This window comes from Alexandromys fortis, unplaced genomic scaffold, assembly GCF_014885135.2.
Source record: "Alexandromys fortis isolate MF-2015 unplaced genomic scaffold, M_Fortis_MF-2015_v1.1 scaffold_85, whole genome shotgun sequence".
Lineage (NCBI taxonomy): Eukaryota > Metazoa > Chordata > Mammalia > Rodentia > Cricetidae > Alexandromys > Alexandromys fortis.
Window position 1 is genome coordinate 1,892,664 of NW_026067975.1, and position 144,179 is coordinate 2,036,842.

Consider the following 144,179-nt stretch of genomic DNA (forward strand, 5'->3'; position numbering starts at 1 on the left):
ATACCAAAGAATTATCCCAACTGGGCTTGTTGATTGTTTACATCCCTTCATGGGGGTCTCGGGGATGGTCACAAGACCCTCTTCTGAATATCCAGTTGCTCCCTACCAAATTGTTATCTGCTACTCTGCCTTGATCACACGTGGCCTCTAGAAGCGACAAGAAGACGTGGCCTGGGAAGACCAAGGGGGAGGCTCCATCTATGCAGCTTCAGGGATTCCCTCATCCCTGACAGGCAAGATCTTCCCCAATGTGGCCTCTACGGGAGGAGAACTGACACCCCTGTGAGTGACCCTTTACCCATGCTCTGTGAAGCCTATGAACTCCTTGGTTTCCCAGAGCGAACTCTGGCAGAATCTTGTCTCGGTTTGTCACGGGGACCTTGGGAGCAAGGGCAGACCTTGTTTACATCTTTCCAAGGAAAGGAATTTTAGTTACATATATTATATTGGCATTTCTATTTTACATGAGGGATAAACTTGACTGTTGGCACCTTGGCATGAATAGATCATGGCAGTGGCACCGAACTCTGAAGTTGTTCCTTTGAACTTAAAAAGATACAGAAAGCTAACTTCGCTTAAAAATATCCTTAGTGAGCTGTATTTATTTTACTCAGTTTTGAACCTTAAGGACATGTTCCTTTAACAGTCTATGTATATCAAAGTGGGAAGTATTCATAAACAAAGATCAGAAAATGGTGTTTGAAAAATATTGCATAACAAAATGGACACCATTAGAAGATCTGCACCCCAAAATCTTTTCCTATGTAACGAATTTTCCCAAACAGGGACTTAAAACAGCAAGTAATTTCATCTGACAGTTTCTGTGTGTCCAGGCTTTGGAAATACCTAGGTGATTCTAACTTTTGCCTACGTGGCTGTTGACACAAGGCCTTAGGTATTAACAACAGGGGCCTCAACTCAGGCTTTGGGGAAAACCTAGCTTTACCCAAATCATGTGATCAAAGAGAATGGAAGAAAGAGCTCATTATGATCAACTCTATAATTTCTACCACATTCTCTTCATTAGAAACAAGTCGCCTTGTTCTACATATACGGCTTAGTACATCTTCCTCTTAGAGTCAAGCAAGACATCAGCCCCTGCGATCTGTCTCCTCGTCTGTCAGACCCTTATCTAAACCTCTCATCAAGAGTTGAGTAGCCAGTTCAACAGTTCTGCCTTCAGCCACACTCTGAATCTAAACTCATTTAGGGAATCATACAAGAATCTAAATCCTAGCTTTCAGAGCTAAGGACCCATTGAGCTAAATCTCCAACCTCTTAAATCCCAGCTTAAGCTATGAGTCATGACTCCATATACCTTGTAATTGAACTGTGGGTCATCTGGCAACAGCTGAAGGTTTCTGAAGGCATAATAACAAAAGGTTCATGCAAAATCAAATGTGTAGGGAACCCCACATATTTCTGGCAGGCTTGCCTGTGTGGCTTTGTGCGACTACTCCAGCTTTGGTTTTGAACACACAATATGTGCACTTTGCCATAGTGTGCTATGCTATTTTGTGCTGTGCATTTATGCAAACTGACATTCCAAGCCTTGACTGTGAGGAGAAGAGAATAAGCCCTCCCAGCCCTGGAAAGAGTGGGTATGTTCCAGCCCTGCGGTATCAGATGTGCAGACAAGAGTTGACGCTTTGTGTAAAAAAAAAAAAATGGGTGCATCTGTCTTGCTAGTATGCAGACTTGTTTTTTGCTTTTAATAAGTGGTAAGACTATAAATTGTTTTAAACAGTTTATGATGACAGTAAATATGACAGTTTGATCATATAACTGCTTCATAAACCTATATGCTTGGGGTTGGGTAAAAATCAGTCACAAGGAGAAAGTTTAAGAAGTCTGTGTGATTAAATGAAATAAAGGGGGCCTGGAGGAGATGGCTTAGCAGTTAAGAGCCCTTGCAGAGGACCCAGGTTTGATTCTCAGGACCCATGTGACAACAGAAAGTTGTAATTCCAGTCACAGGGGATCTAACATCCTCTTCTGGTCTCTGTGAGCACCAGGCATGCCTGTGGTGCAGACATATATGCAGGCAAAGCATCACCTAATAAAACAAAATAAAACTAAAGACAATAGAAAGGGAACATTGATATATAAAACTAGCCAGGCATGGTGGTGCGCACCTTTGATCCTAGAACTTGGGATGCAGAACAGTTGGATCTATATAGTGAGTTTCATACCAGCCTGGTCTATGTGGTGAGTGCCAGGCCAGCTGTAGCTGCATAGTGAGACCCTGTCAAAAAAAAAAAAAAAAAAAAAAGACAACCTTCCCTGCAAATTCTTGCTCTCTGGGTGTTCTCTAACTCCCAACACAAAGCAAAGCACGTGGCCCATACCTGTAATCCCAGCTGGAGGGAATTCCCTGGTTAACAATGAGAGTGATATTTGCCAACAAGATTGAAACATTCATGGCAGACTAGCCTGAGACCTTTTTCCACTAAGAGCCAAGTGCCCTCTCACCTGCTCACTCCCTACTCGGAAAGACTCTTGTTCTCCGAATTTGTTTTCATCATTAGTGTTAGTTTCCTGGAAAACACTGGGTTTTACCCTGCTCTGAGGTCCCAACGAATCCCTGGTGTTTTGATTTGTTGTTCATAAGCTTGTAATTGTGAGACCCAAAAGGAAATGGCTTGTGTCTCATTTATCAGCTTCTTGCCAATACTATCTAGGTCGCAGTGTGTGATCAAAGGCAAACAAAAATCTGGGAGCTAAGGAAATCATACCACACCACATGTCTAATCCATGGGGTATTCCTCCCAAACAGGCCAGAAGACCAGCCATTCATCTCTTGCTCTGCACAGCACTGGGGATATTATAGTTTGGATTTGAAATGTACCGCAGAGGCTCATGTGTTGAAGGCTGGGTCTCAGAGCTATTGAAGCTTTTAGGAGGTGGGGGTGGGGGGGTGTCTAACTGGAAGAAGCAGGTTATCAGGGGCAATGCCCTTAGGCATGTGTCAGGATTCTGACCACTTCTCTTTCTCCTTCTGCTTCTTGACTACCATGAGGGAGTAGCTCTACTCTACGTGTGTTCCCTACTGTGATGGGATGCTTCCAGACAGGCCCAGAAACACTGCAGTCCAGTGGCCATGACCGGACCCTCCAAGATCAAGAGCCAATGCCACTCGTTCCTCCTCTAAATGATTTCCTTTGGTATTTGTCATAGCAACAGAAAGCTAACTAATACATAATAATAAACCTTTTTTCTTAGCTATTCTGAGTAATTGTCTATTCTATTCCTATTTATCTGAATTAAATAATTTTTTTTCTCCATTTTTATTTACAAAGAGCCCCTTACTCTCACCAGAAAACTATCTCTAAACCAAAATCCAACCTGGTTTCTCTCTGAGTCTGATGTTTGTTTGTTTGTTTGTTTGTTGAAACGGGGTTTCTCTGTTTAGCCCCTCTGTCCCAGAACTCACTCTGTAGACCAGGCTGGCCTTGAACTCAGAGGTCTGCCTGCCTCTGACTCCAAAGTGCCGGGATTAAAGGTGTGCGCCGCTGCCTTGCTCACTCGGACTCTTCTAGAAAGAGCAGGTTTCCTGCTCACACCTCTGGACTATACTGTTCCCTGACGTGATCTCTAGGTGTTTAACCCATCTCAGATTTGGATTTTCTCACTTTGTCCATTGACTACTCTCTAGGGGCTCTAAATAGGCTATCACAGCCTAGCAGGTGAGCCCAGTTCCCCAGTGTGAGGTTAGGGATTTCAGTGTGAGGGTCTTATGAATTTATGGGTATCAGGCAGTGAACGTTGAGTAAATGTTGAGTTGGGAAATCTATGACTATGAACTGGATTTGTAGAGGTTCAAACAGTAAGGAAATCAGCAGTTTAAGAAGTTCATTCAGCTGGGTGGTGGTGGCTCACACCTTTAATCCCAGCACTCGGGAGGCAGAGAGAAGCGGAACTCCGAGAGTTCAAGGCCAGCCTGGTCTACAAAAGAGAGCTAGTTCCAGGACAGGCTTCAAAGCTACAGAGAAACACTGTCTCGCAAAACCAAAAAAAAAAAAAAAAAAAAAAAAAAAAANCAAAAAAAAAAAAAAAAAAAAAAAAAGAAAGAAAAGAAAAGCCAAAACAAACAAATAAAAAGAAGCTCACAGGCAAGAGCAGACAGTCAAGGGTAACAAACTGTCATGAACCTAAAATCTGGACCCTTACAGACCAGGAAAAGGACGAAGGCATGGGTGACAGCTCGTTATACTCAGCTTTGGTAGTCCATAGAAGCTGCCCAACGCCATCAGAGCTGAGGTTCAGCCCCGCCTTCTCAGGTGGAATACAGTTCGGGACTATGCTAACTTTTCAACAAGCTTCCGGAGTGCTGATGAGTTTTAAGCTCCATAAAGGCGTGCATTCCCGATTGCTTCCTTGTGCATTCCCGATTGCTTCCGCTTTCCCAGTGCCATCACCTGGAGCAGTGGTATTCAGCAAATGGATCTGCAAATGTACGCGTTCCGATGTACAGATGGGTAGATGACGTACAAACAAATCCCTCCATCATGCTATGTGCGCCCCTGATTTTCACAGGGATTTATTTATCTTCGTGGTGGTCTCTTTGTCCAGCCGCCTGCCCCCTGGTAGCCCTGAAAGCACTTTGTCATTTGCTTCTCTTGCCCAGCTTCTTATTAACTAAACCATTGCGCCATTCGCTCTTATAACCTTAAATTAATCTGAGTTCATTCTTAACTGTTTCCCTGCTGTGCCATGTAATGGTTTGCCTTTGTCTGATTTCCCCAATTTCCTGTGCATTTGTGATTCCTGCTGGAGCTGGGGACCCAGGCAGCTGCATGAGATGAAAGTAGGCGCTTGAGTTTTCTAGAAAGTTTCTCTGGCTTCCCTGGGTCTCATCTGATGGATGCCCATCCAAACACTCCTATCTGAGGTTATAGATACTAAGGAGAAAGGGCAACGTCCCCAGATCCAGTTCTTGGAGAAAAGAAGACTGTGGGCGTAGCCAGAGTCCCCGAAGATGGACTACAACAGCGGAAGATTGGTGACATTCCTCTAGCTCAGTAAAAGATGTCCGGGCTGACTTTCTTTTCCGGAAATTCCAATAGCGTCCTTTCTCTAAATGAGTTTTAGAACAGGTGGGAAGGAAAGACTTTAAATCAATAGACTTAGCTTCATAGAGTCCAAGAGTTTATTTATCATCGATTCATCGGCATCTGGAGTGTTGCTTGTCTGACACACTGGTGCTCAATAAATGCTTGGGAGAGAAAGAAGAAAGGATTGAAGGATGGATGCGAAAAGAAAGAATGCTAACATCGTTGAGGAAAACATGTTGATGGCCATCTTGTTTCAAAACCAGTCAGGTGTGTTATCACTAATACCCAGAGTAAGTAATTCTAATAACACTTTGCAAAACGATAAAAGATAAAAAAGTCATAGCAGACTGACAACCAAGACATCCTCTTTAGTGCACATGTATAAACAGAGGTGATCCTATGTCAAGACGCAGTCAAAACTTCGCAGCTTTAAGAGCTGCCTGTTCCATTTCTATGCCAATTCTCAAAAAGAAATCAGATAACCAAGATTTGGTTTCGGGTCAGCAGACAGGTATTTCGGGGATAAGTGGGAAGTGATGCTGGAGGGGATGGCATTGACCGCAACTGTTCCATTCGGCATCCAGGAAAGGTCAGCTAATCAGAAGTGGTGTGCTGAGGAAATCCACTGAGCTTCCTGCTCTGGAGAGAGATTAACCACACAGTCATTTGGCAAATGCTCCGTGCATTCAATCATGTGTTAAGGAAATATAACCCGTGCGGGGGGGGGGGGGAGGTAAAGGAAATTTGCTGTGTTTTTTACCTTTTAGTATCAGGTCTTTCATATATTTGCAATCAAACAAATATACAATTCAGGCCCAGCAAGTCACCTTTGAATAGAGTGGACATGGGATACAGAAAGAAGTGATGAAAATTTACCATGCTGGATGGTGGTGGTGCACACCTTTAATCCCAGCGCTCGGGAGGCAGAGGCGGATGGATCTCTGTGAGTTCGAGGCCAGCCTGGTCTACAGAGAAATCCTGTCTCAATAAAAAGAAAAATAAAAAATAAAAACAGAAAGCATCACAGTTACAATTAAAATCTCAAGGCTAAGATTGCTTCCTCAGAAGCCCAGATAGTAATATGTACTAAAATTATGTTAGGAAAATTCACTGTAATTTCAAACTACCTCATGGGCAGGGGCAATCAAGATATGGCAAAGTCTAAAAACATCTCTGTAGAAAATACAGGGGGGAAAAAAAACCAAAACAGTTCCCCTTCGGTATCAGTTCCCTGCCTATTACAGGGATGAAGCAGGTATGTGCCGGGGTGAACAGAAGACTTTGCCAAGAGGATTCAGACTCCTGATCAACACACCACAAAAACCAAACAGCACATGATTGCTGATGACGTCGGTAGTGGATGGCTCAGGGCCAGCGGAAGGGACTCATGTGCCACCTTAGAAAGCACGGATTATTCAAGAAGCTGAAGGGCAACTAAGGGTCTAGTGTTTAGTCCGGTTCACACATGAATTTCACACTTTGGTCAGCTTTCCCCCCCTCCCTTTCTCTTTCTCTCTCTTTTTAATTTGGTATTCTTTCTCTTTAAGTCAACAGTCTTTGAACTAAGAGGAAATGGTGGTTGACATTACCAGAAGTCATCTCTAGTAACTATTTTTATTTTTTTTTGCAAAGCACTTCGATAACAAGTAAGTGAAGACTGTTTCCACATAAATTCTATGAAGTCGGGACGTCCTGGGAGAGAAGCCAGACTCCTTTGAGCTCATGGGAAATGTAAGTTATGTGCGCAGGTTTTTACAGTCAGCTCTTTGTAGTTTTGAGAGGCAAGTTAATGTTTACATGGAGCTGGACTTCAAAGTCCAGCCAATAAGGAGAAGAGAGTGAGGGAGAAAAACAGTTTATCTGTGAAGAGGCAGGGGATTGTGGGAAGAGGGGGTGGGGGAGACACAGCCACTGAAGGAAACTGAAGTTGGGGGGGGGGGGAAGGCTCTTATCTTATCAGGGTGCAATGACTTTTTTATTAAATTATAAAATTTTATTACAAAACAATATAAGTACTGTGTTTCATGATTCCCACGACAGTTGCTCTTGTTGGAGTTCCGGTTTTTCAAATGAGTAAACCTCTTGCCCACTGTCTTAGTGTGAAAATCTGCCTGGCTCCTGTCTGTAGCCTTGTGATGTTTGGGCGCACTGAGTCACAAGGACAAAGTGTTACAAGGACGTTGGGTTGGCGGGAAGGAATGTACTTTGGGGAACAGGTAGGACTTCGTGTCGGATAATGAAAAGATCTCTCCGCCATTACTTCTCAAATACTTCCTCCGATACTTTCCTCTTGGGGGTGGTGAAGGCCACTTCCTCCTGACTGTGCGGTTAAGCCAGCCACACGTGTGTCACTAGCACGTGACAGGCAGGCATGAGTTTCTACCAAGTGGGATCCTAGACATCTGTCTAGGCTTGCTTCAAGTAGAACTCCAGATCAGTAGTGAAGTCAACTGACCTTCCTCTTAGGATCTAGCCATACAGTGCTTTAGAGGTGTGTACACTGAGCTACATTTAAATATTAAAAAATAATTTTATTCAGGCAGTAGTGGCGCATGCCTTTAATCCAAGCACTCGGGAGGTGGAGGCAGATCTCTCTGAGTTCGAGGCCAGCCTGGTCTACAGAGTGAGCTCCAGGACAGACTTGAAAGCTACACAGAGAAGCTCTGTCTCAAAAAATTAAAAAAATAAATAAAAATAAACTACTACTACTACTAATAATAATTTTACGTTTCTGAGTGTTTTGCCTGCGTGTATGTCTATGCACCATGTGCATGCATAATGCCTACAGAGGCCAGAAGAGGGGTTTGATCCCTTGGAATTGAAGTCACAGATCATTGTGAGTTACCATTGTGAGTCCTGGGGATCAAAGGGGTCTTGACCCACAGGATGAGAGCCTCTGGTCTAGGTCATCAAAAACAAGGGGAGCAGAGAAATTAAACAAGGCCAGAGGAGCCTGAAGAAGAGTGACCGCTGAGTATCCATCACCACTGCAATGCTTTTGTAGAATTGAAAACTGAGGCTGGCTTAAAATTAAGGACACAGAATGAAGCTCAGGCTTAAGTCTAGAAATAATGTATTGGCATTGGCTTGTAAACCAAGTTTCTCACCTAATAAAAGGAATTAAGGGAATTTATATGGTAGGGAAAACTATATATTGGTTATATGAGAATTCTCCACACTATCATCTCATTAATTCATTCATTCGTTCATTTGTTCATTCATATATCTGTGCACTCATACGCCCCAGCCCAAACAGGACACCTTCTCCAGACCACCTCCTCAGCTCCTTCCTTGACTGCTCGGCACAGATCCAATGTCGAAGGCTGTGTCTTCATGCCCTTGCACGTAACAGCTGCTCTGTCACCCGCAGAACCTGCCCGATCTATAAACACACCCACCTGATGAAAGACATCTCCCCTAGGATACCCCACACAGAAATCGAGTTTGGAAGGGTGCTGGGCCCAACCCCACTGCCACCCTTGCTGAACTCATCATCTTTTTGGGGGAGCTTTGGGGATTCAACCTAGGTCTTCCTGTAGGCTCAGCATAGACACTCTGCTCCTGCACACCCAATAGTTTTAAAAATCTCTGTTCTACAAAAAGTCTCTACTTTAATGAAAGAGGCCATCACTCCATCTACTTAATCAGGGACTCACCTTGGGCTCTGCGCTCATCTCGAAATCATCTTATAAAATCGCTACCAAAGAACGCAGGTTCTATGTCTTAGCGTCTCCCAGATCTGGGCCTTCCCTCCAATCTTTGCACCTTAGTTAGTTGCTGGAGATCACATTTCTCCCACAAAGCTGGCCTTAGTCCCATAACTGAACTCCTGTCCCCAGCCCCATGAGCACTGCTGAACCCTGCACGTACAGGAATGTCTCCAAAACAAGGTCCCCTGTAGTGACACCCTTCGGACTCCTGATCACCCCCGGAATGAATCTAGGATGCTTAACCCAACACACTAAATCTGTTGCTATTGCCACCTCCTCATCCATCCCTGCTCCCCAGCTCGCCTCAACCCTCCCGTTTCTTTGTTTCTTCCATGGCCCACTCCTTCTCAGTCTCCTATATTCAACCCCAACTTCTTCAGAGGCCTTGCATCCTGACCTGGGCATCCTTCAAACCTCCTCCTTAGTTCCTCTGTGGGTGCCCTTCCCAACCCTGCCACCATGCCTAACTCTGATATTGCATTCAATAGCTGACTAGTCTGAATACTAAAAATGCAGCAGTGAACACGGGTGAACCCCACCTGCTTGGGATATTGCTCTTCACACACTGTCTGATTTTTGAATCTTCTTTCTTGGAAGGCAAGACCAGCTTTTATTAAGATCTCAACACACTGCTCAGCACATGGTACTCAAAAGTATAGCTAGACACACAAAGGTCTTGATTTTTGTCTTCATCTTCAAACTAGGGATTGACAAGGATTGAAAAAAAAATACCTTCAGGAAAAGTACCGAATTATTCTATCCCCTCCTTAAATCTACCAGTTGTTCTCTCTCTCTCTCTCTCTCTCTCTCTCTCTCTCTCTCTCTCTCTCTCTCTCTGTGTGTGTGTGTGTGTGTGTGTGTGTGTGTGTGTTGGGGATTAAACATCAGGCTCTGCCTATAAGTCCAGCTCTAGGCACATCTAATACCCCTGACCTCCACAGTTGCCTGTATTCATATGCATACCCACATACACACACATACAGATATTTAAGAGGGTCTAAAGCGTGCTGAGCACTTGCTCTCTCACTAAGGGACATTCCCAGCCCTCCAAGCAGCACACACTTAGTGACACTAATACATTGTGGTGGTCTGCACAGCTTCAGGGGTTGAACTACAGACACAAGGCACAGGAATGCTGGGATTGGGGGCGCTGTGCCTGCTCTGATACAGGGCACCAACTGCAGCCCCGACTCTGAGCTCATTTATTTTATACACCTGAGTCAAAGAGGCAGGTTTATTATATGCACCCGAATTGAGGAGGCAGGTTTATGGTTTATGGTGAGACAGGAGGGAGGCAGGCTTAACTAATCTCAGTAGGGGGGTCTCCGGAGGAATCTCAGACTGCAGTCATACAAGAAGAGAAAGCTCCGTTCATCGTTTCTGCTCACACTGCCAATATCCAGCCCTTGGAGCTTGGCCAGTTCCCATGGGTCTGAGGCACTGGCATCCTTGACATGGCCATGCTCATGACAGCTATCCACATGCTCTCAGGACTTCCTCTGTCCCCCACGACACATGGCTGCATATGCTCCACTGGGGATCTCTGCTGGCCTCTGCGGGGAAGACTATGTTCATAACCAGCATGTCACCCGTGCCGACTGCCCCTGCTCAAAGTATCAAGCTACACACCAAGCACAGACCGTTAACTATTTCTAGAGCAGAAGACAAAAGCTCTAGGTGTTCCTACCGTGTAAGGGACACTAAGGGGCCAGCGGCTGGAGTGAACATGGAGGGCAGAAGTATATTTGCAGCCAGTTCGTTTCCTATTGCTGTGAGAAAACACCACAATCAAATGCAACTTGGGGAGGAACAGGTTTATTCCAGTTCACAGCTTCTAGCCCTTTGTCAGGAGAAGCAAAGGCCCAGACCATGGAAGAACACCACTACCTGGCTTGCTCTTGCTCTCATGGCCCTCTCGGCCTGCCTTCTTATACAACCCAGGGCCACCTACACAGCGGTGGATAGGCACCCCCACATCCATCATTAATCAAGACTACATCCCACAGGTGTGTCTACAGGCCAACGTGATGGAGGCATTTTCACAACTGAGCGCCTTCTTCCCAGATGACTCTAGCGTGTAGCAAGAGGACAAAAAACCTAAGCAACACATATGTGAAGCAGCTAATTGCCCTCTTCATTTGAGAAAAATGGATTTCATCCCGTTAAGCAAAACAGGCTAGGCTCAGAAAGACAGATACTTTGTGTTTCCCCTCGCACACAGACTGGAAATAGAAGAGAGGCTATTTAAGAAACAGGAGGAGCCCAGTGGGAGGATAGACATGACAGAGCAAGGGGAGGGGAGATATATGTGTTCAAGTACATCATATACATGCATGGAGATGTCACCGTGAAACCCATTATTTTTGTACAATTATCAATGCTAATTGAAAATAGAATGGTACAGTATTTGCATAGATCCAGCTAACATTCCCCCAGATACTTTAAATTGAAATTGCCCACTGGGACCTTTAGTTAATAGCATGGAATTAACTCCTAAATGTATTGCTAAGGAAATACCAACAAGGAAAAGTTCTGTTCTTGTTTGTTACAGAAGTCATGCTTTTTAATACCTTTGAGACTTTGTTGACTGAATCCAAGAATGCAGACCACGTGTGGAAAAGAAAGGCAGATTGTACCTAAGCTCCTGATGCTTTTCTTTTCTGTGTTTTTGTGTTTGTGTGTGTGTGTGTGTGTGTGTGTGTTTTTATTTTCTTTTTAGTTAGAAAGACTAGCTGGACTCGACAAACATCTGAGAGACTACGGTATGTTTATCATGGAAAAGAGGTTGTGAGGTTGTGCCAGCCCAGGGCTGCTTGAAAGAATTCCTTCCTCCAGAGCCCAGGGCTGAGTGTACCAGTGGCCCCCGGGAGGGGATGTGGCCTTCCCATCAGGGCTGAGTCACTGGCTGCCAGTGTGGCTGACAGGCACTCCTGACTACCAGGCCTTGGAATGACTTGGCCTCAGCCTGGAGCCTCCAGTTGAGACTTCTGGGAATTTGGAGATAGGGTATGGGAAGTTAGGACAGCCTTCCTGGTAGGGTAGACCCCCTTCCTCGCCAGGATGCCAGCACCTGGGTGTTCCTGCCCTCTCTCTGCCCTTTTTCTGATGCATCCTATAGTTCTTTGAAATTGCCCAGCCTTTGGAACCCGAAGATCTGAGAAAAGGAGGGCACGTTCTGCCGCACTCAGGTCCCCAGTGGCCTTATCCACCCCACCCCACCCTGCCCACCAACCAACATGCTTTCCCATGCCCCCAGATTCTCGTAAGACTCAAGAGAAGGAAGTGGGGGTACCTTCAGCTGTGAACAGTCTCTCTTGGGGACAACATCTCTGAATTTTTGCTCATAATTATCCCCTACCTTAACTTGATTAATTGCCTATAACATCAAACCTAAGGTCCAGTTTGCTTTTATACTGGTGTGTATGTCCAGGCAATAGTGACAGAGATACTCACGTGTTGGCAGCTGAGTTTTGGGCGACGGACAAAGACCATCATAGGTTCCCAAAATGAGAATCCACTTCCTCTGGGCAGTCACCGAACAAAGTCAGGGAGAGCAGGCTAGCCCAAATGTTTTTATGACAGAATTCCTAAGGAAAAATAAACTCAAAAGAAAGTGTTGAGTTTGTTATGGTGTATGACAAGACAATGACATCTATTATTGTCTCCCAAGGTTGTCATCCCAGACAGGTCCCAGCTCAGCATCCAAGCACACACCTAACACATACCTACTACAGGGGATTGCACATGGAAGCATGTGTGTGTGTTGATAGTTTGGGAGCAGCTAGAGGGTAATAGAGTGTAAGACCAGTGATCTTTGGCTGCAAGAGAGTCATGGGATGCGGGCACGGTGGCAATGTTATGGTTGTTTCTCTTATGAGTGTGGGTATCCAGAGAAAGTTCCAAGAAACCCTGGTCTGGTCATCTGCTTGGTGAACATGTGACCTTGCCCAGAGAGGATTCTTGTGGGAAGGACTGAATCAGAGGCCTAGAGTCTTCAGTGTGTGCGTTCAGATGAGTCACTGTTCCTCTTGATGTCTGACGAATAACAGAAGATGATGCAGCTTACTGTCAGCAGGCTAGGTAGCCTGTGAACCTTTGGGAAGAAGGTGAGCATCAGAGAAGTCACTCATGTCCCCTGGCTGACCCTACACAGACTTGGACAGCCCACAAGCTTGGAGTCTCATTATTGCTTCTTCTTGGTTTTGTTTTCTTTTCTTTTTTCCTCCTCTTCCTCCTAGTGGAAAATCCTCCCTGTTGGTTAAATTGTTGATCGTCTCTTGAAAAGCATCGAAACCCTTGTCATTTAAATTCTTCCTTCCTTCCACATTGGTTGGCTCTGTCTCTTACACCACACTCCTCAGAGTTCATCTTCTCCTTTTGTGTAAGCTTGCAAAGTCCTCCTCTTGTCCTGGCTCCCCTTGCACCTGCCCCAGCCACTCTAGCCCACAGTCACTCCTCTGCCTCTCAGTCCTGTGCCCTCCTTGCTGGGCATGGGCTCTGGTTGATGTTGGTATGTGCCTTATCCCGTGTCATGCCCTGTGCAGCTTGGGTCCTGGAACCATGCCTAGAGGTCTTAAGGGAATAAAAAAGGACAGACACATGTACAGTAAAGTTGAGATCAGGTGGGGTTCTCAAAGAGCAGTGACCCATAACCTCGGCGGAGAGGAGGTTGCTACAGTTACCAGTCTTTGCACACACTGAACCTGGACATACAAGGAGAGCTTTGCCACCCCTCTTGAGCCTGGCCTCTGTAAGGAACGGGGTTTGCCAAATGTCCCATGAGTTCGAAGCCTTAGAGTCCTAGACATGCCCATGCCCATGTCAACATACACATTCACTTAGGACTTCACTCTCCTAGGGCTTTCTCTGCTCTTCACAATCTGGCTTACCTACCCTTTACACTGGGCTTGTCGTTTCCTCTTTGCTACGTCTGCAGAGCTTGGGCGGGGCTATACTATATATCTAGTGCTGTGTGATGTTTACCTCAGTAAGGATGAAGAATTCGCCGCCACAGGCACCAGCCTGAATACCCATCCCCAAGGCCCAGGCATCTGGCGGAGCCCCGGGCAGCAGCGGGAGTGTGGAAAGGTAAGTCAGAGAAGTTGGCTCTGGTCTGTAGTAAGGTTTCAAAAACGTTAATTTAATAGTAATAAAAAGATACTTACTGAGAATTTAGCAACCACTGCTGTTGTCTCCGTGGCAAATGAGATGGCAGAGGAAAGCCATAGCGCAGGCTGTCAGCTGTGCACAGAGAAATCAGAATAGGAACAATTTGGACAAGAGTGGGTGTTCTACACAACACCAGCAAAAAGCAACCAGCCTGTGGTCAGAAAGTGCGAAAGTACCATCGAGTTTCTGGGCATTCTCAAAAGACCACGTGTGATTAAAGATCGGAGGGAGCTGTACACAGTGAGAAACTTGCCTCTGTTTCCCAGGCCTCCACAGGTCTCTGAGGACGCCAATGACAGGATACAGTCAGGTGCCCAGTAAAGTCTTAATTTGGATACAAAAGACAGAATTGTGTGCCATCTGGCTCCTAAAGGAATTGGGCTTAGGACTGAGGAACAGGAAAACGAGGCTGATGACATGGAGTCAGGTCTGACCAAGCACAGAAACTCTGTCTGGGATGTCACTCATAGGCGTGGTTATTCAGAACCACTTTCTCGTTATTCTTTGCCTGTCTCTGCTTGGTCCCTATCACTGTGAGCTTCAAGTTACACACACACGAACTTATATCTCTCAGTAAGCCCATCACAGCCATTTTCCTCAGCCCTAGAACAGACCATAATTTTTTTCTTGAAAACCAAGCAATGTTTTCTGGTTTGCTTTCAAAGCCATGGCTACCATATAAATGTGGGCTGTCACATAACTGCACGAGAGGGTTAGGAAGTGCTCTTCCAGGCTATACTTCCTTAGACAGAAAGCCCCTGGGGTCTACAGTGCTGAAGAGGCTCCCCATAAAACTGAGAGACATACAGACTGGCTCTCAGGAAACCCCTCAGTGAGAATATGGAGGTGTGTCCCAACTTTAAGTCCCTTCCTCTCATCCACCCTCCTTCCCACCTTCCTTCCTGCTAAGGATATGTATTAAATTGATCTAAGAGTCACATAAGAGAACAGTACTTCTGTCTGTCTCCATCTTCTAGGTATTTCTATATCTTTTCTTAGAAGTTTTAGAAGTTCAAAGGAAAAAATCCTTACTTAGAGCATCAAAGACTAAGACGCAAATATAACCCTACTTGACTTTCATGCAATTTCATACTATTGCTGCTGTAGGCATCTAAGTGTGTGCTGTGCAAATCCCCTGTAATAGGACATTTAGTATGTTCTGTCGTGAGGGACTAAATGCCAGTTGCCACCAACACCCACAGAGTTTTCATAACAATTCAAATTACTCCTGGCATGTCTAAATATCCCTCCCACAAAAGGTTGGGACGTGCTAGTTGAGAATACCGACTTGTGGGAAGTAAGTGATTTCATTTTATCTCAAATATAGTATGATCGAGTATCATCTTGCTCAGGCAATACTGAAAAATAATTTAGGAGCTGGAGCAATGGTTCAGTAGTTAAGAGCTCTCACAGCTGCTCCGGAGACACCCAGGATCAGTTCCCGACACCCACAGCAGGGACCTTTACGCCTTACCCTCTGGAACTCTGACCCCCTTTTCTAGACTTTGCCTGCCCCAGGTATGCATGTGACGCACATACATACCTGCAGGCACCCACACATATGCATAAAGTAAAAAAATACACATGGAAATCAATAATTTCAATTAGTAATCAATACAGCTCCTTTGTAAAATATTTTTAAATTAAAATACGTATGTAGCATGTATGTGTGTTCCTGATACCCAGTGGGGGCGGAGGAGGGCCTGGAACTGGAGCTATCTATGGTTGTGAGTCACTGTGTAGGTCCTGGGAATTGAACCTGGGTCCTTTGCAAGAGCAGCAAGTGCTCTCACTGCTGAGCCATCTCTGCAGCCCCAGGGCATCCACTCTGTAATCCAGCATCATAGATAAAGCCGAAGTGTCTGTGGCTATACCTATTCAAGTTTAATCACTGCTGCACCTTAATCCACTGCCTACTCCTGTTGGAGTAGTAAGGTCTTCTTGATGTGTAAGTAGCTCTATGTTTATTTGCACATTGGGATTTTTAACTCCAAAATGAGTCCTGGTTATTTTGTCATGTCTAAACGTGGAGAAACGCCTTGTTCTCTGTAAGTGCTGAGCAGTGCTTTACCACATCAGCGCGTCTCCTAGCAGAGAGCCGTAAATAAAATTATTACCCCAAATAAGGCGCTGCCTCTGGTCTGGTCATAGGACCAGATTAGACAAAAGCTGAGGTCATCTTGAGTCATTCCCTCTGTCGTGTGACTGTTCCTGAGCAGATGTGAACAAACATCTGTACACATCAGATAGGAGACTGATGACAAACCAGAGAGAGCCTCCATCCACACCCAGCCTGCTGAACCACTGAGTTTGTCTGGGGTTACTTACAGAAGCGGGGTGCCTCCTGGGCACCGTCTCCTCTCCCCATGTTCCTGGCAGATCAGAGGCTAATGTAGAGAGCGGTGTCTGCACATTCTTAGAACTTTCCCCCTGCGTTGGTGAGTTCTGTCTGGGGAAACAGCCGAGCCTCGGTTGCACCTCTTCTCACCCCCAGCAAAGACCAAGCAGCTCCACATCGGCCTGTTTCCAAGCCCATCCTACAGGGGCTACTTTCGAAGTCTGCAATCTGCTCTCTCTTGCAGAAGCCATTGGGGGGTGGGTGGGATATTCCCCTACTCTAGTGACGGTTCTCATTCATCAAGGATGCATGCTACCCCGTACCATGCAGAGGAATGTGGCCACTTAGGTTCCCTGTGAAGAATGCACCATCCTAAGATGTCTCAGCGTTGGTTTTGTATCTTCTTACCCATATTTGGGGGTGCTCTGCCACTAAGCAATGAGATACACCATTCTATACCACATGGGGAAAGGTAGCCATATTGGGACTGTCCCCAGGAACAGCCTATTTATAGGTGGATCGGTAGCAGTTGTACAACTCACCAACATATGGCAGTGGCCGTACAAGCACTCCATGTAAATTCACCATTGGTTCCGTCTCCCTGCTCGGGTACCAACTATATTGTGTGACTTTTCCTGGCCAGCTGTGAACAGATATTAGTTTAACCCATATAAGACACAGCTAACAAACAAATCCACCCAAGTCTCGCTCGGTGGGCCAATGAGTGTTGAGGTTACATAAAGGAGCCTGGGTGAGTCTCAGCCTACATCACTGCAGCCAATAAGTTATAGTTCTAAGAAAACAGGGCCTGTAATTGTCAGTCTGCTTCCTGCTTCTTGAACAAAACAGCTGAGACAGAGCTGTCCAGCCAGCTTCCTGTTGCTGTAACAAATACCTGAGATAATTTATAAAGAGGAAAAGCTGCTTTGGGCTCACAGTTTTGGAGGGCTTACTCTACTGACTGGCCTTGCTGCTGTGGGGTCTGCGTCACAGTAACCATTGTGACAAAGAGAGCTTAGGAGAACAAAACTCCTCATTTCTTGGCCAGAATGCAAGAGACTAGAGTTCCACCCACCTTCAGGGAGCACCCTTAATGACCTAAAAACAACCTACCAGGCTTTGTCTTTTGAAGGTTTAACCATACCTCAACAGCATCCCACTAGGGACCAAACCTCTAATTCAGGGATCTTGGGGGATATCTAAGATCCAAACTTAATGGTGGATAACATATAAGAAAAATATGTTTGTTTTCCCTCATGGCCAGAGGCTGCAAAGTCTGAGAGCCTGGTGCCGGTATTATGGGGGGCCTTGACACTGTATCAAAATGTAGCAGGAGAAGAAGTATGCGGGCAGGGGACACAGAGAGCTCAGTTTTACAATAACGGCTGTGATAGCAACACTAGTTTGTCCTAAAGGTCCCAGTCCTGTCACAGTGGTGATTAATTTCAACGTGGTTTGAAACTGAAAGTTTAAACCAGAGCAATGATCCTCGCTTTTTGTCTTCAATTAAAATATGAAGGCCATTGTTTTCTTTTGTGTACAATTCTGGATCTGTGATTTGAGCATCTAATATCAAGCAGTCATTGTTGTAATTTATTTTAAAATGATAGAAAGAAGTCACGCTATGCAACAAGGCTCACATAGGAGGTTTAATTGGAGAGAAAAGGGAAAGGGCAGAGAGGGGGCCGAGACTGGTCCCTGGGGACAAGAGTCAGAGGAGAGAGGGGGAGGGAGGGAGGAAAGAAGAAAGGAGGGAGGGAGGGAGGGGAAAAGAAAGAAAGAGAGAGAAAGGAGGAAGTGAAAAAGGCCAACCTTTTATAAAAAGAATGCAGCAACTGTGCATAGAAGGTGCTCTTTGTGGCTGCAGCTGAGGACGTATCCTGTCAGGACCCCAAGGGCAGGCCAGTACAGATGCCTGAATACTACACTCCTCCCTTTTGTTTATTATAAAAAGGTGAGGAGTTAGAAAGGGGTAGCAGGTGAGGTAGGGATAAGGACATCGTATTCTCAGGATGTCGTGTTCTTAAGACTGTTTCTTGCTGACCTGGAAGCGTCATAATCTTTGGGGAAACTGAGAAAGCCAGGATGCTTCCCAAGTCCAGGGACGGCTGGCTATTTCACTTCGCTGTTGAGGCTCCATGGGGCCGTCTGGTGCCTCTTGGACCTGGCACGATCCTGTTTGAGACAGACCGAAGCCGACTGCCTGGATGGATGTTAAAGCACCTGATCCTTTCCCATGACCACAGCATCACCTGGACACCCTCGTTCTAGCCAATTTACCCAGAAACACAGGTGGTTGGTTACTGAAGGCGGTCATTGCAGTTGTCGTCGTCGTCGTCGTCATCATCATCATCATCATCATCATCATCATCATCATCATCATCATCATCAGCTATGTGCCAGCCATGCCTAAGCATGCCTGGGCAGCCCTATGGCAGTTCTCCAGTTGTTCCTATCCTGGGCAGTCCTAGATGCTTGTGTTACTGTCACACCCAAGGTCCCACAGTCTTCCTTTACGATGTCTATCCAGCATTTTTTGGGCTTTCCTCTTTGCCTTATCCCGTGCACTTCTCCAAGCAGGTGCTATCTTTGGGTATCTGCGGTCATTCATTCTCATAACACGGTCAAAGGATCTCAAGCGCTGCTGTATCCTGTGGTTTGCTTCCTTCTGTAGATGGAGCTGTTTCTTAATGCCATCACTGTGCAGCCTTCTCTTCATGTGATGCCAAGAGTCCTCCTGAGACACGCCATCTCAAACGCATTCAGCCACTGTTCCAAGGAGCGTTTCACTTTCCAGATTTCAGAGCTGTATAGAAGGCAGCTCAAGACAAGTGTGTCATACACTTGTAATTTCGTTGTTCTCAGTGTCTCTTGCTGACCAAACCTTTCCTAGGGCCTGGAATGCATCCCTTGCTCTCCCTATCTGCCCCTTGACATCTGAAATAGTTCTCTCCTTTGAACTGAGGTTTCCTTACAAAAGAGACAAAGTTGACTGTTTGCTTGAGGTTCTGATTCTTTATTACAATGTTGAAATTCTTGTGCTCCCTTCTCGATGTTTACTTTCATACCAAGGTTTTCACTTGCTTCCACCACTCTGTTTACCATGGCCTGCAGATCATTTGGGCTTTCAGCAAGTAGTGCTGTAGCGTTGGCAAAACACAAGTTGTTGATCTGCATGCCTATCTTCTCATCCTCCAGGGCTGTTGCTATTATTAATTCCAGGAGTATATTTAAAAATATATTGCTTGACCTCTGCTATGCAAATTATTTGTCCATCTCCAACACAAAAATTCAAGCAGGTCAAACAATCAAGATGCTGGACTTGGGAATCCAAGACAAATGCACATACAGCCAAACTGACTACATTCTGTCAGCAGGAAACTCTTGTCTAGCATCCAAAACAGCGGATCCTTTCCTAGTGCTGACTTAGGGTCAGATCACCAACTTGTTATAGTCCACATTCAACCGAAACTTAGGAGAGGCACGCCAGGCAAGACGAACCTAAAGATCAGTTGTAAAGAACCGATGAACCGGCTGGGGAAAAAAAGATGAGGGAAATCATGAAACAACCCTTTACAAATATAGAAAGCAGGAAATCAAAAGAGCTATACAGGAGGCTTCAAAGGAGACAATTGGTTATGCAAAAAGGGCAACACCAGTAGAATGCTTACTGCAGAGATGATCAACCTGGCGGAAGAAAGAAGGAAGCTAAAGAGCAGACGAAGAGGCAATCTGCAGGCAGCAAAACACCACAACCGTCTGTGCGGGGAGGTCAGAAGAAGAGCGAAGAAGGATAGAGCTGTATATACAAGATATATGCAAAGAGGTGGAAGAGGTTATGCTCTATAATAAAACACATCTTGTCTATGACACTATCACACAGATAACTGCCAGATATGCTCCTCAGATTCAGGTGATTAAAGATGGTTAAGGTCACGTATTAACAGAACCAGGGGAAGTAAAGCAAAGACAGAGACAATACTTTGACACCCTATACGATAACATTAATGCTGTCAACATAGACTACAATGAGAAACATTTCAGCAGCCACTCATATACCAGAGATGATGAGGAAATATTAAATATTGACAGCAGCAGATAGAGGAAGCTATCAGGGAGGGAAACGCAGAAAGGCCCCAGGCGTGGATGACATCATGGTGGAGGAGCTGGAGGTGGCTACAGTATGCTGGGGGCTGAGGTGCTTCTCAAATTCTTTAGAGAGATATGGGAACGTGAAGTGATTCCCACGGAATGGAAGCGCTCAGTCACAGTTCCCATACACAAGAAGAAGGACAAGCTGGACTGCTCAGGTTACAGGGGCATTAGTTTGTTGTGCCAGAGCAGCAAGATCTTCCCCATTATCCTGCAAAGGATCAAGGGCAGAACAGAGGAAATCCTAGCAGAGGCTCAATGCTCGCCCATTCAGAGCTAATAGGAGCACAATTGATCAGATCTTCACTTTGAGGCAACTGGCAGAAAAATTTGAAGAATTTGGAAAAGACTTACATGTCTGTTACATCGACTTCAGGAAGTCTTTCAATAGCATTTGGAGGAAAGAACTTTGGGAAACAATGAGGTTCTACAGGTGCCAGAGAAAATTGTAGGAGTATTAGAAAATGCCTCTAAAGATACCTCTGTGTCGGTCACAGTCTGCGGAGAACTAGGGGATCAGTTTAAGACAGTCGTAGGAGGGTTGCAGGGATGCGTCCCTCTCTACATTGTAGAGTTAGTACCTTTTAAATAAAGGAATAGTAAAGAGTTACATTAAAGCCTGTTCTGAAAGTCTCTTATGAATCTGGGAGAATGTGGATACCTCTGGGGTGCTGTCGGTTCTCATCACCTTGACATGCTTGGTAGTCTTGCACCTCCAGCTTGGTGACTGACTAACACTTGATATTCCTGTAACAACAGCTGACTAGTCATTTGATCAGAGAGTTTTGAATGTATCGTTGGAGATACATAGAAAAGAAATTGATAAAGCAGGGTGTGGTTGTTAAAGGTAGGAGAACAAGGAGAAGGGTCAGGAAGGAAAGCATCCACTTCCACAGGGGTTCCCAATCCAGTAGCAAGCAGGGTTTGAAACAATGAAAAAGGAAGAGGAGGATTCTTTCTCTGTTCTCCAACGGTCTGGTCCAAGGAACGCTGAAGCCAGATTTGATTTAAAGGAGTTGTTGGTGGGTCTCTGAAAGACATCCCAGCAGGAACGAGGAGGTGGCTGACACAGTTCCCAAGGACGAGACAGGAAGACTGAGCAGGCACAATGAGTGAGGTAGAGAAAGATCCAAGGCTTGAATACACTGGTGTCTCAGGGAACCAGGGAGGATCAGGCTGAGTGGGCACAAGCTGTTTCAGTACGTTATCATGTAAGAACATCAGCCAAGTGTTCTCAGCCCGAGAAAGACACAATCACCTGGTACCAGGACTTCAAGAAAAGGCAGAAGGCAAGGAGAGGACTGTGCTTGAGAAATGAAGCCTCAAATCCAGGGGAATGGTCAGAGGCGAGTAGCCCCATCAGAGACCCAACTGTCAGTATTGAATAGAAGGCAAAGCTGCCAGTGAACAAGAAGGCAGATTTGTTGCAGGTAAAAAAAAGAGAAGATCATAAAGCAATATCCAAGGGGTATTTGAGCCAGGTCTGACTGCAAAGATGAGTTTAGAAGCCCTGAAACCCGGCACTGAGAGCAAAAGTTGGAGGGAGAGACAATACCAAAGTTCCCATGACTGAGGCAGGTGAGTGATACCCAAAGGTTTGTAATTCCTAGAATCCTGGGAATTCAGAGAGGGTCGATTTCAAAAAAGAACAGGGGTGTCTAAAAACAAGCGACACAAGGATGTCCAGCCCTAATTCATCTAACCCTCTTCAGGATAAAGACACAAAGAGAAGACTAACTAAGATATTTTACTATCTGCCTTTGCAGCAGCCTATTCCAGGCCCTAGGTGTCTGAAAGTCTCCCGTCTGTCCTGAACCTGAACTCACCTTGGATCCCGGGAATGTGAAGCCTGGCAGATCAGCCCATGATGGGATGAGTGGAAGCAATATGTCCCTATGTTGGGAACCGAGGAGCAACCATCTCCTGGGAACTGGTTTGTCCTCTCCAGTGATAAGGCCCTCTCCAGAGTCGCCCTGTAGAATGGAGACCAGGGTGGACCACAGACTGATGGGGGCTGTTCAATGATGCGTGCACCACACAATTTCTCCTCTACCTAACTAAGCCTACAGCTCCTGTCAGATCCCAGAGGGCTCAGTGCTTCATCTCTGTCTTCCCAACATTACTACATCTGATCAGTGTCCTTGCTTTTCCGTTCTTACTTTCCCACTGATTTCCAGGGTTAGTGGACAGCCCTGATTTGTGGGGACTCCTAGAGTCTGACTGCTGGCTACTCTAGACTTTAGTACATGAACTAATGCACTTGTTACAACAGAATGTAACCATCTGCTGCATTTACTTTTACTCCGATAGCTAGGTAAAGACCCAGATATTTTACAGGGAGCCAGCACCAATTTAAATGTTTTCCTTTATAAGAGTTGCCATGGCCATGATGTCTCTTCACAGCAATATATACCCTAAGACGATGATTTTTATAGCTATGGGTCTTAATGGGTTTAATAGGGATTTAGTTTATTAATTACTATGTGTAAGCCACAGTACTCTGAGGAACACAGAGACATATAATACAGATAGTGTTTAAGTATCTTTCTCTGAGCCATGCATGCGGCCAGGAATGGCTATAAATTTCATCGTTATTATCTTTCTTGGACGTTAGAGGAAAGTATTCTTAGAATTTGAATAATCACAGATTTCAAACCTTCCTTCAATTTACAACTGAAAAAAATGTGGTCAGGAAAGGTTTACAATTTTATTGTTCAAAAATTACACAAGGAAGGGGGTTTAGAGCACTTGTTGCTCTTGCAGAGGACCTGGGTTCAATTCCCAGCACCCACATGGTGGCTCACAACCATCCTAACTCCCATTCCAGAGGATTCAATGCCCTTTTCTGACCTTTGTGGGCACCAGACACGCTTGTGGTACACATACATAATGCAAGCCAAACATTCATATACATAAAATAAATAATCTATTATTGAAAAGTCACTTAGGGGCCGAGATGATGGTTCAGTTGATAAAACATTTGCTGCATGTCTATGAGCTCAGAGTTCAGACCATCTAGAACCTATATGCGTGGGCAGAGTGGGATTCCTGGAGGCCAACTAGGTAGCTGGACTATCCTTAGGCCGTCATGCACACATACAAGTATGCACATACACTTACATGTGCCCATATACATGTGAAAACATATACACGTACACACCACACACAGATACATGAAAAAAAGTCTTTTGTACTTTAGAGTCTTAAGCTGCTGTAATTTTAATGTTAAATGTCCCACAAAGGCCCATGTGTTGAGGGCTTGGTGTTTACCATGGCAGTATTGGGTGACAGTGGAAACGTTAGGAGGTGTGTGGGCTTGCGGGTGTGTGGTAGAGGGGATCGAAGACCCCCGCCTCTTGCTCACTTGCCACCACCATGTAAGCAGTTTGGTTTACCATACACTTCCCACGGTAATGTACAGCCTCACCGTGGGCCAGAAGCAGCAGGCCCAAACTCAGCAATCCTGGAACTCCCAGAGCATCCTCTAGGTGAGTTAGTCAGTCAGGCATTTGTTATGGCCCTAGGAAGTCCACTAACACGTAAACAGGGCACATGTCCAGTTCCAGTTTTCATATAACAAGCAAACTGAAGCTTTTATTTGGTCTAAGGAAGTTGGAATTGAGTGAAAGTAAAAGAGATGATTGAAGACTTGGCTGTAAAGACTTATGAGAATTCAGAGGAATCCAGTATACTGAATGCTGGGAACTATAGTTAAAAATAAGAGTAACAAACAGCCTGCAGGCGGTTAAGTACTTGTAACCATGAAGAGCATTTGATCCCTAGATCACATTTTAAAAGAACAGGGGGTGTGGTGATGTGGAAGACTGAGACAGGCACATTCCTGGAGTTCAGTGGCCAGATAGCCTCACTGACTTGGGCGCTCTAGGGCAGTGGAAAACCCTGTCTCACAAAACAAAAACAAAAACAAACAAAAAACCAAGGTGGATGATGCTGGATGAACAATACACACAGCAATGCACACAGGTTCATCTTTGCTAACATGAACACAGAGGGAGAGGAAGGGGAAGTGAGGGAGAGAGGGAGAGAGTCACAGAATAGGAAAAAATTATTTGCAAATGATTTCTAAAAAGGGACTTATATCTAAAATAGATGAAGACTCACTTTTACAGCCAATAATAAAAAGATCAATAACCCGCATAGGCCTTTCTTTAAAGAAAATATGCAATTGGTTTGAGTTGGTGAGATGGCTAAGTGAGTAAAGACACCTGACGACCCGGGTCCCAATCCCAGGACCCACCCTGCATGGTAGAAGGGGAGAGCTGGAACCTGTGAGTTGCCCACGGATTCACACACACACACACACACACACACACCATGACACATGTCACAATTACCCTTCTCCCTACCTACCCACATACATACCCGTGAACACACATACACAAATAAAATTTTAATGTGGTTAAACAATATGTGAAAAATGATCAAATTATTAATCACCAGGGAAATGCCAATCAAAATCACAATGGCATATCATACCCCTCTAGGATGGCTGCGATAAAAAGAACAGACAGTAACACACATTGACGATAATGGAGAGATATGAAGTTTATACCCTGCCGGTGAGATTTTCAAACGGCCCAGATGATTGGGGAAAGGGCGTAGCAGTTCTTCAGAACGTTAACATGACCCAGCAATTCCTCTCCTAATTATACACACAAGAGGAAATAAAAAACACGCCCACATAAGAGCTTGTGCGTAAGTACAAATGACCGCAGGTACATGCTGTTACAAGCACTATCTAAAGCCTCCCCTACCAAGTCCAGTCTCCTCTCTGTTGGGTTCCACTGTTCGAGCAGTGTGGAGATTTCTTAGCAGGAGAGCCATGCATCTGTCAAGAACTCCTGTGTCTTCCTTGCCACACTGTGCCCAGGGCTTACTGGGGCTTCCCGGCACTGCTGCGAGCTGAAATCACAGGGCCTACAAAATATGTGACTATCCAGGTCATTCCAGAGACTTATTTAGCTGATCCGAGCAGCCTGTTATCCAGAGATTTTTCTCTACACCTATCCCGTGGAGCCTAGCAACACTGGAACAAGGGCTAATCATTTGCCTTGGGGGACGCATCCCCTCTAATTTATTACATCTCTCCTTCTCTCCCCCTGCCCAATACTGTTATCATCATTTAAGATGAGTGGTTTCTTTTGTTCTTTCGAGTTGTAGCCTCCTTGCAGGAAAAGGCAAGGATGTAAGAGCCAGCACAACCTACAGCTTTAGGGTTCCATTTTCTCATTCTTTGATCGGGTCTTCTTGATCAAAGGGAAGGTTGCAACGAGACCCTTGGACTCAGAGAAGTCAGAAGTGAGTCAGTACCCACAGGGACGTGGCTACAGCGCGGCTCTCAGCATGCTGGACCCTCAGAGTTTGTAGACAGCGCAGGCTGATAAGGCTGCCTCTTAGCACTTCTGGTTTCCTTTGTCACTCGGTGCTGTCAGCTAAAGAGCAGACTCCAGCATTCTCCACGTGCCTTACGGGTCTGAGTCTAAGAAGACACTGGCTGCCACTAATGCGTTATCCTGCCGCCTGCCAGGTGGGAAGGGTGAGGGAAAACAGCCAGCACCACACTTCTCCCTCAGCTTCTAGAGAGAATCTTCTGTCGTTTGTGAAGCCCGGGTTTCAAATGTTACTCCTTTATCTTCTTAATGCCATTGAGCTTAGACGGCATTGGTAAAGGCCACATGGATGAAGCTGTGTGTGTGTGTGGGGGGGGGTGTTTACGGGAATGGTAGCTGTGCCCCTGGGACCAGACGCTCCTAGTGTCATGATTAGAAACAAAACCAGAAGATAGAAATAATTTTTGGTTTTAAGATAGATGGTTAATAAACTTCCCAACTTATAAATCTTAAAATATCATGCCATTGACTGCTATATTAGCAATAGCTTATGGCTCATTTGACTGAATTCCGAGAGCCGCAGAAGCACACACACACACACACACACATGTATTTATATTATGCATAGTATTTTACTATATACAGTGCATGGGCCATGACCTATTTTTGCTTTTAGATCTATCCTTCGTGCTTCTCTTAATGGCTCTGCATTGCAGGTGCCAACCCCTGCAAACAGGTTTCCCAGGCTCACTGATCAGGGATGCTCCAGTTGGAATCAGCCAGTGAGAACCACTGGAGGATGGGAGAGAGGAAAAAAAAAAAAAAAACAGGTGTCTTTTGCTGAGCCTGTGGGCCTTGAATGTGTCCCTGATTATAACTATGGGATAGCTCCAGCCAGGAAAATCTACCCTGTCTCCAACTGCTGTCAGTGACTCCAGTGGTCCCCTCTCACAGTTCCTGCCACACAGACTGGGAGTGACTCCCTGCTGCCACCCCTCTGAGCTGCTCTGATTCTGTCATCTGTGTCACGGATGACTCTGAATCCCATCTTGACTACATGCATACCGGTCTCTGCTGCGTTGAATAAGTGGTGGTTAGTGCATGTACGACCGAGAAGACTCTCCGTCTGTGAAAGCACAACTGTTTTTAACCCAGCGTTCTGCAGAAAGACACATGCAGCGTCAAGGAAGGGTGAAGCTGGCTGGCGATCATGCCAATTTGGCAGCACAGGATTGGGTTCTATAGTCCAAGTCACAGGACATCCCACGCTCTTCCCCCAGCACTCCAGAGAGCTAAACTACGTGCGCTCTTCTAACACACCCCCTCCAAATCCCCATCCCGTCGTTCAGAACGCTCTGCTTTATCTGATGGACATCCCGGGACAGTTTACTGCCCTCTTTTCTGCTCATGGGCTCCATTGTGTACCAGGCTGTGCAACTTTCCAACTCTTGGGTTCTAGGAAAATCAGGTGACAGCTTCCAGCTGGGGAGATGGGCCTAGTACCTCTGCTTCCCTGTGACTCTTTGATTAACGCTAAGCATATCTAATACTGAAAATTGTTCAGAATGATTTATTTCTTATCCTATAACATGGTTTTCCTTTAACATGGATAACTATTATCAATTGAGATCTAGTTATTCAGGGTGGTATGGCCGTAGACATGTACAGCTATTATCATATCCCTTAATAAGGGATGTGGTTACCAATTTACTATTATTTCTGGTTAGCTGGTTGAAAGATAGTTCCTCTATGGAAGTTATAGTCAACTGCCAGTAAAATTATAAAATGCCTAAATGTTCATGAATTCCACTATCTTTTATTCAGCGTGTCCATACTGTAAACATAATAATAATAGTGAATTAGAAGCCAGTGACTGACTCTTATTCAGAATGGAATGAGCACTCTATTTTAAAGGAAGAGCACACATCCATTCAGGAACTAGTCTGTGTACTTACTGACTTCCTGCAATGCACAGAGGAACGATAGGGTAGTGGTTACAGTAAGTGGCATGCTCATACGGACTTCAGAGCTTGGCAGTGGTTATATCTTATTCATAAATGGTTTCCATCAGTGCTTGGAAGATCATTCCTGAACCCTTGCCTGGAATCCTTTCTACTGCTAATTGCAAATTCACAAAGACTGTATCTAGTGGGGGTTGGGAGCTGCATTTGTAGACAGTCTCAAAAAGGCTCTCAACTAAAGCACACTACCTTACCTCGTTTTCTGGAAGTGTCCAGGACCTACAATTTCAAGAAAAGCATGTAAAAGTGCTAGGACTTCAGACATAGGACCCCGGAACTGTACCCACCCAGAAAGTAAATAAGTATTTGATGAAAGATTACAGATTAAACATGTTTGATTTCTCCTAACCAAGACGATACTAAAATAAAATAAAGGCACTTGAAAATGACAGAAATCCAGCAATGATAAGAGGACCCACGGCAGAGGAGTGATTTCAAAGAATTTGGAGGTGGGTGGTGGACAGAGGAGCGGTGGTAGGAGGGCAATGGATGCCAAACCTGCATTGTATGAGTGTGGGCTGGAGGCTAAAACCCAGAGGAGCCATTTCATAATAAACTGTGGGAGCCCAGGCAATCTGCAAACATCCGCTGAGTGAGCCGTGGAGCTGGATCTGTGGTGATTAATAACACTGGACAGAGGAGCAAATGGCCTCCTGACAGTCACCTGGCAGCTAGACAGGACTCACTGTACTGCCGTGTACCCAGCCTGCTGGTGAGGAGGAGCCTCACACACCTTGCTCTCCTCTCAAGGATAAGACCCCATGCGCTGGCATTTGGAGCTCCCTGTAAAATATCTGGGTCTTTACCTAGCTATCGGAGTAAAAGTAAATGCAGCAGATGGTTACATCATGGTGTAACAAGTGCATCGTGCATTAGTTCATGTACTAAAGTCTAGAGTAGCCAGCAGTCAGACTCTAGGAGTCCCCACAAATCAGGGCTGTCCACTAACCCTGGAAATCAGTGGGAAATAACAGAAAAGCAAGGAAGCATTGATCAGATGCAGCAATGTTGGGAAGACAGAGATGAATCACTGAGCCCTCTGGGATCTGACAGGAGCTGTAGGCTTAGTTAGGTAGAGGAGAAATTGTGTGGTGCATTCATCATTGAACAGCCCCCATCAGTCTGTGGGCCACCCTGGTCTCCATTCTACAGGGCGACTCTGGAGAGGGCCTTATCACTGGAGAGAACAAGCCAGTTCCCAGGAGATGGTTGCTCCTCGGTTCCCAACATAGGGACATATTGCTTCCACTTATCCCATCATGGGCTGGTCTGCCAGGCTTCATATTCCCGGGATCCAAGGTGAGTTCAGGTTCAGGACAGACTGGAGGCTTTCAGGCACCCAGGGCCTGGAACAGGCTGCTGCAAAGGCAGATAGTAAAATATCTTAGTTAGTCTTCTCTTTGTGTCTTTATCCTGAAGAGGGTTAGATGGGTTAGGGCTGGACATCCTTGTGTCGCTTGTTTTTAGACACTCCTTGAATGACTGGCCCATGAGAACCATGAGGAGGACCGTCAGTGGCTGGGAGGTCACAGTGCTCAGTGATGATGAATCTCTTGGCTGCAAATAAGAACACTGGGCCACAAATGGCTCAAATAACAGAGACAGCCTGTCTCACTGACAAGAAGTCTGGAGATAGGTTAGGCTGACACTGACCATGTCTCACTGATGTTAACAGGGACCCAAGTCTTTACCTTTCTCTCCATTGACTTAGTACACTGACTTTTGTGCCTAGATCTCCCTCCTCTTTGCTGCAAGACGCTGTTGCTCACCTCTTAATATAACTGATTAGAGAAGCTGAAGAGAAGGATTTTTTTTCCCTGTGTAACCTACATAACAGACTTCCTATTGTGTGCCCTTGTTCTCTGGACCACAATGCACTTCCCTGCCTCGGCTGAAGGACAGGAGGAGATGGTGTATCTCTGCCACTGGCAGTTGCTATGAAGTTGTGAACTCTGCCAGCAAGAAAGAAAGGAGGCTGGGCACATAGTACTGTTTGTTACACGGGACTAAAACTCTTTAGCCCTGGAAAGGCAGCCTTTCCTGAAGATAGGCATTAGTAATGGAGTCAAATGTCACAGTGAAGACAAGAGAACAAAGGCCAAGGAAAACATGATAGTGTGTGTTTTATAGTGTCACCAGTCACCTCCCACTGCCACAGTAACCGAGGAGAAGATGCCATGTGTTCACAGATGAGGAGACAGGGAACGGATGACAGAAGCATGGGGACCCTTAGAACCAAACTCGGGAGAGCAGTTTGACACCGGGATCAACGAGGGATGCTTTGCAGGAAGTAAACTTACTCAGAGGCATGCATGTGGGTTCTGTTCTCACTACCATCAGTCATCAGCATAAAGTGTAAATAAGTGAAGCAAAACAAGTGCAACCATAAAAATTCATTTCCAAATTAAAATACCTTTGTTTAGCATGAAAGGCCGAAGGGATGAAACCTAGAATTCACAATGCGAAATAACCACACACAAACTTGAAAGTATTACATTTATAGCCAAAGGACTAATGACAGAGTGCACAGAGAGAATGTTTGCAATGGATATCTTACATGCACCCCAATCTGCTTGGTATTAAAACGAACCTACAAACTGATAAAAGACAAACCGGTCCATAGAAGAACAGTCAAAGGATAAGGAGTGAACATTCACAAAGAAGACATTCAAATGACCTCTAAACTTACAACAACAAAAAATAAAGCTGTTCAAGCTCATCTGACCTAACACGTGGTTAGTGCTTCCGGTTCAAGCTCTCTTGTGACGTGAACACGTAGCGTAGCGAGGGCTTCGCCATCCGGGCACTTTTCTCCCATGAGCAGCTCTCATGGGCGGGGCTTCCATTATCTCCACTAGACAGGTGTGAAAAGCGTTGAAACTCTCAGCCATGAGAAACGTAACCAGGCAACAGATCCGACATCAGAGGGTTTGGCTTCAGAGTCTGTGGTCTAAAGTACTAGACATAAGTCTAGTCAGATAATATCCAATAACATCTAAAATGAGAGAAAAGACTTTGACTCATTTATTGCCATGTGGAATAAAATATGACTTACTTCAGCTTTGGGGGAAATCTTCTATTAAAATTTAAAATATATAAAATAAAAACTGTCAGCTATCAGCCTCACTTGATAGTGTGTTAATCAAAACTTTGGACAATGTATTCAACAGAAATTAAAATATGAAAGGATATTCACTGAAGATTGTTTTAACAGGAAAACATTTTTTTTGCTCATCAGTTGTAGCTTTTTATGACATGTGATCCACCATACCGAGCATTATTAAATATCAGTCTTGTTCATTAATATACATATATGTTTTTCTCTCCTGGAACTTGCTCTTGTAGACCAGGCTGGCCTCAAACTAACAGAGACTGGCCTGACTCTGTCTCCCAAGCGCTGGGATTAAAAGCATGTGCCACCACCACCTGACCCATTAAAATATTTTTATGAACTAGGGAGGTGGCTTAGTGGTTAAGAACTTTGGCCACTTTTCTACAGGATCTAAGTTCAATTCCTAGCACTCACATGGTGGCTCACAGACACCTCAGCAAGATCTTCTGACCTCAACAAGCACCAGGCATGTGTGGTACATGGACATACACGCAAACAAAAATACCCATATACATAAAATAAATACAAATAAATTAAATTTTTTATTTTAGTTTTTATATAAATTTGCTACAAATTTTATCCCTCCAGTCAATAGCAAGACAATATTAGATTGTTTCTTATAAACTGAGTCACTTTTTTCTGTTCTTTTATGAAATTTTATTTTTTCAAGACAAGCTTTCTCTCTGTAGCCCATGCTACCCTGAAACTCATTATGTAAGTCAGACTGGCCTTGTAATTGTAGCAATTCTCCTGCCTCCCAAGTGGATGAGCCACCAATCACGCAGCTGTTATCATAAAATAATATATGAAACAACAAAATAATGTTATTCATTTCTAGTTAGAAATAGCTACAGTAAGTTAAAAATCCTGAGCCAAGCTCTCCACATAGCAGGGAAATCCCAGGCAGGGACCACTCAATGCCATGTCTCCAATGCCTGTCGTGAATCATCTTAACTCCACAGGGCTGAGCAGCCCAGCGATGTGGAGACATGGAAAGACCTTGTCTTCTATCTGAAGGGATAATCCACTCGGTAACATTTAAGTATTGCAAACAGCTAAAGACTCCCATGCATGTGCATCGATATTGTTTCAGTCTGTGCACAGAGAAAGGGTGGACACCTTTACACACAGTCTATGCACAGGGAGAGGGTGGACATCTTACAGCCTGTGCACAGGGAAAGGGTGGACATCTTAGCCAAGGGAAGTTGCTATTTTGGTCAAAGTAGTCTTCAGGTGGCATTTTAATGTAGTTCAATGTAACAAACTCTCAAGGAGGCTAACATGGATTATGAAAAGGGATGAGAAAATTGAAGCTCTTTTATTATTTTGTTTTTATTTAAGAGTATGTGTTTCTGTATTACTTTTGGATTTTTTAAATTCTAATGCAAGTTTGTAAGAGTTTTTTGTTCTTTGTTTTGGTTTGGTTTTGGGTTTTTAAGACAGATTTTCTCTGTGTGGTACTGGCTGTCCTGGAACTCCCTCTGTAGACAAGGCTGGCATCAAACTCAGAGATCAGCCTGCCTCTGTCTCCTTTGTACTTGGATTAAAAGTGTGCACCATCACTGCCCCACTATTTGTAAGAGTTAATAAAAATAAATTGCATGCTCAGTCTGAGCCTTCATAAGCTAGGAAGACACCACAGGTCTCAGGCTGGGCACATCATCTCCTGCCCAGGGTTCCTCCACATCAGTACCACTGACCTGTTGGGTCTCCATATGTTGTCAAACAATCGACAGTGGGGATAAAATCACCTCTGCTTGAGAACCTCAGGTTCTCATCGGGGAAGAGAAACCCAGAGCCCTGAGCTCTCTGCCTTGTTAGGTGCTGAAACTGCCATCTGTTTATACAGGCTATTTTCACCAAAGCCACTAGAGGGGACACTCTGCTATACAAAGAACAAAAATAGAAAAGAAGCCGGCCAGGGACTTGGTCTTCCCTCTGATTTGACTGGTTCCTACTTCTGACAGCTCTGGCTTTAGAGGGTCTTTGATACTGGGAGTGATAACCCTTAACTTGAGGCACGAAGCATTGTCTGTCTTGTACTTTGCTGGTGTTTTCAGACATGGGGGGCGGGGAGAATAAAATGGCCTTGGCTTTTCAAAGCATTCTTCCTAAGGCAGCCAGATGACTCAGCCTTCTAAAAAAAGAGTTTTCATGAGGGAAGCCCGTGGACCATCTAGGCCAAGAGGAGAAACTCTAGTTCTCTCCTTGATCCTGCCAATTCCAGGCTGTGTGAGGTCAGTCAAGATCCTCAGCCTCTCTGGTTTTATATAAGTTATATGTAAAACGTATGTTAGCGCTGAGGACACCGAGCCTAACAACACATCCCGTAACTTGTCCAAGGTCACTTGTGATCAAATAGGAATTTGAGTCTGATTCGTCTACTTCTTGGGGTAGCTGAGAGAATAAACGAGAGGGGATGTCTTAGAGTCTCAGAAGATAGCAGAGTTCAGTATGAAGTTGTGTACACACTGTGGGAATGAGGAAGTGGCTGAGAGGCGCCCTGGGCGGAGGCTCCTGGTCCTTAACTCTTGCTGGCTTCCATCCCTCAGGTTCATGTTTTCCACCCTTCATGATGGACGTAGCAGGTGTCCTCCACGCATTCATGAGTTACTTAAATGGGTCAATGGGAAAGGATCCACGCTAACACCCCCACCCTTATCTTTCTCTCTCTCCTTTTCCTCCTTCCTTTCTTCCTTCCCTTGCATTCTGCCCTGTCCCATCCCATCTCAGCATGGAAAAATCAAACCCAGGGCATTGACTATGCAGGGTCAATATTCTACCACTGAGCTACACTCTAGTCCCCAAAACTATAATTTTTTATTTAAAATTTTTTATTCAATATATTTTGATCATGTTCTTCTCCTCCCCCAACTCCACCCAGAATCTCCCTACCCAATTCTATGTCCCCCCCACCTCCTCTCTCAAACGAAACAAAAAGTTAAAACAAAACATAGAATTCTTTTAATATTGGCCATCCACTCCTGGACATGGAGGCCTGATCTGGACTATGATCGATATACCTACCCAGTGACACTCCATTAGAGAAAATTGACTGTCCCTTTGCCAGTGGGTATCATTTATAAATAGCTTCTTGGTTAAGGGTGGCACTCTGTGTCTACTTCCCCCTCTCCGTGCTGGGACCCCATCTGGTTCGAACTTGTGCAGCCATGCATGGTGAGCTCACGTGTGCCTCTGTCCTGTGTGTGCTGCCCTGCACAGTGAGCTCACGTGTGCATCTTTCCTGTGCATGATGTCATGCTCGGTGAGTTCACATGTGCATCCATCCTGTGCATGCCATTCTCGGTGAATTCACGTGTTCACCTTCCTGTGTGTGCTGCCATTCTCGGTGAGTTCATGTGTGCATCTGTCCTGTTGGGTTCGGAAGACACCTTTTCCTTGGTGTCGTCCATCCCTCTGGCTCTTATCATCCTCTGCCTCCTCATCCCTCAGTGATGTGGGAGTGATATCTTTCTATCTGTTGTTTCATTGGTTAATTAATAAAGAAAACTGCTTGGCCCTGATAGGACACAAAATTAGGTAGGCGGAGCAGACAGAACAGAATGCTGGGAGAAAGAAGCCGAGTCAGGAGTTGCCATGATTCTCCCACTCCAGACAGACACAGGTTAAGATCTTTCCTGGTAAGCCACCTCGTGGGCTACACAGATTATTAGAAATGGGTTAGATCAATAGGTAAGAGCTAGTCAATAAGAGGCTAGAACTAATGGGCCAGGCAGTGTTTAAAAGAATACAGTTTCTGTGTAATTATTTCGGGGCATAAGCTAGCCATGCGGGTGGCGGGGTGCCGGGAACGTAGCCCACCACTCTTATTACAACACCTGAGCCTTAAAGGGATGGTTTGATGAAGATATCCCACTTAGGACCAAGTGCGCCTAAGTCCCTCACTCTCTGAACGGTGTCCGGCTGTGGGTCTCTGCACTAATCTCCATCTACTGCAAGAAGAAGCTTCTCTGATGTGGACTGAGCAAGGCACTGATCCATTGGTACAGCAGTGTGTCCTTAGGAGTCATTTTAGTGCTATGTTCCTTTAGCAGAATAATAGCAGTAAGTTTTCCTCCAGGCCCCATAATCTATCCAACCTCAGTTTCCCTGCCACTTCAGCAGTGTCAAGTATGGCCTGCATCTTATGGATTGCATCAAGGGATTGCAACCCATGCCTAGCCTTGTGTACAAATTTAAAAAAAAAATGGTTATTCCTTTAAAACCATCCTTTAAGCACTTAAAATTTTTAATATTTAAAAATTTTATTTTATGCGTATGAATTTTTTTTTCTGAGTGTATGCACGTGTACCACAAGCTTGCCTATAGAGGTCAAGCAAGGTGTCATATGCCCCTGGAGCTGAAGTCAAACAATTGTGAGCCCCCATGTGGGTGGTCTTCTGTAAGAATAATCAAGTGCTCCTAACTGCTGAGCCATCTCTCCAGCCCCTATCTAGTAATCACTTTTAAACCCTGAATCATATATTAATAGCAACAATAAAAGTAACTAACACAGCTCAGCAATCTTTCTCCCTGCTATAATCCCAAGAGAAACAAAACTTAAGCATACACACACACACACACACACACACCACACACTACCAGCAACAACAACATTGTACACCAGTGTCCATGGCAATATTGTTCATGATAGTTTAAAAGTGAGTTGTGCCAGGCTGGGGACATGGCTCAGTGGTTAAGAACACCAGCTGCTCTTCCAGAGGTCCTGAGTTCAAAGTCTGCCTGGGACACAGGATGGATTCAAGACCAGCTTGAAATAGAAAAAAAAAAAAAGATTTTTTTTTTCAATTTCAATTAGTTCTTTGTTTAGTCTGATTTTTCACAAACAGAAGGAATGTTTTTTTCATGCTGGGGATACAGCTCAGTGGTAGAACACTTGCCTGGTTTATGTGAGACTCTAGGTTCAATCTTCAGTATTGTACAAAAAAAGCAAAGCAAACAACTGGAACAGTTCAAACTGTCATCAACTGATTCAAAGATAATAAACAAAATGTCTTATATTCATGCAACAGACTATTATCCCGACATAAAAGGAATAGGCGAGGAAATACTCTGCAACATGGATACACCTCGGAGGCATTGTGTTAAGTGAAAGAAGCCAATCACAACAGGCTATGTACTGTGATATTCCGTGTGCAAAATGTCCCGAGGAGGAAACGCTTTAGAGCTGGAAGGCACATTGATGGTTGCCTAAGGCTGAAATGTACAATGTCTCTTCACAGGGGATATCTGACAAAAATGTTGTAAAAGTAGACTATGAGTATGTAAAATACTAAATATATGTAAATACATGCAAATATACTAAACCCATTGAATTGCATACTTTAAGTGGGTGGACTTTCTGCTATGTAAATCGTATCTTAATCATGTTTTTAAAAAGACTAAAGAAAGTGAGAAAAAATGGAGGTGGCAAATATAGAGATCTGAGGAATTCCTTGAGCCCTTAAAGATTTACCAGAAAATTATCAGTGTACAGTTATATTATTGTAGCCAAGAAGGAGGTTTCCCAGATGAGGTGCAGGCAAGAAGAGCTCCTGGGGCCACTTCTCTGTATCTCCAAGTGGATGGTCTGCCCAGTTCCCTAACTTTAGCCCCCCACCCCCGTTAGCATCAACCACAGTGCTCGAAACACAAGGGTCTGCAGCTCGCTTAAGTTGTGAACCATTTCTGCCTATTATTTTCTCACCCTTTTCTGTTTGCATGTTTCTAGGCACAGTAGGAATAAGCCTCTAGTCTTTTTATTAAAGAAGTAAAGACCAGTGCCTATGGTGCAGGCTATCCACCAAGCCCCAGGGGAAACAGCAGGGAGGCTCACAGAGGCATTTCTGTAGACAGGGCAGCAATGGACAAATAAACCTTCTACCATAAAAGCCTGAAACTTGCAATGCCCTCCTCAGGCCACGGTCAGGCTCTGATGGACCATGCCAGCAAAGATGACCTGTCATTGCTGTTCCCCTTGAAGAAAATCACACGGGTTTCTCCTCGGAAATTCTCGGCTAATTCCACCTGCATGGAGACCTAAACTCCACCAAGTGTGATTTCTGAGTGTTGGCTGGCAGAGTCTTCATGAAAAGGTAATCACACAGTGTTGCCTGGCCATCGGAGACAGATTCAGAGTCATGGAGAGAGGTCTCCCTGATGCTAATATCCAGGCACACTTGATCCTGCCCCTTGGGAACCTGGCCCCCTCTGTGTATGGCAAGCAGAACCCTCACACTGTATGCAGGTGCAAAGGTCCCTTTAAGAGACATACTCTTCCCACTCCCAAGTTCTCTGTCTCTGTCTCTGTCTCTGTGTGTGTGTGTGTGTGTGTGTGTTCCCTCCCTTCCCCTATCCTCCTCTCTTCTCAATAGACTCACACCCAAACTATGTCTGCATCTGCGTAGCAAATCCTGTCACCCACCGCAGTCCTTTCCCCGCCATGGGAAGGATCCCTCTCACACTGTATCATAGCACTTGACCCTCCAAAGATGGGTGGGGGAAATGCTGTGAGACCACATCATTGAGACCTAAGGGGCTGGAAATTTCTGGCTTCCTCTTGAAATGAGACATTCAAGAGTCATGGAAAAGTACAAGGCAGAGTCACCAGCCGCTGTGGAGAAGGAGCCGAGGGGTTCATCCTGATAGGGGCCCGACTGCTGAGCCGACTTTCTTCCTGCCGGGACTCTGGCTGGGTCCTGGCCTGGTCGCTATTCCTGCTATTTGCTGTTCCCGGGGACATGACAGGAGGAAGGGACTGTGATTGTTTGGCATAGGCCCCTTCTCGTCCTCTGAAAGCGCTGTTTCCGCTCCTCACCTGGGCCTCCCGGTTCTCCCGAGCACTAGTGTGTCCTTTCCCCCATAGTGTCGGGGTCCAACCCCAAGATAAATTGTCTCTCTGGACCAGCATGGAGGCACGGGAATAATTGAGAGACAGTTCACACCGCAATATCGGAAGGGAGTCTCGGGGTTCACCCAAATCCTGAAGATCACCTGTGTTTGTTCTCTAAGCAGCTGTTATCCCCAAAGGTAAACTGAAGGGGGAGTTCATCAGCTTTCTGTTTCTGGGATGGCAGGACTGAGGTCACGTCTGCATCTCTGTCACTAGCTTGGATTAGCACCTCTTCCCAGGCTGTCCCTATAATTACAGAGCAGGAAGCAGGACAACATCAGCGTACCTGACCCAGGCAGCAGCCAGTCTGTAACTGCTGTGTGACCATCTCAGGTGCGGAACTGTGGTTGAGAGCCCGGCCACCATACAGTGCAGAAATACGTGGCCTGGATAACATCGCCCCTCACCTTCGCTTTCCTACCGGCCCAGACTCACTCCTCCTAGCCCGTCGGTCCTCTCTTCTCTGCACATGGCGTCCAGTGCTCTGCCCACTGAGGCTCTTCCACCACACCAGGGCTTGGGCCAACAGGCTTCCCTGGCTCTGTCTTCTGGCTCCAGCTTCTCAGGATAGACTAGCTGCTTGTCACGCCTCAGCTGTGACATTGACCCATCCAGAGGCCGCGAGGCTTACCTCACCTAGACAGAACATACCTGATTGTTCCGTCATGTTCTTGTAGGGTCAGGTTTCGAGGCCCATCTTTGTTCTTATCTTTCCTCTCCTGGGAAGAACATTAGTCAGTATTTCCTCATTCACCCCAGCCTCTCAACATGGAGGCTGAAAGCGAACCTGAGGTCTGAAGACTGCCTGGGCTCTGCTGCTGCTTTGCCATGAGGCGGCAAAGATGTCTTTGTTTCTCTGAGAACCCATTTCCTCCTCAGTCTATTTCCTCATCCACAGCTTTGTCACGGTAAGTGAAATATTGTCACAAAGAACTTACTGCGGAGACTGAAACATTCACCATAAGTTTTCAATATGTGCCCTCCACATTTACTTTAAGGTTTTCATCTATTCGTCCAGGCAGCCAGGCAGCCAGGCAGCCTTCATGGTGTACTTAGTGAGCTTCACGCCAGGTACTGCGCTATGACTATGTCTTCTGAAAGGAAAGCCACTTAGACCCAGGAGGAACAGAGTAGAGACCTGAGGCCTGCCTCCACAGCGCAGCAGAAGCAAACACAGCCTGAGCAGTGGAGGCTGCCCCGGAGATGGCAACAGCGAGTCCATCTTTCCGTGTCTTTAAGTACCCTTAGAGCTCTGGGCTAAGGTGAGCATCACATGACAAGAGAAGTGAGAGGGTCCTGGGGGAAAACCCCCGTTCCTCCCTGCTTCTCGGTTACAGAGGGTGGCCATGCCGTGGCTGTACGGAGGGCGATGTCCTTCAGTGAGTCTGTCTGGGACTGTTCCGGAAGGAGGAAGGGCGGATGGGGTGGAGAGACAGCTGGAATGTTCTGGCCTGCTGTTGAGCGCAGCCAGCCTGGGAGAGAGGAGGGCCTCTGGACATCAAAGGTTCCTTTTGTCCCTTTCCGAGTGGCAGAGCAGCCGGGCCACTGGCTATGACTCAGGCCTGGCCCTGACGTCACCCACGCCCTGCTGCTGGCCTCGGTTTGTAGCCAGGAACCTGACCAGGGAGTGGTTCTCATAGCTGCAGCAAATCTCAAAACCGGGAGGCCACTGCTGTGCTCTCTCTATTTCCCCTCCAGCAACCTTATTTCTTCTACTTCTTCTTTTGTTTTAAGCCTTAAGGAGGGCTTTACTTGTAAATCAGCTTTCCAAGGGTAAGCAGTCAGAATGAGTGACGTCATGAGAAGATTATGTGGCGCAGATCTCAACTGGGAGTTGAGGCATCCAGAGGAAGAATGCGGTGGGGCCTCCTGAGCCCAGGAAGTTGGCTGCGTGTGGGCTTCAGAGCCAGCACCTCTGAGTAAGTGAAGGCCCCTCAGCCCAACATGGTGGGTGCCATCTTGCTCCTAAGAGCCAGGCCTGGCAGGCCCTGGCCCAGAGGAGGGAGTGGGGACGGACATTGGGACACCTTCTAAACATAGCCTCAGAGGGGCCTGCTCTCTCTTCCCCAGGGGCCCAGCAAGAACAGATAAACAAAAGCTGCTCAGGCGAAACCCTGAGGAGAATGTGCTACTGGGTTGGGGATTCTTGTTTGCTCTGCCCACCTGAGCTCTGTTTCAAGAAGGAAACCAAAATATGTATCTGGGGTTCTGAACAGTTTGCTTCCTGTATTGTCTAGGGGGTGATCAGACATAAGACAAGCCCCATCCTAGGCAAGCATATGTTTTGTCAGTCAAAGTATTTTCACACTTGGGCGGGGGGGGGGGGGGGGGATAATGGCAGACCTGTCGGAAAGGGGCCACAGCCAGCCTGCCTGTCTTGGGAGCACCTTCTGTCCTTCTGCGTGTTCTGTGCTTCCTTATCTCCTTGGTGTCCTGTTTACAGTTTCTCATTTCCACTCACGCTGCCATTAAGCAGGGACATGAAGCAGAGGCGAAACACAGTTCATCTGTTTTCGTATCGTCTAAAAACTCCGAGGCCTTTGCATAACCTGTCCTTTATGAGTTCTGGAAGTTTCTACTCAAGAAATTTCAGTTTCTATGGAAAAACATTTTTTTTGCACGGGGCGTGAGAGTCACAGAGCAGACAGGCCTAGAGCTGTATCTCAGTTCCCCTGGCTTCTCGACCCACCTCCCGAGTGATGGGCTCTTTTCTGTAGACCTTCCTCAGCACATTAAGTCTGTTCTTCGCGCTAATGTGGTTGCGTGTATCTTAGAAAATGGCCTTCACTTTAAGGCAGTGCAGAAGTTTGTCGTTTAGCAAGAAACACAAATCCCTGGTGAGCCAGCATCCTACGAGATGAACCGTCACACTTTATGTTTTGAAGGCCTTGTGTTTTACCTTTTAAATATAATTTCACAGATGAGGCTGTCTTGAAGCGAGGCTATGCCAGTCTGCCGCTCCTCTGGCTGGGAGAGCTGAGCGCTGTGTGAGAAATACTTTGGTGAGTGCCATTTGTCCCTGGTGACTCCCTGCTTTTACGTCTCTAGTTCTACTTTTTGGGGGTTTTAGGACAATAAAGAAAAGCGTACAGGGCATAGGTACAGAATGACAACAGCTGTGTCAAAGGGGATATGTGTCACGGTAAGCTAATTGCTACCATAAATATAGATTGGCTTAAACACAATAGGCTTTGCGTTTTGACCATGTCACAGTGCAGGTTGGTTGGGATAACTCTCTTTCAAGCATTCGTTCAGATTCAAGGCTGGGGTAGAGTTCAGTGGGCGTGCCCTAAGTGCCCAAGTCCCTTGGTTTGATGACCAACAAACACTAACAAACGCAAAACATTCCGCGTTTGAAGGAGACTCTGCTGTCAGCAGCAGCTGGTTTTCAGAACCACCAGGGTGTATCTTCGCTCCTCAGTGGAAAGAGCAAAGAACCTAAAAAGCGTACAGGGAGGGTCTTATGGGTTGAGGTGGTCCATATCATCTTTCTTTCCATCCCATTGGCTAAAACCCAGGGACGTGACTGTAGCTAGCTTAGAGCAGCCACTTCCCAGAGACAACCGTGGGGAGGTTCCGGAGAAAGATAATCTCTTCGGCATTGAGTGTAAAAGCTTGGAAATGCTCAAATATAAGGCGTGAGAGTAGAACAGTGCGTGTGTGGTGGGGAGAGGGTTGGTGGTAGTGGATGGTAGATGAGGGGCTGGAGAGAGAGCTCGCTTGGTGCCCTTGCAGAGGACCCAGGTTCAGTTCCCAGCACACATGGGGGCTCATGTCTATCTGGAATTATCTAGTTCCTGAGGATCCAGTGCCTTCTTCTGGCCTCCTTGGGCATCAGACATACACATGGCACACAGCTATACTTCCAGGCAGATAAGTACCAAGTGTACACATATAAAATAAAAATAAATCTTATAAAAGCATATTATAATGCCAAGCATATAGGGTACACACCTGTAAACCCAGGTAGAAGACAGAGACAAGAGGGTTGGTTGCTCGTGAGTTTAAGGCCAACTGGTCTTCATACTGAGCTCCAGGCCAACCAGGGCAACATAGCAAGACCCTATCTCAAAACAACAGCAAAACATTAGGAGATATTTGGAATTCACTATTGGACACTCACAGGTTTTACCTGGCCATGAGGGCAAAGAACAGTGAGAGAAATTTCCCAAGATGCCTCTGTCCATTCTAATCCTAAGATTAAGGTAAACACATTCCTGTTGTCAGTGGCCAATGAAACAGAAAGGGCATCTTCCCCTTATCTTTCCTCCCCCTATTCTCTTGTTTAGGTCTTTTCTGGCTTTGTTCCTTTCGTGTTCTTAAGTCAAGCAAACTAGCTGTCAATGGGATTTTGCTCCCACAGCTATAAGCTTCAGTGACATATAGGAACGTGCCTGGAGCCCTGAGCTATGGTTCTGCCCAGTCCTGGAGAAACTGGAAGACTCTTCTACCCCATCTGTACCAGGGTCTACAGTGCTTTACTAGTGAGAGGGCTCCTCTAAGAAGAGACCTTCAAATAAAACTATTTGAAAAATATTTAATATAGACTATAAAAGACTTGGGCAGGAACATTAATGCTAACCCCACGAAATATAAAAGAGTTATACCCAATGTCTAATTCTGCCTTTTTCTTTTCGGGAAGTCTCATTTACTGAAACAGTGAGCGGAAAATGTATGAGCCCTATTTGGAGAGCCCTGTCTCACTTTATAATTTATGTAGATTTTAAGCCATTGTTGTTTTTGTAGAATTCTCTTCTCACCGGTAAATGTCAGGAAAGGGCTCCAGTAAAGATCTGTTCCGGCTGCATGGTGCATAGTTCTCTAGTTTTGTGGTCAGTATCTGTCTAAGCAAATGAAATGTTGCCACTAGATTTGATATTCCTGGCTCCCACATCCCCACCCTGAAGAGTGAGCATTGTCCATTGTGTGGGAAGATCTGTCCCGGGCCAGTCTGATAGCCTCTTCGATTGTTGTTCGTCCCTTCACATCGGGAGCGGGCTAAATAAATAGCAAGTTGTTTTGTTTCAGTTTTTCAAAAATATTTCCACCTCTGAAGGTGCACTTTCTGGGGTTGTTGAGCACCACGAGTGTCTACTGAGCAGGCTGGGATGATGGAAGAGTCAAAAGTGTGGGAACGCACTGCCCACTGAAAGCCACCACCTGACGGAGTGAGCTGAAGACGCACAAGATCTCAAAAGTTCTTGATGCACAGATACGCTAGCCCCCTTCTTCCTGGTTCAGCATTATGAATGCCCTGCTACCCTTTTTAGAGAGTTTTGCAAGGAGCTCACGTCATATTTACGACAGCTAAGAATTCATAGTAATTGGCCTTTGTCGTTTCTCACACTGAAATCCCCTAGTTCTCGTCAAGAACCAATTTGGAAAACACCACACAAAGGACTCTGGGGTTTTGCTGTTAACACAAGAAGCCTCTGGTTTTTACCAGAACTTTCAAGCTCCTTCTCACCTTCAAAGTAGTGTTTTGTTCTGTTGAGACCGTTAAATTGAGTAAGGTTCCGCGCGGAATGGTTCGGGCAATGAGGACTGTGAAGACTAAGTTAGCGTGCTCGTGACAATTGCCACCACATGGTCGGCGTTGATGTCTTGGCTTTGGAGATTGCTATGAAGTAGTGCTGTTTTGAAACAAGAAAAATTCTCTCTGAATCGCCTGCATCTGTGATCCTTAGAAACATGTCTAAGCAAAATACATAGTAGGTACAAGTACAAAGCCACTTTGCCAGGTGTGAGTGTGGGCCAGCGGCTCAAAAGCGCCAACTTCACGAAAGACTTTGAGAGAAACTGGTTGAGCATCTCTGTGCCTAGAGCTGATTCCTGAAATTCTACTGAGGGTCCCAGCACACGGGAACAAGGCAGGCTTGATGTCTACACTGTGGAAGCAATCTTGGTCATTTTTCTGTGGCTGTGATACAATGTCCTGACAAAAGTCACTTAAGGGCGCATGGCTTTATTTTGCCTCAGCCTGGGATTGTCTACCAGTGTGGTTGGAAAGTCACGGCAGCAAGAGCTCGAAGCCGTCGGACACAGCAATCCACAAACCAGGAGCAGAGAGTAAGGAATGTTCCTCCTCAGCCTGCCTTCTCCATTTCATGAGGTACAGGATCCCCACTCAGGGAATGGTCCTGCCCACAACTGAGATGGGGTTTCCCTCAAGAATTAACCTAACAAGATAAATTCTATCACAGATACTCTCAGAGGCTAACTCTCAAATAGTCGTTTCTCACAGGTATGCCTGGAGCCCTAAGCTATCCTAGAGCCTGGCTGGTTGACAGATGATACTGACCCTCCTAGAGGCACTGATTTGGGGTTGTACTTCCTACGCTACATGAAAGAGGGCAGTCAGTCTGCCTGCTGTGATGGGGGTCACCCTTCTATTCAGAATCTCATAGGCGATCATCCTGCATCACAGGAGGAAGGGAGTAGCCAGTAAAAAAGGCCTTTCTCATTGACTTAAGTCCAAGGCAGCAGCTGTATCAAGGTGCCTTGCAAGGGAGTAGGTTAGGATTCCCCAGGGACAGGCTGCACCCCACCCCCATCTGCAGCTGGGCCACGCTTGGCTGGACTTTCAACTCCATTACAACATTCCTCTTCCTTCTTCCATTCTACAGAAGACAAATTCCTTTTTAGTTTGTAGTTTTAGTTTTGGTTTTTGCTGGGTTTTTTAAATGGTTATTATCTTTGCATTGGCATATTTTAATTTAGCCATTTTTAAATGCCTATTTTGATCGCCTCCGGTGGTCCACTGTTACAAATATATAAACACTCTTGAACGTAAATCCTTGTGGGCAATTTAAGGAAAATCCCCAGAAATTGAAGTGTCAGGTTGAATGATCTGTGTTTAAAGTTACCAGTTGGTCAATGCTGGTCCACAGATCATCAGTGTCTAACTCAGAACCTGGTCCCCTGAGGTTTCTCACATGAAAACGCATGTTCACAAGTCCCTGTGACAACAGAAACTCTGACCGTAGTCCCAGACATGTTAGATTCAGCCATGTCCCTCTATGGAGACTTTGACCGACCCATGTCTAAGAATCACCTGCTATCTTTCAAATATCAAGAATTCTAACACACCTTCCTTATTCTCATATCCACCAAAGCCTGAGAACTACTTACTCGTCTGTCTAGTTTGCTACCTAACCAATTCTAGGCATTTTTACACAGAAAAAAAAAAGTTAGCGGGCCCTGGGCTGGGATACTGTCATAGTCTGTACTGCTATAGCAAAACACCTGGCAAATAAAATCATCACTAAAAAGATATTTAGTTTACAGTTCTGGAGGTTCAAGAACATGGTGCTAGCATCTGCTCTTCCCTGATGAGGGCCCTGGGCAAATGACATCACCGTGCTGGGAGCACCTGCTACACAGAAAGAAGGATTCAGGAGAGGCACCAGGCTTATTTACAGCAACCATTCTCATGGAAACTAATCCCATCTCACAAAACCTACAAAGATCCCTTCAGTGGGCAATGCCCTTATGACCTAATTACCTTCTTCCAAGAGCCTCACTTCTGGATGGTTCCGTTGCCTCAACACCACCACCCTGAGGGCCAAGCCTCCAGCACACACATAAACGCTGGAGGAAAAACTGTACCCAAACCATAGCACATATCCAAACGAGAAACGAAAAGTTCTTTTTGGCTTCTGAGTTTTAGCTGTATCTGGCCCCAAAGATGATTATTAGCTTGGGAACCGGGAAAGCTTATTGTAAACAATGAGAGCAGTGGAGTAAACATAGATCATTTGCCTCCTAATGGTCACCCAGAGATTTATTGGCAGAGGGTGACCTAGACAAGGGATCTAAACATGCCCAACCTTCTGGTAGCGACAAAGGGAACCAACAAGAAGACAACTCCTGAAACAGCTCCCTGCCTCAGTCAAGGAAATTGTGTCTGCTCTCTGATAGGTAGGGTCAAATCTCAGGACTAACACATACAGTTTGGACCTCGGAGGGGCCCAGGTCATTCTCTTGGTCACCTAGTGGTGCCAGACCCCTGTGATCTCTGAGCCCCGACAAGGACTTAGGAGGACATAGGACAGTCATACAGAAAGCATCTGTAAGATACTTTCCTTCAGAACTGAGCCATGGTGGGTTGAAGGACAGAAAGTAGAACAGCAGAAGAGCATCATGGCAAAGGCCAGGCTTACGTGTGGGGGCGGATCTCAGGTCAGGAGACAGGAACTGAAAAGGAGACAGAGCCAGGGTCTGGTGTGGAGCCCCGGTAGATCCCACCCTCGGGAAGAATGTGATGATGTTCCGAGCCAGGGGAGGTGTCTGTGGTGTCTGCAAGGTGCTGTGACTGAGCCTTATCACCAGGGAAGTGGGGACAGTGAGCCAGACAGCAGGGACTGGAGGATGGAGCCATAGAAAGGAGTGAAACGGCAGTCGAGTCGCAGAGAACCTATTGAACAAACCCAACCAAGACCTAAAAAGGCTGTCATCTGAGAGGAAGCATAAAGGTCCATGTGTCTTCACAACACTGCAGAAATCATTAACCCACGCCCTCCAGTCACATAAGGGTCTCTGATAGCCCTGCACTTCCTTCCATTCTTCTACCTTAAGTGCTAGAGGGGCACATCCCGCCATTTGCCTTTTATTTTTAGTTTGTTTTGAGACAGAGTTCCTCTGTGTAGCCCTGGTTGGCCTCTGTAGACCAGGCTAGCCTCCAACTCAGATATCCACCTGTCTCTATCTCCTGAGTGCTGGGACTAAAGGCGTGCACCACCCATTGTTTGCCTTTCAAAGTCTGCCTCTACAGACCGCACCACTGTCGGCAGGCCCTCTGTGCGCCTTCAGACACCAGAAACCTGCACACAGTTCCTCTGAGGCTATCCATGCCCACACCATCAGCTGGTGAAGAACAAAACCCAGTGGTAGCATTTCAGCTCTGCCCGTCTCCAGGCTGAGACACCAGAGAGGCTGATGTTCTCACCAAGTGTCTCCACTTCTGCACATGTCCTCATCGTCTCGGGACTGTCCTCGTCCCCGTTGGTAACTCTTGCTTCTTGGCTTTCTAGCACAAACGTAGGAGGGCAAGCTGTGCTAAGCACGGGTCCTGGTAGCATTTATACTCTCCCTCAAGTCTGGGGCTCAGCTGATGCAGGCTGATAGTACAGGAATGACTGGGGCAATCCACGTCCTCACTATGTCTGCTCTATATGAAGCTCATGTTCCTGTTGTCTTGAAATTTTTTCTTTAATTTTGTTTTTTAGTGCTGGGCACAGTGGTGCACACCTTTAATCCCAGCACTCAGGAGGCACAGGCAGCAGGATCTCTGTGTTTGGGGACAGCAGCTTAGTCTACATAGTGAGTCCCAGAACAGCCAGAGCTACATAGTGAGACTCTTGTCTCAAAATAAACAAACAAATAAACAGTTTATTTAGATTTATTTTAATGTATGTGGATGAGTGTTTGTTGGCATGAGAGTATGTCTCCTAAGTGCATCTTCTCTCAAAGGACCGGGTCCTCGGGCTAGGAAACTCGAGAGAATGGTACCTCCATTCCTAACCAGTGGGAGAGAGAAGTCAGAGTTCCAGGATATGCAGACAAGGTTTCTACATCCCATCGAAGAGTCCTATATGGTCATGGAGCACAAAGTCCAAAGGCAAGACGTGTTCAGTGGGTATTCTGATTGGCAGGTACTGCTGGAGGCTTTCCTTACTCCTGTCTATACTGACTCCATGCCCCACCTCCACTATAAAAACGGGCATCTACACAGTCTATGACCATAGCAGAAAGAAGGTTCTGGCCCAAGAAAATTCTCCATGAATTTGTATCGCTCATCTCTTCTCATAGAAGCAGGCACCACTAGTTCAAGGTGGTACTGGCTCAGAGAGGTTTAGCAGTTCCTGATGGGGATATCCCATCACTGCAGCCAGTAGCAAGTGAGCAAAACTGAAGGCTCGCCCCAGGCAGAGAGACCAGCAATTGCCCATTATCTAAATGCCAGGCAGCAGAAACTGCCATGTGGACAGGAAAGCTGGGGTAGCGAGAGCTTTTTAGTGACCATCCTACCCAGGATCAGCAGCGCCAAAACTTACCCCCATTTTATTGTACGTCAGCAAAAGGAGCCACAATATATCTACCGGAATGACTCAAAAAATGATACTGTCACCAAGTGCAGGCCAGGGGGTGGGAAAACTGGATGCCTTGGGCCTTTCTTTCCGGTAAGAATGTAAGATGATCCAGTCATTCTCCGAAACAGGTGATAGTTTTCTGACAAAGTTAAACATTCTTTCCATATGATCCAGCCAAGCCGCTCCTGGATACTTACACAAGAGACGCGAAAGCTTACATTCACCTAGCGGCCTGTATATACATATCCGTGGCTTTGCGCGGAACACCTACAATCTAGAAGCCAGCCAGAGAGTCTTCAACGGGTGAACGGGCAGCCAGCTGTAGAGGGGGCCACACTATCCAGGAAGTGGAATGGGTCAGAAGGACCTCCCACAGGGCGAACACGCTCATCTCAAAGGGTTACACAGATACACACCACTTTCAAGGGGAGTGAATCGCAGCGAGGGAGAGGAGTTCCATGGCTGCCATGGCCCAGGACTGGGGAGGCTGTGACTCTAAGGAGGCCCAGGGGGTGGTAGTGATGGACCACAGCGTCCTGATGGTGTTGATGCTGCGTGAGAGCGGCAGAGCTACTGCCACAGAGAGTGCATGAGAAAACCAGAGAAACCAGATACGCTCCATCCCCGGGTCCCAGCATCAGTGTCCCACAGTCTGGAAGGTACCCGGACCACTGGGGAGGATGACGCTTACTGCCCATTCCCTTGCTTCTGGCAGGCTCTCACCCTGAGCCCATTCTCCCGCCTCCGCTGGGATCACAGGTGTGCAACACCATCCTTCCTTTACTGTTTTTGTAACTTCTTGTGACTCCTCCCCACTGCCAAAAAACAGGAAGAAAAAATTATTTTTGAAATTTCTCAAATGATTGTTTTTCAAAATAGGGGGCTGGTAAGGTGGCTTAGCCGTTACGAACACTTGGTGCTCTGATTCCCAGCGCCCAGGTCAGGCAGCTCACAACTACATATAACTCCAGTTCCAGGAGATCCTGATGCCTCCAGCCTCCATGTCCACACATCATACATATTTACACATACATAATTACAAACAAAAAATAAGGTATAGAGAGATAACTCAGTGTTATCTCTGGGACACGTATTGTTCTTGTAGAGAACCCGAGTCCCAGTCCCCAATCAGGCAGTTTACAACTGTCTGTAAGTTCATCTCCAAGAGATCCAACATGCTTCTGAGCACATGTGCACGCACATGCATACACACATGCACACATACATATGATAATAATAATAATAATAAATAAACCCTTTTTAGAAAGTTTTTCTAAATGAAAAAGAAGACGATGCAGAGGCCATTTCCTAGCCCGGGGAAGAGACTGCGACCGTTCTATTTACGTGACTGGTGTCTAACTTGTGCTTGGATAAGCCTGTCCAATATCCTGGCAGCTGTGGCCTCACCTTCTCCTCCCAGGCAGCCTAGTTCCGTGGAATCACAGCTCAAATAGTCCTGCTCTCGATGTGAACAGGCCCTCATCCCCATCCCTGAGGCTGTAACTTCAAAGCTAAGCAAAGACCCCGAGACCTAAGAAATGGCCACAGTGAAAATCGGGACAATCGTTCTTCGCCCCCCACACTGTAATTTCGTTTCCAGAACGTGCTTTGTCTGCTCTGCACTTCATACAGATTATTCTCTTCACCTCACGCAGCGGCCCCTCCTTAATGGAGGGAGATTAACCCTTCTTCGCCCCCTTTCAGTCTTGTTTAGCTGAGAGCCTGCTTGCCACGGTGCGGCTTGCCCGGCACGAAACGACGGCTTGAACGCTCCAAAGCGAGGTGGCTACCGTCCCTTTGAAGTACGGGCACTGCTGCTGAACACCTTTTTGCCCGACTTGGCCCTGAAAAGACGGTTTTGAAATTGAACTTGTGAGCTGCCTGGGTCTGTAGTATGGAATTGCACAAGAACAATGGCATTTGGGTCAAGGGAGACTCTGAGCTCAATCCCTCGGAACCCGTCGTCACGGAATCTACGGTTTATTCATTTATCCCTGACCCCACAGAAGGGTCTCCAGCATCACTTGAGATTCGGGCTGAAGTGTACGTGACACCCTGTGCGGAAGTGATGATGCATCTACGTTCAAGCCACTGCCACCCCCCATTACTAGCCTCAGCCCCTGGTTTCCTGCCGTGTCTTATTTATGGGCGCGTGTGATTCATTTCAAGACCATGAAAGGGACAGAGGTGTGAGTTCTTCAGGCCTGGGGATGAGCTGGTCATCGGGGCAGGAAAGGAAGCACTTTGAATTGCTGACTTTTCGCACCATTCAACGCATCTCCGAGGCTTGCGCTGTTCTGTTTCTAAGCCATGCTGAACAACAGAAAACGAAACTTGCAGCTTATTTTTAGCCATTCATGCTAACTCATGAGATGTCTCTTTGCAAACCAAATAGAAGAAAGGTGACTTCAACTAGCTAAATTTAGAACGATTGACTTACAGCGACTAAGCCTGGGTCTCTGATACTACCCAAGTATCAAAGACTCTTGGGCCTAGGGAATTTTGAGCCTAATACTTACATATTTTGTTTAAAGTTGTTTTTAGTTGAGCTTTTTAAAGATAGATGTAAATGTATTTGCTCCAGAGGAATTGAGAAACACATTATAAATCCTCTTTGGGCATCTGATCATTTTCATGTAATCTACAGCAGTTCAATAAGCAAGTTGACAGTCTGAAATTCCTTCTAGAAGGAACCAGATGATGAATCACAAAGAGCAGAGCCCTGGACAGCAAGGAGTCCTGTTTCTAGCTTCTTGTAAGGTCAGACTGTACTGTCTTTGGCCTCAGAGTGTGTAGACAACATTTCCCAAACTATCTTCCCCGTCCTATAATTCTGTGAAACACACTCAGGCACCATGACCCAGGGGAAACGGGAGGTGCTCTTTTGAGGTGGAGGTGGTCTTGTCGGGCCACCCTCATTTCCATTTCCCCTTTCCTTGCCCCCAAAAGGGCAGGTTTCACAGCTTCCCAGTCAGCTTGGGGTTTTTCTTTGAGGAGCGAGTGATGAAACCTTTGAAAGGTCTCCATAGGAATCTCCATCTGTCTCTCGTGGGCTGAAGTTCTCCATTTTAGGAAGCGTCTTGCTAGCCCCAAGACCGAAGCTGCCACTGGTAATGAGGGAACTAGCGAAAGAATCTCATGACTTAAGTTAGGAGTCAGTAACAAACTCTAGTGAGTCATTTGGCTGCATGAGGCAAAACTCCAGGTGCCCTGGGAGACACAAAGATCCCGCAGGAGGCAAGCCCAGAGACTCAGGTAATGGTGGCTGCTTCAACCAGCAAATGCTTGCGACGCTTTATGTTCAGAACAAGGAAAAGAAGTCAGTGGGATGTGGGTTGAGCTGCCTGGGCTGAGGTGAGGCTCTCGGTACTCCTTTGGTACTTTATCTGGTGAAAGAAAAGACCAGTGCACTGCTAGGTTCAGTCTGGGAATATTTGTTGTCAAGGGGAAGGACATATGGGAAGGATGATTCTCTCACATGAGGTAGATGCTGTCATGTATAAGAAGTCTTATTTACAGTTCCACCTTTCTCTTTCTACCCAATTATCTTTTTCTCTAGACAGAGAAATGGCCTCCCTGCCAGATCAGTATTTTCCTAGTTCCAAGTCTAGACCAGCCTATCATTTTGTTTGTCTGTTTGGTCAGTGGCAGGTGATCATGGCGGTAAATGGGCTTAGGGTGGCAATGGACCCGGATAGACTCAAGGTCGTCTAAATAATGTTCTTCAACTGGCACTCTTCAGACATGCTAAGATGTGAAAGCAGAGCTCACACAGCTGCTAAAACAGATGTAGCGACGTCCCTCGTGACGGTGGCACCTGTTGAGGGGCTCCACCTGAGGATGTCTTGTCATTTGGACTAGCTTGGGTTGAGCTGCACAGCCTCCCCTCCATCTTACCAGGTTTTTATCTTTTCTTTGTTGAAAACCTGTGTTTCGGTTTCCCCTTCTCCTGGCTCTTTCTTGGAATATCTGCTTCTGTGAGTTTCCCTAGACTTTGGGAGTATCTGCCTCAGCGTGATCCCCAAGGCTTGGGAATATCCACCTCTGTGGGAGGATTTCTGGAGTTAGGTAGAGATGAGATGCAGGATGCAATCTCATCCCTTAGAGTTGGGGGAAGGTCCAGGCTTTCAATCAACTAGTCTCAGATTTTAAATCCTAGTCTCTATACGGTGGTTATCTTTAAAACTGATGCTAGTCAATACTATAGGATATTGTACTATCAGGTTAGGATTTATTAATATAATTTAGTATGATTTTCAGCTTTGATCAGCTACAGAAGATCCTACGCAGATCTCTGGACAAGACGTAGCCATTGGAAGTATGATGGACTTTCTTAAAAATGCCAGCTAAATTATCATCCCACTATGTTTTAGATTATCTCTTCTTCTTCTTCTTTTTTTTTAACGTGTATAAGTGCTTTGTCTGAGTACCACAAGTATTCCTGGGGCCCATGGAGTTCAGAAGAAGGCAGTGAGTCCTCTTGAACTATGGAACTAGAGTTACAGATGATTGTGAGACACCTTGGGTGCTGGGAATCAAGTGTAGGTCCCCTGAAGGAGCAGTCAGTGTTCTTAACTGTTGCATCATCTCTCCAGCCCCCCAAAGTTATTTTACGTCATTGATAAATCACTTTATTGCAGGTTGAGGTAACGCACGCCTTTACAGCATACAGGAGGCAGACAGGCATCTCTGAGTTTGATGTTAGACTCACCTGCACAGTGAGTTCCTGGTCAGCTAGGGCAACACAGTGAGAGTTTGTCTCAAAGAACACAGCCATTGATAATTAATTAAAGAAGGAAAAAAGAAAGGAAGAAAGAAAGAAAACTACCAAATTGTTTCCAAGCCTGAATATAATCAACATCATAAAAAAATTCTGCTTTTTATATTTACATAAGAATTTAAACAAAAAATATTACACATGGTAAATACTTATTTTTAAAATTCCATTGACTAGCTAACCTGATCATGGGCTCACCTACTGATATATAGATTAGGTATAAAATGAAACCAGCTTTAATTTTTAAAGCTGTGAATGGCATCAAGAAACATGCAAAGCCATCCAAATGTTTATAAACCAGGGATTCCTCTGGGACTCAGTGCCCTGACTTGATGTTGTTGTTTTTTTTTTTTTCAAATGAGAAGAGCCGAGCTTCGTTCGTACTTGAATTATGTACTTTGCATAAGCCATGCAATTTAACTTTAACCCACAGGCCCGGAAATAAAATTAGCCCCGCCTGCAGAACGCAGAGGCCAAAGAATAACACCCCGGTAAAGGAGTCTCTCCTGCCTTGCTCTGTGCTCCAGTTCATTCTTGCCGCATTGTTTTGGGAACCTTGTGTTTGACTTGCCAAAGCCTACAATTTTCACTGTGGAGAAGGGATTCTCATTTGAGTTAATGTCTGTGCATGTGCCCTGAGGATGAAGGGCATGTGATTTTTTTTTAATCCTAAGCAAATGCATATATTTGCCACTTGTAATCGTGACAAAGCTTAAATAATTCAGGCATGAGCATGCCTTATTTTTTTTCCATTGCAAAACAAGATTTATTAGTTGACAGCATCTGCCCAAACAGACTCATTTCTCAGAATATTTACAGCTAGAATTCATGTTTGCTTAACCCAAGTAGGCTTGGTGAATATATCAGGTTTGCTCACTGGGGACATCACAAAATAACATTCAATATGTGGGGGTTTCTTGCTCATTTTGACACAAAGAGTGAACAAGGATACCCCACAAGAGGTGTGGAAACAAACCCTTTGCCCTGGCATCTGGTTATAAGAAGTACCCGGATAGGGCCCAACCACAGCCACCACCCTGACGTACAAAGCAGCCCTTCTCAACCTGTGTTTTGACCCCTTCGGGGGTTGGACAACCCTTCCTTTTACAGGGGTCACACATCAGATACCCCCACGTCAGATATGTACATCACGATTTATAACAGTAGCAAAATTACAGTTGTGGTAGCAATGAAAATAATTTTCTGTTGGGGTCGGCACAACGTGAACTGTATGAAGGGGTCGCGGCACAGGGAAGGTTGAGCCACTGCTATAAAAGGACGTGACACTGTCCCCTCATCTCCAGGGGGCCTGAGATGCATGACTGCTGTTGCCATCGGCAGTTATTAGCCCAGACGGAGGAGCCGCTGACTTGGCTCAATAGCATCACCACTGATTCTGTATCCCAATAATACTTTGTGCATGCGTAATGTGACCGTCTAGCCTTCCGACGTCATTCATGGGGACTAGCGCAACAGACACTGAGTGTCGCCTGCCAAGGTGTTTCCTTCACCCTTCTTCAACTCTTCTTGAAGGGCTCTGCTTTATAGATGATGGTCGTTAGCTTGGTGCTTGTAACGTCACATAACCATCTAATTCTAGACCCCCTTGGTAAAGAAGGAATTAGCACAAGGACACTCCATTCTAATTTTTGGTTGCTGTCAATGTTGTTAGCCAGAGATATCAAGAGCCCTGATATGGGGGTGGGGAAGAGGACTCCACCGCTGGTGTTCGTAACACCAGAGCTCCCATTGCCTTTCTGGAGCACTGTGAGAGAGAAGTGTGCTTCAACAGCAGGCAACTTGCTGTGGATCAGGTAGGACCCACTGTCCCGACAGCCTACCCTACCGACAGAATAACGCCTATGGGCTAGAGACAGGCAGGGGTGCTTTCCGCACAGTCAGCTGCCAATCACGTCTGATCCGAGGGAGAAGATAGAATTCAGACTAGAAACAATCCAGTCGGGATGCCTACTACCTAAGCCGAGGTGTTCCGGTGGCTTTTCTCCTCTAAACAATTTCTAGGGTGCGCGAACGCTTTGCTAACCTCGTTATTGTCAGGCAGCTCGTACAGAGAATAGAGTCACTGGAAAACTGGCAAACCAGGAAAACATTAATTCATGGGTGCCTTGTTAAAATTAATTAACAACGGCATATTGGTGATGCAAGAGGCAATTAAAGACTGTGTGGGGAGAAAAAATGTAAAGATTACATATTTAAAAATAACCTCAGAGCATTTCATAAAAACGCTAGCTTATATCTGGGCTCTGAGGGTGGAGGTGGATATGGTTTCTTTGTAGAAAAGAATCTGTCTTGTTTTCTTAAAATAAAGACTTCTTGTTATACAGAGTTTTAAATATTTTTTTCTGTTTTTAAATCTGCTGGTGGGATCTTAAAAAAAAAAATCTACCAAGCTAACCTATTTTCTACTTTGGAGACTAGCCACACTGGCTTCGTAGAAAAATAGCTTTTGCTTATGAAGTGTTTCTTTAAAATTCTGAATAAGCAGCCATTTAACAGTTTTGTCCCATGTGTTAACATTTTGTTGCAAATTGAGCTCTAAGTGTGTGTGTGTGCTCATGTGTGTGCATGCACGTATATGTGTGTGAGAGAGAGAGGAATGAAAGGGTCTGTGCTTATGAGTTCTTGAAGGCTTTTTAAAATTAAAGTGCAATAATTAAAAATAATTTAAAAATAATTTCTCATAATTATGAATTGGATTCTATAGACAGCAATCCCAGTTTATTACACACAGCCACACTAGGTCCCATCAATCCTGAGCAGCGGGGGAGGTGACACTGAGGAAGACATGAAATTTGGTGTCTGAGTAGATGAGATTTAATTTGGGGGAAACATTTCACTCAGAGAATGGATATCAGCCCCGACCTCCTAATGTCAATGCCATGGTGCAAGTGTAGCTTAAATAAACCTCCAAGTAAAACAAAGGGACATCGCCTCTAGACACACACTGCCTCCCCGCCAGTGTGTACCGTCCATTGCCTTTGGTATTACTATAACTGGCTTGTTCGCTTTGGAGGGGGAGGGGGAAGACAAATCACTCCGCGTTTGCTATGTTTGGAACACGTACTGTATGCTGCTGTAAACCTTACTATTATTTAGGTCAATATCCTAAAGATAGATTTAATTGTGTATGAAGGCAAGCTGTACATCCTAAGGAACCTGACATAATTTCTTTTTCTGTACTGATTTTCTTGGGCTTCTTCTCCCTGTAAGGAAAGTCTCTTCCACCTTCATACAATTATGTCTGCAGCGGTATCTGCCGTTCTGTTCTGCAGATCCATTCAGCCGGATGCATTTACGCTGCCTGTGGTTAAAGGTTATAGAACGGATACAGACAACTGATCATGCATTCTTCTACAAGCCTGCCGCCACCTTAGGGTTTGGGAAAAAACAATCTACAAATGCTATTCCCCTTTTCAGAATCCGTCTCCACTCGGCAGTAGCTTAGCAGGTTTTTTTTTTTTTTCATTTTTTTTTCTGCTGCTGCTAGCAATTCTATGAAATTAACAGACTATAAAATGCATCCCCAAGCAGATACATACTGTATTGCAAGCTTTCTCCAAGAAGAGGACATGACTGTGCTCACTCCAGCTGATTTTCTTCCTTAGCAAAAGGACTGTCTGATTTTTTTTTTTTCCAGAAGCAGAAGGACTCCTTCGTTGTGCAGCCGCCCTGCTTCGGTGCATGGAATGCCTTCTACTGCCTGGTTGCAGAATTGGGAGTTTGCTAAACAGTGGTTAGTGATCGGGCTCATCTTGCATCACCAGTTGATGACATTTTTCTTTGTTCCCTCCTACCCAGTTGAGCCAAGACTCTGAGGCTGATACGCAATGTCACTTACAACATTAATCAGATACCGCATTTAAGGTGAGCTGTCCCTTGCCTCCTCCTCCTCCCCTCGCGCTGGCTCGCTGGTGGGCTGCATGCAGTGCGTAGCTTGCTTGTGTGAGCCTAAGATGGCAGGCAGGATTAGCCGTGCTGTGCTGTGTGTGCGTGCTGTGTAGAATTTATTGCATGCTGCCTAGTGTTTCCGATGCCAGTATGGAAACGCTCTCTATGCCATATCATCCGGTAGTGAAGCCCGGCTCTGCATCTTTACAGCCTTCGTTATTTCAACATCACCCTTCTTTTCGGGTTCATTTGCTGCTGGAGGTTTGCTTTCCATCACGTTCAAAATAAGATTCTGTCTCTCTCTCTCTCTCTCTCTCTCTCTCTCTCTCTCTCTCTCTCTCTCGCCTCTCTCTCTTTTTTTAAACAAAGCCAAATAAATCCCACAAAACCCTAAAACCCAAACAAGAACAACAAAACTCTGCTACCAGATGGTGTCTCCCCCTTTCTCCTTGCATTTGCTGTCTTTTAAATAATGTATGTTGTATTGTTAATTAATGTGAATATCAAATTAAACACTTGAAACTTACATGTTTATTATGCAGGTAGGAGGCCAGGTGGACTCTATTTTTAACTCCTAGGTACCGCGTCGTGTGCAAGCAGGGCAGCTCCTGCCTCATGTTTGTGTTCTCAGTGCTGGGATCAGTGGTTTGATTTTCAGCAGACTGTGACTACTGTGACTGTGGCTGTGGCCTTTGCAGTGGTCAGCTCCGAGCTTTGAACTCTCCGAGGAGCAAGGGAGGAGAAGAAAATCCAACACACCACCTCCTTGGGTGCAGCCTCGGAGAGTCCTCGGAGAAGAAACTTCTTCCTTCAGTCCTGCTTGGCCGTTGATAAATTCAGTCCTCGTGATCACAGTACACTCAGGGCTGCTCTGCGTGTGACGCCTGGTGTGTGTGACCATCGCATCTAAAACTCGGAGCAGGAAGACGGAGAAATCAGTGGTCTCCATCGCCTCACATAAAAATGGCCGAGTGTCTTGCTATGCTAACACTGCCCTGGGTGACGCGCACAGGTAGGTTGGAATTTGCATGTTTTATAGATTTTTTTTTTGAGCCATGCAGGAAAAACATCAGATGCATTAAAATGTGATTTTTAAAAATTGAAACTAAGATACTTGTAATATGTTGGAGATGGCATGAAGCTAAATAGCCCCTTGTATCCAAATACTACATAAACACAAGCACAGACTTATAAAGAGACTCTGCTGTAAAAGAGAGATGGCTTCTGTTTTAAAGAAATTCAGTTATATGATAGGTGTGGCGCCACTAGACAAAAGAATTTTTTTTTTGAAAAGTCTGGTGATTTGGCTCAATTTTAGCTAAAACTAAAAAACAAATGGGTTTCTGAGATAATCTCCAAGAGCGTAAATAAGTTCAATAGGAACTATTAAAAATGTTTAATCTTTAAGAAGCGGACTTTAACTGTATTGTGTGAAATATGAAAATTAAAAAATTAAATTCTTTCAAAATCATATTTTTTGTCGTATACAATGATAGATCCACCATTTGTATGTGCATGGAGCTGGGGGGTGGGGCGCTATCATTTCTGAAGGGGGAAAGGCTAAGTTACCATGGCCCTCCTCGCAGATATCGAGCTCCATTCAATGGAGCTGAGCCCTTAGAATGGCTCATTGCAGAAATACAGCGTGACTCCCTGTGTACCAAATCCTGGTATTTTTCAGAAATCATTTCACAAGCTCTTTCCTTTGAGCCGAACCCCTCAAAAAATATTTCAGTTTCAAATTAACACTGGGCCAGAACCTGTTTCCTTGGTAACCAACTCGTATTTAAAAATGTAGTAATAGATATGCACAAGAATGTGTTAGAAACGGAGCCACTTGCCAAGTGAGAGCCTTGCAGCTCTGTGTCCTCTCCCACAGAATGTGCACGGGCTTTAGACATTCTTTTTAAATGGCAGGCTTCAAACCTTAACATCCCAGCTGCACTTCTAAATCTGCAGATTCTAAATCTGCAGAGGCTTGCTCTCGGCGGCAGCTCTTCCCTTCCCCTTTGTGCTCAGCACGTTCTCAATGAAGCTTTCTCCACGCGCTCTAGATTGCAGTCCAGGTTTGTGGAGAGAGGTGGGCTTTCATTCTCACGAGTTCACAAGCGCTGAGGAAACAAAAGCCATTTCAGACATTCTAAGAATCAGCCAATGCCTCTGCTTCTGCCTTCCTCAGCCCTCCATAGTGACCTCCCAGCTTCGGGTAGAGCTGCACCCAAACCCAAGCCTTCCCTCCCCCTGACAGGTGTCTGTTGAGCCCTCATGGGAGCGTCTTTGGGGCTGCTGCCAGATCTGAACCCTCCGGGAGATGATCCCAGGTGAAGCAGCTTGAGGTTCAGAACCATCTATGTAAATGGGCACTTGTTTCCAGCAGTCTGCTTTGCTTCCTACAGCAACATCTGCAGTCAAATCTCTCGTGGGTTAAAGAGTGGCTGTTGTTTATTGGTGTTGTGTTGTTTTGAGGCCAACTAAGTTATTGTGCGTGGAATCATTATGTGGTTCAGTTATATCAAAGCATGATCCCCACGGTGATTCATTCTCTGGGCTTGCCATGAAATAGCCGTCTTCCTGCAACACCTTTTTTTTTTTTTTTTTTAAATCTGCTTGGGAGCCATTTTGTTTCTTGCCTGTGACTTAAAATGACTTAAGTACATTTCGAATATATGACCCGTCAGGTTGCAGACTGAAGGGAAATGTCAGAAGCCCGATAAAGAATGGACATTTATTTTAGGACCGGCAGCGTTAACAGTTTCAGGAGGATGGGGCTGATTGTCACTCTCTCTTGGACAAGCTCAGCATCTGTAGTTAAAACACTTGCTGCTCAGAAAGAGCCTAGCAGGATGCCTTCCATCTTGATAGGCCAGGACAAATTAATCCTTTTAAATGAATTGGAATCTGAACTACAAGATTGGGTGGATGAAATGCAGTTGTTGTTTTAGCGTGAATGAACGCCGGGTAGATCCCGTGCTCAGAGGATGTTGAGCCTTTTGTTTTCCACTTAAGCGTGGTTGCGTCATCGTGTAGATCTTCATAGCTAATGGTTTTTTAAGTGACATTATTCATTTGTGTTGCTCTAAAAGAATTTCAAATATAATTAAAATATAATTCATAGATCCAGAAAACCGAATACGACTGTTGGGAAATACACTGCACCGTTATCACTCTAATAAATAGACCCGTGAATGAGAATAATTATTATTTATTACTTTGTCGTGTGTCGCTTGGAGCGATATTTGCAAGGCATAAAGCTTTTCTAAACTTACCCATTTACAATTATTATTGGATTTCCTAGATTAGCCGAAATGAGGGAAAGTGGCACTTACTCCTTGCTGTCTAACAGACTGGGTAGGCTTAACCCCTTTGCACTTTTTGGCTGAGGTGTTTGCGCTGGGCAGGCCAGAGCAGGTGCGGCAGGAGAATGTGCAAACAACTGCTTTGTTCTACCAAAACGCAGTGGGCAAATGTGTGGTTTTCTGCCTGATTGATTTATGGTATAAAACTCTCAACTCTAGTTTCTCTTTGGGGAATAGAAAAATGTTTTTCCAAGCTTTAACTCAGGGGTGATGTGTAAGGCTTCATCTCTTGCTTCTACACTGGTGTGGATCTAACTCCGTCCTCTCTGAGGACCTCCTGTAGCTAGACTGGCAGCCAGGCCACAGCACAGGCTTGGAGTCTCTTTATTGCTTTATATGTTGGGGGTGGGGATCTAGAAAACATCCAGCACCTTTCTCTTTATTACTCAATCAAGCTGAGCCCCATGAGGCGGCTCGTCCTAACGGCTGCTTTCCAAGGCTAAACATTCAGCATTTTTCCTGAGCACCTACTATCTACCAGACATAGTCCAGAAGCTAGAAATACAATAATCGACAAGACAGACCAGAGCTTGCTTCTCATGTTTCTGCCTCCAATAACGCAGGGTAGACAATAGGGAAGTGGCAAAAAAAAAAAAAAAAAAAAAAAAAAAAAAAAAAAAAAAAAAAAAACCAACAACAACAACATGGAGGCAAATAGCTAACAAACCCAAGAACAAGAAGGAAATGTAGCTGGGTGCAGTGGCACAAGCACCCAGTGTAGTTTGAGCACTGGATTAGCCTGGGCAAGTGACCCTGTCTCAACAAAAATAATGAACAGCTAGAAGTTTTTTTTTTTTAAAAAAAAAAAAAAGCAAGGATGATGTGCTGTAGGGAGAACCACTCGAATGGTTGGTTTGGGAAAGCCTTCCGGGGCTGTGGCACTTGGAGACCCGCAAGGTAAGGACGCAGCAGGGCTAGGAGCTGGAGGAACTGCACCATGTGCATCAGAGTGTGCAAGCATGAGCTGCAACCCTGTCTCTGTGGACCCGTCAGCCTCCTGAAGCCAGGCTTCACAGCTCGGTGGCTGCTCCTGCCTTTGTGAGCTCCTGGGTGAAGGCAGTCCAGGCCCCTGCGGGCAGCTGCTTTTGGCCTGGCAGACTTCAGCTATGTCTGCCTTTGACCCCGTCAGGGCCCTGAGTCTATGTGGGAAGGTAGAGAGAAACTCTTGGCACTGCATCCCAAGGAGTGACGCAATGCTGGCGCAGACCCAATGTCAACTCAGTAACGGCCTCTTGGAGCAAGGAATGTTCTGGAAAGTATCTTGTTTTGTTTTTCATAAGGACTCCAGGATTTAAGCTCATGGCAAAACACCGAGACTTCCATTTCTTTCTCTCTTTTTTTTTCCCCCCAAGGGCAAAATGCTCGAAGGGTCTACATTTCAACTGCCCAGTAAACAGCCTTTGTCTTGAAAAGCCTGGCACACTCGGGCTCTGCCTGGTTTTTCTCTGCTACAGCAAGAGGGCTGAGAAAGGTCTTCAGAGGTACTGCTCTTCCATGCCTGTCAGGTTAGTCGCCGATGGGGATCAGAGGACAGGAATGATCCGTTATACAAGTTAAACACTCTACGGTCCTTAAAAGCCTTCTGAACATTCTAGAAGCACTTTCTAAAACTGATCCATAACTTAGCAGATTACTGAGTACCCCAGAGGTGGCCTGGCGGGTTCTTCATACTTCGTTGGTTTTACGAAACATCCTGCTGCAGGGCAAGCTTGTTCTAGTCCTTTGTTGTAGAGAATCGCCTGCCACGGGTGGAAGCAAGAGATGCTTCAGCCGTTTGCTCCACCCTTGGAGTATTTGTCTAGCATTTCCTAGGTAACGGACACTGTTGTCGGCCAGGCAAAATGGATATGACAGTGCCCCCACGGGACTCTGTTCAGGTCCCCCCACAAGGCTAGATAATGGTATGGACAGGCACAATGGCGTATCCTTCCTGATGCAGAAAGAAATCTTTGTTACCGTTCCCTGAAGTCGATTCTTCAGTGTACAGACAGCTCAGCCAATGTCAAGGACAGGTTCCTTCGCTTGGATGCAGTGTCTTTTCTCTCGCCACCTCGCTAAGACATGTTGGCTACTAATAAAGCCACCGTATGCCTGGCTACCCTTCTCCAAGCTGGTCCGCCTACATTGCCAGGTGACCTCGGTAACGGCTGCCACTTTTGAATTCATGAGCAGATGTTAGGTTGAGAAGCCCTTGAATGCAAGAATTTGAATTTGTGATTCGGGCAACAAAGGGGCGGGGAGGCCTGGCTCCTGACATCTGCAGAAAGCTTGCTGGGCAGCAGGTAAATTGAACCCAGTTGCTAAATCACTTTTGTTAGGTAATCCCAGCAGTCACCGCTGTGGTCTAAACATCGGCCGTGACCAGAAAATTGTTCTCTGGTCTGGCAGCTGACTCTGCATCTTTTTGTTTAATGGACTATTTGCTTCCGCCGGCTCTTTCCGGCTAAGGGTTGGAGACCAGCATTTGTGTCCGCTCTCACTCTGTTAGGCCTGCAAAGGGAGTTTGTTTTCTGGTACTGTTTTGTTTTTTTTTAATGCCAGTATAAATATTCTTTCTGTGTTCATAAATGCATGGAGGCTTTCATTGTTTGCTTTACACAATAAAATAATCATCTTCTTTACCCTCCCTCGCTTGTTGCTACCAAATGGGTATTTTGAAATATCTTTTCCTTCTGCATACTAAAATCCCTTACTGGGTCCGAGGCCTTGCTCTAATTAAGGCCTCACTCTGCCGCCCTTCTCCCCAACCCTGAGCTTGCTACAGAGTGCCCGCCTGAGGGCCTAACAAGCCTGTGAGATGGGAAAACAAAAGCCACCAGCAGAGAATGTGGTTAAATCCCAGAAGGGCAGTGCCCTTGTAATCCCCACCCCACCCCACCCCCTTTTCTCTTTATTTCTAGAGCTGAGAAAGGGAAAAGGAGGATTTTTAGCAGGGACAGGGAGGAACTGCGCCATGGATTCTTCAAAGTATGCAGGGTACAGGAAGTCACGTGGAGAGAACATTTTGCTTTCATCTGGAAAGCAAAATGGGGTGGTGCCGACCGAACGGGCAGCGGGCAGCGGCTGAGGCGGTTAGAAAATGGGTACGACGGAGCAGACAGCAGGCAGTGGGGGCAAGCTGCTTTGCCCCACTTTGAAGCCAGGGGTTCAGGGTACGGGGAGAAAATGGAGAGTCTGCTGTAGAGAAAGAAGTCTGGGGTGCAGGCCGCCGGCCAGTTGCATGGAGACAAAGCGCTAAGCCATTCTGTTGGACTTCGGACGTCTCGTTGACCTTGTTACTTAATTGTGCCACGTAGCCTATTGGGCAGCATGCACTGATGGCTCTCCTTCGATGTGATAAATCTTACAAAGCCTTACAAAGTCTCTAGTTCCATCCTAAAGCTCAGAATGCCAGTGAAGACCCCCCTTCCCTCTTGCTCTATGAGACCTCCACCAAAGTTTAACAAAGCGAGAGGGCTTTTAGCTTGCTCTGCGCCTAAGAACAGCTGGGCTCCCACAGAGCAGACTAGAGCAGAACCTGCAGGGTCTGGGAGAAGGAAAGCCAGACAATGACTTGGGACCAGTGAGTGACTCGGGGACAGTACATAATTTATCTGGGAAAAGATCTAGAGGGATATCTGTGGTCTGAGTTCTCCACTTACAGGCTAGGGAGTCCCAGGGCAGAAAAGGAGAAGGGGATGGGAAAACGTCCCTCTTTTGGCCCATGGCCAGCCGAAACTAGTGTAGCTGGAGAAATAAAGTTAGCAGTGGGTTACAGAATGTTGCCGAACCATAAACTCTCCAGTGGTGGTTAGCCTTTACCAGGGGGTGGTAGAATAGGGAGGATAAGGATCTAGAAAAACAAGTTACTTTAGTTCTGAGAATTGTCATTTGTAAACCATAAGTGGGGCTTTATAAAATGGTGTGACTATGGCTAACACTACCCAAATACCTGCTGTAAGCTGCAGAACCAAGAAATTCTCTTTCCCAAATCCGTGCATCTCTACATTTGGGTCCCTCAAAGCCTGCTCCTCCTTCCTCTTCTTCCTCCTTTCTTCCCTCTTTTCTTTCCCTCTCCCTCCCCTCCCTGTCATCCTTCCTTCTTCTTCACCATCCTGTGTGGTCTCAGTGCTCCTTGGCCATCCCCAGGGGAGATTCTGATTGTCTGAATGTCTTGGTCTGCAGAAGAACCAGGACAGGGTGGCATGGGAACATTGAGCATGTTGTCTTCCTTGTGCTTTTTGCCTGCCGCTGACAGAAATTCAAACCAGACTTGACATGCCCCAAGCGTGGTTCTTTTTCTCTCATTGGAGGAACTGGTCAGAGCAATTGTGCCTTCGGAGATTGTGTGAGGAGTCAAATGTAGTCTCATATTTGACTCCTAGTCTAATGTTCCTTCTATTAAACCAACTGTTCCCAGTTAACAGGGAAGTTTAGCCCTTTCGTCTATAAAAGATAGAAAACAGCTGAGGCTTTTTTTTTAATGCCTAATTTTTTTTTTAATTAGGAATATGGGGTAGAGTGTTTACCTAGCATATATAAGGCCTTGGGTTCCAGCAATGCCAAAATAAAGAATTAGACAAAACTTCAACAGATTGATCTTAAAGATGGAGTCAACTTTCTCTAGAGATCTGTGAACCAGGTAGCTCCTTTTCTATAACAAATGGGCTGCTTTGGGCCTGGCAAGAGCCAAGTTTTATAAGGTAGCTTGAGAGGAAACACGGGGGTTCACACTGGTTTCTTCAGTTTTCTGCCCTTAAGAGGGTTAAAGCAGAGGGACTTTCTTATGTGGCGGCCAGGTTGGCCTAATTCAGAATTATCTTCTGATTTCTCAACCTAATTCTAGTTCAGTCATTTGGAACTTTAGTTCATCTATTGGGATCCACGAGGAACTCTGTATCAGTTTTTTTATTTAAGCTGGGTGTGGTGCTGTCCAACTTTAATTCCAGCACTCCAGAGGTAGAGGTAGACAGAGCTCTGAATGTTCAAGGCCAGTCTGGTCTACATAGTGAGATCCAGGCCAGCCAGGGTTACAGTGAGACCCTGTCTCAAATAACAAAACAAACAAACAAACAACAACAACAAAAAAAAAAACAGCGAGTTGATGCAAAGCTGAGGATATTGCATGAGTATCTGTATAACAAAGAAGAAAGCAAATTTTCAAATTTTGTATTGATGAAATAAAATATAACATACAATATTAGCCATAATAACTATAATAGATGTGGTTGTAACTGTGTCTCTACACTATTTTGCACGATGAAATTTGAACTCCATATGATTTTCTCATCATATAATGTTCTTCTGTTTGACACTCCCTCAACCCCATCACTTAAAAATGTAAAACTTGGGCTGGAAAGGCACCTCAGCTGGTTAAGAGAAAATAATGCTTTTGCAGAGGACCCAAGTTGGATGCCCAAAACTCCTCTTGCTCACAACTGTGTGTAACTCTAGCTCCAAGGGGTCCAATGCCTCTGGCCTACTCAGGCACCTGTGCTATGTGCACACAAGCCAACAAAGATACATATTATGAATAACATAATTTAAAAAATATTGTTTAATCTTAAAAAATATAAAATTATTCTCAGGCCATACAAAAACAGGTCACAGGTTAGATTCAGATTTGAAGATCCGTCTTCCCTCACTTCCTTCCTCTCTTCCTCCATTTATTGAGGCAGGGTTTCCCTTCGTAGCCCAGGCTGAATTTAAACTCACTGTCCTCCTGCTTTAGTCTCTAGAGTACTGGGATTATATGAATGGATGATGATTCTGTTTTGTAAATTATAATGTGTTTTTGGGGACCCAATTGGCCAATTGAGCCAATATGTTTGTTTGATTTCTAATATTTTTAAAACTGTGTGTGTGCATGTGTGTGTGTGTGTGTGTGTGTGTGCGCGCGCGCGCGCGTCACACATGTAGATATCAGGGGATGACTTTTAGGGGTTTCAGGCTACCAGGCTAGCAGGCTTGGTAGCATGCACCTTTGTCCATAGAACCATCCCACTGGTCCCAAGTTCTAGTCATATTTTCTAAAGAATGTTATCTCCTAATTTTATTACTTTTTAAAATAAAACTATGACATACATACAGTGAGACAACTAGAATATTAATGTTTTACACCTATCATTTTAATCTTTTCTCGGCATTCAGTAAACATTTTAATGTTTTGTAGACACATTGTATATTTTCTTAACTGATAACACAGCACAAGCATTTTACACCATTTAAAAATCTTTCACAAACATACACTTTAAAACTTTACTATGAAAATCTTGAACATATAAGGGCTTAACAAAGGTTCTCCTTCTTTTATGCAAATCCCTTCTTTATTTCAAAGGAAATCCCACACTATATATCTTTGTTGTTGTTGTTTTCAAGATAGGGTCTCTAACCCTGACTGTTCTGGAACTCATTATATAGAGCAGGCTGGCTTTGAACTCACAGAGATCCATCTGCCTCTGCCTCCTAAATCCTGGGGTTAAAGATGTGGACCACTAAGCCTGGCTTTCATACCTCAAATCTTTTTATCTCTGACTCTTGGGTATGCTTCTCTAAAAGTGACAAATTCTAAGAAGAATTTTTGTCTTAGGAAAGAAATGCTGAATTATGTGGGGCTGGATAATGTTCCAGAATAATGTCTGGAACTTTTAAATGAATCTGGAGAGGAGGAGGGGAGAGAGAGGAAGGGAAGAGAGGGGAAGAGGAGAGAGAAAAAGGGGAGGGGAGAGAGAGGGGGGAGAAAGAGGAAAGGAGAGAGAGAGAGAGGAGGGATGAAGGGGGAGAGAGAGAGGAGTCCTTGCCATTCTTCTGTAAGCTTGAAATATTTCTTTAAAAGATGATTTTAAACTGCAGATTATTGAAAACATGTATAGCTGCCACAGGGCCACACCGTACTGCTGATTGCCACCACATCTGTAGGGGACATATGAATTTGTCCAATTAGGTCATTAACCAGACAAGCACAATTCCAAGTAAGTGCCACATAATTCGTCTCACACTACATTGAATTTCATTGGCTCCACACAATTCCCCCTTTCCCTTAGATCCTTGCAAAAATAAATAAATAAATAAATAAATAAATAAATAAATAAATAAATAAAGTAAATTGGTAGTCTAGGGCTAGAGGCTTGGTCAGATTCCAACTCTTTTCATTTTCCTTCCCTTTCTTTCTTTCTTTCTTTCTTTCTTTCTCTTTCTTTCTCTCTCTTTCTTTCTTTGGTTTGTTTGTTTGTTTGTTTGTTTGTTTGTTTGAGACAGAGTTTTTCTGTATAATAGAGAGTTCCCAGGCTGTCCCGTAGACCAGGCTGGCCTTGGACTCACAGAGATCCACCTGCCTCTGCCTCCCTAGTGCTGGGATTAAAGGCATGCACCACCACCTTCCTGACTTTTTTTTTTTTTAAGGGGCAGAGCCAACATCTCATCTGTCTTGTGTGACAGCCTGCTTTGGGGTTTCACTGGACCATCCCATTCCCACTAACAGTCAGCCTGGTATGGGTAGCAAGCACTCAACTCTCAATCCCCACCCTGGGTAGAACAGGAACCATCCTGTAGGCCAGGGCCACGTCTCTTAGGATGGGCATTTTCATACATTTCTCTGCCAAAGGTACTCAAATGTATCTGCAAGTTGACATCTCAACTCCAAATGCTTTGACAGAGGCTGTGGTCGATGTCAACACCACATCACATCCCTAGGAAGTCCTTCAGGAATGTGGTGTAGACGACAGAAAATGATAGGGATGGGATGGGATGCTGAAAGCCTTGAACAGAAAGAGATAAGCAGCCGTAAGAAAAGAAGACCCAAGAGATGGCTCAGTGGTTAAGAGCACTGGCTGCTCTTTCAAAGGACCTGGGCTCCATTCCAAGCACTCACATGATAGCTTGTAACACCTGTAACTCCACTTCCAGGGGATTCAGCATCCTCACACAGATATATACGCAGGCAGAACATGAGTGCACACCCCATGTTTCTATATGGTAGGGCAGCCAGGCTATCAACCCAGAGTGCCCCACCCCTGGTCACGTGACCGTCGGACAGGCTGTCGCTACCTGACAAACGGTCAGGATGTGGTGTTGCTCCTTTTTCCGTAATTTGGAGGATGCCTGAGAGAGATGCTGATTCAAACCTATGGAACAGCTAGCACACAGAGCACGCAGGTGGTTATGGATGTGACTAAAAAGCCATTCGCCTGGCTACCTAGGAAACAGAATGCGAATGTATTTCCCCGCAGTTAAGTTTTGGTATAAAGACTGTTTGGAGAATAAACGAGGAGGAATTCTTCAGCGTGTGAACTCAGGATATCATGAGGGACCATGGAGAATCTCCCTCCCGATACCGCCATGTGAGTTGTGTCTTTATTACCACGCCTCCAGCAGGTCCAGAGAGAGATAGTTTATGTTAGGGTCTGGTCCAGAGAGAAATCATTTCTGATCCAGGCTAGCACCGGACCCTGACATCATGGTGCGCAGACGTGGAGCTGATCCGTGGACCACGACAGAATTGAGAACTGAGAATGCCATGGTGAGGGGCGATGTTCACTATAAATTGGCAGAGTTGCGAGAGACCTGACTCTTGGCGGATGACTTTCCAGAGTTTAAAGGGGCAACATTTTAGTCTTTTTAGTTACTATCTTGAAGTCCTATAAAGAAAGGGTGCACACAGTCTTAATCAGAAAGCACATGCAGTCTAACAGAAATCCTTTGGGAAGTAAACGAAATGAGACAGAAAACAGAGATAGCTTCGTGGACAAGGCATCGGAGTTGTGCAGCAAAGATAAGCAGACCGAGGTTTAAGAGGAAGAAACTTAAAGTCTTAGATTCCTTGTTTTCCTTTTTAAAGGCATTGAAATGGAAACTGTTACACATAATAATAATAATCACATGTAGTTATTTTAGAAAAGAAAATTTCTGTAAAGAAAACCTTTACAGAAAAGTGTATAATTATGATAAGGTGGGATGTTTCTGGAAATTTCCAGATAGTTCCTCATACTCAGGATGATTAAGACAGCCTGGTTATGAGAGAGGATGGAAAATTTTGAAGGACTAGCTGATTACGTAACTTTTAGGCTATTACTGTGATAGTTTAGTTATTAATAACAATTTGAGGAAATCTGTTTGCTTCTGGAGAACACATTTGGCTCCTCTAAGAAAGAAGTGCAACTGTTTGTGAATGCCCTGGTAGAGGTGAGGAGCCATGACACACTTCAGAAAGCCAGGGCCTCATTTCCCTAGAAACAAGCTGTTGACCGCACCTGATCAAGAGGCCTCCAGGAACCCTTAGCAAGGTGAAGAGCGGGCCCCGGAGTCCCACCTGGGTCTAAGTCCCACGTGACCCTAGCAGCTTCCCCCGTGGAAAATCACTGCCCAGAAAGTTAACCTGCACTGTTAACACTCACACCTGCCTGAAATTAGAGCAAACTTGTAACGCTGGGCGCCGCTGTGAAAGCTTCACACGTATTGTGTAGTTCTGTTAAAAAAAAACAAAACAAAGAACACTTAGGAGGTAGGGCATCACTATTAAACTTGTTGCATGTTAGACAGCGAAGCTGAAGGCCAGAGGTGTGGCCTTAGAGCAACAAACCTGAGCTGTCAACTCAGGCCGGCTGAATCCAAAAGGCCAAACTGCCTTGCTCTTCACCTCCTACCCGGCAGTCTCGAGCCATCAGTCACCACCAGCAGTATGGCTTATAGTCTCTTCCTCTGTGTACATCAGTTTTCTCTGAAGTTTTTAAAACATTTTCGGAATTTCCAGAAGCCTCAGTGGAGACGTATGTAGCACGAATTCTAATTGGTCTTAATAATGAAAACCTGGAGCCAGATTTCAGGGCAAAGGCTGAAAAGATCAGAGAAACAAAGGAGCAAGCCGCTAGAGAGACTTCTACTGAAACCTCAGGTCGAAGGGCTGAGCTCCTTCCTGTCTCCTCTCTCTGCTTAGCTGTCCTGTCTCCATCTCCCTAGTACTGAGATTAAAGACTTGAGATCCCAAGTGCTGGGATCAAAGGTGTGAGCTCTGCCTCTCTTTTAGACTGATTAAATCTCAGGTAGCCCAGTGTGGCCTTGAATTCCCGGATCTTCCAGCTTCCACCCCCCAAGTGCTGGGATTAAGGTGGCTCTCCTGGCCTCTACCGTTAACTAGTGGCTAACTCCACCCTCTGATCTTCAGGCCAGCTTTATTTGTTCGAATACAAACAAGATATCACCACAAACGTACAGACATTTGCAATTAGACCACGAGTTCCTTTGGTCTTGTTTTTAAGGTTGGATTTCACCATTATCAACAAGTTAGCTCAGGTTTTGTGGAAGTTCTCATTGACAGTTATGTAGACAAAAACATTTCAGGCTTTTTTTTTTTTAAAGGGGAAGATGAATCATTGCTTAATAAATGCAGTTTAGTGGAGTTGATCTTTCTGAACACTGGCCTACGGAGAGAACAAATAAAAGGGTTCTTGGCATTGAGACGGCTCGGAACTGCTTGTTACGTGTTTATGCATGTTGCTCAACCCATCCGCCGTCACGGCTCTGTTCTTAAATGACACCATTCTCATTCTTTTCCTGCATCATTTAAGATGCTTTACTTTGCATATACTATTAAAATCTACTCAGCTCACCAAAATGACCACATTCCTAACGCTTGGTGAGGAATTGGGATGCATACAGAAAGGAGAGTACCGTAGTCCAGGAAAATAGCCTTTTTCAAAATCTTAAGGTGTAACCTGGGAGTCTTTTTAGAAAGAAACAAATTAAAGACTCGGTGCTGGATGATTCAAAACAAAACAAGCACCTGCACCTAGGTGTTCATGAGGCAGTAAGCGCGCCACACTGTGAGTTGGTGGAGGAAGGATGCCAGCAGGCAGGCAGTGGCCTTTATTTGAGGAAGAGGGTCCGCTCTTTTGACTGAGAGTTCTTATACCATGTTGGGGAATAATCTAGGCCTCCCCTGACGGTCATGGGAAAGCACAGGTGACACCTTGTTCCTGAGAATTTTGGTACGGCTCAAACTGCACAGGACCTGGGTCCGCGAGGCCTGCGCCCGGTGCCCAGGGCCTGCTCTGTGACCCCGCAGTCCTGTCCCTGCCGGCTCTGTAGCGGTGGCACCGGGGGGCTGGCCCCGCAGCCTCCCTGAGGCCTGGGCGTCCGCTCGAGGTCTGGCCGCCCTCCGGCCTGCACCGGGGTGGAACGGAGCGCTCGGGCCCAGCAGCCGGCGTCCATTTTCTGGGCGGCGCTGCGGCCGGACTCGCAGGTCCGGAAGCTCCGTGGACCCCGCGGGAAGCGCTCGGGCGGCGGAGCCCCGTAAGTGCCTCGGGGCCGCGCGTCTCCGGGGGGTAGCCGGGAGCCAGGGGGCAGCGCTCAGGCCGAGCCTGCAGCCGCGGACGCCGAGCCGGCCGAGCAGCCAGCGTCCGTCCGCAGGTGGAGCGTCCCGCCCCACCAGGCCCAGCTGCAGGGGGGGGAGCAGGGGAAGGGGGGGGTGACTGTCGCGCACCTGGGGCTCGGGAACCGCTCAGGATTACCGCGCCTCCCCTCCCCTGTAAGCGCGAACCGGAGCAGCGTCCTGACCCTACCGGATCGCGATGAGATCCTGGTGCGACACCAAGCCCCTGGAATTGAACGGGACGTGCAAAGCCAGGGCCCTGCCCCCAGGGGGTTGCAGCCTCGGCCTCCTGCTCCTCCTGCAGCCATCGGTCTGTTGGGACAACTCAACAGCCAGTCGTTAGACACTTCTTTGCAGACTAGCTGATAAATAACCTGAGATTTTAGCCTATCTGCGGCTCCGCTCTATAACTCCTGTTCCGCGGTGGGTAAGTGTCTGATTCTGTTCTGGAGTTTGGGCCTGAGTGAAAATCCCTTCGAATGATCTATTCTAGATGTTATGCGTTTATGTACTGTATACCTATTTGAAAGGTTAAAGACTGTTCCAACTGGGAAGCTCAATCGCTCGCTCGGGTTCTCATGGCTGGGAAGAATGGGAGTTTTGTTGCGGTTCCAGAGAAACATAGTGACTTACTGTAGCTGAGATTAAAGAGTAGAGTTTTTGTTTCGTGACAGGGTCTCGCTAAGGAGCCTAGAATGGTCAAGATGCAAGCAGTTCGGGCCGATTTCGAACTCGCAGCGGTCTGCTGACTGCTAGGGTTTCAGGCTTCTAGCATGCCATTCGACAAACCAGTGTTTTTCCAAAACTAAAAACCCATTAATAGAATCCCTTTGGTGGGTCACAGCTGAAAAAATATTTTAAAAGATTAGAATATATAGTACGGTTTTTTTTTTAAAAAAAAAAAGAGTAAGCATTGCACATAGTAAAGATGAACATTGTCTAATGAAGCCTCTGGCTTATATAACGTAATCCGGAAAAAAATGGGTCACTGTCAAAACAGCCTTTTAGACCTCGGCTTAGTGTTTTGTGGCATAGGTTTTGCGCTAAAGGTAACCTCGGTTTGAGTCCCAGCGCTCATTCAACTGTGTGACCTCCAGCAACAGGTTCCTGGCAGTGCTAGCAGCTGTAAAATGAGGAAATGTGCCCTTCAGCTGAGGGGTATTGCAGAGATTCCCGTCAACTGGCTGCACTTGAGGCAGTCCTTGGCTTACGGGGGCGCGGCGGCGGGGAGGGGGGGGCTCCACATACACCAATTGCAATTGTGTCGCTGAACTATGGAATCGTAGAAACTAGCCATGAAACGCTGCTTGTTTGTCTTCTCTTAGATCCTGATGTGGAGGAGATGGAAGACTCAGAACCAAGGATTGCCAAGTGATTTCTGCCGCGGCACAGAAACTAACTCCGTCAAGGCTGGTCCGTTCTAACTGAGGTAACTAAACTGTGTGTCTTTTCTTAGTCTACATGAAAATAAGAAATGGCAGTTTTTGAAAGACTCCTGGAGGTGTCTGAATCATGGTCTCGACCTGCCAGGTTTGTGTACTGCAAAATTTCCATGACTCTCAAGCAGTGTGTTATTAAGGACACAGGACACGTGGTATGCCAAGTCCCCTGTGGGGAGGGAGAACTAGAAAACAGGACTTCAAAACAACTGGCTTCTCATGTTAGTTCTGCTGGTAGCTTTTATGTGAACTTTTATACATGTCTTGATAGATCTGAGCTTCTTCAAGTCGTAAGGACCCCAAAACATGACAAAAGCCCAGAGAGTTAAAATACATTTTTATCGTTACCCCAGCGGGTTGAGGTCAAGGCAGGACTGTTTCCCAGGCACATAGCCAGCCTCTCCACTCACGGTAGGGTGAGTCCTCTGCTAGCCGTAGAGTGTGCAAGCGTAAAGAGCCCTTTGCAGTTCTCACACAGATGTACTGGCAGCCCCTGGCAGCTACGCTCTACCTTGGAGGCGGTTACAAAGTCCTAGGTGGTGACAGAAACAAGTACCATTTGTGAAACGGTTGTGTGTCTTTATGTGCCAGGCAGGGTGTTAATAATTTACTCCTCAACGGTACTAAGTCAAGGAAGAAGAGATTTAAAGGGTTGGGATGTAATATGGTGGCGGGCCATGAAAGGCCGGCGTGTATTCTGTATGCACCGTGCTTGGCTGGGGCCACAGAGTGCACGGTTGAATGCCTGTCCTCCTGATGCTTGCAGTCTAATTTCTACTGAAATCCAAAGAGGCAGAGTTGGCGGGCCAGGCCACTCGGCCATAACTCTCTCTAAGTGCTGCTCTAGCAGCCGCACAATGCCATCTGACACAGGAACAGACTGCAGAGACAAACATTTCAAAGTTCTTGCTTTTTAGTTCAAATTTTCATTCTTTTCCACTTTTAACATCTACTAAACTTATGCTTTGCATTTATACACAGTCATCAGGCCTCTGGATTCTCGTTTATTTTTTATTGAACTTCTCTGAGATTCTTGAGTATTCAGAAAGATGATTATGCTTTTATAACTATATTTGTCATGGCCAGTCTTTAGCAAGGAATCATTTGTCCAGCTGTCGGAGGTTTTCTGTTGGTAATCAGCTTTAAGAGTGTTGGAGATTGACTTGTGTCATTTTCATTTTCGAAGTCCTGAAATCTAACTTGAGATTTTTCATTTTCCTATTTCTGTGACTCGCAGTGGAGGCCTTTCTTATTTTTACACCTTGCCCATAGGCGGTCTGACAAGAGACCTTTTTATTCAAAACAATGTATTTTAGCTTCGTAGACCAGAGGACTGTGGGCATTCTAAAATAAAGCAATTGAAGACACACAAACACTGTTGTTTGATTAATGCGATAAAAGCCAAAAGGCAGCCCCAGGAACTGCAGTAAGCACTAGAACTCAAGCTGCACGACCTGACTGCCACTTGTTATGACGTAAGTCTCGTATAAAAACAAATGAGACTATGAATGTGCACGTGGTTCGTGCACTTCATGAAGTTCCATAAATGTTATGCAGCAAATATTTATCTAGTAGCTGCCATAGTATGGCCCAGCTAGAAGGACTGGAGAATTCAGCAGAAAATCAACTGACACTTCCCTCTCAGACTGTTAATGGAGCTGGAAAAAAACAACAAGAAATACACATATACATACATATACACATCCCCCCTCCTCTGTGCGTGTGTGTGTGCGCGTGTGTGTGTGTGTGTGTCCAGGCAGTAAATGTAAAAAGAAATCATTCTGGTGATTCATGGAGGCATTTGAAATAAAAATATAGAAAGACTGAGAAAGCATGGAGCAAATTCTGTGAAAAGTATCAAGTCCAGTTGAGTTAGAACTGGTCTATACAGGCGCCCAGAACTGGAGAATATTTGTTGCTGAACAATAATGGTCTTGAATGCCAACTAGGAAATTGGAATGTGTTGATCAATGGTGTCATTAAGGCTCTTTGAACAAGGAAGTGTCATGGCTGTGCCGTAGGAGCCTGCTCCTATATATAGCTTAGAGGAAGTTGGGAGGACGCAAGGAAGAACACTGCTTCAATCCTCCCAGAAAAGGGGCCGGCCCAGAGTGATGCTATCCAATCAGGGTTTCGAGTGGTAAGATGAGAAGCAAGGGCTGGCTCAACTGTCTCGCTGGAGAAGGAACTGGCACAGCATCCCAGAGCCATGGTGCCATGGTGACCCTGAGAAGAAGGTGACGAGTTGCATCCTAGGGGACTCTTTGTGTGAAGCCCTGAAGCTGCTGTCTCTCACCCAGATGGGGTTCCGGACCTTATAGGAAGGAAAAGGCCCGTTCAGGAGCTATTGGTATATGGGAAAATTATGAAAAGGTAAGAGACAAGGTTTCCACTAGGGTATGGGAAAATGTGATTGAGTATTGAGCCGTGTAAGAAAAGAAATGACCTGGGGAGACAGAAGCCTGCGAAGAAAGCAAAAAACCTCAGAGGAGCATGTTTCCAGAAGGCTCTGGAACGTGGCTTTCACTGGACCGTGGAGTAGGAGGGATGGGCCCAAGAGCATGAGACTGGGCAAGAGGGGTAGTGTGTGTCTGTGAGCATTTTTCTTTGCAAGACAGTGTGATATGCACAGTGCCTATTTTATAGCATTCACAAATCAAGAATGAATCTTGCATAAATCATTGATCCTACATGTTCCCAAACATATGCCTCATTATGAAAATTCAGGATGCTAAATGTGGTTTTGATAGTGGGGTTAGCACTGTATTTTATTATTGGCAGACAAATCAGAGAATCTCTCTTAAAAGCAGGAACTAAAGAAAAAAAACTTTGTTATTGCAAAGTTTCTAGAAGTAATTTAGTTCCGTTGCTTTTTGCCATATTTATTAAGTAATGTGTCTATTTTTCTGAGCATATGACTTAATACAATGGAATGAGGATCCTGGGGTCAGATAAACCCAGTCTCTCAAACTAGCTGGGCCATTTTCCAGACTTGTGACTTATGCGAAGTCCCGAGTTTTTCCACACTCAGCTTCTGTTGGTCTGTTTTGAAGCTCTGAGTGGTAGTTTGATCAGTAACTACACCATGGTAGGCAGTTGACAAGTGGTGACTTCCTTCGTCTCTAGCCTTGAGCACAGATGGAGATCCGTGCTAGGGTGAATCTGCGCAGGAAGCTGTGTCTTCCTGATTCATTCCAGTCTGTTTATTTTTCCCATTGTATGTTCTGTCCCGCGTGTGTTGAAGTGACCAGGAGTGTAGCGTGGATCAGGCTTCACCAGAGGAGAGATAAATGGCTCTAGTAGTTAAACACACTCGCTATTCTTGCGGAGGACTTGAGTTTGATTCCCAACACCTAGGGGGCAGTTCATAAGGGTCTGTACCTCCAATTCCAAGGGATCCAATACCCTCGCAGACCTCTGCATGCACTGGGCATGCATGCAGGGCACCTACATCCATGCAGATGAAACACTCATTCACATAAAATAGAAACAAATCTTTTAAAGGAAATTTGTTAAAAATAAATGAACGACTATGGAGAAACCTTGTCTCGAAAAATCCAAAATAAATAAATAAATAAATAAATAAATAAATAAATGGATGAATGAATGAATAAATATAAATAAGACTTAACTGGGGTCTCTGACCAAAATGTAGATGTCTGGGCTGTGAGAGTCTGTCTGATTCAATAGGTTTGGAGTGGAACCAGGGATCTGTGTTTTAAACAAAAATTACCACGACTGCAGATGGAGATTTCCAAATGGCAATCTGTAGGACACAGAAGAAAGGAGAGGGGCGCCTGTGCTCCAAAACTGCGTACTTGTATTATCCATGTTGATGGATCATATTTGTAATCATATAAGAATAGGCTCCGAGTGCCTGTGGTCCAGCATTAACCCCCCTCCACCCGCCCCACGTTGCTCTCTGCCATGTAACCACAGTCGCCTTCCCAAGCTTCCGTGTTTGTGTGACCCCCCCACATGCCTCCGATCAGCTCTAAGAGGACTGGGATTGGCTCCTAAATGTAAATGAGGATTTCCTCTTTTAAAAACACACTGGACATTCTGCTACAGCATCCGTCTTCTGGTCTTCTGGTCCCCGATGTGACTCAAATAGCCGTTCTCTGTACTGCCTCAGCGCTGAATCACCTGTCTGTGTGATGGAAGTGTCACCGGCACACCCGCTGAGAGCCTGTTGTTGAATCACACCTTCCATGTGCGTTCACCCTTCCTATGGCTTAATTATGGGAAACGAGGGAAGGATCGCTCTGCTGACGTGGGTGACTGAAGGGCGGCCTGAGTGCAGTTGTTCCCAGGCTGGGCGTTAGAGCCCTGACTGTTCTCAGGGCCTGTGCTAACTGGAGTGAAGACAACCCGACCTTCATTTTCCCCCATCAAGGTCTGGTGATTGAGTGTCTTCAGGCCCCGTTCGCTGTGAGTTGACTTTTTGCACAGATGTGCTCTCAGTCACCTGGAAGACACGTCCTTTCCAAAACAGAAACATCCCGCTGCGTCAGTTCTTGCCCTGCTTTGGTATTTCTTTCATTTCTCCGTGTTTGTCTCTATCTTTTGTTTTGGCATTTTTATTTTCGGAAAACCAATTAAAAGGTTTTTGTTTATTTTTTTGTCAGAGCTGACTCTAGAGTTTCTGGCGAAATGCTTTGCTATTCTCTTTAGAAACACTTGTCAGCATGGTTTTCTTCTTTTGTAAGGTTTAATGTAGGCTCCCTTTGGATCCTAACAACCATCTTGTGTTTAAAAAAAAAAAAAAACACGTTTTTCCCCACGAGGCTCCCTCGCTTGGGGAGATAGTAAGAGCTCTGGTGGTTAGTTACTGCGGTATTCAGCAAACAAACTCTCTGGGAAGCAAGATTTACGGTACTGGAGGAGAAAGAAGTGCCTCTGTGTCTAGGATGAGCGTGTCCCCAGAAGATACCCTGTTTGCTGTGTGCAGGTCCCAACTGGGTGGCCATTTTCCGTACTGAGTCCAGGGTGACGCTCCGCCCACTGTGCAGCCTCGGAGCTGTTTTCTAAAGTGAAAGCACAGACAGAAACTGGCGTGGTAGCATAACCTGTGTTTAGATTATTTTTAGCTGAGTAAATATAAAGCACAGTTGCTCTCAACGGCGTGCTGTAGGCTTTTTATCTGGGACAGTTTGGGTTTGAGGAGTTTTACGGCTTAAAGTGTAGATAAATTCTCTCTAAAACGTGTGAACAGGGGAACTATTTAAATACCCAGAGAGTGCCAGAAACATGCATTCTGAGTTTTGTTATTGTTGAGAGAAGGTCTCTCAGTGTAGCCTCTGCCTCCCCAGCACGGGGATTACATGCTTTCGCCCCCACACGTATCACACCTGGTGCATTCCGCTTTAATAAAAGTAATTTCAGGGTAAAGTCAGCACATGCGCCTGAATGTAGTTCGTCATACTCTTCTCCCACTCCGGTCCACTTTTTGTCGATTTCCTTGGTCAAGACTATTATACATCCATTTGTTGGCTGACCAGAGTTTCTGTAGCCTTTCCATCGCTGAAAAGCCATGTGCGTCTCCTCCTCAGGCTTTCTGTGCGCTTGCTCAATAACTCTGCTGCTCAGCCAGGCTTCCCAAACTCTAGGAGGAAGTGGCTTTCACAACCCCAGGACATCTCCAAGGCCTGCGCCACCATACCTGGCCTCCCTCCAGTAATCACAGTGCAAGCAGTGGCTTCAAACTGGAAACATGCAGGGGGAGTTGTGGGAAATGTGTGTATAGAGAAAGTATGAACATCTGGGGCACAGCCCCAAACAGAGGGCTCTGTACATTGACCCCATGCGTCTAGAATGCCGTGGGAAACCATAGCAAAAGTGAGGCTGTCCGCTGAAGGTAGAGAGGAGGTGAGAGCAGAGCCAGACCAAAGCCCCGGAGTCATGGTCCAGGAATTCCCAGTGCACAGTGACCACTCAGACTGTTCTCCGGGCAGCACTTTGTCTCCATGGCATCTCTATAGGAAACTGGCCTCCTAGCATTGGCATCTTTTGTTCCATGAAGCAGTTTTGATTTGTGTCTCGGTGGATACGCTGTGTTGTTTTGCCCCATTGTCTTGAAGCCCTGACTGCCGGGCTCCATTCTCATGGTCTGTCAGTTTGTCCTTGTCACATTAGGACACGGCAATGTACTGGGATGATGTCAGCTCAGAGTCCTCTGACACAGTGCTGAGCTAAATAAAGGCCTGTGTGTGGTACTCGGCCATTACTGTTCCCTATTACAGCACCCACTGAAGAGGAGTATGGGCCTCTCTCCTAAAGGGAGTGTGGGTAGACCTGATGGCTTGATCACTTCTTGCCTCTTGAGTAGACCCCTTAGTGAAAACACACAGGTCAAAGCGAGGTGTGTGCTCCCTGCACTCTGCCTGCCGGGATTCCTGCGTGGAGAGCGTTTCCCCCACAGCCTGGAGGGGCGCTGAAGAACTAGAGTGTCAGCCAGATGCTGTCCACACAAGGAGGCAGTATGAGCATTCACTGGGGGCTGCAATGAGAAACGGAGTAGTGGGCATGTGGCAAGCCAGAAGGCGTTAGACCTTTATATTTTCAAGATTTCTTTCTTAACTACACGTGTGTGGGTCTGTGCATGTGAACGCAAGCACCCATTTATAGTGGAGGAGTCTGATCGCTCTGGAGTTGGACTTAGAGGTGGTTGTAAGCCACCAGACGTGGGTGCTGGGAACCAGACTTGGTCCTCTGCATGAGCAGGAGGGACTTTCAACCACTGAGCCATTTATTCAAGACATTTGAAGAACACTCTGGGAACTTAGAGACTGGTATGCAGGCTGTTGTCAGCTGTGGAATATACTGCATCCAGTCTGAGTGTGCCCCCCCCACCCCCATCAGGATCGCCACAGTGGAACCTGTGCAGATTTTTCCTGTAGCTCACTGGGCTTGAAATTGTCCACGGCCTCATTGAAGGAAAGGTCATCACTATTGACCGTTCCGTCTCTGTGTCACAGCACACAAATCACCCACTTCGTATAGAACTATACCCTTTCCATGTGAGCAAAATAATCCGGTGAAGTCTGTAGCTGAAAACAACATGGTTTGTTTCAGATGGTTGTGCCGTCCGGAGAGGCATCAGGTATCTGTGGCAGCCTTGGTGAGACTGCCAGTACTGAGTGAAACAGGAGGAGTCCGCCAGAGGAAGCCCCTCCTTATCCGGACGGCACTCCCAAGGCAGCAGAAAGGGGCCAAGGCTAGCATCAGGTGATGAAGGACAGCAGGCATCTCCTGACATGAGAATTAGACATCCTTACTCAACAGGGACGTTTACCAAACTGTCAAGCAGCAACTTTCTGAGTTGTCCAGATTTGCATGAATTGTCCCCTCCCCTTCTATACATGGAGTATAGACATCTTTTAGCGACTCCCACTTTCCTCTTGGCAGTGATGAGTCATGGTGTCTGTACAGCATTCAATACAGAGCCTGGCACATAGAAAGTGCTCAGCAAATGTTAGCTTTGATATCACTGGCTTCTTCCTCTCCATCATAGCTATTACCGCTTCACCAGAGGAGGGGACCTTCGCCTCCTTAGGCTTCATTTAACCCTCGTGTGTAGGTGAACTTTCACCATCTCTATCAGTCTAGCGAAGACGGAACACCCGTGTAAGGCAGTGCTCTAGAATTGGTTTTGTTTACTTCACCCGCTTTTATTCTAGTTAGCAATCTCGTTTTGGAACACTGTAGTTAGTCAGGCAAATTCCTGCCACTCGGTAAGGCTGTGTGGTTTGTGTCAGGTGGGGTCGCCAGTGGGGAGCCAGAATGTAGTTGTTCTAGGAATTAACTCCAAGGTGCGTTGACAGATGAGAAGTCGTCAGACAGTGCAGTGAAGTTGTGCTGTTTGCTCCTCAGTGTGGTCTTTGGACTGGCAGTGGGGACCCAACCTGAGATCCTTGCCTTCCACACTACCCCAGACCCACTAGGAGGAAGAATGCACCTAAGATCCCCATAATGTACATGAATTCAACCTTTGGGGGACAATGCTGTATACGTTCTAGCAAAGCAGAGACAGACTTGTGCAGGCGAGCCTGCCAGTTTGCTAACTAGAACATGCTTGGGAACAGTCTCAGAGGGCATGGGTTGAATTCTGCTTTAGAAACACATGCTGGAGAGTTGGATTCTCCGTAAGAATTGAATTCGGAAAACTGCTGTAATGGTTTCCAAGAAGAGACATTTCTGTAAATGTTAGAGTGAGGTGTTTTAGTGGGGCAGTGTGTATCACTATAAGAACGCGGGATGAGCTACTCCCCTTGCAGGTGTTTGGGGCTGTAGTAGGTGGTGAGAAGGGAGAGTCAAAACCAACGCCAGTATTGGTGACTAGCAGTATTGCCTGACCCTAAAGAAACAGCTTAAGCCAAAATAATCCCATTCCGCCATGGTGGCTTGTCCAAACTTTAAGGACAAGGGAGGGGAGGAAAGGACGTCACTATTTTAGAGAGGAAATCTGAGCTTCATATCAAATTAATCCAATTTAGAAAGTGAACTAAGTCTCTTCGGCCCTTCAGAGTTCTTGCCTGCATTTGAAGGTGGCACGGTCACAGTGGCTCTGCTAACTTGTGTGTTATTGTCCTGATGCTTCGCAGCATGGGGCTTTGTCTCTTAGCTCCAAGGAGTGCTTGGAGGTGCTGCTGTGTATATAAATGGTCCCGGCAGTCGTTCTGTCTTTTCTTCTCTGTCAACTGCTAGGGACCTCAGCTTGCAGTTCTGGATCCATGCCCCTCTACTGTTCATCCATATAAGTTAATTGCCTTGATGGTTTTACTGAGATGGATGGTGAGGCCTCCCAGAAGATATGCCTATAGCTCAGAACCTGTGAATGGGACCTCATTTGGAAAAAATGATCTCACATATTGTCATAATTAAGGAACTTGAAAAATCATCCTAGATGATCAGGCAAGCCACACAGAAGAGAGACATACACACAAAGAGGAGACGGCCAGGAGAAGACAAAGGCAGAGGTAGGGGTCCTGCAGCCATAGCCGAGGAAAAAAAGAATCAGCAAAGCTACAAGCAGCAAGGAAGGGTTCTGCCCGTGCCCCGTGGTTGTCAGAGAGATCCTGGCCCTGTAAACATCTTGTCGGGACTTCTGGCTCTATGTTGTTGAGAACAAGTTAGTGCCAAGGGTGTTAATTTGAGATAGCACCCTTAGGAAACCAGCTTAATGCCCCAAGCTGCCTTGATCTAAAAGCACCTGGTCATCTGTGAAAAACTCAGATTTACTTCAAGCTTCTTGTTTTACTCTTTTTAGTCTAGCTGTCTTGTTCTTTTTTTTTTTGGGGGGGGGGCATCACCCAGCTCCCAAATCATGATCTGGAGAGACCTATTGCTACTTATGAATGCCTGGCCTTAGCTTGACCTGTTCCTAGCCAGCTTTTCTTAAATTATCCAAACTCCTTTTGCCTCTGGACCCTTTCCTTTGCTGGCTTCTCTATGTCCTACTTTCACTCCTACTCCGTGGCTGACCCCTGAAGTCTTCCTCACCTTGTTCTTCCATTCCTTCTTTTCTCTCCTAGATGTCTCCTCCAATTTATCCCCTTTGTCTGCCAGGCCCGCCTATCCTTTCTCCTGTTTTACTAGAGGTCACTCTTTATTAGCCCATCAGGTGATTTAGACAGGCAGAGAATCACAACTTCACAGAGTTAAACAAATGCAGCATAAACAAAAGAACATATGTACATCATTAAACAAATGGTCCCCAGCCTAAACAAAGATATACATACATATAATATATATATATNGAGAGAGAGAGAGAGAGAGAGAGAGAGAGAGAGAGAGAAGATGGAATCAGTAAGAAGCCTTATATCTGCCACTGGAGATGTCTCTGCTGGAGCCTACCAAAACTTTGGCGGTAGGCCACAACCTCGTGGTGATGCACAGATTAATGGAGATGGGTTAGTTTAGGATGTAAGAGCTAGCTAGAAATATGCAAATATGCTTAAGCTAACTTAGAAATTGGCCAAACAGTATGTCAAATAATATAGTTTCTGTGTGTTTATTGCAGGACCAGGCATGACTGCAACCTCAATCAACATAACACATCTTAAAATAATATTCTACAACACAGGCTATTCCAGCTCAAAGTGACAGGAAGAAAGCTTTTAATAAGGGTCCCCAGGTGGTTCTGGTAGCCTCTCTGTCCCTGTCAAGTTCCTTTGGGACTGTTCTTTTGATGCAGTTATTTTCCTTGGACAAAATCCATGATCACATTTACAGCCCCCTGTAGTGTGACATTTTATTCTTTTGGCTTTTTTTTGGGGGGGGGGGGGAACACCACCTAGCTCCCAAATAAATCACACACAGAGGTTTATTCTTTGCTATAAACTTTTGCAGCCTTAGCTCGGCTTGTTTCTTGCCAGCTTTCCTTAAATTATCCCGACAACCTTTTGCCTCTGGGATTGATCTTTCGCTATTTCTGTATACCTTTCTTTACTTCTTTCTCCTTGGCTTGTTGTGTGTACCTGGGTGGCTGGGCCCTGATGTCCTCCTCTACTTGTTCTCTTGCTCCTCATTGTCTCTCCTCCCAGATTTCTCCTTCAATTTGTTCTCTCTGCCTGCTAGCCCCACCTAACCTTGCTCCTGCCTCGCTATTGGCCTTTCAGCTCTTTATTAGACAAATCATGTATTTTAGACAGACACAGTAACACAGCTTCACAGAGTTAAACAAATGCAGCAAAACCAAAAATCACACACCTGAAAATAATATTTCTCAACATCCCCCACCCCATGTCACTGCACTGCAGTTTTCTCCAGCAGCCAAGTCCACTGTGGGTGCTTGGACTCAGAGAGACTCCTGCCTTTTCCACAGGCTACTTAGAGGGACCCACGCTTCATTATCCTCCTCCACACTAGCTTTCATCTGGGATCCCTGCCTGTTAATGGCTAGTCGGCCATTCTTTCCTCTAATTTCCAAGTAGGAGAGATTCTCCCACCGTCTTCTTCTCTTCACTAAAAATGTTAGTAGTTAGTACTAACATCTTTGGAGCTAGAGGAAAAGTCCAAGTCGTCATGGCATTGACACTCCCATCTGGGGCCCTGCCATTCTCCCTCCTCATCTCCCATCAGGCCCTGGGAAGCAGCCACCGCTCTGTCCATGTACCATTCCATTTCCTGACTCTGAGTTGCTCAGTCCTCTTCCTAGAGTTGGATGTTGTTTCCCCTCTTGGGTCCTCCAGGATTTGGCTCCTTCCCCTTTCTCTGAGTTCCCAAACTAAGCCTAATACCCCCTTCTCCTCAGCCCTGAGCACCCATGAGCAGCTTCTCTGATCACCTTATGGAGGTTTCTGCAAGTCCATCAATTCCCTGAGACAGCTCCTCCCGGAGGTGCCCTGTGAAGAAATCAAGGAATCCAAAAGGGCAAGAGCAGGAAATAGTTCCTTTTCTTTGAACTAGTATTGTCTCATATACTTGCTAATAAAACAAAAGACTTTGTGATTTTAGGGAATGTATTGAAAATGCATTACTAGTAATATGTCATACCATTGCCAGAACATTTCCCTGCCAAGGTGATGATGGAAGTTATAAAATAATCCCACACTAGCTCAGATTTGAGCATAATAAAGGGTTATTTATTTAGGGGTAGGCTCTCAGATCACAGTCCTCTGCACGAACGGGGAACAGGAACCAAATTCAGCAGCCGAAAGAGAGAGAGTGTGCATATGTGTGTGCATGCTTTACATAGGCATTTATAGTATAAGAGGCCACACTCAAGTGGGCTGGTATCTTAAAGGCTACTGGCTGTAAGAATTCCTACAGCACCTTCCCCTTTTGTTTAAGCAAGAGAGTTCCAAACCCAATACAAAACTATATACAATAAGAACATATATCAAGTATAAACAATATTGAGCAAGAAACATACTAAATGTTTCAATAATTATCCTACCCTAAGGAGTCTAAGACTTATATTATAAATAGCTTGACCAAGTCATGAGAGGAAAGTTACTATGACTATCTAGTCTTCAACTACATCAAAGGCCTGAGAAGGGAGATAATATTACTTGGGTAGGCAGGAAGTGCAATCAAGCAACTTCCAAAATGTACAATAAATGACAGAGAAAACCAGCTACCTGGTCAATCACCCAAAGTCTCATTTGCAACCTTGGAGCAACTAACTTTGGCTAAGACCTAGGGTAACTGACAGACCATTTTCAGAGGCAGAAGAATTTTCAGAACTATCTTACCCTGTCTTGGCAAGGTTTGACAGTCTTTTTTCTTATATCCTGCTTGTTGTTGCTAGACATCGTGCATTTTGTCAGTGGTCAAGGCATGGGCAGTCCTTGCCTAAAGACCAGTTTTGCCAAGAAGAAAACAACCTCCAAGTGGAATGTCTTTGGTGTTTAACATTCTCTGGGGAATAGATCAGTACTGCCAAGAGCAATTGTGTCTTACATCAACAGAAGCAATTTATTTAAATGCCATATTCTACAGTTCTTTGAAGTGGTTGAAGATTATCTATCTATGCAGAATACAATCTCTATGTATCTAGAGAACCTGATTAGTCTAACTATGAGTATGACAAACATAGCTGACTATTGACCTATTATTCTTAATACTTAAATAGCTTAAAGACTAAAACTTGATATTAGAATATTAAACAATCTTTAAACAACTGTGCAACAAATGAGGACAATGATGTAATATTATGTAGCATACTAAAAATGTAAACAATGTATATCTTGATTAGAAGTAGAAATATATAGTGCAATATGATAAATTATATCAATATACAAAATGTCTTAAGCAGAGGTAGAAGCATGCATACATACAATACGATAAAATAACTTTGTCTATTTGTACAATATTGTACAAATATTGTAAACAGAAATAGGAGCATACTCAATATACAAATATAATTTGAATTTGTATCAATATACAAGAATCTATATTAATGTAAATTGCCTATAAATAATAGCTCATGCTGTTGACAGAAGTTTCTGTCCTGCCCGGTCCCACATCCATTTAGTCCCCAAAGAAATACACAGAGATCTACATTAATTACAAACTGATTGACCTATTAACCTAGGCTTCTTATTAATTAATTCTTATAACTTAGCCCATAATATTTGTCTATGTTGGTCACGTGGCTTGGTACCTTTTTTGGTGAGGCAGTCACATCTTGCTTGCTCTGTGTCTGGCTTCCTCTCTGACTGTGTGACAACTGCAGACTGACTGTTTTCCTCTTCCCCGAATTCTCCTTGCCCCACCTCTACTTCCTGCCTAGTCGCCCCATCTATTCTTCCTGCCTGGCCACTGGCCAATCAGCATTTATTTATAATACAAGTGACAGGGTGCAGACCATTGTCCCACAGCACAAGTATTCACTCTATTGCTCACTATTATATTAGTGTGAATAAGCTCAACAATATACCTATTATCCCATCCAATTTCCCTTTTTTCATTTTTCTTCAAAGAGATCCCTGAGCCTACATAAATTCCACCCCAGCCCCTAACCCCCAACCTTATACCAGTTATAATCAATCTCTAATTGATGTCTCTAACCCTGAGGACAAACTTTGTTGGGAGAGGGAACATTGTCTTCTAGAATTACTTCCAGCTGTCAAGGGGGCAATGTTCTTTCTATGGGATCCTGTGAAAGTAAAATGATGGTTAAGAGTCAAGATTACTGCCTGGTATAATTACAAATAATCTCTGAGTATTTGGTAGGATTTTTCTGAGGTTCCTATTTGGAGTTCTGGCTGGAAGGTTGTAAAAAGGTGCACCATTTCAGCTAACCAAGTTGGAATCATCTTGAGGAGCTGGTACCAAAACATGGTCTTATAGTAGTGCTGTCAGCATCATGATGTCATATCTACCAGGTGGAGTTGTTGTTATGGGGCACCAACTTCTTCCTGGAAACTTCAATGCTTACAGCAGGAAAATTTGTTGTTCATTGTGGAAATCTTAAACAGTATTTATATAGACATATATTCAATGAAAGGTTTGATAAAGACAAAAATAGGTATGGAGAAAAGTAAAATTTTTCCTGAATTCTTTCTTCTTTCTGTCCCATACCAGCTGACTCCTGACATGAGACAGCAACTCTGATTTTTTTCTTTCAACAACATGTTTGGATTTAGAGAAGGATAGAGTCATTGTCCAACTCCAAAGCCAGCTTTGATTTTTAAGTGAGTCATGACTATTATTCTAGTTTATGTTCAGTGATTTTTTTTTGACCCTCAGGTAACCTGTCCTCATAAATCATAATTCTCTTTGCTTGGTGATCCAATCTGGATAGTTATCTTTTCCTCTTTAGGCACCCTGATGTCCAGGGTCTCTTGACTTTATGAAGATGAGTATTTTCCTGCAAAGACAAGAACAGAACCCTGCTCCAACTCTTATGAGGTTTTCTTACTGCCTGTATGATTGTCACCTCTATGGGTGAGCCATCATTTCTCTTTCTCAAGAGGTTTCTCTTTTTCAAACCCAATCTTTATTAATTTTGATCTATGGCTTTTCTTCTCCTGTGGAAACAAGAGCAAAATCCCTCCCCCAATGTAGCACATCTCCTGGTTTCCATTGTGAGGTCATCACATCCTTGAAATATACCAGGTGATTTAATTCAGAAGTTTTTTCTATTATACAATGTCTCTCTGCTGCTGTTGTTCCTTTCTCATTAGCATTAAGAAAATTCAAGGTTAGTAAAGGATTGTACAATCTATTTCTGGGGGTATTTTCCATACCTTTCTGTTTGTTTAACATGTACTTTATAGTTCTATTTGATCTTTCTATAACTGCCTGACCTATAGGATTATTTGGTATACTTGCAATATGCTTTATATTTTAATAAGCAAAAAACCATTTCATTTTCTTAGAGACATATGCTGGACCATTATCTGTCTTTATTTGTGTAGGTATAACTATGATGGCCATAACGTCTAATAAATAATGTGATTACTGAATTGGCTTTTTCTGAGCTCAAAACAGTTGCCCATTAAAAACCCAAATGAGTATCAATGTTGTGGTATACATATTTTAATTTTCCAAAATCTGCAAAGTGGAACACATCCATCTGCCAGATTTCATTCCCTTGAGTACCCTTTGGGTTACTTACTCCCTACAGGTAGCAGTGTTTGGTTATAGAAAAAACAAGCAGAACATCTCTTTATAATTTTCTTAGCTTGTTGCCATGTAATAGAAACTCTTTCTTTAAACCTTTGCTATTGACATGATGTTTCTTGTGAAATTATGAAGCCTTCAGAACACTTCCAATCAATAATTGGTCAATTTCTGCATTACTTTGTGCTAGAGGACCTGGCAGACCCATATGGGATTGGATGTGTGTTATGTATATGGGACAAAGCCTGTTCCTGATTATATCTTGAACCTGAATGAATAGTGAAGTCAATTCTGTATCATCTGGTATAAATTAAGTGGTTTCAATGTGGAAGGCAGCTCTTTCTGCATATCACAAATCAGTAACTGTATTGAGAGGTTCTTTAAAATTCCTTAATACAATGAGAATATCATATAATTCTGCCTTATAATTTAGACAGAATTATAAGGGCTTTGTTCCACCTTAATTAAATCTTCTAATTTGCAACCTGCCTTTCCTGATTTATTTGCATAAGCATAAAATTTACAGGCTCCAGTTATTGGTGTGTCTTGTACAATAATTATAAAATGTGGGGAAGGATCCAAGTAGTTCTTTTTATAAGGTTAATTCTATCACTTTTGGGATAATTGCTATTAATCTCTCCTAAAAAAATAGCATAAGCTCTTTGCCAGGATTCACTATCTTCCCATATTTTTTTTTAATTTTATCAGTAGTAAAAGGAACTATAATCTTTATTGGGTCTGTACCTGCTAGTTGAAGAAGTCTCAATTTTCCTTTTATAATTAATTCAGAGACTTTTCCCACATAAGTTTTTTTTAACTTGGTTTATGTGGTAAAAAGATCCATTCTAAGATAATATCTTTTCTTTACATTAAATTTCCTGTAGGGGAAATTCTGGAAGGCAATATGACTAGAATGAAATTAAGATTTGGATTCACCCTATCCACATGTGCCTCCTGCAATTTCTCTTCAATGACAGTCAATCTTTCTCAATTTCAGCTGTTAATTCCCTGGGACTGTTTAAGTCTTTGACACCATCTGAGGTTTTGCTTAAATGAATTATTAGATCAGGTATTATCCCAACAGCTGGTAGTAGACTGGAAATGTATCCTAACAATCTTTGAAAATCATTAAAAGTACACAATCAATCTCTCCTAATTTGTGCCTTTTGTGGTCTAATTTTCTGTAAACCTATTTTATAACCTAGGTAATTGACAGAATCTCCTCTCTGTATTTTTTCAGGAGCAATTTGTAATCCCCATTTTGGCAAACCTTTCTTTACTTCTTCAAACATTCTTTCTACATTTGAGTCAGATATTAAAATGTCATTCATGAAATGGTAAATTATAGATTTAGAAAATTGTTTACATATTATCTCCAATGGCTGACTAAAAAAGTATTGGCCCAGGGTGAGATTATTGAGCATTCCCTGTAGGGGGATGGTCTACCAGTATCTCCTAGTAGGCTGAGAATTATTATAAGTAGGCACTATGAAGGCAAATTTTTCTCTGTCATTTTTTGTAAAGGTATAGTGAAGAAACAATCTTTTAAATCAATAACCATAAGATGCCATCCTTTTGGTAAAAGAGAAGGCAGAGGAATTCCAGATTGTAGAGAGCCCATAGGTTGAATTAAATTATTGACAGCTCTTAAATCTGTCACCATTCTCTGTTTTCAGTTTCTTTTTAGCAACAAATACAGGAGAATTCCAAGGGCTGGTTGATTCTTCAATATGATACAGGAACTAGTTGTTCCTGCATCAGCTGTTCTAAAGCCTGCAGCTTTTCTTCTGTTAAAGGCCAATGTTTAACCCATATTGGTTTCTCAGTTGACCATTTTAAAGGTAAGGCCATTAGCACCTCTAAAGGTACTAAGTCACTTTGTGTTCTTGTACAGCCTGAACAGCTGGTGACCTTTGTGTATAGTACTTTATAATATCCTTCCCAGAAACATGAGTTTCTGGGACTGCAGGAATGTTAATCTGGGTATTGCATTGCTGCAGCAGGTCATGACCCCATAAATTCACTGCAATATTAACTAGATATGGCCTCAGCCTTTCTCTTTGTCCTTCTGGCCCTATGCATTCAACCCATCTTGTGCTTTGCTTCACTTGAGATAGGGTTCCAATTCCTGGGAATTGAACATCTTCCTCTTGAAGAGGCCAATTCAGATGCCAAGATTCTGGAGTAATGATATTCACGTCCACACCCATGTCTAGTAATCCCTCAGTTACAATATTATTTATACACACTCTTAGCTTTGGTCTTTGAACATTTATAGAAGTCTGCCAAAATATATGCTTCCTATTTCCTGTTGGAATTTTTGATTCATCCTCCATGTTTATTCCATCATCCAGAACAGCATGGCTTTTTACAGCAGGCAATGGATTTTTTTAATTTTCCCGGTGAGACTTGTCCTCCACAGTGACTGGGAATGACTGAACTACATTTGACTCATAGGCCCCTCAAGGAGTTTTCTGATGGTATCAGGTTGCCTTGTCTGTCTTTTGTTGATCTGCATTTATTGAACCAATGTCGACCTTTGCCACACCTCCTACATAATCCAGAAGATTGATACCTTCTATTTTTGCTATTCCCAGAGGAGACATTATTTCTAGGAATTCCTTGTCTACAATCCCTTCTCAGATGTCCTATTTTACCACAATTAAAACATTTGTCATTTTGAAGTCTCGTCATACCTAGTCATATGTTCATTGTATGCAGGATCCGTTCATCCATTGGTGCTGATCTAACCTTTAAAGGCCCAAGTATATTTTTGCATTCTAAATTGGCATTTTCAAAAGCCAGAAATTCAATAAGTACTCATCTAGATTCTGGGTCTGTTACTCCTATTTGTACAGCCTTAGTTAATCTTTCTAAAAAGTCACTAGCGGGTTCTCTCTGGCCCTGTTTAACCCTGGTATATGGTTCTCTTCATTTTCCTAGTTCTTGAATCCTGTTCCAAGCATTTAAGGCTGCTTTGTGACATAGGGACAAGATTTGTTCATCGTAAAGTGCTTTTAACATAATTATTGTAATCCTCTTAGATACTGCTGTCATTTTACTGAACAGATTAAAGATCGTGCTATGGTCAGGTAATGAAGGGTGGCACAGCAGAAGTGACCTCATGATCTGTAGCATCACATGATCTGTAGCATGGTGTTTCACACAGGCTGGTCAGCTAGTGATAATGCAGCATCTGGCATAAAGTGAGCCCAGGAATCAAACATGCTCATCAAAAGGAGATGGTGGTTTATGTTTACTAATGTTAAGATCACATGCACAAAAATATTTTTGAAACACAGAACCGCATGACCAAGATTGATTCCCATCCTTGCTAGTTGTAAGCTATGTAGTGCTAGGACTGCAGTCTGATTTTTCTGAGTCCCAGTGTCTCTTTGTTTTGGAATGGAAATATCATCTCATAGCAACGGGGACATCATGGGAAGGGAAATGAGTTGGTTTCTATGAGAGGGACTTGTAGATGAGACAGGCCCAAGCAGTGTGAATATGGCTGGCTGCTCTGTGTTCAGAAAGTTGGCTTGGGAAGGAGTGGGGATGGGGAAGGAGGTATTCTGCTTGGTAAGTGGATATAGGAGCCGAAAAAAGTGCAGACTGTCTGAATTCCACAGTGAGACAGGGAACAAGGATGCTGGGAAGGGGTTTGAGAGACTGGAGAAGAAAGGAAATAAGTCGAGCATTCATTGAAAAGAGTGAGTAGACAGGATGATGCTTTTGCACCCAGTCCCCTGTAATCAAAGACCAGCCTTGAGCTGTACTTCACTGGCTCCAGGGAGGGTGAAATCGTGCTCTCTCTTTCAAATGAGGCTGTTCCTTGCAGCTCTGTGGCCTTCTGGATCTGAAGGCAAGGACTCACTCATATCCTGTTTCACTTGGAGTCTGAGTGCATTAGTGTCCAGAGCTGCTGCTCAGGGTTGCATGCTGGTAGTGCACATTCAGCCTCCCTATTTAAGGAGACTGAGGCTCCAGCATTCCTATTTTGAAATATGGAGAAATGTGTCCTAAGGAGTCACAAATACATAGTACTGCCCTTCAAAGGCAATTTAGGTAAATGCAAGAACATTTCTCTCTAGCTACCTTCATGCCTTTTGGTCATCACCATCCTAAGTGGAAGCAGGAATCTGTGTACGTTTAAACAATCAGTGGATGTCATTTAAGATACAATTAGTGTTCTTCAATGTGTTAGCAGGTAAAAATGAAAGGGACCAAATGAACACATTTAATAGAAAAAGATTAAACATGAAATTTTGAGTTTCAATTGCAAAATTCAGTCCTGGACATTTGGAAATTGGAGCTGGCAGAAAAGGTAAGAAAGGCCCACATGCCTTCCTCTAAAAGCACAAACTCAAAATAAAGTCAGTCAGCTGCACTTGTGTTTGCTGGCTGCTGCTGTACGCTGATCTCCCATGGGTCCAGCACTCTGGAAGAAGTGTGAGCTCCCTTTCACAGGCTGATGCAGCTTCGTGAGGTCAGGCAGTTTCCAAGGTCAGAAAGTGTGGTCCCAACACAGCCATTTGTGGAGCCTGGTGCAGAAACCAGAAGTCTGAGACCTCTTTTGCTCACCACATGAGACCCTTGCATAAACTAAGGCCTTTCTATCCCACCCAGTCCCACAGCCATTCCTAAATATCCACTCAGAGGCTTAATATTACTTATAAATGTTTGATTAATGGCTCAGGCTTATTACTAGCTAGCTCTTACATTTAAATTAACCTATTTCTATTCATCTGTATTGCCATGTGGCTCACCAGTGGTGCTCTGACATGTTGCCCCTTGGGCAGATGCTAGCATTTCCTGGACTCTGCCCTTCTCCTGTATCTCTGCTTGGATTTCCCACCTGGCTTTATCCTGCCTTGCCATAAGCTAAAGCAACTTTATTTATCAACCAATGAGAGCAACATATATTCATAGCATACAGAAAGACATCCCACATCTCCCTTGGCTTCTCTATAATATTCTCTTCAAAGGAGAATGGCCAAATGAATTGAGATCAAAATAAGGAAAGGAAAAACCCTAAAGGGCCATGATAGGACAACGGCTGCATTTGAGATCCCTTGGGTTCCTCAAATGAGTGGAGCAGGCTCTGGAATCTCTGGCAAGTGGAGAATGAGTTCAGGTGTGGGCTTTTCCTGTGCCTTTGAGTGTCTAAATCAAACTGCTCCATCCTGCTGGAGCAGTGCTTTCATGTCTGCCTTTGTTTTAAGAAACATTTTGAGAGAATGGATTTGGCAGCTGGGGGAGGACAGACGTTTCTTGGATGTGTTTAACACCATCTTATAGGTAAACTGGAAGTGGACTTTAGTCATCAGCTGTGATACAACACAAGTCACACCCTGGACAAAGCTTCCAGGGAAGGGCTTTGCCTAAGATGCTATGTTAATGAAATGGGCATACAGCAAGTAAGGCAACAGAGTGAGAGACGAGACAGGCACTGCAGTAGGCAGGGCCCACCTTTGCCTTCAGAGGAGAAAGGGAATCAATTGAGAGAAAGACTGATCCAAACGAGCAAGACGACTTGAATTACTGCTTAACCCCAGCACTTGATGATTTTGATCAAGGAATTTGGTGGCAGTTTGAAGCATGGTCTACAACAAAGTACGGAACTATGTTAAACCTCAAACTGAACCCAGTTTTTAATTTTTTTTTTTTTACCAAACTGCAAGCTAGTGAATCCTTAGTACTTAAACTAAAAGAAAGAAAATATTCTGTAGGCTAAATCACAACCAAACTGCTAAGATCTTAGGTTCCTGGGTCCCAAGACTGTGCTGTAAAAATCCCTCCTATGTGAAGACAAAGGGACAGGAGCCGTCTGTGGAGAGTTTGAAAGTAGATAGATAATCAAGATAACGAGACACAGTGTGGGGGAAGAGAAAAGAGACTGCTCCCACTAAAACATGTATAGAAACCCCAAGCAGGTAACATTTGGTCTTGTAAGTGCTTATTCCTGAATTCATAGCCACATTTGCATGAGCCTCTGACTTAAGAGGGAAAATGCATGTCATGGATGTACTGACCATATAAGTAGTCACCTTAAAAGGGTTTTTTGCTAGGTGGTGGTGGTACACACACTTGGGAGGCAGAGGCAGGTGGATCTCTGAGTTCAAAGTCAGCCTGATCTATATAGTGAGTTCCAGGATAGCCAGTGATACACAGAGAAATCCTGTCTTGAAAGAAAAAAAAGGGGGGAAGGGGTGTTAAACTATTCATTTCTTTTTGCATCTGCCTAGAAGAAACACCAATAGAGCTGGTATCCAGAAATTAGTGCTATATGGCTGCTTAAAAAACTATAATACAAAGATCTAAGAAGCTCACTTGAATCCTGACAGAATCAGGACCACCTTACACCAAGGTCGGACTCCCGTAGTGCCAGCCTGCTCTTTCTAAATTCTCCTAAGAACTCTCTGCCTTGAGAGTGGACTCCTGGGTATTGAGGTCTCTCTGTTCTCCTTGATTAGTAACTTCCGTCCCGACGATTCCTTCTCCATTGCCCCATCTTGTGATAAGCCTGTGTTAGATGCAGTAGGCGGTAGGCCTTGAAACCAAAAAGTGATATTTAAATGCCATATGGTACTTTTAGGTTTATATAGTTTAAGAAAATGAATTAATATGTTATACAAAGTATTAATTTCCCTTAAATATTCTTTCCAGGGCCACCTGTGGAACATATGGTACCTTTGAACACAAAAGAGAAGTGAAATGGGCCCTTTCTGGTGGGCACAGGCCCGTATGAGGTACATACTTGACCAAGCAGTAGACTTGGTAGTGTGTAGTTATCCACAGCCTACCACTGTGTACACGGCAGCCCTGTCTAAGTCCAGGCTATGTTTGCCAAACAAGTAGTGGGGAGAAGGCTGATATCCTACAGACCTCTGGGTCTTCAGTCCACAGTACATATCACTCTCTGCAACCAGAAGACAAGGATATAAGTTCTTTCTTAGATTCAGTTATTTTATGTGTGTGCATGCTTGCCTGCATGCTTTCGTGTGCACATGTGTGCCTGGTGCCCACACTGGTCAGAGAGGATGGTGGATCACCCAGAACTCGAGTTATGGTTGTGCGTGGCCACGTGGGTGCTGGGAACGAAACCTGGGTCCTCTGCAGACGAAACAAGTGTTCCTAACTGCTGGGTCAACTGTCTAGCTCCCACATCTAAGTTCTGTTATGTCTTCATGGTCCTGAATTTGAAGTAAAAATCGCAGATTTGAGTCAGTCTGTGATTTGAATCCCCAGCTCTGCTACTCACAAGCTAAATGATGTTAGCCAAGCTCCACAGCCTCTCTGTCTCTCAATTCTATCCTTTGTAAAATAAGATTGCTATTGGTACCAGCAAGATGGCACAGCAGTTAAACGTACTTCCTATGCAAATCTCAGGCCTGAGTTTAGGCCCCTGAGCCCCCATTAAAAGCTGGATACAGCGACACACATTTATAATCCTCGTGAGATGAGGGTGGGGACAGGAGAATTGACCAGAAGCAAAGGAGCAGCTGGGCTGTTAGCAGTAGCAGAAAACTCTAAGGGGGGCTCTGTCACAACAAAGTGGGGGGAGGACCAGCTCCTAGAAGTTGCCCTCTGACCTCCACTTACACACCCACATGCACACAAATCACTGCAATGAGGCTTACTGGGATAATGTATGCAATGTGTACAATGGTGCTGGACACGACTATGTTTGGTAGGTGTTGGGCACAGCGAACGGATGTCATATTTACCTGATCGTCTTCCCACCAGCAGACAGGTTTTCAGTGGGGGTTCTGATGCATTTGAGAGGAATATGAATGCCCTTCTACAGTGATACTTAGAAAAGATGCCAAGCGGGGCTCCAGGATAAACATGTAGGAAACATGGTCATTTATTTCCTAAAGTCGTCTACTTATGGCTTGATGGCGCTGCATAATGTCCCAAATGTCGTGTACAAAGCGCACAGTAGGACACAAGAAGCATGGCTGCCTAGGACCTATCCCCCCGAAGCCCCGACACAGCATTAGTGATAATGTGATTCTTTTTGAGGTCCCACTACCGCATCTAATCCTTGTGCTGAATACCACCATGGTAAGCATGTATTGCCATGTGTTTTCCATCTTCCTGTTGGTAGCCTCACGGGAAAGACGGCTCACGCTTGCCTTTAGGGTAAGTCACATACGCGGCACTGGTATGCACAGGCACCCACAGTTCCATAACCCAGAAGTAGGTCACAGGCCCAGCCCTAGCTCCAGATGAGCGCTCCTCAGTAGAGAAGGCAGGAACTGTGGTCAGAAGGAATTTAAAAGTGGTTACAGGGAGCGGGAAGCTGTGTGGGTGCCAGAGGGAGGATGCCACGTGGAAAGTTTAGCCCTTCGCATACATCTGATGTCAACGACACATGCGCGCTGCCAACCTTATACTTTTAGTGTCAAATTCTTAACACTTTTGAACTTCCTGTATGGCTCTGGCTGACCTGTAACTCACAAAGATTCACCTGCTTCTGCCTCCTGAGAGCTGGGGTTAAAGGTGTCCCTGGAAGTTAATTTTGACATTTGTTACCTGTTCATTGTAGGTATCCGAGACAATGGCCCAGTCTCTGGGCTTTAAATGAAATGTCACCATAGAACTTAGAGGATTGATCTCCTTTCCTTCCCTTGAGAGAAAGCAGTGATCGTGTCAGCTTGGGGTGGCAATGACCCCAGAGGCTCACATGTCATAGCCAGCTGACAGGCTTTGGGGAAACAATTGGATTCTGAGGGCTCTGACCACAGTGTCTGGATCCACAGGTAGAGTCATAATCTGATAGCATAGCTAGGAGGAGGTGGGGACAAGGAGATTGACAAGCTGAGAAAGTGGGCTAGCCTGCTCTCTTCCAGCACCTCTCTCGCTCAGTCTGCTCCCTGACTGCCACGCGGTGAGCAGCCTTTCTCTGCCTTGCTCTTCCTCCAGTGATGTCTGCCTCGCCAAGCATGGACAGGAATGAACCTCTGAGCCAAAATAAATCTTCCCCTCTCAGCCATTTTCTTAGGTTTTTGTCACAGAGACTGAAAACTAAACACACGTTTTCATCATTGCAAACTTGTGTGTTATCTTTCTGGGTTATGCATAGCCCTGGCTTGTCATGTGCAGCTCGGCTCTCATAACGTAACCTGCTTGGCAGATCCCCAGAAATGATCATTCATGGGGGGTGGCTTTGTTTGTCCTTTTTCCAAGCCACAGCAGCCTTCTTGACTTTCTTATACTTGGGTGTTCCCCACCCCCAGTAGCACAGGAGGAGATAGCAGAACTGCCCATACTGCCCCAGGGCTGAACCCAGGAAACTGCTAATAGACCAGGCAGAGCCGCTTAGTGCTGGTGCTATGGTAAAGGAAGCCTCAGCGGCAACTGCAGAGCTGAACAGTCTAGGAGCTTTACTCTGTAGTAAGGCATACATTTACCAAGCAACTCTGAACTAGTCATAAATACTAAAAAGGTGGGGCAAGGCTGCCTGCCGAGAGTGTGCAGCAGGTGAGTGGCTTGTGGGAGGAGGGAAGGGGAGTGGATGGAGACCAGGGTGCTTGCTGTCTGGACTGGAAAGGAGTCCAGCCCCCAGAAGCAAAAGAGGTTGAATTGTAAGGGACTTAATAAGCCTTTGTAAAGACACTAGCATCCAGGTACAAGACTCTAGCTCCTCACTGGCCAGGAGGGTCACACTAGAAGTCGGCCTTCCCTGCAGGATCTCTCTCTTCGCATTCTTCTGCAGCTTCCCACGGTTGGCCTCATGCTGCACCCTGATTAGAACCTCCTCATCCCTCTGCATCACTAGGCTGTACCGAGAGGGTCCCTCTGCACTCTTTTCCTTAGGTCAGGGGCTCCACTCAAGTGCCTCTTCCTGATGCCTTCCTTTAGATCAGCAAATCCTGGCTATGTGGACACTTTCCAGGGTGTGGGGCAAACACTGAGGACACGGCAGGCCGCAGCTGGAAATGCCTATGGTACAGCTGCTATGTATACTTGGGCTGCTGGGAGGGCTCCTAGGCCCAGACCATAATCAAGGCCCGTTGTTTAGCAATGCACAGGTTGTCTGGAAAAGTGCTGCTAGGGTAATTCTTTACTGCCCATCCTCCACTGCGCTGCTTGGGGGCCTCTCCAGCATATTCTTCAGTGGCTTTCGGAGCTCGTCTGACCCATGGCTGTCGATGCACTATGGCAGCTCTTCTGCTTAGAGCCTTAAAGGCCTATCTCTGCAACCTTCAGCAGTTGTCTTGTGTGATAAATCTGCAGTTTGAACTCAGCACTCTTTTGTGTATAGAACAAGAACCTTCTTGCAGACTGAGCACCGTTCCCCATCAGAAACCTCATGCCCTGGTATATACGAGTAACTGCTATGGACCCAATTTCCCCATCTCTCCTACAGACATGATAATGATAACCACTTCTATATCTCAAGCCCTGCCTCTGTTCATTCATTTAATCCTATCAGTGGATAGTAATCCTTTCACTTCATCTAGCAGAATCCCAGGATCTGTGGAGGGCATTGGATGAGTTAATATGCAAAGTGCTTTACAGCCTGAAATGCATTGAGTAAAACAATGTTATCAAAGTGGGTTTGGGGACTGGAGAGATAGCTCAGTGGTTAAGAGGTTAAGAGAACTTACTACTCCTGCAAAACTTTTGCCAGGTTTGGTTCCCAGCACACACATCAAATGCCTGTAACTTGAGTTCCAGAAGAGCCAACACCCTCTGCTGGACTCCACAAGTACTGCATGCTTGTCATGAACACAAACTCATGTAGGCATACACACATTTACATAGAAATAAAAATAAGTAAGTCTTTTTTTTAAACTATTTGGAAATTTCATATAATGTACCTCAATTACCCTTCCTTCCCAGTCCTCCCAGGTCTACCTCCCCACATCCTTATGGCCTCCCCGCAAAGAAAAGAATTAAAAAAAAAAAAAAAAAAAAAAAAGAACAAGTCCAATTTGTTTGTCCATATAGTCACTGGAGCATGGTCAAATCTTAGGAAACAGAGTGGATTTGGAGAATTTAGAAGATGAAAATTGTTGTCAGCAATAACTGTCTTTTTGTAGTATTAACTCACAAACAAATATCTATTTTGGTACAAATGACTTAGATTTTTAATGAATATTCACCAAGGGCCTTCTCTGTGTCAGGCCATATTGTAGGTGCATAAAGCACACCAGAGAAGAAGTAAACGCTTGTGCACTCCGGGGCTCAGATCCGAGCAAGCAGATGCATGGTAAATGTCAGTGGCATGCGGTGTCGAAATGCGCCTGCGCTGCGGATCAGGAAGCAGTGGGGGTAGACGGAGACGAGCCTGCAGGAGATAGGCAGTTTGCATTTTCCTTTCTGCTTGTTTTTGTCTTAACAAGGTCTCCTCAATGGTGTGGCTCGGGCAGTATATGGGGCCACTGGCAGTGGGACCAGGATCTAACTGTAATGCATGAACTGATTTTATAGCGCCCATTCTCTATGGAGAGATACCTTGCTCAGCCTAGGCACAGGGGGAGCGGGGGACTTTGGTCCTGCCTCAGTGAGTGGATGGACAGTCTTAGTTGACTTCCCAGGGGAGGCCTTAACCTCTCTGTGGAGAGGATGGGAGGTGGGGTTGGGGGGAGGGGGTAGCAGGAAGAGGAGAGAGGGGGAACTGAGATTGGTATGTAAAAACTCAACTGGGATAAAAAGACAAAGTCTTCTGTGTAGCCCAGGATGGCCTCAAACCTGCATAGCTCTGTTCCTCATTATGTAAGCAGCCTGGCCTCAAACTCCTTCGGCCTCTCTAGTGTTGAGATTATAGGCGTGAGCTACCACACGAGGCTTCATAGATTGGATTTTTCATCAAACTGAGCCCTCTTTGTCTCAGATATTTTTATCTTTCCTTACCCAGCAAAACCTGAATGGCTTCCATGTGTCATGAGCAGCAACAGTAGAAAGGCTTGTCCCTCCCAGAGCTTACTTCCTGGGAAGAAGCGTGAAGACTAAACAGTAGTTTCCCCTTATCTAAATGTTGACTTTCCACTGTTTCAGTTTTCCAAGGTCGGGTACAGTCTGATCGTATTTAATGGAAAATTCCAGAAGTAACTTAGAAGTATTAAGAACTTTCATAGCTGGGGTGGTGGTGGCGCACGCCTTTAATCCCAGCACTCGGTGGATCTCTGTGAGTTTGAGGCCAGCCTGGTCTGCAGAGCGAGTTCCAAGACAGTCTCCAAAGCTACAGAGAAATCCTGACTCTAAAAATAAAAAACAACAAAAACTTTTATTATAGTTTATTTGTTATTTTAACTATTGTTAATGTCTATTTGTAGACATTAGGCAATTTACAAATGCCTAATTTGTAAATTAAACTTTATCATAATATGTATGCATAGGGAAAAGTGTGTTTGTATATGGCAGGGGGACACTATCTGTGCCCTGCTCTGCAGATAGCTAGGGACCAGTGTGTGTGTGATAACTGCAGGTCAAACTGAGCCGTATAAAGGCAGTAAGATGATAGGAGGGTGTTGCTTTGTTGCTGGGACAAAATATGTAAAAGAAGCAACCTGAAGGAGGAAGGCCATACAAGGAAGGCATTGAGATTTAAGCTAGCTCAGGACGGCCGGGAGCACAGGGCAGCTTGCTTTTACAGTGCATTGATTCAAGAAACAACATGGGGGCTTTAAACCAGTGAACCACTTCCTAAAAGTGCTCCAGCCTCCCAGACAGCACTGCCAGCTGGGGAACAAATGTCAGACATGATGGACCCGTGGGTGGCAGAGGGAATATAGAAATGGGAGCATACGGAAGAGATGCCCATGACTTTGGAGCTAAGCCTGAAGCATGAGAGGAAGCCATCCCTAGGCAGTACCTGAACAAGGGTACTTTAAAGGTTCCAGGGCTCAAGGAAACTTGGCAGATAGGATAAGCAAGGGGAGCTATGTGCGGGCAGGAATGAACAAGTGAATTGGGGAGAATGGGGCACCCATGGGTAACACAGTGCCCGCAGGCTGCAGAGAAACCTGGATTTTGTCCCCAAGATGGGGAAAGGCCTCTGAATGCTTTTGGCATGGATTGGCCAGAGCTCTTTGTATTTGTGCTCTATACAAAGGTTAAGTGATTGAGCAGTTCTCTCCAGAGGAAGCTAGGCAGGTCACAGCCAGTTTAGTTCTCTGACATTCACTGAACCCCTACTGTGTGCTGAGGACTTCACTTAGTATAGGTTGTGTGGAACCCCTACTGTGTGCTAAGTGTTGCACTTGCTGGTGGGTGTGTGTGAGCACGCCATGAACTGTGATTTCACTGACTTGTGTTGAGTCCCCAGAACCAAGTGCAAAAGACCTGGGGAAGGTCGGGAACAACTTGGCTAGCACCAAAGCAGCAGCTGGTGTGCTCTGTCCACTCTAGGGTAACCTGTCCTTGCCATTAGTTAAATGTACGTTCTTGTTCAGAAACCAGAATGTGCAAAAGTTCTTCCTTCTACCCACCCCCCAGGGGTATCAGTCAAGCGAGAAAAGAAGGGCCATCCTCCATTCATTCCACCAGCCCTTCTATGTTCACAGGAAAATAGTGTTTGCCCTTTAAAAGCCAGCCGCCTTAATAGACAGCCCATTCTTGCAGTGCGACATTTCAGAGAACAGGAACCAGTCCTAAGGAACAAGATTCAGATTGGAAAATGCCTTCACCACTTGGGACTATTGCGTGCTGGTGGAATTTGCTGAAACAAGGACATAGAACTCTGAGGGCTTAGGAGACAGCCTCTGAGCCTGTTTGCCAGGTTTCTCAAGCCAGCAGGTGTCTGGGCAAGCTTGATCCTGAGATGAACCCATGGTAGGCAGGCCATCCTAAACACTGCTCCATTTCAACAAGAGAAAAAGAACCCACGAACCTGTTCCCTTTTCATCTTTGCAAACAGGCAACCTAAAACGTTTACCTGGACCCATTGCATCATTCACGAATCTGACAATCCCCATTCTCACAGTCTGTGCGTGCAACTACAGGTCTGGAGGCCGTTGTTTACCTGTTCACCATAATGAGTGAGGTCGCCCCGGTCAGCCTCCCCTTTGTGGAGTGCGATCAGTAGCTCAGAGAGTCACTCCGAGTTTCAGGTGAGAAAATGAACTTCCCTCGTCACGCCGTGTTACCTTGAATCTGATACCTTTCAGTGCGCTGCAGCCTAGCATACACAGCTTGTCCACGCCCCTGCTGGAACCCATTTTGAAGACAAAAGTCAAAAGGACGTTCCTCTTCCTAGACACAGTTCTGTTCTGTAAAGGGCTTCTGTTTTGTAATCTGTTTTCGAGATCTGGTGCTTGTGTTTCTAACACCCCGTCACGTGTGGTCTGACGTAGACCTCACCATGACTATGAGCAAAGGCACTGTGAGGATGTGTGTGGGATGGCGGAGCCAGCTCCCCGCAGCAAACCGCCCTTTGTCAGAAAATTTCCATAGGGCCTTGCAAGCCCACACGGTGGATTGTGCTTCCATAGGCCGGCCTGCACTAGCTGGATATGGAATGTGGGTTTGACTTTTGCAGGATTCCAGGTCAGTATCCTCATAGAGAGCATTCTTTTTTTAGTTAGGGTTGATTTCTACGTTTCTTTTTATAGAACACGGCTTGCAGTAGAGAGGGGAGAAAGTTGTTTGTCGGTTCAATGCTATTATTTTATTTATGTTAGGAACTGAGTTGTCTGAGTGCTGGCAGGAAGGCTTGGCCTTCTTTGATCGGAAGATTTAGAAAACCGGAGTCCAGACTGCCTCTGGAGAGCAGCCTTCCCCTGGCCAGGGCTGCTTCGTTTTCCTCTGTCATGTCTTAGAGATTTGCCGATAAAACACAACAGACTTTGGGAGTTGGGGAGATGACTGACAGGATGTTTATTTTGCAAGCTTGTGGACCTGAGTTTAGATCCCTAATACTTAATATGGCATGAGCTTGTAACTATGGTGCTGGGGGGAATAGACAGAAGGATATCTAGAATTCACTGTCTGGTCCGATTGGTAACCTTCATACTCAGCGAGAGACCTGTCTCTAGAAAAGCGGAGTGGAAAGCAATGGAGGAGATACCTGACCGTCTCTGGTCTCTTCATACGCACAGATAGGCACATGTACACTCACACACACATGCACACTAAAACACCAGATTTTGATGGCAAGCCCTATAAAGAGGTACATGGTAAATTCATAGAGTTTACATGGGAATTATAATTCTAGGTGTTTTGGTATTTTGATAGAATTGTCTTAACTGGCTAAAGAGAAAGAAGCTTTAATTAAACAGAGATACTGGGAAGTAATGATTACATCATTGCCAAGGATTGTTTTTTTGTTTTCAAATTCAGTCAGGGAACAAAGGCCTAAAAACAGCATTGTGGATAGGATGCTGTAGGACCTGATTTTTAAATAAAACGAGTGGACAAAATCACTTGAACAGGAAGTTTGTCGTGACCAAAATAGGTCTTGAGACTTAGAAAACAAGAAGCAAGCAGTAGTAAATTGTACTAACAGGGTAAGATGACAACCGAGCCAATCAAAGAACAGTTTTCACTGAGACTGGTCAGGAGCAGCCCTGTGGTCCAACCAGGCGTGGTCCACCTGGCCCGTGGTCCACCTAGCTGCTTAGCCATACTCAAATCCAAAGAGAACACTCATCTCAAGGTGGGGAACAGTGTGCTTCTGTGCGGCTGTGGGCATGGCTCCATCCCTCATCCCTCAGTCTCCTCACCTGTCTCCTAGGGAATTCTACTTTGTGTCTTATTTTCAGTCACTTTGTGTGTAATTCTTTTAGGCATACATGTAGTTTTTTTTTTCATTGAGTAAAATAAAATAAATTTCCTAGAGGCAGAAATTATTTCAAAGTAATATGAATGTTACCTTATGGAGTAGCACAATAATTTCAAAGTTTTTGTCTTAGGATATACTTATTCTTTTTTATTTATACATGAGTGTTTTGCCTGCATGTATGTCTATGCACCACTTGCATGTCTGGTGCTCACAGAGGCCAGAAGAGGGTGTTAGATCCCCTCAATCTGGGATTATAGATGATTGTGAGCTGCTATGAAGCGTGTCCTGTGGAAGAACAAGTGCTCTTAACCACTGAGCCATCTCTTCAATCCCTGGACTTACCATTGAAGATTCAAAGAGGTTTTGTTCAGCTGAGGTCTGTCACTATTTGCTATATTCAAAAATTCAATTGAGTATTTAAATGCTCATGCAAAATGACTTTGTTCAACCTAATTAAACAATCAAGTAACATTTAAAATGACAATAGTATAAAATAAATCAGTAAGAAGTATTATATTTTGTCAAATATCTTCAATTTTGGCTTAGTAAAAAGATAACTTGATTTTCACATCTGTTCCTACATTCAGTTGTAATACAACATATTATATTAGTTGAGGTATATAAAGAAATTCAACCTTGCACAAATGGTTGGAAAAGAGGATTTTTTTAAAGTAGCTTTTCTAGTTAATTGTGGATAGTCTTTGATATTACATCAAAATTTGACAAGATGATCTCTTAAAAGTTAGTTGAAACAAGAACTTTGAACCTTGCTTACTTTATTACTTATAAATCTACTAGTCTCTGTTGTACATGTTAACACATGCATTGGTCACTAGAAAATACTGGTCCCCTCAGTCAGGCCAACCTCCAGATTTGCTAAACAAAATCCAAAAAACATATTTATTCACATCACTATCAGCCTCATCAGAAAAATCATTCTGTATTTGGAAATGTCACTTCCAAAATTTAAATTTCATATAAAAATAAAATTTTATTATTGGTAGCAAAATACCTATGCCCATGAAATGACAGGGAATCTTGGTCTGTTTTCAAAACTCTAAACAGCAGCAGTCTGTCTACCAGCGATTCTCTCAAAACGATAATCCACGACAGAAGGTTAAGCTGGTTAAGCCCACAACTCAACTACCCAGCTGCTTTCCTTGGTAGCAGTTCTGTTTCAGTGTGCACTCCTAAGAGTTTTACATGTGCCACTTTAGCACACAGAATCCTTAGACACACACACGTCTCGAGGTTAAAAGTTAATAAAATGATTAAATTTTATTCCTTCCATTGATTATCTGAGGTGCCAGAACCTACCTGTCATGGCTACTGGAGCATTCTATACTTTTCAGCATAAAAAAAAAACACATAAATAATACCTCTGTCTCATTACTAAAGTAGTTTTGACCACACAAATCTAGAAAATGCCTTAGGAAATCCAGAGGCCTTTGAAACATGTTTTAAAAACTGTCAGGCTAAAGGAAACAGGAATATAATTGGCAAGAACTCATTTTTATTTTCCTCTTACTTGGCTCTGGTTTAAGCAGACCTGGGCTCACTTAGGTCTGATTTTTAAGGCTCTAACTAAGGAAGTTCTGTTTGCACTAATATGTAAGTTAGGACATTTGCTTAAATTGCTCTTTGCTCATCACCAGCATAGTCAGCATGCATTGTGCTACAGGTATACAGAGTACAAAGATGGGCAAGGCTGTCCCTGCACTTTGGGGACTCATCAAGAAAGATGCACGTGAACAAATGTATTCCCAGAAGCTCCAGTATGGGCATGAACACACAACCAGAAATCATAGAAGGAGGAGGCTGCCCCCGTGAGGTATTGCTTGAGACGGATATTCTAAAGACTGCCGAGTAGGAGAGCTCCAGGAGGGAGAAACACGATGCACACAGAGAGCAGGTCTTCCAATGCTATGAGAAAAGTGGTCTGTGAAAAGGGAGATATGCTTTCTGGACCTCTGGGTGGGGGTGGGAAGCTGGGATGGAGGAGGGACTGCTGCTCCCGACTGTTTGAATCTTTACCATGAGCCGAGATTTATTTTCTTTTTCATGAGGTAGGTAATTCTGGAGCTGTGGCTGTAGCTCAGTCAGTAGAGTGTGCTCCACAAGCATGAAGACAATTGGCACCCATTACCCATATAAGAAAGTCAGGCATGCTTGCAATCCCAGTGATGCAGAGTCAGATAATCTCACTAAAACAGTGAGCTCTAAGTCCCAAAGTGAGAGACCTTGTCTCAGAAATCAAGGTGGATGGTTCCTTAGGATCAACACCTGAGACTGGCCTCTGACCTCCACATGGGCATGCACACATGTACCATGTATACCCACCCCCAATATAAGCATCTGCACACACACATCAACACATACACAAGGTAGTTGATTTTGAAAGCAAATATAGCAGAATAACTTTATTACTCATATTTACTTATTTGTTATAGCTACTTTTTTTGAGACAGGTTTCTCTATGTAACAGCCCTGTCTGTTCTGGAACTAGCTCTGTAGACCATGCTTGCCTCAAATGCAGAGATCCGCCTGTCCCTGTCTCCTGAGTACTGGGATTAAAGGCGTGCACCACCACTGGCCAGCTGTATTTGTTTTTAAATGGTGTCTTGCACGTAGCCCAGGTTGGCCTTGAATTTATTGTCCTCCTTCCTCAACCTCCCAAGTGCTGGGATTATAAGGGTGCACCAAGATACCTGGCCTTACAAAGTCATGTTAGTTATTTGAAATCTCTGACTTAGGTGTCCATGTTTGTACTGTACGTATATGTGTTTATTCTGTAGAATCGGAGTGTGGCAGGGGACAAAACCAGCTCAAAAGTCTAAATAGGCTGATTAACTAGAATTTCCCGCGGCAACTGTGTACTCACACAAGATATGTTTTATGTTAAAAAGCACATGACTTTTATGTTAGATTTTGTGCAGCTATATATTCTGCTTACATACTTATGTATGTAAATATAGGATGACCATTCATCTTCTTGGGATCTAGTCCCAGTATGTGCCGTTTCTCTAGCATAGTTATTAATTACACCTGCTTTCTCTCTCTAATCTCTTAATAGGGTGCTGAATTAGTCACCCTATTCCTATACCTGTACTTATAAATAGAAGTGTATTATATGTTCAGATATTCATCATTTAGTCATACATACATGTGTCTATATGTGTGTGTATTTATTTATTTAAAAGTGCTTTTAAACACTATTCTGGTTAAAATACAAACTTAGGGGTTGATAAGATGACTCAGCCGATCAAGGCACTTGTCAGGCAAGCCTGATGACCTGAGTTCAATCCCTGGAGCCCACATGAGACTAAAGAGAAGACATGACTGCACAAAGGTGTCCTCTGACCTTGGTGTGTGTGCTGATACACATGGATGCCTCCTCCCACGCATAAACAACAAATACACGTTCATAAATACAGTTTAAACAATACAGACTCAGCAAACTAGTAACATAGCTCAGGTTTTGGCAGTTATCAAATTACAGGTTGTTTTACTATTGACTCACCTAAATTTTTATATCTAGAATGGTTTTGTTAGCCTTTTAAATCTTTTTGTTTTGTATGTATGAATGCTTTGCCTGCATGTACGCCTGTACACCACATATGTGTCTAGTGCCCACCGAGGCCAGAAGAGGATGTCAGATTCCCCAGAACTGGAATTCCAGACAATTGTGAGCAGCCAATGTGGGTGCTAGGGATTGAACATGGGTTCTCTGGAAAAGCAGCCAGTGCTCAGAACTGCTGAGCCAGCCCCCCGTTTTAGCCTTTTCATGGTTCTATATTTTTTTCTCAGTAGCACTGCTAAGAATAGTGAACTTGTTGCATGAAACTTTTTTAGAAAACATTTTAGAAATTACATGTAAATTAAACTTCATCTTCTCTGTGATTTACACATTTTGTTCCGAAATCTATTGTGGGCCTTCTGTCTGCTGAGGAGGCTCCTGGCCTTCCATCTGCAGAGGCTCCTCTGACTTCTCTTTTAAGTTACTCACTGTGGAGAAACGTGGTGGGCGTGCTGTAGAGTGCTTGCATCTCTAATGTCAGAGAATACCGATGTTGGTGAGAAGGGCCTCCTCCCCTTCAGTGCTAAGTTTGTCCCCTGTCCCGTCCCTGTGTCATCGTGTCCCGTCCCCCCCACCGTCATCTACTTCCCTACTTCCTGTTTCTTTAGCTGATGCTGCTGTGACAAAGCCACCTAAGGGCTGGTGAGATGACTCATCAGACAAAGGCGTTTGCCCTGCAAGCCTAGTGGATGTCTTTGCAACCCATGTAATGGTGGGAGAGAAGAGAGTCCCCAAAGCTGCCCTCTGACCTCCACATGCATATCCCGGCACCTGGATCACCCTCTACATCACACACAGAGTAATGGTTTGTTTTGAATTTTAAAAAGGCAACTTAAGGGGAAAAGGATTCATTCCAGCTCATAGCTCTAGGAGTCACTCCATCATCGAGGAGATGGAAAGGCGTGGGAGCTTGAAGCAACTGTCTCATTGCATCCCCGATCAGGAAGAGGAGAATAATGAATGCATGCTGCTCCTTAGACGCATTTCCCCACCACACCGTCTGAACTCCCAACCAAACAATGGTGCCACCCACACTGGGCAGGTCTCCCACTCTCGGGGCCATTAAGATAACCTCCCACAGGCATGTCGACCTCCCAGGTGATTATAGATTGTCAAGTTGAAGATAGTAATTATCACACTTCTTGTTCTTAAATACCAGTGCTCTAACCCCAGCTACTAAGAAATGCTGCTTGGCCGTGAATGGTCAGGTGGCAGGATGTGCATGCAGGGGGCATGACTACAGGGCACCAGTCCTCGCCAAGCCACTGACTACTCCAATCCTTCCTGCTTTTCAAGAAGAGACGTCATTTCTCGTGTGTGTGTGTGTGTGTGTGTGTGTGTGTGTGTGTACAGAGACATTAAACAGGATAAGAAGATGCACCTATGGGGAAAGTAGATCCTATAGGATATGTTTCTGCTCTCCATTTTACTGGTGGAAACAATTCCCCACAATTCCAGAAAAGACTCATGAAAAATTAAGTTCGAGACAAGGCAAAGCAAAGTAGAACTAGCGTTAAATAAAGAAACTGAAACAATGGTCGCAGCAGAGGCCCCGGCTAGGAGTGGCTGCAGCAGATGACCGAAAGCCCAAGCTTCCTCATTGGAGGACTGAAGCTGATGAGCACGCATGCAGTTTCTTTGTCAAAACTGCTGGACTCATAGGAAGGTGCCCGTTCGCTGTGACCAAAGGCAATGGAGAATTTGTCAGATGTTCCTTGTGTAAAGGATGCTAAATAGACCATGGGGCCCAGCTTATAACAAACCCTTTACAAAAAGATGAGAGGAGTTTTTGTATGGACATCTGGTCTATCTAACTGAATAGCTGTCATGAGCTAAACACTATAGACTAGCAAGACATTGCAGCTGGCAGAGAAATATTGCCGAGTTGTATGACTTTCTGAGCCTGCACGTACTGATGGCATGGGAGGTGAGCTAGAGGATGTGCTAATTCTTGTAGCCCACAGCAGAATGACGGTGCACATTTAGATGCAAGGGTGACGGACTGGCAGAGAGCGAGAACAGCGAGTTACTGTCTACGTGTTTTTTTAAAATTGGAAGGTACTAGAACAGAACAGATGGTACCACATGAAGTCAGGGCGTTCATCTCATTTGTGTCTTAAGTCACTGAGAACCGTGTATCTGTTGCTCTGGATGCCTGTGGAAGCGGCTGCTTTGATCACTAGGGTGTCAGTAGGCTCTGGTCATCCCGGGTTCACAGTAAAACATACAGATCATTCAGCCACCACCCAGCGGTGGTGTAAGAATGTGTGGTCTCTTAATTGTTAGCTTGATTGGGTTGAGAAGTGTACAGGTTTGTAAAACATGACCCAGGGTGTGTCAGAAAGGATGAGAGGAGAGGGCAGCACCAGGCTGGGGGCTTGAATAGAGTAAAAACGAGGCAAGGGAGTCATCTAGCCTGGGCTCCTTTGTCTTTTCTTTTCCCTCTCTCCCCTCCCCCTCCCCTACCACATGTGAGCTGCCCTGCTCTACCACACTCTTCCAAAGTCAACTAAAACCTTTGAACCGTTGTTTCTTGGCCATTTTCCACAACCCCAAGTCTAACGGAAGGGAATGAGTTGTGCACACTGCATGCGAGCCTTTCTCACTCCATCCAAGAGTCGCTGTGCCTTTCTGATGTCCTAGCTCGGGAGGCTGTGATGAGACTGAGAAACACACTGTCCCTGGTGTGCTGTCTCGTCATCTTTGTTTGCCTTCATTTTAAAAACTCTAGTCTGGCTATAATAAAGGGGAAATCACGTGTGGCGTGGAGGCAGGTGTCCCTGGTTGTCAGACTCAGTCACACAGGCTGCCGTTCAGAAAAGAACTCCTCAGCGGACTGAATTAGCATAGTTCCTTCCATTCTCGCTACTTCTCTAAGCAGATACCTCACATAGAGGTACCACTCACCTATGGGAAACTTTTAAAAATAAATTAACAAATTACTTCTGTTTTATGAATTATGTTTGGATCAGATTATTAAGGTTATCACTGAACACATATAAAAGAGGCAGGGAGTATGGCTCAATGGTAAAGTTTTGACCCGCATGTAGAGGCCAGGGAGTCAGTCCTCAGCAACACACACACACACACACATCAAATATAGTCAGGTGTGTTGATGCATGCCCTTATTCCCACTGCTCAGGAAGAGAGGCAGGCCTGTCTCTGTGAATTCAGTGCCAGCCTAGCCTACAGAGCTAGTTCCAGGCCAGCAGGGCTTGGGATGTGACCCACCTAGCATGTGTGATAGGCTGACTTTAATCCCCAGGTCCTCTGTAGGGGAGGGGATGTCAAAGAAGGTAGAGGCAGGTAAATCTGAGTTCAGGGCCAGCTTTGTCTGGATACCAAGTTGCAAGCTAGTCAGGGCTAAATAGTAAGACCTTGTCTTAAGGTGAAAGTCAGGTGAATAGAGGGTGTCTCTAAAAGACCGTGATGCCACTCAGCCTCAGAGAGTCTCAGAGCAGCAGCCTTGAGCATGGAGACCCTTCCTGCTTGGACATACGGAAATTCGCCCTCCCCATATTTGGACACACACACATAGCTGAGACGTCGCAGACGGCAGGGGAAAGAGTCCTGGGAGATTTCCAGCTACAGCTACTAGCAATGGCATGAGAAACAGTCTGGGGCGAGAAGGTTGGGCTTCTAATGTTGACTTCCAAGTCTTAGGAAGAACAACAAGATGAGATGAAAGTCTGAGTTTTCATGTGCAAAAATAATTTCCCCCAGAAGTAGTTAACAGCTAGAAATGAACAAGTCACTGCTGGAAGCCCCCTGACCATTTGTCTCTCATTTCAGATGACAGTCATGTCCCTCTCCAGGGACCTCAAGGACGACTTCCACAGTGACACGGTGCTCTCCATCTTAAATGAGCAGCGCATTCGGGGCATTTTGTGCGATGTCACCATCATTGTGGAAGACACCAAGTTTAAAGCCCACAGCAATGTCTTGGCTGCCTCAAGTCTTTATTTCAAAAATATATTTTGGAGCCATACGATCTGTATTTCCAGTCACGTCCTGGAGCTGGATGATCTGAAAGCCGAAGTGTTTACAGAAATACTTAATTATATCTACAGCTCCACCGTTGTGGTCAAGAGGCAGGAAACAGTCACCGATCTTGCAGCTGCGGGAAAAAAGCTGGGAATATCATTCTTGGAAGACCTTAGTGACCGCAACTTCTCAAATTCCCCAGGTCCCTACGTAGTCTGCATTACTGAAAAGGGTGTGGTTAAAGAAGAAAAAAATGAAAAAAGGCACGAAGAACCAGCCATTACTAATGGGCCAAGGATCACAAATGCATTTTCCATCATTGAAACGGAAAATAGTAATAACATGTTTTCTCCACTGGACTTGAGGGCAAGCTTCAAAAAAGTGTCTGATTCCATGAGAACAGCCAGCCTCTGCCAGGAGAGGACCAATGTCTGCCACGAGGCAGAGCCTGTCCGCACGCTTGCTGAACACTCATACGCCGTTTCTTCCATCACTGAGGCTTACAGGAGTCAGCCTGTACGGGAACACGACAGCAGTGTATCTGGTAAAACAGGAAAAGAAAATGGCGAGGCTCTTGCCACAAAAGCAAAGTCATGCCGAAAGCCAAAGACCCAAACCCAGGATTCTGACCCAACCACAGAAAACATATCACTGCTTCCAGTGACCAACCCAGAGCTTAATCAAGAAAGAAGCCCACAGCCAACTCCAATTCTGTCACGCTCAAAATCTCCCAGCAATGAGGGAGACGTCCATTTTCCCAGAGAAGAGGACAGCCGACCCTCCGATATTCCTGGTCCAGCAGTGGCAGAGGTCCCGCCCCTTGTTTATAATTGCAGCTGTTGCTCCAAATCCTTTGACAGCAGCACACTGCTCAGCGCCCACATGCAGCTCCACAGGCCGACCCAGGAGCCTTTGGTGTGCAAGTACTGCAACAAGCAGTTCACCACCCTCAACAGACTGGACCGGCACGAGCAGATCTGCATGAGGTCTAGCCACGTGCCCATCCCAGGGGGAAGCCAACCGTTTTTAGAAAACTACCCCACCATTGGACAAAATGGAAGTTCATTCACAAGTCCAGAATCTTTAGTACCAGAAAATAGGATTGGTGAGCTTGCCAGCGCTGGGGGTGCCTTGCCAGATGAGGAGCACATGGTGAAACTTGTGAACGGGCAGATGCTCTACAGTTGCATCGTGTGCAAGCGTAGTTATGTGACTTTGTCCAGCCTCCGAAGGCATGCAAACGTTCACTCGTGGAGAAGAACATATCCTTGTCACTACTGCAACAAGGTCTTTGCCCTGGCCGAGTACAGGACACGACATGAGATCTGGCATACTGGAGAGAGACGGTACCAATGCATATTTTGTCTCGAAACGTTTATGACCTACTACATACTAAAAAACCATCAGAAGTCTTTTCATGCCATAGATCACAGACTCTCCATCAATAAAAAAACTGCCAATGGAGGCTTGAAGCCTGCTGTCTATCCATATAAACTTTACAGACTCCTGCCTATGAGATGCAAGAGGGCACCGTATAAGAGCTTCCGGAAATCTTCCTACGAACATTCTCGAGAAAACAGTCAAAGGAGTGAGTCTGCACCGGATACATTTGTCGTTCCAAATTCACAAAGCTCTGAAATGCCCACACTGAACTTCCAAGATGGCGGGAACACCTTGACCGGCAGCCCTGCCATCCCAGGGGGAACGCCTTCACATCAGGGTGCACCCACTTCTGCCAAAGTAAATCAAATGGAAGGCATCAAATGGAAGAAGGAGGCCCTGAAAACTGATCCCGTCGATAGCTTGGATTCAACCGAGGGGTCAGTTTCTTCCGCTGAAAACACTGTCAGTGTCAAGCTCCAGGCAGAGTCCACACATGGTTCACCGGTGGGTCAAGGCAGTGACCACGCGGCCTCTGTGATCAGCTATGGTGGCTCGGTGCCCTCTGTCATCGTGCACAGCAGCCAGTTCTCATCCGTGATCAAACACAGCAATACAGTTGCTGCCCTGACCAGCAATGACAAAGTCCCTTCACAACCAGTTGTCAGTCCGCCCCTGAAAGAGGATAGCAAACTGGGGGCAGATAAAGCCAGTAAACTTGCAAGCAGACCCAAGAGCATCAAGGAGAAAAAGAGAGCTCTTGCGTGTAACAAGGGAGAAGTAACAGAGGAGGCCAAGTACGTTAGTGATCATGGAGGGTCTTTGGGCAAAACCACAAATGTCGTGGAAGAAACCAGTAAAATTGAGACTTACATTGCAAAGCCTGCTCTGCCTGGCACCTCCACAAACAGCAACGTTGCACCCCTTTGCCAAATAACAGTGAAAATTGGGAATGAAGCCATCGTGAAAAGGCGTATCCTTGGGTCGAAGCTGTTCTGCAAAAGAGGGAGAAAGCCCAAATATCAAATGCAGGAGGAGACGTTGCCTCAGGAGAGTGACCCAGAAACCCGTGGAGACAGCCCCCTTGGGCTTTGCCAGGCTGACTGCGTAGAGATGAGTGAAGCCTTTGATGACGTAAGTGACCAGGATTCCACTGACAAGCCGTGGCGCCCATACTACAACTACAAGCCCAAGAAGAAATCCAAACAGTTGAGGAAAATGAGAAAGGTCAAGTGGAGGAAGGAGCGTGGGAGCAGAAGCCCCAGCGGTAGGCGCAGGTACCCAGCTGAACTGGATCGTGCAGAGGTGAAGCCACCAGATAAGGCTTTTGAAGAAGAAGAAAATAAAGAGATGCCCAAGCTCCAGTGTGAGCTCTGTGATGCTGACAAAGCAGCAGGGGTGGACGCCGAAGGCAAGCCCCACCAACACCTCGGGCTGAAGCCTTACATCTGCGAGCTTTGTGCAAAGCAGTTCCAGAGCCCCTCCACGCTCAAAATGCACATGCGCTGCCATACCGGAGAGAAGCCGTACCAATGCAAGACCTGTGGGCGGTGCTTCTCAGTGCAAGGGAACTTGCAGAAACACGAGCGCATCCACCTGGGGGTGAAGGAATTCGTCTGTCAGTATTGTAACAAGGCGTTCACGTTGAACGAGACTCTCAAAATCCACGAGAGAATCCACACCGGGGAAAAGCGTTACCACTGTCAGTTCTGCTTCCAGGGATTTTTATATCTTTCCACAAAGCGCAATCACGAGCGGCGGCATGTTCGCGAGCACGATGGGAAAGGCTTTGCTTGCTTCCAGTGCCCCAAAATATGCAAGACAGCTGCCGCCCTCAGAATGCACCAAAAGAAACATTTATTCAAGACCTTAACTAAGCAGGAGAATACTGGTGACATGTGCCATGAAAACTCGGATCTCTTGGAGAGTCAGCTTTGCACTGATTTGGAAGACAGCGACCAAAAGGATGACATGCAAACCTTTACTGAAAACGTTAGTGACAACAGTTAGAAAAGTCTCCAAAAAATTGTGAGATTTTTTTTTCAGTTTTTTGTTGTTGTTGTTGTTGTTTAGTTTTGTTCACTTACTAGTCACAAAGGCGTGGGGAAGCTAATTCTTATTTGTGTAAACTCTTCAAAAAAAAAAAAAAGGATCCTAGCACCTCCTTTGGGTTTTATCATTCATTTCTCACGGAGTGCATAAAACAAGATAGCTGCATTCTCTAAGGACCCACGTATTTTTGTGAAGGCTAATAAAGTTCTTAGCTGTGGTATTTTGAACGGTGAAAGAAAGCCGCTGAATTTTAGCCTAATTTCAAACATTCTCGTGAGTGCTAATGAGGCCTGCTGGACTGTCGTTAGTCACTGGAGAAAATGAGGGTCAGGATCATGAAAATCACGTCTCTGAGATGTGTTCAATGCTAAGTGAGGTGTGACAGTATTTATCCCCCTCCAGTTTCTGCACTATTAATCTTTGTTTAAATTAATGGGTATTTACAGAGTACTTCACAATATAACTGAAAATCTGTAATGGGTAGCCTACAGTAGGACACTTATACATCATCTAGAACTACTTTCCTGCAACATAAACCCTGTAAAATACATATATGAGTCACTATAACCTTTAACTCTCTGTGTCCCTTGTAGAGAATTATAACGAGCAATAGACCTGCAAATACCGAGGACTGGTGTCGAAATCATAGAGCATTTTGAATCTGACTTATGAGCATGTGTGTGCTTCTCGATGGAATGCTGTGCTGTTATTAGAACCACTCAAGTCACACGAAACATAAGTCATGCCTTACCTATGGGGAAGCCTTCCCAGAACCTACCTGAGATTACCTATGCCGTATAACCCTTTGCAGTGGCCTCACCTCAGAGAATGAAGAATGGTCAAATTCTTCTGAACTCTCTGCAGTCTTCCAGCCATCCCAAGGCCATGGATGTTGGGGGCTATTCCACACAGACTTAAGGGGTCAAATAATCCTGATGTCTCCCATTCTACTGAAGGAGTATGCAAAAGGTTGAGAACAAGACATACCTCCATGGTAATGAAGTTTCAGGCATCTGGAAACAGCAGAAAGCCCGATTCCTGAACTGTACACCTTGGAGATAATGCGGCCCACAGGTCCATACTAACTAAAAGGACAGAAGCCCCCACTCCCACTGATGACATGAGGACAAGGGGAAGTGATGACCTTCCTTGCCTCAAACAGCAGCATTGTTTTTGCGGGATGGGGAGATAGGATGTGGAGGGACAGGGTTCTGCCCCTTACTATCATGACTCAGAAGCATCCACACAGCTAGAAGCTCTGTCTTCATGTTTGCAGACATCTAGCTCCCTCGTTAAAGCCTCATCTTTCTAAACAGTTTTTTATATTGATGCAAACTGTCAGCATTGCCCTCAGAAGTCTGTTTGCCCTCCAGGATGGTCTTTCACGTGAACTAGGATCCTGGAAAGCTGGAGCTCACTGTTCTTCCTGCTAAAACTGCCAGGATAGGAGGGAAGGAGGACTCATTCCTAACCTCCCTTCAGTCACCAGTATCAGCAAAATTCAGAAGAGTTCAAGAGTGGCCAGCAGCCATTCCTGTTCACTGGATTTGGTGGATGGAAACCCGAGGCTGAGAGGTTGTCCTTACGGAGGACTCCAGCTGTGTGCAACACGTGTTGTGTCTCCATGAAGAAGACTTAGTGTGGTTTGGGGTAGGCAAGAAAACATTCAAACACCCAGGAAAAAGGACATGATTCAAGGTGACCTTGTTATACTGTAGTTGTTAAGCAACTCCAATAGTGTATCTGCATTTACCATTTGTTCATCTACGTTCACCTACATGCAGTATTATGTACTAGAAGAAAACGGGGAAATGCAAGCAAATTCAACTTTATTTTTCTGTTGTATATATGTACACCCACACCGTTCACTTGTGTTTTGTTAAAGAGGTCGTCACAAAGGGCTTATGAAAATCACTTTTGAGTTAATAATTAGATGACAAGCAATCCTGTGATCCACTAATTTGTTTTATCTGTTATGATTATAAAGCAATCAGTTATGTATTTAAGTTGTTTTGATTTAACTACAAATATAAGATTATATGTACTGATGTCTCCCGGCCCTTATCTGTGGATATTTTTTAAATGGACTTGTATGCTGATAATTCTAGACCAAAGTAAATATGGCAGAATATTTATACATAAAAATAATTTTGCAAATATTTTCTATAATTGTATCGTTCATTTAAAATGTTGATAGTTTGTGTTAGTTTCAGGGAGGGGTGTATATTTTGATAAAATACTTGACTTTGTAATTCTGTATATTCTATACAATTTATAGCAGAGCCATTTTAAGACAACTGGTTACATTTTTTTTTCTTGATTGTGAAAATGTTATGAGTGGTGTTTAATTATGCATCAAGTCCATAACGACCAAGTAGAATTACAGTGTAAACAGTGAGCATACTGTATTCTGTACAAGATATATTGTAATTTGCTGTTTTAGCGTCTGTATTTTGGTTAGAAGATATTATTAAATGCAGATGTTAAAGATTGGAAAGGTTTAATTTTATTTTTAGAAATAATGAATATAAATTTGTTTTGCTTGATTAAAATAGCTTATTCCTACATTAAGTCTCTTTTTAAAATGTCTTAGTATTAATTCTTTTTTTTTTTTTAAAGTGAGGATCTGTGTATTTATTTAGGGGCTGGGTGACCGGTCCCCAAAGAGTTTAAAAGCAAAATAAACAAACAAACAAACAAACAAGCAAACAAACAAAAAACTACAGTCACAAATGCCTGCATTTCTAGTTCCAGGGCCCCCTGTGGTCTCTGGGCATAAGTAGTGGGGTGTTTGCCCTAAGTTCAACACCTTGTACCCAAAAACAAAACAAATCAAGCAAACAACAATGAAAACCAAACCCCATAATTGTAGCTGAAAAAAAAAAAACCTTTACATTGATAAAGAATATCTACCAAGAACACTTTAAATAACAATGAATTAAAAACATTCGCTTTGAAGTCCCAATAACAACGGTGAGTTAATTTTGACAAAAATAAGTCACTGTGGTTGCTCACTTAGAAAATTCAGGATGTTTATACATACAATTATAATTAATTATAATTAGATAAAAATTACGCACAAAATTAATGTTTTTATTTAATAACAACAGCAAATTCGAATGGGCAATAAAATGGAAGATTTCTTTTATAACAACAAATAAATCATAAAAAATACAAATCCAAATTAAATACAGGCAAGACCTCTAAGCACAAAAGTCAAATTTAACGAAAGGTACAACAAGCAAACTTAGCTAAGTGTGAGTGAGGAGCATTACACAGAACCTCGAATACCCAGTTCTGTATTAGCCCGGTTCTCCTAAAGCAAACCTGAACATTCATTTTAAATATTATCTAAAACCCAACATGTTTTTCTAAAATTTCCCCACACTATCCCAATATTTCTAAGAAAATGTAAAGGCCTAATAATAACAGACCATTTTTTTGCAAAAGAATAGAAAAGTGATACTTCATATTAACTCTGAGATTTATTAAAAGGCAGTAATAATAAAAACAATTTATGATTTCAAGAGTAAGAACAATGAAACAAAATAGGAAGACCAAAATTAGACCTGTGTGTTCATAAAAGCCTCATGGGAGACATAGTATTGTCATAAAACCTAGATGGTGGGATACCTGGAAAGCGCTGAATCTATCTGAGTATCTTAGTTAGACTCTTAGTGTTAATTCTTGTGCAGCTATTTCATCTTGGTGAGTCAGGGCTTTGTTACACACAATACTCATTCAATATATTGTCTCCTTGCTTACATCTCCTGGTACCTACATGCTTCAGATTTATAAACTGTGATATTAAACTCCTTTAATCCCAGCACTCAGGAGGCAGAGGCAGGAAGATCTCTCAGTTTGAAGCCACTGGTCTATATAATGAGCTACTAAGAGAAATCAACAAAAATACTGAGTAGCAGACATTGATCTCTCATAGATTACTGTCAGGATAAGCCTGATGTGATGTGGTACCTCAGAGTGAATACTCACTCAAAAGTATTCTAGTCTCACAGAGAACAAATTACATTTACTGAGTCCTAGGCACGTGGCTATGTCTTTGGATCTAAGCATTCATTATCCACCCCCAGTTCTGAAGGGAGCCCCAGTCCCTGCTTTGTAGTGAACTTGGAGTGGCAGTCCTTCAGCTAGACAGGGTACGGCGTGCCCGATCCCAAAACCCATGTGTTTGAACTTTCTCCGCGTTTTTAATAAAAATGCTTATAGGAAACTGGAGAGTGAGGGACAAGACAAAGTCAGACAGCTTTGGAACGTTCTAGAGGCTTCTGTGAAGTGGGCCGAAGGAAGCTGTGTCTAACTCAGTGTCGTATGTCCTCAGTTGCTCTTATGGTCTCGGGATATTGCCTCCATAAAGCCTGCTTCCACAGCGTCTGCCTCGCCTGTTTTTTATTTTTTAAGATAATGGAGTGAAGTTATCATTTCATGCCGCTATCAACCAGCAATCTTTCTTAGGAAGAAAATTGTTCCATTATCACAGACGGTATTCCTAACCTTAGCTGGTCATCCTGTGGCAATACAGTCAGTCACAAGGGAAATGCAGAAAGGGGTTCTGAGAATGTAGTCCACCAACACAAGCGAAGAAATCCAGACTTTTTAAACACAACCGCATTATCCAGCAGAACATTTTAAATAGTAAATAAGCTTGTAGCCAGGCATGGTGGTGCACACCTTTTATCCTAGCAACGAGGCAGAGGCAGATGGATTTCTGTGAGTTAGAGACCAACCTGGTCTACATAGTGAGTTCCAGGGCAGCCGGGACTATTCAGAGAGACCCTGTCTCAAAAAGAGCTGGAAGCAATTAAGGAAGTACTCATATGAAAAGCATCTAAAACAAATCAAATTTAAAAAGTGAGGCTTTGAGAAAAAAAGAGAGAGAGAGAGAGAGAGAGAGAGAGAGAGAGAGAGAGAGAGAGAGAGAGAGAGAGAGAGAGAGAGAGAGAGAGAGAGAGAGAGAGAGAGAGAGAGAGAGAGAGAGAGAGAGAGAGCCGGGCGGTGGTGGCGCACGCCTTTAATCCCAGCACTCGGGAGGCAGAGGCAGGCGGATCTCTGTGAGTTCGAGGCCAGCCTGGTCTACAAGAGCTAGTTCCAGGACAGGAACCAAAAGCTACAGAGAAACCCTGTCTCTCTCTTTGCAGAGGCAAGGACACTTCCAGTTTGGGTTTCGTCCATGTCTGAGAACTTCTTACCCCGCCCCCCCAAACCCCAGCCACCCTATGGCTTTTCCTTCCAGATAGTTTTTTTCCATCCTAGTTTGCACCCTTTGGCCCTGATTCTTCAGGAAATATGATCACTGAGCAGGTTTGTTGGCACACAGTAATCTCTTGATTACAGACAATGGAAAACCTGGTCATATTAGAAATGCTATATTTAGCGATGGCAAAGGCATCAATTATATAGTAAATGGTTTTGTGGGCCAAGGAGATGGTTCTGCTGGTAAAAGCACCTGCAACCAATCTAACAACTGGTTAGACTTGGAGGACTCACATAGTGGAAGGAGATTCCCACAAGTTGCCCTCTGACCTCCACACATGGGCTTTGGCAGAACACACACACACACACACACACATAAAAATATTTTTAATGTTTCTAAAAAAAAATCAGTGTTAGTCTCCTGATAAAAGTTATGTCTTCTGAGTAATTACAGGTGTAGGTATTTTTTACCTAACATTAAAAAAAACTTCTGTAGGTGGAGATTTAAAAAGCTGGGTCAATGCTAATTTATATAGAATTCTTTTTTTGCTGTTGTTTGGTTTTGATTTGGGTTTTTAAAAACAGGGTCTGACTATGTAGACCAGGCTTGCCTTAAGTCCAAGATTCTCCTCTTTCCACTCCCCATCTGCTGTGATTACAGGTGGGCCTTAATGTTGTGGGATATTTGTTCACTGTGTAAAGATATACTTCTGTGATTGGTGTAATAAAGAGCTGAATGGCCAATATCTAGGCAAGAGATATAGGCAGGACTTCCAGGCAGAAGAGAGGATGTAGGAGGAGGAATGTAGGTGCAGGAGGGAAACATATAGAATGAAAAAAGGTAAAAAAAAAAAATCTACATGATAAAACATAGATTAATAGAAACCGGTTAAGTTGTAAGAGCTAATGGGACAGGCATAAGCTAAGGCTAAGCTTTCATAATAAGTCTCCATGTCATTTGTGAGCCCACCAGAAAATTCCATCTGTACCCTAACACATTTAGTTCTGAGTATTGTGCACTTTATCTAGGCGTGGGTCATAAAGATGTGTGGCAACATACTACTTAAGTCTCACGAAGGAGGAGGATGAAGCAACAGAGAATTCGAAAATTGAGTCTGAGCTCCCAAGGGTTCAAAACCAGAGCAGAAAGAAGTTCGGAGGAGACCCCGGCCTCAGGGCCAGGCCCATGTTGGTATGACTGGAACAAAAGGAGCCATAGATGGGTGTAAACTGTTCCAAAAGACTGAGCTTGGGTAAGCCTGCTGGACAGGCAGGCAAAGGGCACAGCGGGTCTTTGTGGAGTGCTAAGGCACAGCATTGAACTTCTTTCTCTTCTGACACATGGGGCTGTGGTGGAGCTGGGGAGGGCCCAGTGGGAGGGGACAAGGTCAGAGAGGTACCTAAAGTCCCAAGGGCCTTTGGAGAGCTTGCACAGAAAGGGGAAGGATTTGCTGCTTTCAATGGGAACACTCTTCCTGCAGTGTAGTGAACACACCACCAGAGAGGAACACTCTTCCTGCAGTGTAGTGAACACACCACCAGCGAGGGCAAGGCTGGAGGCAGGAGAGCAGGTAAGAGATTGAGAATGGCTGGGTGGGAGGTGTCAGGGACTTGGACAAGCCTGAGAATGGAACATAGAAGGACGTTGGAAATCATAAGGGCAAGCCAGGCAGTGGTGGCGCATGCATGCCTTTGCTGAGGTAGACGCATCTCTGAGTTCAAGACCAGCCTGGTCTACAAGACCTAGTCCCAGGACAAACTCCAAAGCTTCAGAGAAACCCTGTCTCGAAAAAAAAACAATAAAAATGAATAATAAGAGCATGTCACATTCTAGACATATATTTTTAGATCTTTTGATGTGAAAATTTCCAAATACACAGCTCCCAAGTACCCATAATTCTATGCCAACAATTCATCACCAATCATATAGTTTAGCTGTACCCTCCCCAACTCTATTGTATTATTTTAAAGCAGGGCCTGGACAGCAGACCATTTCAAATGTACTAATATCACTATGATCATTCTAAAAAGTAAATAGTGGGCTGGAGATATGGCTCAGCAGTTAAGAGCACTGGCTGTTCTTTCAGAGGACCTGGGTTCAAGTTCCAGCACCTGCAAGGTAGCTTACAACTATCTGTAATTACAGTTCCAAGGTATCTGACATCTTCTGGTCTTCTCAGGCACCAGGAATGTGTATAGTGTGGCCAAACATAGAACACTCACATAAAATAAGAAGTAAATCTATTTTTTAAATTAATAGTTACCAGCTCCAGAGATAGCTGTCAATAAAGTGCTTGCCAGTCAAACCTGGTGACTTGAGTTTGGATTCTGAGCACACTTGTAAAAAGCTACATACATGCACCTTGTTCCTGTTCTGGGGAAGCAGAGACAAATTGATTCCCAAGACTCAGTGGCCAACCAGCCTAGCCAAATCAGTAAGCTCCAGGTTCAATGAGACCCTGACTCAGAAAGTAAGGTGGAGCACCATGGAGACACCTACATCAACCTGTCTTCAGCATAGAAGTGTATACTCATGCATACACACACATGCATGCACACATACACACACACAGGCATGCAGGACATGCACTTGCATACATCCACATGTACATGTGCACATGCACAAATATCACACCCCCGAATGCTACTTCATATTAAATTTTATAAGCTACAATTTTTTATTATCATGGGCTAGCTAGATCGCTATGACCTTCATGGCTTTGGTCATAACCTGACTGGGAATGAAGAAATGACAGACATACAGAAAGACTGGAGCTGAGCCAGTGATGCTCCAGCAGCAGCCTAGACACTCAAATGAGTTTATTAAACACAACACAAGCAAGAAGTGAGGGAGCTAATCATTGGGGTTCTATATAGGGGAGCAGTCTGACCTGGTTCAGCTGGTTCAGGGAAAACATGGCTGTGGTAGATACTTTATGCACCAGACCAAGGGAAGACCTTGCCTCTCCTTAGAGCCTGACCAGGGAAGGTCTTGCCTTTCCCACGGGTATGAGGCACTAGGGTCCTTGACACGGCAGTGCTCATGTGAACAATTCATTCACCTAATACTTCATCTGCTCCCCCACAGAGATGGCTAATGGTTAACAGCATATACTGCTCTTGAGAAGGACCCAAGTTTGATTCCCAGAACCGACATCAGGTGGTTCACAACCACCTGTAACTCCAGCCCGTGGCCTCCATTTATGTATACATACCTTCTCTTGTCCCTGCCTGTGTATGCACATAACAAAAAAAAAAACTTTAAAAATCTATCACAATTGTCACACTTTTTATGATTTAAATCAGAATTCAATGAGCTCTAAGATTGAATTTTCTGATCTGTAGTTTCCCCTCTCTACTTCCTTTCTAAATGTAGTCTATTAGGCTGTTCCCAAGGTAGGTATTAGCAAGAAAACTTCCTCAGTGGGGCCATATTCTTCCATTAGAAAGCACACAATGTCGAAGACATTGGGTATATTTTGAAGATAGATTTCATAGTTTTTGTTGGTGTTTAGGTAGCAGGAGGTAAGGAAAAGGAATCAAGGATGACTGTTGCAGCCTGAGCAATTGGAAGGATGAAGTTGCCTACAGACAACGAGACACACGGTCAGAGATTCCGAGGGTGAGACTAGTAACAAGTGTGTATTCAAGAGCCGTGTTTCAGTCATGCGAAGCAGAGTTGCATTAGGCACCGAGAATCCAGGAAGAGAAGCAGAAAACAGGTCTCACTCTCCAGTGGGAAACACAAGAAATGGATAAATGACCACTTTTAAGTGCTATGAAGAAGAGGCTCATGGCTCTAGGAGACTATCCAATGGAGCAACATGTCCAAAAGAGACCTTGAAGAAGTAGCATTTAAGTTGAGATCTTAAGGATAGTGTAAGAGAGCTGATGTGGGACATCCTTCTGTATATGTATTGCCTTTATTGATTAATAAGTAAAGCTGCTTCAGCCTGTAGCAGGGCAAATATAGCCAGGCTAGAAGAGATACAGAGATAGAGTAAATGGAGTCAAAGAGGCGCCATGTAGCTGCTGAAGGAGACAGATGCCCAAAACCTTTACCGGTAAGTCACTGCCTCATGGCAAGACACAGATTAATAGAGATGGGTTAGTTAAAGATGTAAGAGCTAGCTAGAAATATACCTGAGTCATTGGCCAAGGGGTGTTGCAATTAATAGTTTCTGTGTGATTATTTGGGTCTGGGCAACCAGGAATGCAAGAGCAGTCTCCATCTACAAACAGCTAACCAGGAGAGGGCTTGAGGAATGGGTGTGCTGAGGTCTGCCTCTGGAGAGATCATGGTGCATGGGGGGCCAGTTGTGAACAAAAAGCAGGAGCAATGGGCTTGAGATCAAACAGAAGGACAAAGGGCTGTCGCATGTAGGGCCTTTCGTGTCATGCTGAGATCTGAGTCTTGTATGAAGAGCGGCACAAAGGCACTGAGGTTGGAGGTGTGGCTCAGTGCTTGCCTGGCATATGGGAGCCCCTGAGTTCAGTCCAAAGGAAGAAAAGGAAGGGAGGGAGGAAGATGTGGACAAGGGGAAGGAGGAAAGAGTGGGCCGGTGAGTGATTCTGAGCAGGTTAAGACAAGGAAAGTTATTTTGTATGTGTATGTATGTGTTCGTGTGGGTGCATGCCTGCGAAGGTCAGAGGTGAACCTCAGGTGGTATTCCTCAGATTCTATTTGCCTTGGTGTTTTGAGACAGGGTCTCTCTTTAGCCTGGAGTTTAACAAGGAGAGTAGGCTGGCTGCCAGGGATCCCTAGGGATCTGCTTGGCTCTGCCTCCTCAGTGTTGAGGTTACAAGCAAGCACCACTACACCACCCCCATTTTTAAAAGATACATTTTCAATGACAATTAGAATAGGATCACTTTCCCCTTTTCCTTTCCTCCCTCTAGGTCCTTCTAGGAGCCCTCCCTCCCACCCCTCCCATGGCCCCTCTCTCAAACTGATAGCCTCTTTTTTTGATTATTCTTGGTGTGTGTGTGTGTGTGTGTGTGTGTGTGTGTGTAAACAAAAGACCGAAACAATGGCAATAGCAATAGCAATAGACATGCTAACATGGAAGGGGAATTTTTCATGGGATCCCATCAAAACAAAATATAGGCAACCAATGACTGCTGGGAGCATTGGCCTCTCCCTGAGAGGAGCCACCTTACTGGTTATCCGGTCTCGTTTTGCTTTTTTGTAAATGTGAGTTCTGGAAATCAAACTCGGGTCCTCGTGCTTGTGCAGCAAGTACTTTACTTAGGAGGCAACTTCCCAGGCCCGAGGGAAGGCATTTTAGCCACTGTCTTATTGTAAAAGAGTCTCTGTGGTTAGGTCTCATGGTCCATGCCTTTGATCCCAGTACTCAGAACGCAGGAGCTGGGACTCTGTGAGTTCACGCCTAGCCTGGTCTACAGAGTGAGACGGCCTTAGGAAGGGGCTGTGCTGGAGCTGGCAGTGGCCCAGATTATAGTCAGCAGTGACGAAGGGAAGAAAAGGGAAGCGTTGAGAGATACTTAGGGAGTAAGATCAGCAGGACTTGCTCATGGTTTGGATTTGAGACATGAGGGCTAGGGAGGGGTCAGGGATCATCTTTTGGTTTTAGGATGATTGCACCTGGCAATGACAGGCACCCCTGTGAAGCTTATATGAGAAAGAAGCCAGAGTTCCAGAGAATGCCAGTATCTGAAAGATGGTCAAATAAATACTCCATTCAAACCGGTCACCTATGGAGAAGGCCAAAGCTTAGAAGAAAGGCAGAATCTGTGGGACAAACTGGCCTCTGCAGAGATCAAGTTCCTTCAGTAGACTCTGCGGCATAATACTGTAGCCAGAAAACCGGGGCAATCGATTACACTCACACACATCCTGGTCCCTCTAATGGAAGGACAAGGAAATGACATGTCAGCTAGAAAACGGCTATTGACTTGGCGTGAGCTGCCAGACATTGCCAGAGCCAAGCTGACTCATCGCTGGAACGGCTGCTTGCTCTCCCACATCTAACAACCCGAGACTGCGTACAGAATAGAACATATTAATTAAGACCCTTAGGCTGGATTTATAACTTTAAAGTATTCAGACACATGATATACAGGACTCCATCTGTATACCTGTTCCTGTAAAATTGGGGTTGGGGAGGGGTTAGCCGTCACTGCACCCACAAACAACAACATCACTGCGTCTGTGTGCAAGTTCTGGGCCGTAATGTGACGGCACACATGACTTGCTAGCACTCAGCCGACTGAGGCAGGAGGATTGAGAGTCAGAGGCCAGAGCATCAGGAAGCTTGCCTGCCGTGAGACTGTCACACAGTCAGATGGCAGCAGCTCCACCCATAAAGTCTCCCCAACATGACTGCCTAAATAAATATGAGCCGAACAAGGACAACACGGATAGTCATGCCAGCGTGGAAAGAGGAAAGCTCTACATGAAGAACTACAGACAATTAGCAAATGCAGAGAGTGGAGAAATGGTCTTCCCCAAGGATGAGCACACCAACCGTCAACCAACACCAAGCGCGTCAGCCCTGAAAGCACGCATACCAGTAACAGCGTACAGACTAAGCAGGTTATATTTAGGAATGCGTATAACAACAATCAATGAGAAAAAAAAAGAGGCTAGGGATTTGAAAGAGAGCAAGGAGAGGTATGTTGGAAGAAGGTTTAGAGGGAGGAAGGAGAAGGGAGAAATGATGTAATTCTATTATAATCTCACGTACACAAAATCAGACCTTCAACAACAACAACCAAAGAGCCAGAGGCCAGCCGAGGCTGCACAGTGAGATCCTGCCAACAACAACAATATGAACATTCAACGACAAACCACTAACAATCCCCTTGGAAACTGAATTCAAACAGAACAGGCCAGCATCATAGCAGACACTCGGTCTCTCCTAACGTTAAGTGGTATAACCTCCTTGGAGGGGATGTTGAAGAGAAGCTGATCAAAACGACACCCAACATTCAACATCAGCCAGCTCATCCAGGCTCTGCGCCAGATGCTCTAATCTGTATTTAAAAGAATCTGGGGGAAAGGGTATTGCTTTCACTAATTCCTGGGTACAGAGCCTGCAGGCCCATGCCAAGGACTCCCCAGGCCTAGGTGTTGAGAATGCAGATAAGACGCCCTGTTCACTTACTGGGCGATTCCTCTCCTTCCAGACATCAACTCCCCAGTCCACGAACTACACCCTTCCGCGGTTCACTTTGTGTGGAGCAAGCAATAGTGAACTTTCACACCCCACCTGATTGCACTATTAATTCACAAATAAGAGGAAGTGCAGCAGGGGGATGGGACTCGAGCAGTGTAGACAATCATGAAGATCCACCCAGTTTCCAGGCACTCTGAGGGGTAAGAGAAATGTCTACTAGGAAGGGTCCTAAGTATAAAGACGGTAAAGGTGAAAAGCGGGCTAGTACAGTTGTATATACGCGAGCCCACTGTGTATTTCACGAGATAATACATGTACATGAAAACATTTTTTCACATGATACAATTATTCCATAGATGCCAATCAATCTGTGTGTGTGTGTGTGTGTGTGTGTGTGTGTGTGAATGCACTTGGATTTTCTTATCCTTTTTTAGGATATAACACTACACACAAGTTTCTTTAGAACAGAATGTGGGAACCTTCCATCCATGTTGTCCTTTCAACAGCTGCCTAATCTGTAATTGTGTGATGGGTAATGGTGGGCCTTTGTTTTCAATCTTTTGCTTTTGTTTATGCATTTTAGATAGATTTTTATAGCAAATACAGAAACAAATTGGGGGAAAGGTTTTCTGTGTCTCATTCTCATTTAAACACAAAGTCCTGCTAGACAAAACCCCATCCCAGTGGCGCACGCCTTTAATCCCAGCACTTGGGAGGCAGAGGCAGGCGGATCTCTGTGAGTTCGAGACCAGCCTGGTTTACAAGAGCTAGTTCCAGGACAGGCTCCAAAACCACAGAGAAACCCTGTCTCGAAAAACCAAAAAAAAAAACCAAAAAAAAAAAACAACAACAAAAAAAAACAAAAAAAAAAAACATCCCATTATGGGTTTCTTGGTGATTTGCATGAATTTAAAGTCTGAGCTCGCAGAGCTTTTCAGAATTCTGCTCTATATTTTAAACTCTTAAACGTCAGTTTAATAAAAGCCCGTGTCTTCGAGAACTTTCCTTCCTTAAACAAATACCACGGTGGAAGGGAAGAATAGTGTACGATAGAATCCAAGGAGGCTTAGCAAAAATTCAACGGGAAGCACAAACATCTCCTCACGACATTTCATCTAAATTGCGTTCCACTCTCTGAGAATCATCCTGTGTTCTCTCAGCGCTGAGGGACTCCGCGGCTCTCCCGAGCTGTAAGTGGAAGACGCGGTCGTTCCCAGGCAAGGGAATGTTTCCGACAACCACGCCCCCTGTGCGAGGATTGGTTCCTGCATGGTCAGGAGTTAGCCTCTGGCCCAATGAGCTCTGAGTATAGAGTCAGAGCCCTGCAGTGAACATGGCTGCAGAGACTCCGCCCACAGGCGAACCTCACGCTGGAAAAGGCTCTCAAGTGCCACCCGGTGGCCCCACAAAGACAAAAGGTTTGGGGAAAAGTTGTTCAGAAACAAACAGCAAAAATCCTATAGGATCCTGGAAGATCTGCCACAATGGCTTCAACTTGGCAGCCTGACTTCCTGGGCTGGAGTCCCCCAGGACAGATGTGCCTGGATTGTTCAAAAGGTCTGCTTGACTTAGACGCGGCTCAAGCGTGAACGATGGCAGCATTTTGCGTTGGTTTGTGAGTTAGGTGAGGGGTAGCGAGAGGAGGTGTAATTTGTGTATCTATAAATATTACCTCAGCACCTAGGTGCCAGTGCGGACCGGAAGAGTAACCTTATTCAGTATTCATTTCACTTTGATGTGTTGTAAAATGCTGGGGGGTGGTATTTTTGTTATTTATTATTTATGAATGCATGAAAGTTTATCAGTAGGCAGGCAGAGGCAGGAAAACCATGTGAGTTCAAGGACAGCTTGGTCTAAATAGCAGATTCCAGGACAGTCAGGGCTACATAGAAACCTTGTCTCTTAAAAAAAAAGGGGGGGGGAAAACAGACTTGTTTGGGTAGTGGCAATTGTTTTGGGAATAGTATTTTTGAATTTTGTTTTTTCGTTTTGGTTTTTTTACATTTGTTTATTTTGTATGCATGTGCACGTGTGCGCGCAGGAACACGTGGAGATAAAAGGACAACCTTCAGGAGATAGTTCTCTCCTTCAAACCGTTTAGGTCTCACAGAGTGAATTCCATTATTCGGGCGCTGGCCTACTCCCTCTTTGAGAATTTTGTTTTAAGATTCGTTTTTTTTTTATTTTTTTATTTTTAACTTTGTGTGTCTGTGTGTTGGAATCTACATGTGTCTGCAGAAGCCTGCAAAAGTCAGAGGCGTTGGGTCCTTCTGGAGCTGGAGTTACAATCGCTTGTAGGAGGCTGATGTGGGAACCAAACGCAGGCTCGTTGCAAGAGCAGTACCCATTCTTAATTACCGAGCCATCTCTCCGGCACCCTTTTTGAGAATTTTAAAATAAAATATAAGTGTATCTGAAAGTGAACACGCTTTGAGAGGAAGTTTGTGGAGGCAAAGACAAAAGCCTCAGACTGCTGGCAGCTGAGGCCCCCAATCAAAGCATTAGTAGGGAAGCCCTCAAGCTCTGCTCTCCCTGGGCATCTGCAGTACGGCATCTCAGAAGGCGACACAAGTATGGTCTTGGAGGGGACACTTACCTCTGTGCAAAGGGAGAGGGAAATCCCACCACCAGAGGTCGCTAATGTACCAGCCGGCAATCCGCAACAGCTCCTCTTACCGGTGCGCCTGCCTTGCTCCCAGTTCAGCACTTTGAAGGCACTCTGTGTTGAATGCGCGCAAGTATGTTGTCGGCAGATTTTCTCAGCGGGAGCCACCTTTGATACCCTCAACCTGAGGCTGTTTGTTTTAACTGATTTAATACTTAAGGCAGCTTTGGATCGTACATCATCAAGTTTACCCTGGTCCAGAAAGTAGTTATAGGTGCAGCTAGCCTGGAACTTAAGGAAGGCATTACCTTCCCCAACACCACACACACACACACACACACACACACACACACACACACACACGACACACACATCCAAGTAGCTCGAGTTTGCATACAAAGACCCTCCTGAGTAGGAATGGATGCCATGAGGTGACATCATGGAGGGGTACAGACACCAAGAGAAGGTACCGTGGACCATCTGCAGCTGAGCCACTTAGAGTGGCAGAGTTAGCCATGGACAACGGCCGTGGTTAATGGAATGGGCTGCCGGCCCTCTTGAGTGGTCATCAATCGCCATTCTGTTAAAGGGGGAAGGGAAGGGAGCAGTGGGGGCACCCAAACACCACCAAATCACCCCAGGACAGGACTCACTCACCTAATAGACTGCCCTGGACAAAGATGCTGACAACCTCAGAGGCCAGGTGAGAACACTAGGGATAGGAACTATAGGAACCAGGCCTGTGACCTATCTCCCTTGTAGGCATCTGGGTGACTAGGCGAACCAGGTAACTGCAATTCACAGGCACTGGGCAAAAGATGGTGAGGACCCTGATACCAAAGGGGCTGAAGGAGGCCCAGTGGCTCCAGGAGAGTTCCTGGGAAAGAAAGGAAGTTGTCTTTTTGCCTGGAAAAAAACGCTGAGGAAAATCATGTGACCTTGGCTGTGCATTGTATTTCCACAGTCGCAGTGATTGGTCCGTCAGCGTGTATGTGGTCCAGCTGGAACCAATGAGACTATGACTTTCCTAGGGCTAGGGTAAGAGAAAGGGCACATTTCTCCCCCCAGTGAACTTGCTGCTGAGGATGTACAAATAGATCTGGAGAAACACCCTCTACCTTGCCAACCCGGGGGGGGGGGGGGGGGGGGGGGGGGGGGGACCCAGAACTGAGTGGCCACTTTGGGGCCTGTGATGGCTGGTTTTAATGTCAGTTTGCCACACGTTATAATCACCTGAGTAGGGAGCTTTACCTGAGGAATTGTCCTGGTTGCCTTAGTTGATCGGAGAAGACCCGCCCCAAATGTGGGCGGCACCTTCTGGTAGCGCCCCAGATAAAAAAGGTGTGGCAGAAGGAAGATTATTAGCTCGCTTCCTTGGCCTGCCCTCTTGTTAATGAGCTGATTTACTCTGTTGCTGCTGCTGCCGCTGATTTTCTCCACCGATAACAGAACCAGTGTTTCCAGGCTTTCACTAGAGGCTCTTCCAGAAGCTTCCAGGCTTTCAGCACCAGATGAGGACTTCTGAGGCACTGTATGGCCGGTTGTTTCTGTTCCTCTAAAGCAGTGGTTCTCAACCCTCCTAATGCTGAGACCCTTTAATACTGTTCCTCAGGTTGTGGTGACCCCAACCATACAATTGGGTTTTTTTTGTTGTTGTTGTTTGGTTGGTTGGTTTTTTGAGACACAGTTTCGCTGTAGTTTTAGAGCCTGTCCTGGAACTAACTCTTTTTTTTTTTAAACATTTTCTTTTCTTTTTTAAATATTTATTTATTATGTATACAATATTCTGTCTGTGTGTGCCTGCAGGCCAGAAGAGGGCACCAGACCTCATTACAGATGGTTGTGAGCCACCATGTGGTTGCCGGGAATTGAACTCAGGACCTTTGGAAGAGCAGGCAATGCTCTTAACCACTGAGCCATCTCTCCAGCCCTGGAACTAACTCTTGTAGACCAGGCTGGCCTCGAACTCACAGAGATCCGCCTGTCTCTGCCTCCCGAATGCTGGGATTAAAGGCGTGCGCCACCACCGCCCGGCCATAAAATCCTTTTGTTGCTACTTCATAGCTGTAATTTTGCTACTGTTATAAATTGTCATGTAAATATCTGATATGTGACCCTTGTGAAACGGTTGTGTGACCCCTGGGATAGGGTTGTTAGACACTCCCTCCCCAAACAGTCCATAATCCACATGTTGAAAACCACTCCTCTAGAGGACCCTGACTAATACAAGTCCTGAGACATGACCTCAACTTGTCTGGAAATTGAGTCCCAGCAGCATTGCCTGAGCACCAAATCAAGCCAGACCTGGAGTTTACGTTACACTTGGATTCTTCAGTGGCCAGTGAATCTTTCCTTTGCTCATTAGAATTGCATTAAGACAAGATGGGTGTTTTGATGCTACTACCTATAAGATTCCTGGTTGTTCATTCTTTTCTTTTTTAAAGGTTCATTAGTTGCCAGGCATGGGAGCATACACCTTTAATACCAGCAATTAGTAGAGAGAGGTAGGTGAATCTCTGTGGGGTTTTTTTTTTTTTGTTTTTTTTTTTTGTTTTTCGAGACAGGGTTTCTCTGTGGTTTTGGAGCCTGTCCTGGAACTAGCTCTTGTAGACCAGGCTAGTCTCTGTGACTTTAAGACCATCCTGGTCTACATTGCAAGTTCCAAACCAACCAGGGGTATGTACTGGGAGACCCTGTCTCAAAAGGAGGGAGGGTTGGAGAGATGGCTCATGGATGGTTCTTAATTACTTTTCTATTGCTGTGAAGATACACTATTGTGGGAGCCAGCCATGATAAGCTAAGTATGGGCAGGTCACCCAAAGGAATTTCTTTACTTCCAACCATTACCACCTGCCAGAGTAGGACTCAGCCGATAAATTTAACAAGAGGCCTGGGCTTCAGTTTACCCTGAAGCAGTACCTGGTTGCAGGAAGAGCCACAAGCTGAGATTACCTGAGCACCACCCAAGAACAGACCATCCAAAGGAAATGCCTAACATTCCAACCACTGTAGATAGGATCACCTGCCAGTACACACTCACCAAGACATCCCTAGACAAATGTCAGCTAATCAGGAGTCCTAAATCTCAGAAACCCCTCACCCCCACCTTTACTACTATAAAACCCTATTCTAACTGAGCTTGGGGCTCTCCATTTATTCTAATACATTGGACATGCAGAGAGACCGAAATAAAATAAAGCCTGTATAAAATAAAGGCTCTTTGCTTTTACATAGGGAACTTGGTCTCCTTGTTGGCTTTTGCGAGGACTTCGCGGATTTGGGCACAACAACTATGACCAAGGCAACTTGAAGAAAAGAGTTTATTTGGGGCCTTGCTTGCAGTTTTAGAGGGTGAGCCTATGACCGTCATGCCAGGGAGCAGGGCAGCAGGCAGACAGATATGGTGCTGGAGTGGTAGCTGAGAGCTTGCATGTTGAGACAACAACCGCGAAGCAGAAAGCGCAAACTGAGAATGACACAAAACTTTTTTGTTTTTGTTTTTGTTTTGTTTTGTTTTCTAGACAGGATTTCTCCATGTAGCCTTGGCTGTCCTGGAACTCTCTGTAGACCGGGCTGGGCTTGAACTCAAAGATCTGCCTGCCTCCTCCTCCTGACTGCTGAGATTAACATGCACCATCACTGCCCAGCTGACCTGGGCTTTTGAAAAGCCAACCCCTAGGGACACACCTCCAATAAGGCCACACTTCCTAATCCTTCCCAAACAATTCCACCAACCGAGGACCAAGCCATTCAAACATTAGTCTATGGGGGCCACTCTCATTCACACCACCGCAAAGGTTTAGAGTATTCCTTGCTTTTGCAAAAGACCTGAATTTTACTCCAGTTCTGGGTAATCTGATGTTTTCTTCTGACCTCAACAGGTACTAGGATCATACATGGTGCATATATATGCAGACGAAACACTCATATGCATAAAATAAGATAATAAAAATGAACCACTTAGGAAATTTCTTCTTGTTACTTTTTTTTTTACTTTTTAAATTAAATGAAAAATGTACATCTTGTGTACGGATTGATAAAATTTAACATATATAAAACAAAAAATTTGACCTCTCAGGGCATTCTCATGGTTACATGGTCCTGTGGCTGGAACCTTATTGTTCGAGTCCATCTCCAGTTCCTCACCATGAAACCACAAGGTCCTCAGAAGTCCTTTGGAGTGTGCATCTTGCTGAAACCCGAGCCATGCCAGTGTATTTGTAAATGTTTGCTGAGGAGTTTGTTTTACATCTGACCTGTTGAGGAAATGTGTGTATATCAGCTAAGATGCCCTGGACAGAGAAAAGCCCACAAGGAATGCCAAAGTGGGTGATTCTGACCTCAGTTATACCAGTAAGGATTTGGTCTTTATTCACCTCTCAACTCTGTCCTTAATGTCCGCATTTGCAGGTAGAAGATGACCCAAAGCAGGCCAAGCATCACCAAGACCAATGGGAATAAGAAAGGACATCATGCCAAGACATACTGCATTCCTCAAAAGCCCTCAGCGGTCCACAACAGACCGATCCTGGAAAGGCAGAAGTTTCTGATCCCTTAAAAGATTATTCTCTGGAAAACTCTCCAGAAACCAGGACTCCGTGAGCAAGCACTGTAGGAAAAGGCACGAATTAAAAGTGAATCAACATGTTTGCTGTGGTAATCATCACATTGACAAGGTACTGGCCATCCATCATCCAGGCCAACCGAAATCCAACCAAATAAAATCTTCAAGTAACCCATTTCCACAGCAAAATTGTGCCCTGTGTGCAAAGTTCCGGTGGCTTCTAGAAACTCGATGACAATGAGAGCCTTCTTGGTCTGTTTACCACATATTCTTTGCAGCAAATGAAGAGGCTTGACAAGTGTGCTTGGCCTCTTCCTGGGTAAAGGTCACAGGCAGGAGAAAGCAGCTTGTTGTGTGGCTTAGCAGAACAGTCACCATTTGTTCCTTCTCAATGAAACGCCACAGTCTGGGAGCAGAAACGAGCACCCTCCAGAGCCTGCCTTGGCAGCCCCACCTCAAGAGCCCGCCCACATGAGCCAGATAAATTACTGTGAAGAGAACTGTGGGCATGGGGGGGAGGGTTGGACATTGACCCTGAAAGTGGCCAAGGTGAGGGCAAAGGGTGATTTCCCAGGAAGTATGAAAAATGGCACCTAAGAGGCTCCTCCACTAACAACTGGCCTCTTATCCCCACCCTTTCTCTCCAGCTAAGTAAGACCAAATCTACCCTGAATGGGGCAGGGTGGGGCATCTGCGTGTGCATGGGTGGGGGGCAAGTGGCAGGCCCAGAGGATGAATTGTACCTGTTATGATTATACCCCAAGGATCTCTCTGGGCCCACAGGCTTTCACTCTTGTTTCTTCACATGTGATCAACAGGTCAAACTGAAGCTTGTTTATTTCCATAAGGAAACCAAAGAACTATTTTCCATAATAGAAAGACATCTATACCTGGATACGTGCAGTTGCAACTCAATAACAAGAAAGACAGCTCAATTAAAATGGGAAAATATTCAAATTAGGTGTTGTTGTATGTGTAGGGTGTGTTGTATATGTTCACATGTATGCACACATATATGTGCAGGACATGTGACTGATACTGGGTGTCTTCTATTGTTCTCTGCCTTATTTCCTTGAGACAGGGTCTCTTATTAAACACAGAGCTCACGGATTTAGTTAGACTAACTGGGTGGTGAGCCCCAGGAACCTGGCTCTGCATCTCCGGCACTGGATGCAGGTGCAAGCAGCATCATTCCCGGATTTATTTGTTTGTTTATTTTTCTTCCTTCCTTTCTTTTTTTTTGTTTTTTTCTGTTTGTTTGTTTGTTTGTTTTTCAAGACAGGGTTTCTCTGTAGCTTTGGAGCCTGTCCTGGAACTAGCTCTTGTAGACCAGGCTCACAGAGATCTTCCTGCTTCTGCCTCCTGAGTGCTGGGATTAAACGTGTGCGCTGCCACCACCCGGCCAATCATTCCTGAATGTCTTATGTGCATGCCGACTGTCCAGATTTAGATCCTCATGCTTGTGTCATAAGCACTTTACTGACCAAGCCATCTCCCCAGCACCTAAATTAGATGTTTTCCCCTAGAAGGTCTACACATAGATACTCCTGATGGTCGTACCACTCACTACCACCATTTCCTTGAAATACAAATGCAAATCAAAACTCTGATAAGATACCACCTTCTAACGTCAGAGTGTTGTGGTTTGTTTTGTTTTGTTTATTTAAGGACAGTATCAAGAGTCAGAGAGAATGCAGAGAAGTTTAAACCTCTGTGTGTTGCTGGTAGGACTATAAAGTTATAGATCTGCCTTGGAGACAGCCTAGCAGTTCCTCAGAAGATGAAATACAAAGTTATCACGTGACCCAGCAATTCTACTCCTGGGTCTGGGTCTGGAAATGTGTCTGTGTCTACACTTGCGGGTGAGTATTGACAGCAGCATTATTCATAATGGCCAAGGAGTGGGAATAACCCGAATGTCTGCCAGCCTATGAAAAGGCAAACTCAATGTGTCGTGTGCATAGGACATAGCACCGGGCAATAACAACAGTCGAATCTGTACTTACAGTCAATTGGTAATTCCTACGTCTGATGTTGTACAGGGAGGGAGAAAAGGAAATGGAGAAATGTGGAAAGCGATTTCTGCTGACAATGGGATTTCTTTTGGGGGTGAGGAAAATACAAGATTCTGGTGATGTCCTATTCTGAATAAATAGTATGAAAATTGCTTTATACACTTTAAACAGTGAATTGTAAAGCTGGGGAGACGATTCAGCAGAGAATGTACTTGCTGCAAATCCCTAAAGACCAGAGTTCAGATCCCCAGAATCCACAGGGCTACCCACCTGGAAACATCTGGAACCAGGACCCCAAGAGCGAGACTAGCTAGGCTAGATGGATCCATGAGTTCCGACCTCAAAGGAAAGAGCCTGCCTCAACACATATGTGGTAAAGCGCTAGAGGAAGGCAGCCAAACCCATGTCAGACCTCCACATGTGGAGACCACACACATACCAAATATGAACATATTTTAAATTATTCAGCAAAACTAAAGGAGTGGACAGTAATCCCTGTCCTGTGCAGCCTCTCGTGAAGTCCTACTCATCTTACAAAGAGTGAGGCAGCCTATCTGGTTTTCACGTGGTGGAAGCAGAGAGCCCACTCTGAAAGCCAGCTTCTGACCCCACATGTGCACCATGGCATGCACGGGTGCACACATCTGCATACACACGATAAAAAAGTAAACTTGAACTGGGCAGTGGTGGTGCATGCCTTTAACTCCAGCGCTCAGAAGGCAGAGCCGGGCTGACTTCAAGGCCAGCTGGATCTATAGAGAGTTCCAGGACAAACAACCAGGGCTATCTCCAAAAAAAAAAAAAAAAAAAAAAAAAAAAAAAAAAAAAAAAAACCAAAACAACAACAACAACAAAAAAAGGAAACATAAGAAATTAAAATTGACAGTATAGCTTCTTGTATTTGTACTTCTTCCTCAGGCCCCTTGTCTCCCTGATAATGACATGGAGATTAATTATTAAGTATGAAAGCTTGGCCAATAGCTTAGCCTTGTTTCTAACTAGTTCTTATAACTTAAGTTAAACCATATCTTTTACTTTACTTTCCTTTACGTGACTTAGTTACCTTGACTTTGTACTGCCCCTGCTGCTTCCTCTCCAACTGGCTGACGACTTTCTTTCTTCCCAGAGCTCTCTGTCCCCAGAGGTTCCGCCTATACTTCCTGCCTAGCTATTAACCATTCAGTTCCTTATTAGCCAATCACAGTGACGCATCTTCACACAGTGAAAAGGAATGTTCCACAGCAGCTTCTCATTTAAATAACTTAATTTCTCCAACAATATAAATAGCATTCACAGATTATTGTGATAATTATAGAATTTATGTTTAACTCCATTTTTTAATCATAAGGGTTGATTTATGTTATTCTTTATCTATGTGCACTTCTTTTTTTTTCTTTTCCCATTTATTCATTTGTTTGTTTTGGCGACAGGCACTCATTGTGTAGTTCTGACTGACATGGAACCAAGACTACAGTGGGCTGGGCCTTCTGCATAATTCGCAATAATGAAGAATAAAGGAGATGTCCCCACAGATCCACCTGCCTCTGACTCCTGAGTGCTAGGAGTGCACAGCACACCCTACTATACCCAACAATTTTCCTTGACTTTCTCAGAGCTATAAAAGCTGTTAGTATCCAGCCTAGACACACTTGCTCAGCCCATGGAGCATGGACTTAGGCTGCACATGTCTGACAGTGGTCCCAATGCTACAGTCCATTGCAGAATATGGGGCTATCTAAGGAGCCTCTCTGCCTTTGCGTTTTATATAGCAGCTATTTTTCTGACTTGAATTCAAGACTCTTTGAATTCTAACTGTGCTGACTAAAACTGATTCATTTCTGGTGTATTTTGAGGGGATTTCTATAATGGTCTGTCCTGTCCCTTTAAGAGACAAGCCCCGCCCATTCCCCTACCGCCACTGGGACAAGCAGATCTTCCTTCTGCTTCCAGCCTGGGGCTCCTTCCTATCTCTCTCCCAAAGAGGCAGCTTCTGCCTTGCTCATTTCTCCCCATTTTTCCCATTCCCCTCTCTCTCTCTCTCTCTCTCTCTCTGCTCTTCTTTTCTTTTCCTTTGGGCCACTTATAAGTGATCCCCACCGTGAGAGACCCCTTGGAATGGCCTCTAGCCTCTGCCTTCCTAGTTGCCCCGACTGTATCCAGTCAGGTTTTAACACCCCCACCCCCAGTAGAGAAGAGACATGCTTCTTCTATAGGCCCTGTGGTGTTCGTTCTCTATTTTCACAGGTTTTCACATTTTCAACTATGGTATAAACCCTCAAACTATCAGCCACCCGCCTGTGAATGCTCTACCAGTGTCCCGCCAGCTCTGCTTTTCCTCAAACTATCCCTGCCACCACTACCGCTGGTCTTGCGGAAACAACAAGGTTAGTCGGATCCTCAAGGCAGCTGTTTTCAATTCCAGCCTTTGCTCCCTGCCACGGCTTGTGGTGTGGTGGCTTAGCAACAGGGCAGATCACACCTTTAGGTCCCTCTTGTTATTATGTTTAAAACTCACACAGCTCAAAAAAATGTGGCTTTTCCATGCAACACGTGTCTGCCACCATTTTGACAGAGGTCAAGTGACCTTACCACCATCTTAACTGAGAGCCAGGTCAGGTGCCCATGTCCTGCCATCTTTACTGAGGTATTCCCTGCCTGGTTTCCCAGTGCTGACTCTGTTGCATGTGTGTTTTGCACAGTGGCATGCCTTTGGTAGGGCCCAACAAGAGCATCCACTTTGCCCAATTTCTGTTCACTCTCTGTGTGTGTATGTGTGTGTGTGTGTGTGTGTGTGTGTGCATATATGTAACTTAAATGCATCTAGGTTTACTGTTCAATGTTCTAATATTCTGTTCATTATATCTCATTCCAGACTAACAAAACAGTAAGTCTCATATTTTAATTTGGTATGTACTTTTAAGTCTCTTAATCCAACCCTGCTTTACCTGTTAAGTTGAGAGCCAGTACAGCCAAGCTTGGACCCAGCTCTCCAGGCAGATTCTATACTGTAGTTATAACTCATCTATACCTGGTAAACAGCCCTCAACTGCTCAGAGATCTGGGGAACTATGACATTTAAATGCTTAATTATTAAAAGACTTTTCATAACAGAAAGAGACAGATTGGCTCCTAGCAGCAGCACTCTATTTCCTTCAAAGAAGACAAAGACAAATGGGCACAGAACAACATCCATTCGCAGTTTGCTTTAACTGCCAAGTGCTGACCACTGGGCGACACTACTTTCCATCTAAACTGACAATCTCCAGAGAGTGGACAGAATCACTGGAATTGATAGCCTCGCTGCACAGCTCAAATAGGTTTTTCTTCCTGCAGATTTCTTAACCCACAGGATCTTCTGGAGCCTGGCAGGCCCTGCGCTAAACAGCGAAAGGCAGATATGACCCTCAGTGATCATGGAGGACCCTGAGAAGTAGCTCTAGGTGCCAACCAAGTAAGTTCTCTGTCATTTTTTAATTAATAACTCAAGTAAAATTTTATTCTTCTCAAAGATCTCTGATACAGTTTGATAGCTGAGAGGTTTTGTCAGTTTAAAAGGACAACCTCACCAAACAAATTTCAGTAAAACACAAATACAAGTTATTAAGGTGTATACCTGCAAGTTAGAAAAAGTGTGAGGACAAATACACGTTATTTCTCTCTCATGTCCTAGTCTTAAAAATACTTTTCATTGTGCAAAAACATCGGTCACAGTCATTCTGACATAAATATGCTACTGTTTATACAATGCATATGTCTAAAACATGTTTTCACAAACCCAAAGAATTCTTGTGAGTTCCAGGGATCCACCTTAAACAGATCAGATATACCCCTCTCAATTCCCTAAACTTAACTTTATCCTCTGTTCTGCCAATACCTTAAACAGGTGTAAGAGACACCTGACATTATCATACCACAAACAGGATAATTTAAGATAAGAAAAACTGGCTAGATAAAAGCCAAGCTAAGGCCAGGCATTTATAAATAATAATAAGTCTGCATGTGGATTATTCTGAGCTGGGTGGCGGATCCCCCAAAAAGTAAAAGAATGAAAAACAACCAACTACGCAACCCACGTGCTCTAGTTTGATTTCTGTCATGTATTAAACACTATGACAAAAACGGGAAGAAAGGGTTTATTATTACAGCCCATCATTGAGGAAAGCCAGACAGGCACTGGAAGAGTAGAGGCAAGCACACAAAGCAAAGCTGTTGGCCGGCTTGCTTCCTAGCTTGTGCTGAGCTAGCTTTCTTCTGCAGCCCAGGCCTCCCTGCCTAAGGACAGTACCGCCCACAGTGGACTGAGCCCTCCTCCGTAATGAGCAGTCAAGAAGATATTCCCACAGGCTGGCCTACAGGCTAGTCTGATTCAGGCAATCCCCCAACTGAGACTCCCTCAGATAACTCTGGCCTGAGTCACGTTGACAGCTGACAGTATCTAGAAGATCAAGGAAAAAAGCAAACAGTCTGCTAAGCAAAAGGTGCTGAGGTTGTGCTCGGAGGAAATAGATGAAGCTTGTGTCGATAATATACAGAAGTACAGTTCGAATGAATTCAATCACTTGAAAAAGTTAAATCATAAAAACAAAATAAAACCAAGTACATATGTACCTGATATCTAGACAGGAAAGAAGCTAGAAATCGCCACAAAGGATTATCTGGGTATGAAGGTGCACACCACGTCTTTAATCCCAGCACTTGGGAGGCAGGGTCAGGCAGATCCCTTGAGTTCAAGACCAGCCTGGTCTACCCAGCAAGATCGGGATAGCCAGGAAAGAAATGAACACAAAGGAAAAGTTTGATTATGGATATATAGAGGTTGGCTGTTTGTTTTTAAAATATCACAAACAAGGTGATGGGGGCAGCTTTCTAAGGGCTGGGTATGTAACTCGGTGGTAGAGCACTTCTCTGGCGTGTGCATAAGTTCAGGGTGCAAACCCTAGAATCATACACACTTTCCCCTGGAACCACTAAACATCACCCAAAGCAGGACTGTGAGAAGATCCTGCTGCCAGGAGATCTGGTTATGGAACCGGTAACCAGAAAAAGAAATGAAAAACAAAGCAAATACAAAACCCCAAGACTTCTAAAAAGTTGGACAATCTGTCCAGAAATAAGGATAAACAAGCGACACCTCCATTTTTAATGTCACAAGGTGAAAGTCACAGCAGAGACAGCGATATCATCGCTTGAGTCAATTCCTCCTGAGGTCGACAAGATGGCTGCGGTAGAAATAGGTTTTCTCCTGTAATTTCAGAGATGGTTCAGCTGTAAAGTATAATCACTAATGTCTTTAGCCATGGTTCTATCAACTACTGTTTTCACAGTTTTTCAAGCATAACAAACATTCCCAGGAACAACTGCCTGCCTCTGGGGTTGCTGCTCAGCAGTCTTGTATCAATATTTTTGCCGTAGCGTGTGTTTCTACCACAAACGTCGAGAGATTCATGTGTGGCACATAAGGTAATCTTAGTAATTCTGTAGTCCCTAACTACTTTTATATAAGAGGCGTTTCACAATTTATTATGATATATCTGAAAAAATGGACCATTAGGCAAAACAAGGTTAGTATTTAAAGGGAAACAGTAAATTAAACCGAGAAAGCAATGTCCTGAATATTAAACTTCTTAAAGGCCAAAGAAGATTCCAGATGAAATTTTCAAGTGAGATTACATGTTTCGTTGTAAAGGAAAAATGTGATTGCATAAAAGGCTGGATTTTCCGTGTGGTCCAACAGGTGGCACCATGCTAGCACCAGGCCTCAGGGGACAGAGAGCTAGCTAGCTACCAGGATGGGACATAGGTTTGCAAGCTCGTCCTATATACTTAAAAAGCAAAACAAAACAAAACAGAAATCCCCAGAGGACATCTCCCAAGAAGGCACTTAATAAAGCACTCTCAGCGAGGGTGATGTCGGTCCCTCCCTTATTCGTCCACATCTTTCTCTCACGAGTCTCTGGAGGACCGCCATGTCAGACCCAGTGTGGCACTGGAGTGACAGCAATGAGGAAATGGGGCCCCTGCTCCTCCACACATTGTCTTGGTGGGAAAACGGGGCTACTGGGAGCTCCTGGTAACAAAGTCACCACAGTTTGTGACAAGAGGTTCAAACAGAAAGGACGGTGCGGATATCAAGACAAGCTAAATCGAGGCAGAAGAGCTGTGGGAAGGCAGCCTAAGTTCTGTGCAGGCGAGAGAGAGTTGGAGAAAATGTTTAGAAGTCGATTTATCAACAACTGTCTATGACCCTCGAAAAATCACCCTTCCCTTCATGGTTGCTAGGAGACACAGCGCTATACTTCTTCACCTAAGTCTAGGATGGATCCCAGCTTTCTCTCAATGGGCTCTCCTTCCTGTCTAGCTTTCCCTCCTCACAGTGCAGGAATTCCCCCAGAAGCTGCATGCTGGCCTGCGTTTTTGAATTTCCGAAGCAGTGATTTTCCTCCTGCTGGGCCCTTTCTTATGAGACAGTCGGAAACCTGGACTGTCTCTAAACTGACCTGCTGCTCTCTTATCCCGTCACTCAGATCTCCAGCGCCTGCCCCGACTGCCTTCCAGTCCTGCCTCGCACAAGCCCTGTGGACAGAGACGGCCACCTGCCACCACTGGAGACAGCAGCCATCCCCCTTCCTGGCCTTTGCTCCACGCATTGCATCTGTCTGAAGTGGATTTTGCACTTGTCCATAAGTAATATCCTCTCTAAAAGTCGCCTTTTAAAAAAGATGTTAAAAGTCCTTTTGAAAAATGATTCTTTTTCTTCTTTGATGTGTATGTAGTACGCATGTACATATACATATTCAGATACATGTGGGCTTCTGCGTGTGTGTGTGTGCATGTGTGTGTGTGTATGTGTGTGTGTAGGCACAAGGTTAATGTCAGGAATCTTCCTCATCGTTCTTCCACTTTATTCTTGTTTTTTTCCACCGTAGTCTTTGAGGTAGGGCCTCTCAGTCAAACCCAGAGCTGGATGATAAGGTTAGTCTTGCCTTGTTCCAGGGATCCTGTCTTCACCTTCCCAGAATGGAATTACTGGGAGGGGGCTGGCCCTCCTGGCATTTACATGGGTGCTGATGACTCAAACTCTTGCTTGCACGACATGAGCAGTAACTGCCAAACCATCCCCACAACCCGGAAAGGTCCTTTTTCTATTTTTATCCCATGTGCATTGGTGTTTTGCCTACAAATGCGTCTATGTGAGGGTAACAGATTTCCTGGAACTGGAGTTCCAGACAACTGTACACTGCCCTGCAGGTGCTGGGAATTGAACCTGGGTCCTTGGAAGAGCCGTCAGTGCTTTTAACCTTTGAGCCATTTCTCCGGCTGCAATAGGGTCTTTTAAAAACAACAGAAACCCTGATGATATAAAAACACAAATAGCGATTCTTTTTAAACAAACTTACATGAAAAATAAAAGATTGTTACCCCTGCGTTATTCCTTCCATATACAGACTTTGTTTTGCTAACCTTCTGAAGAAGTCTCTCTTCAAAGAACCTGGCCTCACTGGGTTTGAGGACATTCACTACCCTGGGGAGAGGATGGCCGCGCACCCCTCTCCAGTCTGTCAGCAGTTGTTCTGATGTTCTAGCTTTTGTGTGGGCATCTGGACTTCTTCCACACTGCCTGGACAGATGCGGTCCACCCACAGGGCTGTGGTCTCAGCCTGAAGACTCACAGCATGGTGTGCGGTAGGTAAACTATAAAGGTATGCATGGTGGCAAACCAGTTTTGAAATGTCAGAGCATGTGGGCTTCTTCCTCATTTATCATATACTGATCCTCCCTCCCTCAGACTTCTAGAAGCTTCTAGTTGCCTTAGTAAGGCTTAGAGTAGTTACAGGAGAAATGCTAAGAAAGAGGATACCGGAGAAGGAAAAGTTAAAGCCATCTACTAAATAGAACTTGTAGACGCTTTAGCCCAATGGTAGCTTAAACAGCTGAACTGTGTAAGGGAGAAAGTATGCTACCTTGTCACAGACTGCTTTTCCTTGCTTTTTGACAACAGGGTCAGTTAACCGTGGTGTTTCTGCCAGAAGTCCTGAAACGGACAGAAAGAGGACAACCTACCCTGCTGATCCTACTAAACTCTGTGGGAAGGAACAGAAAGATGAAGGAAGTCACCAGCTGACATATTGTCT

At 44.9% G+C, this 144,179-nt stretch overlaps 1 protein-coding gene and 2 long non-coding RNA genes across 10 annotated transcripts; 2 read left to right on the top strand and 1 right to left on the bottom strand.

Annotated features, from left to right (window-relative positions):
• Window positions 1–39,281: 39,281 nt before the first annotated feature.
• Zbtb38 (zinc finger and BTB domain containing 38) lies at window positions 39,282–117,084 on the top strand. 8 transcript variants are annotated; one of them, XM_050157240.1, is made up of 4 exons: window positions 39,282–39,718; window positions 40,720–40,801; window positions 72,602–72,705; window positions 110,890–117,084. In XM_050157240.1, the coding sequence occupies exon 4, from the start codon at window positions 110,890–110,892 to the stop codon at window positions 114,469–114,471; it is 3,582 nt and encodes a 1,193-aa protein (XP_050013197.1). In that variant the 5' UTR covers window positions 39,282–39,718; window positions 40,720–40,801; window positions 72,602–72,705; the 3' UTR covers window positions 114,472–117,084. The 8 variants fall into 8 exon arrangements, with proteins under 8 accessions (XP_050013197.1, XP_050013199.1, XP_050013195.1 ...); XM_050157237.1 differs by lacking the exons at window positions 39,282–39,718; window positions 40,720–40,801 and adding an exon at window positions 57,442–57,588 and having other exon boundaries at window positions 110,890–114,489; window positions 115,107–117,084; XM_050157242.1 differs by lacking the exon at window positions 40,720–40,801.
• LOC126510609 (uncharacterized) lies at window positions 92,011–102,036 on the bottom strand. Its single transcript, XR_007594447.1, has 2 exons — window positions 101,763–102,036; window positions 92,011–92,328 (listed from the first exon to the last, which is right to left on the bottom strand). It is a non-coding gene; the product is annotated as an uncharacterized lncRNA (long non-coding RNA).
• Window positions 117,085–128,210: 11,126 nt separating the features above from the next.
• LOC126510608 (uncharacterized) lies at window positions 128,211–134,971 on the top strand. The gene is made up of 3 exons (XR_007594446.1): window positions 128,211–128,420; window positions 131,913–131,972; window positions 133,879–134,971. It is a non-coding gene; the product is annotated as an uncharacterized lncRNA (long non-coding RNA).
• Window positions 134,972–144,179: the final 9,208 nt, after the last annotated feature.

What these genes read in the sequence shown, in the direction of transcription:
- Zbtb38 (XM_050157240.1), top strand. Translation starts at nt 110,890, where the DNA reads ATGACAGTCATGTCCCTCTCCAGGGACCTCAAGGACGACTTCCACAGT.